Raw genomic sequence first — 144,179 nt, forward strand, 5'->3', positions numbered from 1 at the left:
GCTTTGCACAGTCTACCTTTAAAACGAAAGTTTTGTCAAGTGGCCGTGCAAAGTGTTCAACAATTAGGCTTAAATAATAGAAAAAAAAATACTGTAAAATAATGATTCTTAAATTTCGTTAATGGCAAATCAAAAACTCAAGAATAAATTATACACAATCCTTCATGAAAACCACTAAAACCTTTGATTATCTTCTACTGCCAGTACAACAAAATAAAGAAGAAAATACTACCTCAATGCAAAAGCAAGAATTTTTTAATTCACAGTCGAGAAAACAAATAGCAACAGATCTTTCTTCTCAATGTGTTAATTCACTCATTTCAATTGAGCTTCTTGGCAAACAATAAGTTTTTGATATGATTTTGCTGTTCCATTAGGCTTAAAAACGGTTATAACTTTTTTCCCGGTGATTTTACAGCCTTGATTTTTTCTTATATTCAAAGAAATAAAGTCAACATAAGAGGTATTTTTGGTGTGCTTTTGAATGGGACTTGAATTAAGAAAATTGGATAATTATTTCGGGTAGAAAAAGCCATTTTCTTGTCCTAAAATAAAAAGTGGAACGGTTTGCTTTCTTTTTTGCATAGGCGGATTTACGGGGGGTGCGCCGCACCCCCAAAATTTTTGGTTGGGTTTTGAAAAAAAAATAGTTTAGTATATTTCACTCAGAAACGCAGTTGAGGGAAAAAAACATAGCTGCTATACTAGTAAATTTACCTGAATCCAGTGTATCACCACACATCGCTAGTGCAAGAAAAACATTACTGTGCTCATATTAAGAATTAAAGTAATTTTATCCATTTTGAAAAAAGAAAAAAAACCTAATAAACAATTTCATGCAAATAAAGAAACTTCTCAAACAATTTATTGTTCAGTGCTATGTTATTGTATAGAATAATTGCATGTTCTGTAATTGGGTATTTATTCGTAAATCAATACCAATTCTTCTATTTTGAAACAACTTAGGTTAATAAAGTAAAAAAAAAAAAACATGTCTATTGCAAGAAACTTTATCAATAAAACCTACACCTAAATCAACCGAAAACCAACATTTTTTAAGGTAAGGTTAAGGACTCCCCCCGGACATTTTGCTGCAGTGGTGCATCTAGGGGGGAGGGGAACAAGACTGGTGATCCTCCCCATAAAATGCCGCGTAGATGTTTAAAAAAAAATATTCTTTATTATTGAAGAGAAGAAAAGATCTCATTTTATGAAAACGCAGTTATTTTACGAAAAAAAAAGAATGTTGGGAAAAAATCTTACTTTCTTTCAAATAGAAATATTAACATTTAAGTTTTTCAACAGCTTCAGATTATTGGCGGCGAATTGTATGCCTCCTCCCCCCTCTTGGCACAATCCTCTTTCATTCATATCCCCCCCCCCCCTTTTTTTTTCAATTTTTCTATTACGTTTTCATTTTTTCTATTAATCCTCAAAAATTTTTTTCCCAAAGTTATTACAGAGTACCTCAAATTTCGTTTCTTGGGCTTCACTTTCACAAAATTTCCAAGAAAGATCTTCTAATCACCAAAATACATCGAAAATCGTTTAAAATATTGCTTTTGGAGCTTCAGTTTTGAAAAACTGCAGTGTTACTAACATTACCAAATATGGTCTTACACTCATGTGTTTAAGATTTTTCATTTTAGAAAATATTCGAACAAGGGCCTCCGACCTCCTTTCTCTAATAATCATCAAAGAGTGTTAATATTTTGATTTTGAAAACTATTATTTCGAAATATTTAAGTAGGAGAATCCTTTTTTTAATACCATGAAGTATTGCAGAAAAACTTCATTTTTAGGACTTCAATTTCGAAAATTTTTCAGGGGAGAGCTGTAGAACACCCCATCCGGTAACAGCACCAAAAATTGTCCTCCGTAGTATTTTTGCAACTTCAATTATGAAAAGTTAAAGATGTAGCATGGGGGAGGAGGTACGTATTTCTATCTGCTTTTCAAAAAATCAATTGGAGACAGTCTATGAGCCTCATTCCTAACCCAAACTATAAATATGGATTATAATCACAATTATAAGACTAAAATTTCTAAAAATAGCCTTGGAGCCAAGCGTACCTTTCTTGCCCCTAAAATATCACCGAGAACTGTAAAACTGCGTTTTCCAAACTACTATTTCAAATTTTTTCTGGGATGTGAAACCCATTCCAAACCAGTAGCTGGATCCACCCATTGCTTCTACTTCTAATATCGATTTTCATTTAAGACTTTTTCTGCAGTTTGAAATGTTAAGAACATCCCGTCCCCTAATCTTACTTAATATGATTTACATCGCGTTTTTTAGACTTAAAAGTGTGTCCCGCCCTAAAATTATTTTTTGATTTCGCCACTGCCTTGTTATTCCGGGAATACCCCCCCCCTCCAGATCCCTGTTATTGTTGCACCCCCAAATATTTCGGCCTAAATCCGCCTATGCTTTTTTGGCGTTCGAAAACCCCTGATACATTCCTTCTCGGGTGTCCAAGTCCCTCCCTGCCAAATTTGGTTGAAATCCGACGTAAACTGGATTTGTATAGGGAACATACACAACACACATATATACACATACATTCTGTTTTATTTATATAGATGTTTATGAAAAATAGCATATTATGTGACAAAGGGAGAGGTAGTCAAAAATGTTTGAAAAAAAGTGTGCCATCGTTTATGAACAGCTCTAAAGCAGATAATTTTGAGTTTATAGAACTGATGTTTTCGTTTTGTGAAAATATTACGTTCGAAAATTGATCAGCTGAAATATTACATATGTCATAGTTAATTTTTCAAGTACAACCTAAATGAAAATAAAAGAAACATGCACATTAATAGCATAGACGTTAAATTTTTTAAAAATAAGAGCATTTAAGGATGGAATACAAGAACAAATCATTCCAAGTCTAATAAGAAGTCAATCTACCTGTGAAATTGAAGTTTTGCCCCGTTTTCTTTCAGTTTTCCGTATCGATTTGAACAACCGTATGCACAACAAGATGAAACCATATTTATAATTGCCAGAAATTTAAAACATTCACAGATTAGCACAAATTTAAATAACAGAACGTTTGACACAACATACAAAATGGCATTCTTTGCCAATTGAGGTATCAACACTAATGTTTTGCCTTGATGGCGCAAGCATGGCAATGGCTACGCCAGGTAGCGCTTTCATCCACAAACTTCATTGTTGAAAAAAAAAATTGAATATTCATCACTCCAGCTTCTTTTAATGCTATAAAAATTAACGATCGATCGTAAAATTTTTTTTACCATATGAATTGGTTTATTTAACGAAAATAAAAAAAGAGAATACAAACAAATGAGCTTTTCTCTTGACATTTCATAAGAATGGATGAACTTTGTATTGAAGAGGTGAGTCCTGATTTTAGAGAATGGAAACCATCATATTCCACATCTTTAGAGGTTATTTAATGAGCAATTCGTTATTCAATAAAGCATAATTTTATTTCAAAAATAAAAGAAAGAAAGAATGAACGAAGAAAAGGGAAAATGACAGCTGAATGGCTGCACCCCCTCCCCTCCACTTTTTGCTGCACGAGGACTGGTTTTGTTTCGTTTTTTTTTTCATTTGGTTCATCCATTACATTGCCCTAACTTGATTCAAGTCATCCTTTACGATTTTGCAATCAAAGCGAAAGCGATAAAATAAAGCATTCATATGCGTTCTGCAGAAATTTGTAGGCTCCTAAAACCGCCGCACTCGCCAATTTGTCTACGGACATCTCAAGTGTCTTTCTTTAGATAGTTGCAATAAAGTCTATCAAATTTGCAAAACTACCATATAACCAGCTCCCTCTGAGCATATTTTGCCTCTAATAACAGTAATTTATAGACTTTCTCATTAACAACGACCCTTTACAGCATGATCATCAGATGTTTTCCCACGCGCACGATTTGTTAACTTTTTTCTAAACATTCAGACGAATAAGCAGAGTCGCAATTTTTTATGTGAGTGTGCTCGTATCTGAATCTCTTGGGCAGGTTTGTCATAACTTGGCCTATGACAAGAATGAAATTTCCAAAACAAAGTGCATGGTTGCGTTCGGAAACGATCCACCGGTTACACCGCGTGGTTAGTCCGGTGTGGTTATGACGTATTTGGAATTTCTCTAGGAATTCCGGTAGAACAGCTGTGTTTCCGAACGCACGTGGTTAAACCGCGGTAGTTCTAGTTCAGCAGCAAACGAAACTCCAATCAACGCGTAACTTTCATAATAGGCAAGTCACGTGCGTTACGATCAAAACATGTAACACGACCGGATTGGCCAACACAGACTTTGTGACGTTTGTGATCTCGCTAACCGCTTCCAGACAGCGGTGCCACAGGTTGCTACCAAGTCGACCGCCAGAAAACAACCGCAGTGTTTCCGAACGCGGTTAAGTGACGTCACCGGTTCCACCGCAAGCGTTTCCGAACGCTTGCGGTTGCACCGAGGCGACCGATCCGCGTTTCCGAATGCACCCCTTCTGTATAATAAAAAACTGCTGTTGGCGCATGCGTATTGCATTTTACGTAGCAACCACCGAGTGACCATTGATCTTTCTCCGCCTCCTTGTAACGGCAGTGATGCGTTAGGGGGCCGCGCTCAGCAAATGTTGGTTGCGTTTTTCTAATGGGAGCTGCGAAAAAACTATAGCAAAAATGACGGGGAACGTTGGAATGGAAAATTTGATACCAATTGTAAATCGACTACAAGATGCTTTCACAAAATTAGGAGTTTCCTTGTCTCTCGATTTACCACAAATAGCAGTCATAGGAGGGCAAAGTGCGGGTAAAAGTAGTGTTTTGGAAAATTTCGTGGGCAAGTAAGTTGTTTAATTAATATTTTTTCAGTATTTCGCTTGACTTCAGTTCCTTTTTAATGCGATATTTTAAAAGATTTGTACTCGGTGTGTTTTTTTCCTCTGTAATAACTGAAGTATATTGGTTTATCGATTTGAGAAAGTGCTTATTGGTTCATTTCTGGCAAGCGCTCAGTCAGGTGTTTTGATTAACGATCAGTCCTTTTAACCTTTAAATTGTTTTGTTTGTTTTTTCAACTAAATTATGATAATGATATAGATTATATGATGAGCAAAACCAACTCATAAACTAGTTTAATAATCGAACTACAAAGAAAAAAAAATTCTGCAATCATTTCTTCAAGTCAGACGAAATTGTTTCATGAGTTAGTTACAAATTGGACAAAAACCGTTTATTAAGTCACTGTTAATAAAGTCAACTTTGCTGAGTTCTTAACATTTTGTTTTCAGCCCGCTTTTTAATAAATCATCTCATAGCTGCAATGGTTGGGACTGGGGTTTTTTTTTTTTTTTTCTGATACCTTATTAATTGCCTTGTTCCCCCATTTTATTCATTTAGTTGATTTTTAGAGCATTATGTGCTTTGTGATGAAGGAAGTAATTAAATTTCAGTTATACATTAATAAATCTGTAATACATGCTTTTTTTTTTTTTCATCCATCAACTAACAATCTAAAACCTTAGTAAAATTTTGTTGTGTGATAAAAACATTGGTGCAATTTTTTCTTCAATTTCTAGCATGCATGAAATTTATTAAAGAGAAAGTTTCTGCAATTTTTTCTCATTATTTAAAGACTGAGATCGCAGTGTATTTCATACTTAACATTCACTTGTGGTAAATCACAAGTCAAACAACAAAATTTAACCTGGTTTCTGAATATTCTCTTTTTTTTTTTTTTTTTTTTTTTGCTTTGCTGCATTTTTTCCATTAAAGTTAGAAATATTTTTCAAATGTTTAATATCATGACTTTTAAACTGTTCTTTTTCTATTTTAGAGATTTTTTGCCCAGAGGCTCTGGTATTGTAACAAGACGTCCATTGGTTTTGCAGTTAATCAATTCACCATCTGGTAATAATGTTGTTCTCTAGGATGCATGAGTAAATGAAATTGTATTGCTCATTACAATCAAATTTTCTTCCTATTCATACCATAGTTTTAATCTTTTAATTTAAATTGATGGCTTAAACAGAATTGTTTTCCAAAAGAAATCATTAATTTAAGTGCCCCTTGCCACATTTTTTTTCCTTGTATTTTTTTAATCCTTAAATGTTCACAGCATTTTTGTTTTATATCATTGCATAATACTTTTATCTTTACATGTTGTGTGTGTGTGTGTTTTTTTTTTTTTTTTTATTATGAGTAATACTTGAGTCTTTTTTAGTAACACTACTTAGTTTCTTTAAAAATGCTATATATTTATCTCCTAATGCTAAAAATAGGAATGAAAATAAACAGCAGATTTTTGGCAATCGAATGTAGTCAGACCCTGATTTATTGCCTGATCAATAAAGCGTACTTTTGACTGCATTTGTGATTGTTATGTTATTTATTCTTAATTAATATCATATGGTAAATGTGTACAATCAATGTATTTGTATGTAAATGTTTATTTATTTATTTTCCAGAATATGGAGAGTTTTTACACGTCAGAGGAAAGAAATTCACAGATTTTGAAGCCATACGAAAAGAAATTGAAGACGAAACTGATAAAATGACAGGGTCCAATAAGGGAATCTCTAATGCACCAATTAATTTACGAGTATATTCTCCAAATGGTAAATTCAATTTAGTTCTTCATAATTTTATAACCATTATTAGGAATTATTATTAAAAAAAGTTTAAGCTCGCAAAAAATAAGTACAAAGTATGCACTTAAACTATTGTTTTACTTTTCTTAGGCTTTAAAGTGTACAGAAAATTTCATATATAGTTACCATATTATCCGCGGATTAGCTGATTGTTCTTTTCTCAACACCATGGTTTTGAATGTTATGCTTTCTGCCTAAAGTAGCCTTTTTTGGATGTCATTTTCAAAAATTTCTAAGGAAGAACCGCCTGACTTTCCATTTTTTGGTTAGATTTGTCCACCCTTTAACACCCCGAAAAATATCCTACAGGTTGCGTTTTTGAGACTTGGATATCGAGTCTGCGAACTTTTCCCTTTCTCTTAGCAGCACCAAGGATAGCATACAATTGACTTCAATTTTGAAAATACTTTGGGAGGAAGCCCCTGTTTTCCTCATGCCTAAAATTGCATTTTTAACACTTCAATTTTGGAAATTTTCCTTGAGGATTCGAGGCACCTTTAACATCATCAAAGAAGGACTGAAACTGACTTCAACTTTGAAAATAAAATTGGGAAGAAACCCTAACCCTCCTTGCCAATTTACTAAACATTTGTATAACTAAATTTTGAAATTTTTGATGAAGCCATGAACTTTTTTTCATCTGTAATACTTTTGACTGTTTACATTACTGATTAACATTTTCTCAAGAAAATTGAGGAACCACCCTGGGCGGCAGAATCTGTAGCTACGCCGCTGGATTCACCAATAGAGACCATTTTTTAGGCTGTAGGGTTGTTTATTTTACATAGCTTGAATATTCCTCTTACGCAGTGATTCAAGCTGCATAAAAGAAACAACACCACAGTGGAAAAGGCATTCTCCATTTGCACTAGACTAGACCATATTGCTCTTTTTCCTCGACTTTAAGTGATTAGCGTACTATAATAACATTTTCAGGAAGAAATCATTTTTTAGATTAATTTTGATTATAGGGGAAGGTGGGGTACCTCGGACCTATTTTCACTTTTGAACTTTTAATTTCATAATTATTTGCCAAATCCAGATACAAATATCTTTAGTTTAAAACTTTATGATTTTTTGCACAACATATAAATTTCGTAAAAATTTATTTAACTTATTTCAATTACATTTTTAAGAAAAAACAGAAGAATGCAATTAGTACTGAGGTACACCACCGGTGGTGTACCTTGGGTCTTGGCATGGTGTACCTTAGACCAATGATTAACAAGTAAAGAAAACGTGATTTTCAGTAAGAACATCACTATTTATCAATCAGTAAATCACACATAATTTTAGAAATACATTTTTTATTTGTTTCAAAGATAAATAAAAATTTAGATCTTATTATGGTTCACTTTTTTAATAAAATGACAAGACGCTCGAGCTTCTGAAAACCATACTAAAGATTATTTTTTTAAGCTACACGTATTTCTGACCAAGATTGTAATCGGATAAGTCAATTCCAAATATTAACTTCGCGAGCTGCCTTTTAGATCTACCAGTTAGTAGTGGGTGTGGTAGCTTAAATATATATCTTTTTTGTCAACTTCATAAAGGGTAGGATCTTCTCTGGTGAAGTTCTGACAGTTTGGATCTTTTTTCAGATATTACACTTCATATTCATCATCAGCAATAGAAATAATCTCTGCAAGAAAATATTTAATAGTTTTCTTGCCAGAGAATTTCACCAATAAAAAAAACACTAATCTGAATATTGACGTTATCTGGATCTTCTAGCTCATTAAAATGATGATCTGAAATATCGGTATCCTCATATAAATCTTTGATATTCTCAGATTCACTGTGAGGAATAATAAAGTTTTCTTTTACCTGGCTTGGTAGGAGGTTTTACTGTATTAGTTTGCTTTACTTTTCTATTTCAAGATTCTCTTTCTCGGGTGTGTCAGTCAAAATACAAGACTTTCTTTTAGCGGTAGTGCCTTTGGATATGGCCTTATTTCTTCAGGAGTGACGAGACTTAGCAAAGAAATACTAGCTTCTGATGTTGACACACCAGTAAAATTATTCTGTGTGTTATTTTCTTGTTACTTTTGCATTGTGAGATTCGTGACATTTGATAAGAGGAAATTAAAATCTTGAGAAATATTTTCATTCAGTATATGTAAGCCAGTGACCTTAAAGCAATTAAGTATATTTGATAATATTAAGGCCAGTGGGAATGCTCGTCCAACTATTCCAACAAACTGGAGAACATGTAATCTTAGGAGCTGTAATAACTATGCAGAAGTGTGTACCTAGGACCAGTCCAAGATACACCACTTGTATTAGGTTCGAGGTACACCACTTGGTTATAAAAAACAAAATAGCTGACCATCATGTTACAGTTAGGACTAACTTTGTTTCAAGCACATGGTGTTATAGCTAGAACAATACTGTATAATGCATGACCTTCATTTCAGAATAAACAATATTTGTTTCATAATAAAAATACATAAAAGCAGACCCCGAAGAGTTCCTATTTTTCCTACTTTTTCCTACTTTTTAGAGCTCTCTCCTTATTTTCCTACTTTTTCCTTTTTTTTCCTACTTTTTCTTTCTTTAGTATAGCACTTCTAATTGTGCATTGATTCTTATTTTTACAATGCCGCGCCGATAATTTTCTGCATGTTTTGATTTTGAAAAGTAAAAGGAACAAGCGGTTCCTTAGCTTTTCATTGAATGACTAGACTGTAGTGATTTCTTGAAGGAACGCCGCGGTGTTTGTGTGTTTAAAAGTTAAATTTTCGTAAGTGACTTTTTTTTTGCCGTTGCGGCGTTTATGATCGACTTTTCTTTTTATCGCCCTGACTTCAGTCCTACTGTATTAACGAAACTAAAAAAAAATAGATACTGGCACATTCTGATGCAATTATATATTATTTACTCATCAATTAGAAGCTTTAATTAAAGTAAACGGCCGACTGTTCAAAAAATGCGGGAAAAACCGAATTTCCTATTCGCCAACTTTTTGTATGATTACAAGTGAAATGGAGCTCTATTTAAACAGAAAGGCAATGTAAAACCTTAAAAGGACATAAGGAAACAAAAACTGAAAAACTTGTATACTGTACATATTTTATTGATGTTAGTACAACATTAAAGCGACATCTAACAGAAATTCGCAAAAACGAACCACTTCAAAAATAATTGCGGAAACTTTTTTCGTACATAAATATGATTATTGTTCATTCTAAATCGTAAACATGATTATAAAATTTCATTTTCTTTCCTTGCAAAGAGTGTATTTGCAAAAAAAAAAAAAAAAATAAATAAATAAATAAAGCGGCAAAACCTGGATGGGCAAAACGTTCCCGATTTTTGGAGAACAAAATCGGAAATGAATTTAAATGCAATATTTTGTTTTTATTTCTTCTCATTTTTAAAAGTTGGGAGATAGAGCTACAAATTAATATGTATTTTTTTTCTTTTTAATGGGTACTTTCTACTCTGATATATCATCAATATCGAGGAGTTTCTCATCATTTTTATGTGCTGTGTTTCTGGCAATGCGACATTTCTGAGCATTTAAAGTTTTTTTGACAGACTCTTAACTCTTTTCGGGGTGCGGCAACTATACCGATGCGGCGTATCTACTGTAAGTTATTGTACTTATTGCGCCTGATCAAAGGGAGGGGGGAGAAAGAGATATATGCAGGCAATTGATGCTAAGTGATTCCCCCCCTCACTCTCAATTTCGTGAACAATTTCCGAATGAATATTTTTTTTTGTATGGTGAGGATTGAGATAAACTATTTGCCTTCCCTTTTATGTACATAGAAACATTAGTAAATGATCTTTGTCTTTGATAAAAATGTTATGTTTACCATGCATGGATATTTCCCTATATTTTCGTGCCAAAAAATTTTGGAACAAGAAGGAGGTAAAAATCATCAAACCATTAAAACAATATTCGTTTTTATTGCTTGATTAAAATTAGAACTGACTCATCACTTTGATTCCCTCCCCCGACCCCCCCCCCCCCCCCCCGGAGGTGGCTAGCGAAGGATGTATACTGAATGCAAATTTTATCTGCAAACAAAAAAAAAAAACCGCACAAACATGTAGAGCTAAGCATTAATTTTCCAAAGCCAGGAAGGGAGAAATTGACCCCCATAAATGACGTGCCTGAAACAAAAATGTATGTTGAATGCTAAAAATACATAACATAGTACAAACCCTTTAGTTGACTTATTTCGTTATTTATTTAGTTTAATTATTTTGTTATAAATTTTATGCCCCATATTTAAGAACACATTTATTTTAGTTCTGTATTTTCAGTCGTTTTCCCTTTTTTTTTTTTTTTCAAATTCAAACATCTGCCTCTGATTATGCAAGAATGCATGTCAACTGCTGATTATTTTTGACTAAAACTAATTTAATATTTGCTTTGCTTTTGTATCATAGTTTATGATAACAGGAGCTGAAAGTGATAGTATTTTTAAATGATAAATGGATGCTCTCGAAGGAATGTTTTCGTTTTTGACAAAACAAATCTTTAAGAAAAATGGTTTTATTGAACCAAAATAGAACGTTACATTCCATGTTATTCTTTCACACTTAAAAATTTTATTACTGTATTGGTGAAAGGTGTTTCTTTGTTTAGATTTTATTTTCATATTTTTGCAATTACTATCTTTGTTTCCACTAGTTTATTTTCCATACTAATGATTGTCAGTCGTCTGGACGTGTGTGTAGTCCTATCTCTTCCTATTTTTTCCTTCTTTTTTAAGCGATTTTTTCCTACTTTTCCTACTTTTTTAATTTTTGTATCCTTATTTCCTACTTTTTCCCCTCAAAAAACCACTTCGGGGTCTGTAAAAGTATCTGGAAAAACTTACTTTTGAATGGTGTATTTCTTTTTTTAATAATACTTCCATCAGATGAGCTTTCAACAAAACAGAAAGGTATGCAATGAGACGTCTAGTGGCAAATACTTTAACTACACATGTTGCTATTCAAATATTTTAATAAGCAGAGCTATAACCAGCCTAGGTCCAAGGTACACATATGTCCGAGGTACAACCCCTACCTTAAAAATTATTACTTATGTCAAATCAAAGTAACTTCATATTTTTGCCATTGTTTCAGCCAGGGATTATATGCAGCTGCAGATTATGCAAAGGTTTTTTTTCCTTCCGGCCAGTTTAGGACCTGCAAATTTTACGCTGTCACAGATAATATCATTTGGGATTATTTATCCTTGCGTCTTTACACATATTTCGCCCCTCATTTTGCAATTCTCGAGCCCCCTTCAGGCCTGGGCCAATGGGTCTCCCTCCCCCCCCTCTGGTGGTGCACGCCCCTACTCAAGGAAAATACGGTAATTCAAATAAATCTTAAACTGAATAATCTAGAAATTTATAATGATGGTGATTTACATAGTCACAAAATTAGAATATTTAAAGAAAAAAAATTCAAATTAATATCAATACTTTGCATGACCCCTTTAATTAATTTTTGCAAAATTAGTTAATTTTTCCCAAAGTTATGTGATTTTTCATAAAAAACAGACTCTGAGAAAAGTTCTGGACAAATTCTCCACTGTAGGCTTGAAATAGCCATATGCTGTATTTTCTTGAGAATTTGCGCTTTATTAATGTTGGTTTTTCACTGTAATCATAATTTTAACTAGCATCCAACACGGCTAATCTGACCACCTCAATTATTAATGATAATTTTTTTTTTTGCTCAATATTTTCCCTCTACTTCATGTATACAATTTGTTTTTAATCCCTATTTACTTTTGTAGATTTTATGTATCTACTTTTGGAAATATAATTTATTAAACTTGATTTCTTTTCCAAATTTAAATTCATCTTATGACATATTTTTTCAATACAATTATTATTTTCAATTTTAGTTTTAAATCTTACTCTTATTGATTTACCTGGAATGACGCGAGTGCCAGTTGGAGATCAACCACCAGATATAGAAACACAAATTCGAGACATGCTGTTAACTTATATTAAAAGAGAAACATGCCTGATTTTGGCTGTGACTGCTGCAAATCAAGATTTAGCTACATCAGATGCTCTGAAACTTGCAAAAGAAGTTGATCCTGAAGGTAAATACTTGTATAAAATTTTGTGTTAAAGTATCAATAATCTTTATTGTTTTTACACCTATGAATAAGAGCTGAGTATTTGTAAAAAATAATGCTTTTTTTTTTTTTTTGGATCAGAACAATTTTAACAAAGTGTAACCTAAGTTGTCATAGAAAAGTATTTTAGAATATCAGGGGTGGCTACCTGTTCTAAGAGCAAGGGCGCAGCCCCCTAAATATCACGAACCTCCCCCCCTTCCAAATGAGAAAAATACCCCTCAAAACATCCCCCTTAAAATTTCAATGATGCAGTCTGCACTATGACCCCCCTTCCCCCAGGTGGGCGCCCCTGAGAAGATGAAAAAGATGTTCGTTAAATGTATCATCACCATCAGCGGTAGCATCTTCAACTGCTTAATCAGCAGCTAACTGCTTGATGGTCTTCTGTAGCTTTTTCAAATAATTTTTAAACTTTGCATCTTTAAATTTGTACTTAAGTATTTATAAAATTTAATAAGTTCATCATAGTATCTTAATGGCTTGTGTCCTTTTTTTTATACACTTAGCCATTATCTAAATTTAATAATACATTTTTGTATCTCAACCAAGGGTGTTTGTAATCTGAAAATTTTGTGTTGCCGTTTCCGAAAATTTTGGGCTGACAAAACATTCTAAAACTGAAAAATAATGTAAAAAGAAAAAACTTTTTTTTCCTATGTTTTCTGTATGCATATTTGAAGAGTTTTTAGAGGGGGGGGGGGGAGAGGGTCGAGCTTCTTCATAGTTTCCGAAAATTTCACATTCTTCAGAAAATTTTGCTTGAGCCCACTTGCACCGCTGATTTCAACTAAACATAGAATGAGTGAATCATAACCCATGTTGTTTCAATTTTTCATTTCACATATTCAATTTTCCGATTTTTCATTTCACATAACCCATGTTGTTTTGATGTTAGGTCATTAAATAATGTTATGTAATTCTTCCACATCTATTTATTGCTTTTCCTGGCACTAGTTGCTATAATGTAAGATGTACTGCAATTTATGAGCAATAATATTGAGGAACATTTCTTTTGTTCATATTATTTTATAATAAGCCAAGCTTTGGTCTCATCAATAACTATACAATGGCAGAAATTTTCCATAATTTAATGCTCAAATCAAATTATATCTTATGGTAGTTTTCTACGTGGGGCAAGCCCATCAATTGGGTATAGTCCCTTACTGTACGGACCATACTATAGTTGGGAGAAACCCAGCGTGGCAGCATTATGAAGGCTACGTAGATCCTAATCACAATATTACAATGCTACCAGGTTAAGTTTACTCCAACTATTGTGTAAATTGTGGGATTTCAGGCTTTTAGAGGTCTGAGTTTTAGAACTGAATATTACTACTAAAAACGTATTTCAAAAAAACTTGCATGAAGTGATAATTTTTGTTTCTTTTTAAGGGTTGCGTACTATTGGTGTAATAACAAAACTAGACCTGATGGATGAAGGAACTGATGCAAGAGATATTTTGGAAAATAAATTATTACCTTTAAGAAGAGGTAAAAAGTGTTTGCTTGTTTTTTTTTTCAAATAATATTAAAAAATATATTTAAAAAAAATTTTTTTCTTCTTCTAAACTTAAAATTTCTGATATTTCAGTTTGTTATTTACTGTGTTTAATGACATTGATCTTTGTTTGATTTTTTTTTTTTTTTAATAGTGGGCTTTTGTAAAATTGCATTAATTTTCGGTTAAATATACAATGTAATGTTGATTGGATTTCTAATACAATTGTTCTCAGAATTAGAATTTGAAAAAAAGTTTTTAAAGCTGATTTTTAGAACCGTTAAATTTTCAATGTCAAATGCTCATATTTTCAATTCAAAAGCTTTGCATTGGAAGTTCCTCTATACTGGTTGAGCTTCGAAAAGACTGATATCACATATGTAGCATTTTGACAAGCAATCTTGTTTTCAGTCCCTTCTATTGTTTGAACAAACTATTATTTGAATAAAAGGAAAAAAATAGTGATGTAAAATTGCTGTTAAAGTTGTTTTTGATGACCTCAGATGTCACCAGGCAATAGTTTAAGGATAAAATGCAAAAGAGGCTCGCTATGAGGCCTAAAAATGCGTATTTTTCAACAAATCTGCACTGTATTTCATGTTTTTCATGCTGCTGATGATTTGCTGCTACTAATTGTGCACCCTTAATTTAGGTTATATTGGAGTCGTAAATCGAAGTCAAAGAGATATTGAAGGTAGAAAGGACATAAAAGTTGCATTAGAAGCAGAGCGGAAATTTTTTCTCAGTCATCCCAGTTACAGGTATCAATCATTACAAACCTTTGAATTAAAAAAAAAAAGCTTTGTTGATTTTCTACACTATTTTAATACTTTTACTATGTGTAATGAGGTAAAACACCAGTGTATTTATTTTTCCGTGTACTCTATTCTCACAAAATAGTGGATAATTTCATATTGCATGTATATTAAATGTATTGAGTAAAAAAAAAATTTTAAATATGAACCTTTCCAACAATTTTTTAATTTCATACATGTTGGTCAGTTTTCCTCCCACTCCACAGTAGAGATGAGTTTGTTCTCATTTTTGGAATATTGTGTAGTGTCCAAATCCAAGCCAGCCCAAGTCAAAAACTCTCAAAACCAAACCCACTAGAGTCCGACATGGTTTCTCAGCTGTTGTTTTATTTTACGTCAACTAAGTATGGGTTCTTATACTGCAACAGCGATTGGGTCAAAACATTTTTAATAAATCTGTCTAATAATAAAGATCATTTTATTAAAAAAATTTCTGAAAATGCTGTATTTCAAATGAATTAGTATATTATATCTTGTTACAGTAATTGCAAACAAATGTTATAAATGACTGTTAATTAATTTTTTGTTTTAATTTTTTCACTTTTCATGTGAAGCAAATATTAATTCAAATATCCTATTTTTTTCCCATGGTTTGAGTTTCATGCAGTTTTACTCTAGAGCGAAGTAAAATTAAAAAGAAAAGAATCCATTTGCAATAGAAAAAGTATTTGTATGGAGATTGATGATTAAATATGTTACCATAAGCCGGAGCCAAAAACCTTTTTTAAGTTCTTATGCCCGAGCACGCTTGGAGCTTAGGCTCTCGGGGCAAGGCTGAGCCTGTCTTATCGCTACTCCAAAGCCCTGCTAGAAATAGAAACAATGCTATTTGTGATTGTTAGATTGAGGAAGCTTATCTCATCTACTTGTGTTCAGAATCTGCAGAAGTCCACTCAGAAGTTTTCTTGGAAAAAGAATACGAGACTGTACGCTTTTATAGTAGAGTCTTAAATATTACAATTTTGAAAAATTTACTTCAGTATACTAAATATGTATGAGAAGTCATGATCATGAAGCTTTAGAGCAGCAAAAGAAGGTATAGGGTAAAGAAAAAGAGTAAAACAAATCCAAAGCCTTGGATTTGTTTTACTCTTGCCTTGTAGCCTTGCAAAAGTAGCCTTGCAAATTAACTTGATGCAACCAAAAATGAAACTCATGACTGGAAAGTCAGTTGAAGTTACAAAAATCAATAACCAAATGTGTAGTATTTCAAATCAAATGTTAATTTTGCACTTTTAAAAAATCAAAACGTCAATCATAAAAGCAACAATTGTTTAAAGTTTTATTTGGCATCCATGACTATTTCCAGAGGAGAGCGTACCAAAAATACTTCCCTTTCCACAAACTTCCTATAAAAACATGTTCTTTCTTTTGCTTTCAGTATTATTTCTCACAATCAACCCCTTCCCACCCCCCATACCCAGGAAAAAATTTTAAATGTGGAAAATTGCCTACCCCACCACCCCGGACATCTCTAATTTCAGTTTCTTTTTTTTTATGGGGGGGGGGTAAGGGGCACTCAATGCATTTTATGTGGAAAAACAATAAAATACATGCAAAATGCACTTTGTTTCTAAAATCTGGGGGGAGGGGCAATTGATCTGCCCTTTGATAGCTCAAATAATAGAACTGTCCAGCCCCCCCCCCTCCCCGCCTGTTCTCTGTTGGAATATTTTTTGAACTTTGTGTAAATTTCATATGAGAGTCATCATATTTGTCAAAAAAAATTTGCATTTTTTACATTAATATGTATTTTTTAATTTATAAATTCAATTTAAATTTTTAGTCACCAAAGTATTTCAGTTTTAATTAATTCTTTACTCTACCCTTTATTTTTAATTATTTATTTATTTTTTATTTTTCTGTGATGAAACTACTTGGCTTTTAAAGTTCCTAGTTCTTATACAATATCAAACTTCGCTGCACAGTGATTGTAATGCTGCACATTCATACAGGGAGTTCCCCCCCCCCCCCAGACTAGAGTGGCAACGTTGTGTTTGTTTCAGTTCTACCTATTATTTTATAATCAAGGGTGTATTCAGGGGAGGGTCAAAGGGTCAACTGACCCTTCTGTGATGAAACATTTTTTGTTATTTTTTTCCATCATTATTTTATTAAGTTTTGGTTTTGAAAAATTAGTATATGTAATTAAAATTTCTCACGTTTTACTTAATCTTGTAAGGTGTCTGTTTTTGGGCCTTTCCACAATTCACAGGGGCCGCTGGGTTATTTCTTTAGCGTACTCCAGCGAACTCGATTTATGAGAGAATGAACATTATATATATATATATATATATAATAAATTATAATATTGTGTGGTAAGCAAAGTATTGCATTGCGAGATCATCAAAATGGTGAGAACCTGACGGAACATGAAGACTCAGCTTTGCTAGTGTAGTAGCAAATGAAGAAACCTATTCGTTTATTTAAGTTTTGCTTTGACGCTGGAGATACTATATTGAAGAGCCTTTAACAGTGCTTTTAAAACTGCAATTTTTGTAAGTAAAACAACAAAAATGAAAATTGAATGGAACTGATAGCAGAAGTACTGAAATCTGTCTTTTATTTTTGTATCTGATGAAACCACCAATGCTATCGAGAAGATGAATCTTGCAATTTGATGTTGGTATATGAGCTTGAATAAAATCAAGGATTAGCCTATAAGTTTTGTTGAAACTAAAAGCTTAAGTAGTGATTAACCTTGCAGAACTACTTGAAGAAAAAATAAAGATATTCAATTTGAAAAATGAAATAATGCCATGGAAAGGTTATGCTCAAATTTGGCTTGAAAATTTAAAGGGCACAAAAAAAAGTTAAACTTGCTGTTTAAAGGCATGCTCTCAATGAGTTCATTTTACAATGCAATCTCCAAAACATGTAACAAATAACATGTAACAAACAACTAACAAATGAAAATTGGTGCTTTTCAGGAAGCCAAAACTGAATGTAATTTTTTTCCACCTGACGTGTTTAGTTATTTTCAATGTTTTATTTTTTATAGATAACTTTAAGAGTAAAAAAACTATCATTTGAATTAGTTAAAACCAGTAGCAATTTTTGAGTACTACAGTAAACATCGAATTTGAAAAAAGAGATTTTTCTCATTCATTAGTTTAGCATGGTGCCGACAACTTATACAGGTAATTTGCTATAATGTCATAAAATATATTAATTGATATGCATCATATCCTATATTTTGAAGAAAGTTCAAATGATACTTTGTTTTTCATCCCTTAAAACTTGACCCTATTTACAATAACTTCTGGATCCTCCCTTGTTCACAGTTAGATAAAATTTTACCAACCATTCACCTTTGACTTTTTTTTTTAAGTACAGAGTCTTTGGGTAGTTACCCAGATCTCGGGTAAATACCCTAAAGATATCTACCTGCTCACTGGGTATTTACCCAATCCACATCATTACTTGTGTGCATAAAGCCGAAACCGATAACCTTTTGTTAGCAGCTGACGGTTTTTATTTTTTGAATATAAATATGCATTTTCAATCTTTAGAATTTTTATGGAATTGGTTATTGGGTCATTTTAAAATTGCATCACTTTTCGTAGAATTTGATAAAATTAAATTCTTGCCCATAGTTGATTTAGTGTTTGTTACTTTTCACTTTCTTGAAATTGTTAACATACACACCAAAGCAAATAGTATGTGCTTCTTAAAAACTTAATAACTCCACAATATAAATATTGATTGTTTTATCTTTTGCTAAATTCATTTATAAAATATTCTTTCAATGTTCTAGACATATGGCTGACCGTATGGGAACTCCTCATTTACAACATGTTTTAAATCAGCAATTAACCAATCATATAAGAGACACCTTGCCAGCTCTAAGGGACAAGTTACAGCGCCAAATGCTTGCCATGGAGAAAGATGTAGAAGAATACAAACATTTTCATCCAGATGATCCATCTCGCAAAACCAAAGCAATGTTGCAGTAAGTATACATTTTTTTTTACAAAACTGCGAGTTATTGCTATTATGAATGAAAATAATTATTGGGTACAAGAGGTAATGTAATTTTTTTAACCTAGTAATCTCATTTATGATTTTTTATGCATTTCATTCTGATTGTACGGGGTTCACTGATTAGTCAATATATATCATATGTCCAATATATGTGTCCGATATGTATTTTGAAAATACCATGATATTTTGATATTTTTGACATTTATTTTTTCAACTACCGTTTTTTCAATATAAAAATTATTAACCATAGTAATTTTGTTTATTTTTTATTAAAAATAACCATAAGTTATGTACTGTATTTTTATGATGTATTAATCCATGATTAATGTAACAAAGTAATGTAATATTCCTTTTTGTTTTATGTTCATAAATATATTAGCAATGTAACAATTGTAATTCCTATTAAAAGTGCCTAATTTAATATTAAACATTGGTCAGAAAAATAAAGAAAGAAAGAAAGTGTCTTATGATTGTGCACCGACTAATGCATATTTTTTATTTCTGAATCATACATCTGTGTAAAGAAGAAAAATGAGTAAAATAGCTAATGCTAAATTAACTCCATTAAAAATTGATAAAAAATGTAAAATGAAATATTAGATATAAGTAATGAAAGAAACCTTAATTTTAAGTCCAAGGGTCTGTCCAGAATTTTTCACAGGGTCCATTTTTTGTGAAAAATCAAATAATTTTGTGAAAAATCAAATACTTTTGTAAAAAATCAAATAATTTTGCAAAAAAAATTTTTTTTTTTTTTTGCAAAAACGAAAGTTTAGACTCTTGAGTGGTGGAAACTGCATCATTGACACTTAAAGTTGAGTGTTTTCCCTCTTTTCTGTTGAGAATATCATTCTTTAGTGCTTTTCTAGTATTTGGGGGGGGGAGGCATCGCTCACTGGGAGATGGGCACCCCTCAAGTATCAATATTTATCTACCATTCTACATCATGTTAAATTATACTAGAAATTTTATTTGTATAGTATTTAAAACAACTGTAAGAAAAAAAAATTCAGTCAGGGGTTCAGCATTTAAATTTTTAACCCAAGACACTGTTTAAGAGCACAGAGTTTCGTTTAAAACTTATAAATTCCATGATTTTTACAAAAATAAAAAAATATTTTTTTGTTTACTTCTTAACTAAGCTTACTAAACATCGAAAATGCGAAAAATCAGATTCCCATAGCGGATGCAAAGAGATTGCAATACTCAAAAGTGAAGGAATCAAAAGTATAAAAACGGCCTGTAAAATAAATATTTTGGATAAAATTATTTTAGAATTGCATTTTAGAGCCCTATGATAAACATATCATTAATATCTGGACACAGTTGAAGCAAAAATAATAATAATAAATAAATAAAATAAAAAATAAACGATCGATTCAGCATTTTAATTATTGACTCATAAAAGAAAATGGAATTCCGCTTTAAAAACCTGAAATAAGCTTTGTTACAAAAATAAAGAATCCTTTTCATTTATTTGCATCCTAATAAAGCGAAGTTAGCTTGAAAAAAGAATGAAATATGATTCTCATATCGGATGTAAAAAGATTTCGTTTTTCAAAATGTAGGCATCTATAGAAAAAAAAGGTAAATAAAAGAGTTTATTTTAAGTTAATTATCCTTTTTAGCATCGAAAAACCAAACCCATATAACTTTCTCGGATAAACAGTTAAACATCGCACCGCTAGACGCTGACGCTAAGTGGTGATTAATTTGAATTTGGTAACTCTATCTGAAGCGATCACATCCCCCCCTCCCCCCTACTACCCTTTGCAGTTCTAAGTTCATTTCGCTGTATATTATTGATTATTAAATCATGAGTGGGGAGAAAAGTGTTTACTACGCCTATTCAGAGAATGTTGACGCTTTTTCAAAGAAGTTTACAACAACACCGCTGCATAAAACAAACAAGCAAAATTATAAACCAAACTGACTTTCAGCTGTTAATTTCTTTCAAAGAAACCAACAACAGGCATTATATTTATTTGGCCGTAGTAATTATTTATGGCTTGCAGGAGCATCACAAGAGTGCCGATTTTTTTTTCTTTTGCGAAATTAGCTGATTTTGTATAAGTTGATTCCTCTAGTTCCAACCATTATCGTTTTTATACAGGAAATATGCTGTATTATTTTAATCTGAGATTTGCTCTTTCAATAAACAATTTGTGAAAGATCCGTTTTTATTTATCAGAATTTTGTGGGTCCGTTTTGGTTGATCGGGATTTTGTGAAAGGTCCGTTTTGGTTGATTGGATTTTTGTGAAAGGTCCGTTTTGGTTGATTGGATTTTTGTGAAGGGTCCGATAACGGACCCAAATTTGCTCTGGCCAGACCCCTGAAATCTACATATTGTAATAATAATATAAGAAAATGAAGAGTAATTTGAGGATGTAAATTTACTATTTTGAAAGCTTTAGTTTGTGCTGATTGAAAATATTGGATACATATCAAAATATCCAATATATATCAAAATATCAGATATTTTCGAAAATATTATGATGTTTTCGAACCCAGTTATTGTATCCGCTGCTCTAACACTTGACATTTTTCTCCACTATGTAACTCCATCCCATACTCATTGATAACTTTGTCTTTGATCATTATTTTAGATCCTCTTTATATTGTATTTGTATTTGGGGGCTAGCACTTGCATTCTTTTGCCATGATGTTTAGAAAACTTCAATCCAGTTGTATCCGGGTTTGTTCAAGCAAGCACCATTTGCAAAAATTTGCATAATTTTTTCTAGACTTACCAAAGATATGGTTTGTGAAAATTTTAAGCCAGAGACTTAGAATGGCCCTAGATTTCAAAACTCAAAGAATTCTGTTGTTGTGGAAAAAAATTGGCCAAGGCCTAGAAATGTTGATTTACTCAGCTGCAGGGATCATTTTGAGCCTTTCTTAAAGCTTCGGTGATCATGTCAGTCATTAGAATTATGAAGCAGGTTAAATTTTAATGAAGTTCAAAAAATATTTTGTTTAAACAAAAGTCCTTTTTGATGGGCAATGTTTGAAAAAGTTGTTTAAGGTTTTGTTGTTTTATATCTAGTCTTTGCTAACTTCATTTCTATCTTACATTCATAAATTGTAAATTATGTTTGTAGAAAGGGATGAGTATAACATGTTTGTTAAGAAACCAAAACTAAAAATTAGACTGTTGATTTGTGATTGCATGTCAACCAGATTTATTTTCGAGGTTAGATGTAAAATACACTTGTAGCTTTATAAATTTTTATCTTTCCAAGTTCTCAAAATATTAAAATGTTTTTGATGCATTATTTATTTATTTTTCCCCCTACTCCAAAAACTACTACAAGTCTCTGGTTGAGTGTGCCTCCTGACATCATCAAATATAGTTTCTATTTCTGTAATTTATGTTCCTTAGTTTCAAGAAAAAACTAACTTCAAAAAGAGCTGTTTTATTTTTAATTTTAAAAATGAAGGGTTTTTTTTTTTTTTTTTTTTTTTTTTTTTTTTTTTCAACCTGCAAAGCAAATAGGTGAGCACTCATGCTGTTGTGTTAGATTTCCCCACAAATGCACTTGCAATTTCAAGTCGACCACCTAATATTTTTGCGCTTATAGTTCAAATAAAAAGTTGGATTATTACAGGTCAACAGATTTGACTACAAATGAATAAAAATTGGGTGGTTCTTTTTAGTTTAGCAACAGCAGAAACATTTACCTTTGCAAATCTTATTTTAAACCTTGACACTTATTTGTAGTAACTTTTATGATTAATTTAATATTGCTATACCTTGCAGCCTTTTTTGAAGTCATGTAATCAACATTGCAGACTACTAACAAAAATCTGATGTTGGTATGTTACTAGAGTCAACTATATCATTTAGTGCCTGATATTATAGGACAGCTTACTTGATTGCAAAATATCCCATCCTTTCTCCCAGCTTTTCAATACTTCTTCCTCATTGCAACATGTTGGAATGTTAGTTTTTTTTTTTTTTTTTTTTTTGAGCAATCACGATTGCTTATTGTTCTTATTTGACTGTTTTTGACGTTCCCATCATTTTATTTTCCCACCGCCACCCTCTGCAGCACCATTGTCGACCGGGTCCTCACAATGCTGCACCTATAGCGAAAGCCGTCTCCAGGTTGCATCCATGTCCTACACACACGCGCATACATACACAACTACACACACACACAAACACATACACACACGCATACATACAGACACCTACACATACACACACATTAAACACAACTACCCACACATTCATGCTTGCACACAGAGACAAACACAAATGCCTACACACATACCCCCTCCACACACACATATTCATACACACAACTACCCACACACTTATGCCAGCACACAGACACAAACACACATGCCTGCACACACATACACATACCCCCTACACACAAACACACATACCCCCAACACACAAACACACATGCCTACATACACACACTCGTGATTGCGAGAAACATAATTTGAATTCAAGATGTCAAAATTCAAATTAAATTTATTATTATTATTTATTTTTATTTTTTTGCCATTGATCTGGTTAAGTTTAAATTTAATTTGTCATGCATTTTAAACTAATAACCTATTGTTCAAATACTTTGATCCCCAAATTTAAAACATAATCTTTTAGAATGATTCAACAACTGCAGACTGATTTTGAACGTAACATTGAAGGTTCTGGATCTGCATCTATCAACACAAGTGAACTTTCAGGTGGTGCTAGAATAAATAGGCTGTTCCATGAACGGTTTCCATTTGAAATAGTAAAGGTGTGTACTGCCTTATTTTATTTTGCTTTATATAACTTTAAACTGCATTTAAGATGTCATGCACATTAAAACAACAAACATTGTCCGTTTTTAGATGGAATTTGATGAAAAAGAATTAAGACGAGAAATAGCTTTCGCCATACGTAACATTCACGGTATTCGGTAAGTAGAAATGATCTTTGAGGAAAGCTTGTTTTAAAAGCCAAAAATTCAAACTTTTTTTATGCCAAATAAATTGCAAAACAAGTTTTAAACCTAGCTTTTCCCTATCTCAGAGTTGGTCTTTTCACTCCTGATATGGCATTTGAAGCAATAGTAAAAAAGCAAATAGCAAAATTAAAGGAACCAGCATTGAAATGTGTGGATCTTGTTGTTGCTGAGCTCGGAAATGTTGTTAGAAAATGCACTGATAAAGTAAGCACAATCAAGTTTGTTTTTTTTTTTAAATCTTTTTATATAATGCATTCATAAATATTTACTGTCAGTCATCAACTTGCAAAATGACTGAAAACGTGTATTTTTAATGCCTTATTGTTTTTAATTTCTGCATAGAGCATTTTAGGGAATTATTCATTAATCAAGGTATAATCTATATAAAACATTAAAAGTTTTTTTTTTTTTTGTACTTAATAAAACAAATGACAAATTGAATAATTTCAAAACCAGTGTGCCGCTCAAAATGCTAAAGAAGTAAATACTTAAACATTCTACTATGATTTTACATGGTCTGACTGTGAAATAAAGAATAAATAATCACAGTAAATGGTTGACTACTCGAAAAGGGGGGGGGGATCACTGTATTGGCGAATTTTCCCGGCAGTCACGTATTCTCTTGGAATAATGTAAATGGCCAAAGCATAAAATTTGTTTGAAAAAATCAAAATAAAAGCAACAAATTTTAAAAATCACAAAAGTGAACCCTTTTTGTGCAAAAGAATAAAAATTGGACATTTTTTAACATAAAAATGTTCATTACATTTTATTTTCCTTCTTTTTATAATGTTTAAATTCAAAATTAGCGGCAAAACACTCCCATTTTTTTCCAAAGTAGGGACTTGACTTATATGCGGGTTTTCGATTTTTGCCCGATTTTTCTCTTAAAAGTAAGGTGGTCGACTTATACGCTAGTATATACGGTATTTGCCCTTGAATTTCCTAAAAAATATAGTGTTCTAAAGTGTCCTAAAATCAATGGTTTGGTCAGACTTTAATTTCGGAGGGGGTTCTATATATATATATATATATTTATTTATATATATATATATGTGTGTATATAAAAAAAAAGTTTCTATTTTTTGTTGGAGAAAAACCTGATTCTGTTACAGATGTCCTCAAATCTGATTTTGCTTCTAACGAATCAATATTTTTGTTTTTATAATATTTCTACTTGAATCCTCACTTAGAAAAAGCACTCAGACAAGACTTGGGCTATGAAATTGTTTCTTATCAGGAACTATACTGTTTACATTGCAGACTGCTAACAATCGTATATTTAAGACTTCAATTTCAAAGGATTTTTGAGGGAAGGGTACCCCTGAACCTCTCCCGCCATCAATAGCACTGAAGGTCTTCTTAAACTTCTTTTTAGGGATTCAATTTTTTTATGAATTTGTGTTGAAGGGTCCCTTAAAATAAACATATAGCGCCTAGAGTTGTGTATTTGGAATTTTATTATCAAAAAATTGCTGCATTAAATCCTATCCCTGCCCCTAACCAAAGATGGTTTTCAATTGTGTTTAAAAGAAAAACTGGACATTTTAAATAATAATAATAGTAATAAATCAAAAATTTAAATCAAACTTTCACTTGGGAATATCTCTATAACTAATACTCTTTAAAACATGTCTGTAAGTTTTTGTGAGTGTATTTTTTTAACATTCAATAACTTCAGAATTCCCTAAATTAATTTTCTGGATTTTGCTGACTTTAGTCGCTCACTTCAATTGCAATGTGGATACGATTTTCTTAATTAGTTCATATTGATGTAATTGGGGGGGGGGGAGTTGCAATTTAAAATGTAAAGATTTTTTTCTTTTTTTTTTTTTCATTTTTTTTAAACTACCATGAAAGTAAAGTTACAGCATGCAATCATTTTTCTTAGGCAATAAGCTATAAAGTTATAAATAAATATTTCAGTGAGAAAAACTAGTCTTCTTTTTGGCTTTAAAAGCTAGAAAGAAAAATAATGACTTTTTTCGGGATTTTAATCAACATACAAACTTTGAATTCAGCATTTCCCACACTATTCTTATGATTGAACTTTTACTGTACTTAAAAGTCTTCAACTAAGGGCCAGATAATGTCACAGAACATGCAAATATTTATTTGTTTAGTGTTAAGTTAAAAGAGGTAAGCTAAAATCGGGAAAATATGGAGGTTTTCAAATTTTGTTCGGGAACAAAAAATTTCGGAAATTTTGTCTTGCGACAACCCCCATATTTGAACCTCGTTTTTATTCTAAATTTCTCGACTAAAATGCTAATACATACTGTAATTATTTTAATTAGAGCATAAAATTCTTAAAAATCATCAAAGTTATTGTTTAAGAGTCATTTTTTTTAAAGCTGGACACTCTTGATAGTTGACGTCTTCAATTTTCGTAAAAATTTCAGGATGTGATAGTGGTACTATGATAAGAAAAAGTGAAGTTTCTTTTTCTAAAAAACTGATTTGCTTGTCCTTGAGTAGGAGTCAAAGCTTAAGGTCAAGAAAAAAAAGGCTAAATATTTGATTGCTTTGCTTCAAAAGCAATAAGTAAACCAAGCCAATTCTTTCAAATGTGGATACTACTTGATACTAGGTACATGCTAGCATAAATATTTTGGTGGCTCACTCATGGCTTTGGGGGGCAAAGGTCAATTGAAACTGTTACTTTTTATACTTTTTTGCCTTGTTTAGGCACGGATATCTGCTAAAGCCATGAGTAACCCTCGGAAATAAATATATGATTAACTACTCTCACCACAGTATAGTACTAAGAAAAATATAAAATAGCTTTCGTTTCTCTTGACTTTAGTAGTTAAACGGTCTCAAAGTCGATGATTTTTTAAAAATGCCCAAGTTTAGAGGTCAATAACTTTCATCGTGACTGGTCAACACAGTGGTGCCGACTCCATAGGGCTTGAGGGGCCCAAGCCCCCTCAATAGTTTTTTGGGGGGCAGAGCCCCCTCAAAAATTAAAGAACATTATTTGTCATATTATGGTTTCTAAAATCACAAAATTATGTTGGTATTTTTAACTTTCCTTGTTTGAAGATAGTTACATTGTAAAATACATTCAGTAATGAATTAAAACAAATAACCATTGCGGTAGTAAACAGGTTAATTGAAAACGAGTGGTGTGAATAAGGATAGTGTTACCGTGCTGAGAGCACTCATAGAATTTGTCCCAGTGCGCGAACCTTCGGGTGAAATCTGTCGCCAGCAGCAGTCTCATCTAAGTGTTGCTGATCTGGAAAAAATATATCAGGGTTTGATTTGTATATTAAATGGTAGGTGTGATAGTTTTCTTCAGTTATTAGAGTTAATAAAATAATCTGTTTTAACTTTTTTAACTCTATTAAAGCATTAATTTTGAGACATTATTTTTATTTAATGAACTCTGAGCCTTATTCAATGCAAACTTAAATTAGTTATTTCACTTATAGTAAGCAAAGTGCGACAGCAATCTTTTATTCTTTATTCTTTTAATGATAGTTTAGATTTATTTAAATATCATTTCAACCTTTTCAAAGCTATATATTCACTGCTCTGTAATAGACTAAAAGCATAATTATTACTGTAAATTAAATTAGCTTTTTACGAAAATACCGTGTTTTTTTTTTTTTTTTCAAAGCCAAAAAATGTGTTTGCTTGCGAGTTTCTCAAAGTGTCGATTTACCGAGAGTCGAGTTTGGTGGGGTTCTAATGTTGATCATATGCCTCTAAAATGCTTAAAAAACTTTAAAACTCACTATTTTTTATCTCAAATTTAGAAAATTTCCCCTGGCAAGGCCCCCGTTATGGCACCCTCCCCCCAATAGTTGTTATAAATCAGTGCCATACTGGGAGTTCCTTTCCATGCAAGTCAAGTGCACTACCTTGTATAGTGCCGTAGCCTTGCTATGCCACCTCACGGCTCCCCACAAAATAGAACTGTAAAATTGTCCCTCACTTAAGGCAAGTGACATGATCTAATTGAAGCAGAAAATTTGTGTACCAATTTTTAGATTTTTTACTTTGAAAACGCCATGTCACATATTGTTTGTATAAATTACACACACCAGAAAATATGCAAGTTGGCATTTTCAAGACACAAAAATCTGAATTTTTTTCGGGGGGGGGGGAGCTTTGTGCTTTAACATACTCCCTAGACCCTGGTGACATATGCCCCCCCCCCAATAATTTTTCCAAGTCGGCGCTCCTGTGTCAACAACTTTGGGACACAGCTGTAGTTACAGTCCGAGTAGTGTAGTTTAAGTTTCAGGTTAGAAACCCATGGCAACTAATCAACTTTTTTTAATTATGCAGTCTCAAAGCTCATAATTTGAAACAAAAAGAATCACAGTTTTAGGTCAATTAATCTAAAACGCCCGAATCAATAACTTTAAGCAAAAGCTGTAATTATGCTAAATGTCGTGTAGTTTTAGACTCATGTCAGAAAACCATGAGATCTAATCATCTTACTTAATTAAGTTGTCTCAAAAATGATGATTTCAGTATAAAAGAGTGTTTTTTCACTAATTGCTACTCAAAATCTTATGAGCTCAAACTCGCATAAATGCTAGAACAAAACAGCCTAACATACTTTAACCTCACAAAATTTCATGCTTCCAGTGTAATGAAATTTTCTGTAATCTTGACCATAACATGGCAATTCTTCTCACAAATCTGATCTGCCATTTTGGGGCTATATATTTTAGAGATCCTAGATCCTCAGGATTTGGCTCTCGGAAGCTGAAAATTAGCATCAGTTTAGTTTCAAAGACATCTATCTCTACGCCTCTACAAATTTCATCCCATTCGGGGATGATCGAGCAGGGACAGTTTGAAAAATCAGGTTAGTTGACGTGGAATCACTCTGATATAATTAATCGCCGAATGGGATGAAATTTTATAGAGGTGTAGAGATGTCTTTGAAACTAACCTTTGCAAATTTTCAGCTTCTGAGATCCAAATCCTGAGTATCTAGTATCTCCAAAATATAGTGCTCCAAAATGGCAGATCAGATTTGTGAGAAGAATTGCCATGTTGTGGTCAAGGTACAGAAAGTTTTATTAAACTGGAAGCATGAAATTTTGGGAGTTTAAAGTACATTTGGCTTTTGATTTATATAAGTTTGAGCTCATAAGGTTTTGAGTAGCACGCATTTCAACTCCTGAAAAAACGCTCTTTTATACTGAAATCATCATTTTTGAGACCGTTTAATTAAGTAAGATGATTAGATTTCATGGTTTTTTTGACATGAGCCTAAAACTACACCACGTAGAGCATAATTAAAGCTCTTGCTCAAAGTTATTGACAAAGGCATTTTAGAGTAATTGACCTAAAACTGATTATGTTTGTTTCAAATTATGAACTTTTAGACCGTGTAATTAAAAAAGTTGATTAGTTGCCATAGGTCTCTAATCTGAAACTTAAACTACACCACTCGAACTATAACTACAGCTGTGTCCCAAAGTTGTTGACCTGTCGCAATTAAAGTTATTGACCTCTAAACTTGGACATTTTTAAAAAATCATAAACTTTGAGATCGTTTAACTATTAAAATCAAGAGAAACGAAAGCTATTTTATATTTTTCTTAGTGTGATGGAGGACTATCCGTAGGATTGCGTTGTGTAGATGTTAGCTCCTGCCATCACAGGTAAATTATCAGTTACGCTAAAGCTAAATCTGGCGAATAATCAATTTATTTTGTCACTAAATACAGTACACAGATTCTGGGAGGAGAGGGAGTGTGGACTTACCCAAAACTCAACGGAGGAGTCGCATCGACTTCATTCTGCTGGAACTGCATGCTATGAGAGCAGCCGGTCACGAACGCACAAGACGCACTTCTGCCGAGACCTCCTGGCTCACACCCTCGACTCTCTCTCTAGGGGTCTGCGTAGGGGGCAAACCCCTGATCAGTTTGGTGTGCTTCCTTAGCTGCTGGCGCCATCTATCGAGGTTCTCCTAAAACTTACTTCAATTACGGATTTCTCCGCCACACTCCTCCCCCCTTTCAAAAATAACCACTCAACATGAAACTGGTTACACATAATACAAAATAGTTCAAAATGCTGTAAATACATTTCAAGCGAAGTTTCTGGAATATATCATGCCATAATATGTTAACAAATAATTATTAAAATACAAATGACTAAAGTTCAAAATCTGTGGATGAGAAAGTCATTTTTTTTCTTTCATAAAATGTCATCATCATGTGTTTTGAGGGAACATCAGCACTATTATAGTAAGGAAACCCACATAATGCCTATCTTATGTGAAAGTTCAACGTGGACACAGTAGCACAGAGTGAGTTTGTCTGAAGTCCGCTCAAAGATCTCAGTATTTTCACTCGTTTTGAAGAACCAAGGAAATGCGACCTTTGTACCAGTCTTTTCATAGAATCCAGTAGAGCAACTAGAGTCCGTCGGATGTAATAAGGCACAAGAGGTTTTGAAGATACTTCTGCAATGATGTTGTTTACACTTTCTACGGCAGCACTCGCTATAATGAACTATATTTAGGTCGATATAGCTCTCAGAGAGCTGGGCAGATGGAAGTCACAAAAAAAAATTCTTTTCGACGAGATTCACAGTTCAAAATTTGCAGTGGTGGGAAGTTTGCTTCTAAATCCAAGAGACTCACAGCTCAACTTTGAAGACGTAGGTGACCTTCTCACTATTTTTCCTGCAAGTGAGAATTTTTTTTTTTTTTTTTTTTTTTTTTTTTTTTTTTTTGAATCTCTGACTTTGCCACGGTAAGTCCACTACTCTCCAGTACATTTTTTTTTTATTTTACTAAAAATATCTAACATTGTAGAAAAAAATCTAACATTGTAAACCATATGCAATTGGATGCTATTGTGAGAGTATTCGATTTTTTTTTTTAAGGAAAACTACTAATTTTGCAATTAATAAAAAAAAACAATGAAAAACATCTGTTGACTTTTTTTTTTTTTTTTTTGAAAGGAAGATTTAATTAAACAAGTTAAGGAAAACCTGCCACGCGGAGGCGAAAACTGAACCCCTGGCCCTGGTGATCAATTCCTACCTACGATGAACAGATTATTGACAAAAATTGACCGAGACAACACCAAGTGGCCAGCTCGATGAAATCAAAATCCCTATCTGTCAATCCCTCACATGTTTACAATTCTGCCATACTTAAAATTAATGAGCATGTACATGTGCGAGGAAAAAAAAAACGTAATAACAATTTAAAAAAAAAAATGGATGAATGAATGAATGATAAACGTATCAACGAAAGGGCAAAATTTCTACCTCGGTCTTAGGTTATACCTTTGCGAATGATTTTCTAATACGTTTCTATCATGAGAATCACTTAACAAATTACTTGGCTGAACATCGCATGGTTTCTCTACCTGTGTGTCCTGAATAATGTTTTCATCTCCTGTCAAGTGTAAATAGCTAAACCTCTGAGTGTAAGGAATTAATCGATTGACATGTACCCTTAACACTTTTCTTGTATTCTCAACATGTCTAACCTTATAGTTAACATTTGTGTATCTCTCAATAACTCTGTATGGTCCCTCATATTTGGGTCTCAACTTAGCAGAAATATTTTTCTTTAAATTAGGGTTCTTTACAAAACAAAGCGACCCTACCTGATAATTGTAACATTCCTCTTTTCGACCTAGTCTGCTTCTATCAATATTTTGCTTCTCTTGCTCGTTCAAATTATGTAATACTTTTGGAAAAATTTTATCCAATGACTCAATTAGGTATGTTATATACTTTGACTGTGTGTCAAATTTTGGTGCGTTCCCCAGTGTATATGGGAGCCGAACATCCCTGCCATGTTCAAGAAAGAAGGGCGAGACCTGAGTGACTTCATGAACCGCGGAATTCATAGCTAACATAGTCTGAGGTAACTGGGTGTCCCATTCTTCACTGTCAGAAGACAAGGCTGCAAGGATATTTGCAAGGCTCTGGTTTGTCCTCTCGATTTTTCCGTTGACGTGAGCGGAATACGCAGAGATGTGTCCTTTTCTCAATACCCTGAGTCTTACAAAAATCTGAGAATTCAGAACAATAAAAATATTTTGCGTTATCGGCTATAAGAACACGCGGGCAACCTCTATGAACTATGTAGTTTTCGAAAAATGTTTGCGAGATTGTGTGCGCTCTCAAATTTGATAGGGGAGCAAGGTGTATGTATTTGGAAAATGCGTCAATCATAGAAAGCACATACATATTACCTGCCCGAGTGGTCTTTAATGGACCGAAAACATCGATGTGACATTTCTCTCCGGGTGACTCACTCTGATCTACCTGTTGTAACGGGGCAGAAGGTATTTTAAACGCGTTTCTCCTAGACAAACAAGTAGTGCATGATCTTACGAAATTTTTTGTATCTCTGTACATGAAGGGCCAAAAGAAATTCTCAGTTAACCTGTTGTAAGTCTTAAAAAATTTCAAATGACCTCCCACTTGAGAATGAACAGACTCGAGAACTTTGGCTTTGAGCGAGTGAGGTACACAGATTTGGTGTTTTGGATCCCTCCTTGGTGATCTATTGTTGCGTGGTGAGACGTGAATTAGGACATTGTCCTCATTAAATATATAATTGGGATATCTATCACTCTCATTCTTTTCTAGTGCGTGGATAATTTTGATTAATTTTGGATCTTCCTTTTGCATTTGTATTAGCTCGGTGTTATTTGGGAAAACGATGGTTACTGCGTTCACACATCTTGATAGGTGATCCGCGACCGCGTTAAATTTGGCTTTCACGTATTCTATGGAATAATTAAACTCCTCTAATGCTAATTTCCACCTGAGAATTTTAGAGGAAGGATTTTTGTTTGAGAGAAATCCTTCCAGTGGCTTATGATCTGAAAACACTTTGAACCTCCTGCCAATCAGAAATGCCCGAAAGAAAGACAAAGCACAATAAATAGCAAAAAACTCTAAAACAGTTGCACTATACTTTGATTGAGATGGGTTTAACTTTTTGGAGTAGAAATATAATGGTTTTACTTCCCCATTTTGATACTTTTGTTCAAGAACTGCCCCAATACCCAAAGCAGAAGCGTCTGTGGTGATTTGCAACTGTGCATTTGGGTCTGGCAAAGCTAGCACGGGAGGGCTTAATATTGCTTGCTTAATATCCTCAAAAGCATCTTGAGCCGCTTTATCCCAAACAAAGGGAGTATCTTTTCTAAGTAAATTAGTAAGAGGTAAAGCCCTTTTTGCGAAATTCTTAATATATCTACGGTAAAAATTACAACATCCCAAAAATGACTTTACTGACCTCTGATCCTTAGGTGGTAAAAACTCATTTATAGTAACAGTTTTGTCTTTATCTATGTGCAAACCCTCGGGAGTTACAATAAATCCCAAAAATTTACAAGATTTAGTGAAAAATTGACATTTTGCTGGATTAAATTTTAGTCTAATTTTCTCAAATCGATGAAGAACTTCCTCAAGGAGTTTTAAGTGATCTTCCTGAGTTTTTGAATACAAGAGAATATCATCTATGTAGACTAGTGCTCCTTTGTGTAGTAAATCTCCTAATACATTTGTGGCAATTTGTTGGAACGCTTTCGGAGCATTTCGGAGGCCAAAACAAACGCGATTAAACTCATACTTATTTCCGTCAGGAGTAGAAAAAGCTGTTTTGTGCCTATCTCTCCGGTCAATTGGAATTTGATTGAATGCAGTTTTTAAATCAAGAGAACTAAAATAATTAGATCCTGAAATTTCGTGCAAAATGTCGTCTAAAGTCGGAATTTCAAAGTCATGCGTTTCAGTAATTTCATTTAACTTTCTGAAATCAAGAACCATTCTCCATTTATTTGTTTGCCTAACAAAAAGAGCTGGGGCGTTATACAAAGATTTTGATTTTGAAATTATGCCAGCTGATTCCAAATCTTGAATTTGTCTCCTAAATTCTTCCCTTAAATTGAATGGAATTTTGTAAATGGGACATTTGATGGGGTGATTATGATGTAGCTGAATCTTATGAGGTTCTGTTCGTGCTTCCTCTAACTCCATTGTCGTCCTAGCAAAAGCAGATTCATGATCTTTTAAAATACTGAAAATTTTTGATTTTAAATTTGCACTCAATCCGCTCATGTTGAAATCTTTTTCCGTCAATGGTTCAGGTAAATCCCTTGAAACTGGGATGTCTGAGGGAAGCTCCTCAAAATTGCTTACATAGCAAATGTTAGTGTGTTTATTTAGAAAAATGCCTGAATCAGTGGTGTTATTAACTCTGATTGCCGCTTGTTTATTACTATGGTCAATCTTAATTTTATCACTGTCAAACGAGACACCTTTTAACTTGGAATTCTTCTTAATACTAGCACTAATGCAATTGTCTGTACAGATGGGCACTTCAACGTAAATAACTGAGCTCGAATGTGGCGGAATTAAAATTTTCTTATTAAGTTTTAATTTAATTTCCTCTCCCAAATCAATTATATTAACCACTGTGCTTCTTGATGTAATTGGTATCTTTGTGTTCATGATTTGCAAAGTGTTATCGTATAAGTTTAAATTTGCCGTTCTATATTGTAAAAAATCAAACCCTAGGATTCCTTGATAATTTTGGTTAAAGTCATGCTTAGTTATGTAAAAAATTTGCTCTAAAGGTAAATTTTGAACTTTCAAAACAATTTTAAAACAACCCTGGATTTCTAAATTCCCCCCATTAACAGTTCTGGCTGAAATATTATATTTGATCTCTTGCAAATCTTTTTTCTCTAATTTTTCAAAAATACTGGGTCCGAGTAAAGAAATTGAGGCACCCGTGTCCAAAAGACAATTGCATCTTACACCGTTAATTTCGACATCAATCGTCGGCAAACTGTAATTAGGGTATGGGTTTGAGGAGAGAGAAGGGCCGACCCTGTAACTGCTAAAATTAATTAATGCCTTCTCCCCCTGAAGTTTAAATTTTGATTATTTCTCCCGCGATAATTATTACGATCTCGTGAATTGGATCTGTTCCTTGTTTGCCTTTGTTGTCTCATATCTCTATCTTTGACATAACACTCAGATAGCTTGTGATTTGCGCCTCCACAATAGTGACATCTGAAGTTAAACTGGCCTCGTCCCCTATTGTTGGTAAACGAACCCCTACCTGTATGTGCGTTGGTTCTATAGGAATTCCCCTAAATGAATTACTATTCCCTTGCTTCTGCACATTAACCGCGTTCGTTTGAGCTCTTAGTGTTTGCACTTCGGTGCTTAATTTTGCTAATTGACTGGTCAATTCACTGACAATTTCGTTTTGTACTCTGTGTACATCACTAATTTCTGTTTGTTTTACTGAGGCCTCGTGAATTTTATTGTTTTCCTCCTCTTGTGAAGCGATTGATATTGCTTCATCTAACGTTTGCGGGTTCTTACTCAACACAAATCGCTGAATGTCTGCTTTCAATCCCGCTAGAAACCTTGCTAAAAGCAAATTCTGGCTTACTTCTGGCATTAGTACCATATTCCCTGCACTATAAACCTGGGCTCCAACTTTCCTAATTCTTAGACCGAAATCAAATGCGCTTTCTGTTGGCTTTTGGGAGCATGTTGCCAAATCATGTAATGCGCCTGTAATTGAAATTTTCCTTTCAAACCGTTCTACTAGCAAATTCGCAACCGTGTTGAAGTCATTTTCTCCCGCGACTGTCGAAATAAACAATTCAGCTGCCCCGGTGAGTTTAAGTTTCAGAATGGACAATTTCTCTTCGTCCGACCAATCGCTTAACTGTCCTACTTCATTTATTTTGCTCAAAAATTTCTTTACGTTAATAGTGTCGTCCCCGGAAAACTTTGGAACTAAATCTATTAATGCCATATTGGCTGTATTGTTTTGAACAATTATGTTCTGTGCTGCTCTGCCCCTACGATACATTATGACATTTAACCTAACACACAATTAATTATTAGTAAGCTTCAGTAAAATTGAGAAATTAAATAAAAATTCACACATCACTTAGCAAAGATTTTTTCGTTACCCCAAAATGCACTTTATATGAAACATTTTTGCGATTGCTTTACACAATATAAATGCATTATAAAAATAATAAATAAGTGAAAACAACCAAAAGCATGATCAATTGATAGAAAAAAAAAAAAACACTTAAATAAATAACTGTTGCGCAGAGTCAATTCAATGATCATTCAAAAAACAATGCATGAAGCGAAAATTTTCAAACTCTTCTGAATCGTAATTTTATGGAAATATCTCAAAAATAATTGCATATTAAAGTAAGCGTTCACAAAATTATTACAAATCTAAATTCAAATAAAGCATATTTTGAAAACTCTCACAGATGCATCCAGATCGCGTTAGGCTTAGAACCGGCATGGTCAACGTTCGATACCAGCATAGAATCTTCTAAACTAACTATTTTTTATTTTTTTTTTTCAAAAAAACGTATCGAACAACCACGGCGATTACTTTTCGAAATATTTTAGATTAAACGCCAGGAAAAAATGGTCACTGCACCAATGTGATGGAGGACTATCCGTAGGATTGCGTTGTGTAGATGTTAGCTCCTGCCATCACAGGTAAATTATCAGTTACGCTAAAGCTAAATCTGGCGAATAATCAATTTATTTTGTCACTAAATACAGTACACAGATTCTGGGAGGAGAGGGAGTGTGGACTTACCCAAAACTCAACGGAGGAGTCGCATCGACTTCATTCTGCTGGAACTGCATGCTATGAGAGCAGCCGGTCACGAACGCACAAGACGCACTTCTGCCGAGACCTCCTGGCTCACACCCTCGACTCTCTCTCTAGGGGTCTGCGTAGGGGGCAAACCCCTGATCAGTTTGGTGTGCTTCCTTAGCTGCTGGCGCCATCTATCGAGGTTCTCCTAAAACTTACTTCAATTACGGATTTCTCCGCCACACTTAGTACTATACTGGGGTGAGTAGTTAATCATATAACTTAATTCCGAGGGTTACTCACGGCTTTAGCAGGTATCCGGGCCTAAACAAGGCAAAAAAAGTAGCAGTTTCAATGGACCTTATTCACGGTTTGGCAACGGTCCCATCAGCTGTCCGTCTGCGGGTATTTTGACCAGCTACGCAGTGTTAGTAGCGCTAAAGAAACTCGTTTCATTTAAGGATTACTGGACTTCATACGCATCATGAACATGGTTAGGGCTTATACAGACTTGTGACTGCATGAGAAATGCCGAGAAAAGAGAAAAGTAGAACGAGAATTCGCGTTTTCACTATGTTTCTGATGAGCAACCAAAAAGGCCTAAACCCATGAAAATACGATAATAAAGAGAGTATTTCGTATTAAATCAATCGTTCATCATTCTTTTACAACGTTTCTTAGTAAAAAACTTACAAAACCTCTCATTTTTAAATATAAAGAAGAGTTTATAAGCCGAATAAATACAAGTGTTATTATACGCTGTAGTACCGGATTTTCGTCTGCTACAGTGCCGGTTTTGACCCGCAGTGACGTCACATGAATACTGTCCATTGACCTTTGCCTTCAAAGCCATGGGTAAACCACCAAAATATGTATGCTAGCATGTACCTAGTATCAAGTAGTATCCACATTTGAAAGAATTGGCTTGGTTCACTCATTATGTTTGAAGTAAAGCAATCATATATTTAGCTCTTTTTTCTCACGACCCTTAACTTTGACCTCCATTCAAGGGCCAGCAAGTCAAATTAGAGGGGAAAAAAGCTTTACTTTTTGTTATCACCATACTAGTAAAATATCCTGAAAGTTTCAGGAAAATTGAAGGTGTCAACTATCAGACCGCCATTTACTTTGTCCAGCTTAAAAAAAAAAAAAAAAGACTCTTGATAAGTGTCTGCCATGTTGTGAAAATTTTGGAACTCGAAAACTTTGGAATTCGAAACTCGACATATTTCCAAAGTCCGAAACTAGTGTCTGTCCCGTTGCTGCCCGGTTTTGAACCCTATGCTGCACAAACTTTTAACTATGCAGTAATACATAAATAATTTCCTTTTTTCCCCCGAAAAACATCAGCATTTAGATGTTTTTCAAGGCTGATGTTTTCTCCAAGTTAGCAACGGCCACCAATGCCGATAGCTAAATTTTTTAACCATTGACGCTGATGCATTGGTCGAATCCTATTAAATTGTATAGCATGGACTTTCAATTTTGAAATTATGATTCTTTTTACAATTTGTTATAAATCAGCAATACTTAATCTAGTCATTGTTACTTACTAAGCAACATCTTTCCATGTGTTTAGATGAGCAGATATCCTTGCTTGCGAGAAGAAACTGAACGAATAATAATGTCTTTCATCAGAGAAAGAGAGCAAAAAACAAAAGAGCAACTAATTTTATTGGTTGAAGTGGAATTGGCATACATGAATACTAATCATGAAGATTTCATAGGTTTTACAAAGTATGTATGTTTATAGTTTTGCTTCTATTTAGTGCTATATTTTTTAATTTGGTATAAAAACCATGAAAAAATGAATTCATTAAATATAAGTAAGAAGATTTTACTGAACCAATATTCTAAGTGTTGAAGTGGTTGTTATAATTCCTTTGTTTTGATTAATATTATACTGTTATTTCAGTGCTCAACAAACTGCTGAAGTTAACACTGGCAAGAGAAAACTCGGGAATCAGGTATGTACAATATGTTTTTATTTCCATTGATTTGCAAATCTTTAAAACGACAATATCAGCTTAAAAAGTGTTAAAATAGGTGTGTTAAATATAAAAAGTGGTAATACTTGATGTTAATTAACCTTTTTTTTTCTTCAAGTCTGTCTTAGATTTAAGGTGCTTTTGTAAAATATGTCCCATTTAATCTCTTTAGTTTTACTGTGATTTTTAAAATCTTTTATTTCAGTTTTTACCTAGTTTATTATTTTTAGAATCTAACAAATTTTACACATTTCTAAGTAACTATTTTAATTGAAATAAAAAGTCTTCAAGCTGTTGTATGTAATATCATTAGACTAATATGTTTTGGCAGGTAATATTTATTCTAAATGAATTGTTCATCTTATTCTACCAGATATTTTCATAAAATATTTAGAAAATCTTTTATTGTTTCGTTTGTATTGAAGACTAATACTATGCACATGTAGTTTCTTGTGACATTTTGATTGTTTGCTCTACTTTTATGTACTTGTTAAACTTGTACTGCTTTTGTGCACTTGTTAGTTTTATGTACTTGTTTGTTGCTTATGTATTCTTTGTTTTCCTTCCTATTCTGTGGACTGTCATATGAGGCAGTGAGAAGCAAAGGGATGTAAGTGGCAAAATTAAAAATTTGGAGATAAACACATGGTAGGTGAACCTCTCCTCTGTCTTGGGGCAAGAGATGGTACTAGTAGCCCTGGTAGTTGCTGCTATACTGCATGATTTAGAAAGAAAATTCAATGAAAGCCTACCTAGGATGTTACCTTTAAACGTCTTTTACTCAAAACTTGAAAATGTCCACTTACATCCCTTTTTGCTTCTCACTGCCTCATATGTTTCCAGAATGTTATCATTTGCTCCTGAGCAAAAAATGTTGCCTTGAATAGCATTATCCTGAGAGGGTGGAGGGAACTCCAATGTACCATAAAATTAATTTTTGAAGTGTTTACATGTTGATTTTTTACTTACCGGGAAGTTTTTCCCAAAATAAGTGTTTTAAAAATCGACTTTTTATTTATTTCTTAAAAATCTTATTCTTTTATAAATAATACAGTCTAACCTTGAAAACTGGCACTTCTTTAAAGTCTCATAGTACTAGGTTCATAATTTTTATACTTAACTTTTTCTTTAACCCTTGATATGTTGAAATTTTCAATGTAGAAATAAGGTTTATTCGACAGTTCTCTCCCGGCAATTATTGGTGGTAGAACCAGTTGATGAAACAGCTGGATGTGCTTTATTACACCATTTCCCTAGAAAAGTAATGAACAGGGTATTCAGATGAAAAGTGAGTGAAGTGTAAGGGTGGAATCATGCTGGATTGTGTGTAAGTGTCAACTATTGTTAGATATGTGAGCACCTAAGAACAGGAGATCTGCTTTATCATTTAGTAGCTGACAACTTTTTTTAATAAAACCCTCTCTTTTAATAAAGTTTGAATGAAAGCAAACTGAAAAAGAAAATTGCTGCTTATTTTGAAATCTCTTCTAAGTTTTTTTACCACAGGGAAAACCTCAAAAGATTTTTTGAAAAAGCTCCTGCTATGAAGAATATTTAAAAAGAGGAGAATTTGGAAGTTGTATGTGTAAAATTGATTTTTGTAACATTTTAGAGCCCTGATAACTTACTAGTAATTACTGTATCTCAAAATTTTTTGCCTTGAAATATTGAGTTTGTACTGTATTATTTTTGTATTTTTCATCTATCTTTTCTAAGTCAATAGAGAATAGAGTTAATAGAGAAGTCAATCAAAAATAATAAAAGAAATAGTTAAAATAATTTATCCTTTTGAGCGGGCCATGCCCCCCCCCCCCCCCCCCCCCCCCCCGCTCCTCCCAAATCTGCTACTGATGGTGAGTTCAAGAAGATGATTTGTCTGACATAGAACTGCTCCATTCAGTGGGTCTGGGTAGGGCAATTTTTAGTTAGACAGCTTTTTGCTTTTAGTCACCATGAAAACATGAGGTGAACTGTTTTCATTAAATTATCTACAGATTTTGAAGTTAATCAATGTTTAATATTAATGCTAATTAATGATTATGTGGCAATGCACATATGCTCAGCACATGTAACTGCACATTTTGTGTTTGTCTATATTACCTTGCTGTGTTCATCACATTTGTTACTCAATTGTGTTCTGAAATTGTCCTGATTAAAAAACAAGTCCTGAAGTTTTTAAAGCTTGTATGAGCCCTGAATTTATAACAAATGATATTCCATTATTTGTTCATTTCAGACTGTGTATCAATGTATCCTCTCTTTTAAGCAGCCTAAATGTCATGAGCTTTCCTGAACTCCTACTATTTCCGTCAAAACTCAAGTACTCCTGTTTTAGTTCTTCATTTGTTGCCTGTTTTATTTTTAAAAATATTTTTAGTTAGTCTTATTTTCATCCTATCAAATATACATGAAGCAAAAGTAAACAAATATTATTCAACTTTTTAGTAAATTTCAAATTCTTAGATGATGTTTTAGATCTGTATTGTGGTTAAATAATTCATATAAAAGGGGAAACAGGAAAAAATATATGCATAAAATCCTAATCTATTAGCTTCATTAGTTAGTTAAAGTTTCATTTCTGGAGTGGAAAAAAGATTTTCAAACTACTTTAAGTACATGAGTGTAAATTAACAGTATATTCTTCCTTAATGAACTAATCCAACAGCAATTAAGAAGGGACTTTTTCTCTCGTTGTAATACAATTATTGCATAATATGTTTGGTTTTGCTCTAAAATTTATTTTAACCTTAAAGGAAATTAAAGATTTGGTACATTTTCAGTTTTTACCAGGTCTTGCCAACATTACCTTTTAATGTGTTCATTTTCTTGTTTGTTATTTTCTCTCTTGATTTCTCCAGAATGCAGGGTTATTGGAAACATATCTGTAAATTGCCTAGTTTTTATCTGATAAGATGTTATTTTCTTGGGTATTTTATTACCCAGACCACAAGTTAGCAAGTTCAGTTGATATGAACATACTATGTAAATACTACCTTGAAGTAATAAAAAGTGAAGGCATTGAATGAAGACTATTTTCAAGAACAGTTTCAATTAGACGTATTTGTCATCACCAAATAAGACTCATGAAAAAAGGTGACAATTTTTTTCCACTCAAAAGAGGTCATATATGAATTTTAGGCATCTTCATTTGCATGTTTATAATAAAAAGTGCAAAAAAACAAAACAGAAATGAATTCTAAAAAGAGAAGAATTGGTGTAATTTTTTTAATGCATAAATTTGCTTCCATATACATTGGGTGCCAAGTTTAAATAAGAATAAAATTCTTTGCAGAATTTAATACAACTCTCTTTTTAAAAATCCACATTGCTTCAAGAACTGCAAATCACAACTGTGCTTTGTCATTAGCCCACAAATTAGTCAAAAGCAAAAATATCCCGTCTATGAGTGCATTAGGTCCGGGCAAAAATTAAATAGAAATAAAGTAGTTACACACAGTTTTTTTTTTTTTTTTTTTTTCTGGCATGAAAATGTTTAAACAGCTCCACCCAGTGGCTTTTAAATGAAGCATTCAGTGTTCCATTCTGTCATATCAGAAAACAGGCCGTTTCAATATGTGCTGGGACAACGAGGCAAGATAAACCTGACTGTCCCATTCAAAACCAGATGTATGGTTATCTCACTCATGTTTTGAATCTTCAAATTTGTGCCGTCCCTTTGAAGAAAAAGATTGAGATTTCAATATTATAAGAATAGGGCTGTATCTCTCCCCTTCAAATTACGTTCTAAGTATTTTTCAATAATTAAAAGTTATTTTTTCAAAGAGAGCTATCTAATTATTTGGTTTATTAATTTGTTTATTTTCCTTTTGTATTCTGGAATAAAATAATTGAGAAAAGTATCATTTTACTTTTTTAGCGATCTTTTATTTATTATTTTAACTCAGTTTTAGCTCCTTCCCTTATTCTCTTTATTAATTATTATTTATTTAAGTTGAAAAGCTTTTATTTATCCAAGCAAATTACTACGTTTGATTTTTTATTTTTCAGAAGAATTCAAAGGATACTATTCCGGTAGGTACTCATTTGCATAACATACACGCAAGATAAATACTTTTTTCAGCTGTCCATATAGATATATTTATTGGCATTCACAGGTAAAATAAATTCTTCAAAATTTATTTATGCAACAATTTTCCTCAAATTTAAAAAGTAGAATTTGTTCTTTTGCTGAATTTCCAATTTTTTGTGGAAGTATGGAATGTGATTTTTTCCCCTCATTTATTTGTGTGATTTTTATATTAAATCTCTCCCAAAAAATCCTTTCTTAAAATTATAAAAGTATTGACAGAAACTGTTGTTGACTGCTAAAATATGTGCTATTTAGAAAAGTTAATGAAAAAAAAATGCATCAAGGTAATATAGAATTTTTAGGATAAGAGATTTTTGGTAGCTTATACAACACCTATGATCATTAGTTACAAAAGAAATGAAACCTTTGGCAGAAAAAGATGTATCTATAGCAGGGGTCTCCAACCTTTTTCACTCGCGGGCCACATTGTAAATTTTTTGGAGACGAGGCGGGCCGGTCCAACAATATTTTTGCTCAGATGGTCTATTTAGCGCTAACCCCCCCCCCCCCCTTACATGGTGAATATACATAGTTTTTTTTTTTTTTAAATTAAGTGCTCAATGGTGATTTTTGAACATTTCTGGGCTTGCTTCTTAGTTGCTATATTTCCTTATACATATTTGCTGTTCGCTAAATTAAATCATATTTTAAGTGCCCGTAAATCTCTAATAATGTAACGATAGGGGGTGTTGTAAAATGTAGAATAGTACAGAAAACTGAAATACAAAGTATTTCTGATACAAATTAAAGTGAAGGTTTTTTTTTTTTTACTTACTTTTATTTTTTTAAAAGGCTAATAAGTGAGTGATTCAAGACAAAATTATTGCAATTTAATACAAATTTATTTTGTTGAATTAATGAAGATTAAAAACTCGAAAATGAATGAGAACACAGCACGTGTGTGAAGCTTTTAAAATATTTTTAAAAGTTAAAAAACTAATGAGAAGATTGCATTTGATTACCGCTCAAAATTTCAGTCTGTTTCAGAGGCAAACTTCGTAGCTCCGATCATTAAGAGAGATTTTAAATGTTCATCTGATAAGAAAAGATCTTACTTAGATTTAGTATACTTTAATTTTGAAAATGTCTGTTCATATTTGTAAGTTGATACAAACAAAAAACATAGCTCTAGCATGATTTTTTCAGATCTTAAAATTTTTTTTCTGGTAGAGAACTGTAAAATGGAAGTAGGTTACCTTTCTTGTGGCATTCTTAAAAAGCTTTCTTGAGTAAGTCCTGAGTTGCTAACTCGATGATTTCCAGTTGCATATCAGAAGGCACCTTGTCAATATCACACTTAAAAAGGGTTTTGAAAGAGTTGAATTTCTTCAAAGCGGGTTTCAAACTCATGTTGTAGCTGAGACATGACTTCCAAAACATAATCCTTGGGAAAGGTAGCAGTGCGTAGTGCACTTAAGTTCTTACATATTTCAAAGTTATCAAATTTTATAGATCTTAAATGCTTTTCGAAAGGTATGAGTTTTTGTCTGAAAGCTTTGACATAGTAGTACAAGTAACTAATACTGAAGATTTTTCACCTTGCAATTTCAAATTCAGAAATTTAATATGCGTCGTGAGATCAATAACGTAAGAGAGTTTTCCTACAAATACACTGTCAGAAAGTTAAGGTAAAGGACGACGCTGTTCAGTCATACAAGTAAAAATGTCAATCGCTTCTCAAAGTTCAAAACACCGCAGCAATAATTGCCTCTGCTCAACCAACGAACTTCACAATGGTACGGAACATCTGGGTAAACACTGTCAATTTCAGCAAGAAATTTTTTTAATTGACGGTGTTTGAGGGAACTTGATCAAGTGAAGTTAACTGACAGCTACGTTCATTACTTCAGCTACTTCCAAGTGTTTCCCCCCACAAAGCTTGTTGATGGATAATGCAGTAAAAAAAACATGGGTTGAACACCTCCAACTGTTTTTATAAAATTGGAAATGTTTCCAACTACTCCGATTTCGGGACCACACCATCAGGGCCGAATTTAGCTCCATGACGCCCCTAGACATATCTGAAATCTGCCGCCCCCTCCCCATAAGAGAAGCAAAAACACAAAAACACGCCAAAAAGTGCTCCCAAAATTTAAACTGTCATGCTTATGAAGAAATGATGACGTTTTACATTCAGGGGCGCACCGATGGGAAGTCACTGCGAGCTCCCAAAAAATTCCTGATTCGGCAAATTTTGCTGACGATTCGGAAAATTTGTTCATAATATTGCAACGTATTATTTTTTTTCTTTAATTTTTAAAATTGTTTTTTAATGATGCCTAACGTTCCTTCTCATTAGATGTTATGTAACCATGTATGATATGCATATAAGCTCGTATTTTATAATTCGGGAAAATAGAATTTTCCTACTCCCAATTCCTATCCCCTTATCCTCCTCCATCGCCCAAACATTTTAGCTTGATGCACCTCTGTTTATATTTACGCTAATCAGTTACCATGGTTGAAAAACATTTGATTTTCATAAGATGTGTGAAAGTAATTATTATTAAATTTCAAGAAAAAATTGTCTCTGTGAAAAATGAAAGAATGCTAATATTTTACTTTCAAGAATAAAAAAAATCATTTAAAAAATGTATGTCTAAAGCAAAATTTGCCGCCTCTGAAAATTTCGCCGCCGTAGGCAACTGCCTACTCTGCCTATTGGGAAATTGGGCCCTGTAATACACGTTTTTTTCACCATCTGTAGTAACACCTTTCAGGTGAAAAAAAATCAAGCCTAAGATTGGAAATTTGGAAATGGTTTCACGTATTTTTCCAAAAATTTTGTCCCCCGTCACATTACTCTCCAGGAAATGCCCAATGCCAGGAGATTTCAAGGAGAATGTGGCGCGGAGAAAAGAGATTTGTTCCCGGAAAGAGCAAAGAGAGAAATGGGTGCTGCACTCGTAGTTAACGGTAAAAACTGATTAAAATAGATGGTAAAAAGATTCTAAATAATTATTGGAAAATAAAAATAATGTCTCAATTATATTTCCAATGAGACTGTCTTTGTTTCGAAAGGAAAAAAAAATGTTCGTAGGCTTCCCACAGGCCGGACAAAATCTGTTCGCGGGCTGGATCCGGCCCGCGGGCCGTAGGTTGGAGAGCCTTGATCTATAGGGTTTTCTTTGGTTCAAAATGAAGACCACACCCATTTGTATTTTCTTGAAAGATCCATTTTAACAAGGAATATGACTGCCTCTGATGAATAGCAGTGTTGAACTCCTGTTATGCATAGTCAACAAGGTTATCAACGGAGGTGAAATGTTCTGTTCCACGCCTCCAGTAGAGCTCTTTTATAGTATGTTTGGATAGTCACCTCTCTTTCCAAATTTTTACTTTTTGTTAAAATTATCAATTAAAACTTTCAAGCAAAATTTTGTATTCTTAATGAGAGTCAAAAAGTTATATAAACATTGGTTTAATTTTATTTGTGCAGATAACGTCAATAGTTATTAATGTTATGTTTGTTGTAAAGCTTTAAAATGCAACTCTAAAATAAATTCTTTTGAATGCAGTTTTTATACTTTAAATGCCTGCATTTTGAAAATCGCGAAATCTTCGCATGGGAATCGGATTTTTCATATTTGATGTTTACTGTACCTTGTGAAGAGGGAAACAAATAAATTTTAAGTCATGAAATTGAAGAGTTTTATACGATATTCCACGGCTCTTTCAGAGTGTCAAATAGTAAATTTAGTTAAATACTGAATTTACTTTTGTTTCAATTATTTTCAGATTTACATGTATAACATTTCTAGTTAGTATTTCATCTCTGTAGTAAAACATATTTGAACCAGCTAATAATGTATTGATTAGGAGAGTTATGTACTACTACATTTAGTTATATTCTTTTCAATACATGTAGTAGCAACTACAATTTCCATAATTTAAAAAATATTTGCAAAGGACGGACTGGAAACCTGTTGTGATAGTTTTGCTTTTGTCTTAAATTAATTTTTTGATGATAATTTACTCCCTCATTTACTCACTTTATAACTCACTAGCAGTACCCGCACAGCGATGCCCGTGCTAAACATTTAATGGAGGTCCGTTGAATGAAAAAAATTGACGCCCCCTCCCCCTCTGATATGAAACGATCATTTTTCTTTGTATAAAATACGTACTCACCTTTTCAAAAAAAAAAAAACTATTTAAGTTTCTTTGGAATTTAAAACTTTTCGTCAAATGATTAAATTAGATTTACATTTGCTTTAAAACTCTATTTAGCGAGTGAAGCGGTTTTTACTGCAATATAAAATATTTTGCCGAATAGACAAAAAAAGACATCAAATATCTTTCAAATGTAAAAATAAATAATTCCATAACTCTATTGTTTATCACCAAACTTGCCCAGCAACCACGCTATCATAATCCATCAGTCTAACGAAAAAAAAAATCTGCTGTGGACCGTTCAAAAATCATCGTCAGAAAAAAAGAAAATGTCATGCATTTCACTCGGAAAAAAACAAATCAAAAGTTAATTTTATTTCAAAACAAATCGCCAAAACAATGAATTTCATTAACGGTTGCCTTAAAACAATAATCCTAGACTGAACTGCTCAGCGCCTAACGTGCCAAGCGACCACGCTACCGGAACCCAGCCCTTTTGCGAGTGAAGCGGATGTTTTTTCTTTGGCAATAATAAATGTTTTGCCAAACAAACAAAAAGGTATATGATCACCTTAACAGTAGCTTTCAAATCTTTATATATTAAGAGCTGCATATCCCGGCTTTGCCCGGTCTACCTTGACAATAAAAATTGTATCGAGTGACATATATTCAACGATCAGGCTTTAATAAAAGAAAAAAAAAAGCACCATGCAAAACTACCCTTCCAAACATTGATGACAGATATTAAAATACTTTTAAGAAATTAAAATGAGAAAGATGAATTTTGAAAGCGTAACCATGAAAACATGAACTAAAATAAGTTTAATATATTAAATGCAAACTGAGGAAATAAACAATAGATTCAAAAAGCGTGACCGTAGAAATGTGAAAATAAAATAGTTGACAACCTGAATCAAAATGACTTATTTCGAAATTGATTTAAAAACGCTTGTAACTTTTTTCCCTTTGAATATAGAAGGTAATTTTTTCAACCACAGGTCAAGATATTTCTGGAGTAAAAAATGTCGTTTTTTTCAATGGTGTCAAAAAGAAAACTGTTGGACGATTCCTTCACTTTTTATGGATAGATTTAATGAAGAAAGTAGTGCCTAAATTTCAGCTAAGCCTAAAAAGATTCGAGCTAAAAACGCAAATTACTCCCGTCGTAATGAAGTTAGAGCATCGAAACGAATTGCTTAGAACACAAAAAATTCTACCCTTTTCAACGATACATAATATTAATATGTGCAAGTAATTTTTCACCCCTTTAATAGCCAATAATAGGCAATTTACGTGAAATTTGGACTTAAATAGTTCTTTTTTTATTCAAATTTATCAGATTTTTTCGAATTATAGCCTATGTTACTCAGTGAGGAGGCACCTTTCATACAGTGGTTCCGGAGATTACCTCGAACATATAAACACAAAAAAATTCGTCCTCTCTCTTTATAATATTAGTATAGATTAACACTTTCATTATAGATATACACAATATTTTGACTGAGGAAATTATTTTAACATAGGAAATGTGTTCTGTATTTTTGTCAAGAGCAATTGATGTTAATAGTATCTCATCAAAAACAACCCTGTTGTATAAATTTTCCTGCCAAGAAAACCTTTAACTCTTCCCTACAAAAAAAAAAGGCCTTTGTCCTAAACCTAAAAACCCTCAGCCTTAAAAGTTATGACATCTAGTTTTCTCGCCAAGTATCTGCCAAACTACCACCCTCCCTGTTTTCCTCTTTTATCATAACTATTTTCGCTAGAACCTGCCCCATCACCAACTCCTTACCAGTGAGGATAGATCCTTTAAATTGTTTTCAATCCTGTTTAATGGGTAATTCTCAGTGGTAAGGGGTTGGTGATGGGGCAAGTTCTAGCAAAAATAGTTAGGATGAAAGAGGAAAACATGAAGGATGGTAGCTTGGCAGATACTTGGCAGGAAAACTAGATATAACTTTTTAAGGCTGAAGCAGTGTTGCCAGATTGGGGGAAATTTCCCCATTTTGGGGAAATCCGGTGATCTCGGGGGAAATTTTAGGGAAATGAGTTTTGAGGGGAATTCTTTTGAGGGAAAATTTTTTTTCTTGGGGAAAACCTGGGGAAAGAAAAGCCTCGGGGGGAAAAAAGAATTTTTTTCGTATTGAGATTCACGACAAGAAGCAGTATTACATTGTTTGTATCAAACAGCGTTGGTTTAACTTTGATCAACTTTATGGAATTTGCATTTCCCAATATGTGGAATATTATGCTACGGAATTCGCATTAATGTTCTGCGTAAGCAACTAGTTGATACGTGAAACAGGTAAAAATAAGTGTGATGAAGAATGTTCTTGGATAAATGTATACAAAAATCATAGTTTAAATGTGCATACAGAAGCAGAGTAGTAAATGCAAGTAGAAAAAAACATTTGGCTATTTCTTATCTCTCGGTCAGGCACTTGTATTTATGACTAGTGGCACCCGCACGGCTTTGCCCACCGTAGAAAATAAAAAGGTATTTTGGTTCCCCTGTATATTTACAAATAATGCATGATGAATTTCTCGCCAATTGGCTTGCCCACATTACGGTTCCACATTATGATAGCTTGGTAATTTACTCATCCATCTTATGATAATTTTGCTCGGAAAAATGTTCTTAAAATTGGAATAGAAAAAGAACAAAATCGAATTTTCAAAAAATCGCTTTGAAGTGCACACCCCTATGCTACAAACTAATTTTGTGCCAAATTTCATGAAAATCGGCGTAATGATCTAGGCGCTATGCGCATCACAGAGATCCAGACAGACAAAGAGATATCCAGACTGAGAGACTTTCAGCTTTATTATTAGTAAAGAAGATAAAGATAAAGAAAGATAAAGAAGACAAAAAAAAAGTGAAAATGGGAAGAAAAAAAAGTTGGGGAATTTTATAAGAAAATTTGGCTTTTTGGGGAAAATAATTTTTGAATTTGGGAAATTTTGATAGTAAACATCGCTTTTTGGGGAAAAGTAGGAAGGGAATTGGGGAAGTCTGGATTTGACCATCTGGCAACACTGGGCTGAAGGTTTTTTAGTTTAGGATTTATGTGTGTGGAAGGCTTTTCTTTTTGTAGGAAAATGGTAAAGGTTTTCTTGACGGGGAAATTTTTACAACAGGGTTGTTTTTGATGAGATGTCTCATCTTTTTGCGTAAACATTACTTTGTGTTTTTAGAACTGAGGATTTCAAGTCATAAATTTGCAATTGAAACAACGTATTTTGTGTTTTTAAGGAACAATAATGGCAAGCTTAATTTTATGTCATGTTATCTTCTGACAACCAATGTTCTATGTTTGTTTGGTGAGAACTGGGCCTTTTAAATTTTATTGCAATCTTTGTATCCTTTCTGTAGCAAAGAAAACAGCTTGGATAATAAAATACTATACTTTAAACTATTTTATTTTCGATTGTTTTACAACTTGGCAATAAATTCTATTACAGTTTCTTTTTTTGACGGATTATTTTCATGAAGTTTTTTTATGTTTTACAGCTTGCGGGCTATTTTAATCTAGCTTTTTCACTTTATTTAATGTCTTCTTTTCTTAAATGACGGATTATTTTACATTTTATGGGCTAATTTTAATTGTGTCTTTCTTTCCAATGCAGCTCTTAGTCTTGTTTAACTTCTTTGTTTGCTTTGCTTGCTTTTTTAAAGTTCAAGACAAAATACGTATATGGTATCGCTAAACAAGTAATGGCAGCAATGAATAAAATAAAAATAGTCTCCAAAAGGTTAAAAATAGGCCAAAACATGCATCTGTAGCAGATAAGTACAGAGCTGTCTTCATGCTGGTGGGTGTTATTTTAATCGAGCTTTTCACTTCACTTAATGGCTTCTCAATTGCGTACATTAATTACTTGGTGAGTTATTTTTTGTTTTAATCGAACTCTTTGTCTTGTTCATACCTTCTTTTGTGTAAAAGTTCCTTAAAAAGACGAAATAACGTATGACAGACTTAGATAAAATGAAATGCTTTCTGCGAACACAAATCCTAACTGGAAAATTTTCTGCAAATAATAATTTTGCCTAAGTCAACCTTAATTTATGAAAAAGAAAAAAAAATGATTTTTTTTTTTTTTTTTGCAATAACATATAGTTCACGCTTACTTTTCACCAACTGAAGAAAACTACCTTAACCATTATTTTTTGCCCAATATCAGTCACATGAACATTATTATTATTTTCATTTTATAGTGAAAAAAGTTCATGTAGATCTTTTAAAAATGAGTTACCTGTTTTTTACTTGAAAATTTTATGAAGATATTTGATTTTGTAAACAAATTAACAAAAGCTGTTATTTGTTTTGAAGTAAGTATTTCTGCGAAAATAAATGCTGTATTTTCCTGCATATAATCTATTAAAAAAACTTTTAATTTAATGAGGTGCGGATTATACGCTGCCACGGACTGATCAGTGCTTTTTCTCTCTCAAGGCCAACGCACTGAAACTCAATTTACAGCAGTATTCACCAATAGAGACCATTCTGTAGTCTGTAAAGTTGTTTATTTTACGTAGCTTGAATTTTTCTCTTACAGGATTCAGGCTGTGTAAAATAAAATACCATACATAGTAGAAACAGTCCCCTTTTGTGACCACCGTTTACTCTTTTGTCTTTAAGTAATTAGCGTACTATAATCACGATTTCAAGAAGAAATGATTATTTTTTCGATTAATTTTGCATAAGATTCGGAAGAAACAAATAAAATGTAGAATTTTTAATTTTTTTTTTTTTTTTTAATTAATGTTCGTAGTTATAAAAAAAAATTCTGCAGAGTCAAAAACTTTCTGCGAAAGCAGTTCCCACCTTCGTCTATATTATGCAAGACTGACGTATAGTATCGCCAAAAAAAGGGGGGGGGACCTAAGCCTTTAAATACATTAAACTTGGATGCGGCAGAAGATCTATGCAACTGTTAGATTTGTTTTAGTCTTAATAGTTCTACAACACTTCATTAAGAAAAAAAATTATATTTTTAGAAAGTGACTGGATAATGACCAAGGTGAAGTCAAAAAAAAAACTGTCAGATATGTTTGTGTTAGTTCAAAGGTTTGATGTTTTGTAAAAATCTGATTCTCTACCCGAAATGACTGGCAGCCAAAGTGGTGTAAACTTACTGAACAGTTTTGAGGTATATAGGCTTTAAGTCATCAGCAAAGAGGACTCTTCAACTTCCGGATAGAGCAACTTCATAGAGCGCATAATTTTGTGGCACTGATAACTGTGTTCTTGTTTGTTTTTTGTGTGGTTCTATGTCTAAAACTACCTTTACAATAAATGGTTTTGCATACCTACTACTCTTTCTACTATTCTGTTTTGCTGAAAAAATGCATATATAAGTTAAAAAACACAATCATAATCAGCAGTATCGGATTCAGAGAAAGCATTTTAAAAATATCCAGTATAACTCAATAACTAAAGACTTAAAAGCTTGCTTCCACCTATCTATCAAGTTGATCTTTGAGTTTTGAGGGAATAGCTGCATTGACAACAGCCTCGACTACATCAGTATCAGTATATGTACTGATGGCTGATAACATTCAATACTGTTATCAAATTATTGTAACCGAACTATTTTTTATATCTTAATTAAAATGAGATGCTAAATGAGTAAGATATTTATTCATAGTGAATATCACATGCATTATAATTATATTAAGTGCAGTGGCATGGTATACATGTTTTGCTCATTTTTATCTTTAAAGTTTTTGACATTTTATCAATACTGGAAAATTTTTAACATTTTAAAAGATGGTTAAACCCACATATTCTGTCCAAAACCAGCTCTCAGCATCCAGAATCCAATTCCTATTTCATATCAAGGTTTAAAAGTAGGTGCATTCACTTATGTTCTGTGTTTAGTGCAGTATGTGTTATTGATAACGTTCTGTTTTTATGGTACATTGGGGTTTCTTACTTTATATATTTCCAAAAATGGATCAAAGTTTTTTTTTTTTTTTTTTGAAAATTTGTGCTTTGTAAAATGCAATATTTTTCTGAAAAGTTATTTCATTTCTAGTTTTTTTTTTTTTTTTTTTAATTTATTTATTTTTTTTTTCCTATTCAAATATTAGTGCATATGATTATTTCATGCTTGAAGCAAATGTATAATTTTTTTAATTCACTCACTTTTGTCATAACTTACTTAAAAAGAAATCATTTTGTTTAATAGGTTATTCGTAAAGGCTGGATGTGTATCCACAATTTAGGAATAATGAAAGGTGGTTCTCGAGATTATTGGTTTGTTCTCACCTCTGAAACTTTGTCATGGTACAAAGATGAAGAGGTAGGTGTTTGATTCTATCAAATCTTAGGGCAAGTACAGTTTTCTTAATCCAGTCTCATAAATATAAATATGCGTAAATTATTTTATTTCAATTAGCAGAAATCAGTGGATAAAACTTAGTGATTCACCTTTTTATTTTTACTAGGTTCAGTGTAAGTTTTGTTTCGTTACTGCATTTTATCTTAAGGGAGTTTAAAAATGTTTTTGTATCTTATTACCATTATGATGTAAATCATCTGAGTGATGATGACTCAGGGTTTATATTTCAAAGCAGTCATCTTTATGCATTAATAAAATGGCTCTGAAAATGTTCAAGCGAAATATTTTGCATCACTGCAAAAAAAAAACTCTCATTCAATAAGCTTAGTATTGTTGGTAACTATAATAGATATATTTTTGGCAATTATTATAGTGAGATATATTCTTGGAAATATTCTTATAAGCCAATCTCAACTACATTAAAGTCACGATCCATTGGTTGAGAACATGTGGTTTACTATATTTTTGCTACTGTGTGCCTTATAGTTTCTACTTGCCAGTACATTGTAAACCATTTCTACTTTTAACAATTATCTCTGAAGTAAACGAAGAATAAAACATTATTTTCATGGGAAAACAGCGTTACACTCATTAGAAAATGCTTTCAAAGTAAAATTTGAAAAATGAAGAGTTAAAATATTTTTTTTTATTTTATGTGTGAACATTTTGTACTAATTTGTATTTAATATTTTTTTATTTGTAGGAAAAAGACAAAAAATACATGCTACAACTTGATGGCTTACAAGTTAAAGACATTGAATCTGGATTTATGTCAAAGCGTCACACCTTTGCCTTGTTCAATCCTGAAAACAGGTACTTTTTAAATTATGTATTAATTGATTATATGTCTTAAATTTTATATTTGATGAGAAATCTGAACCATAGAAGTAAAAATTAAGCCTTCTAATTTGCTTCTTTTCAGAATTAGTAACCTACAATAAACAGGATTTATTGTTGCTTACTTTGTTATAGTTTTTATGTTTACTATTTCTTGTTTTGTTAGAATCATTGTTCCATTGTTTCCAAGACGAGTTTTAGATTTAAGTAATTTTTAAATCTTTGATTATGAAAACCCACAGAGATAGTTGATGATACCACTGAGTTTAAATTGCAAAGAGGCAGATAGATAGAAAAACTTTTTTGACTTCATCTTCCACAGCTTTCAACTAGGTAATTGCTAAAGTTTTCATTTATTTTGATAATAATCTAAGAGATAATTGATATTTTGAATCTATTTGTCTTGTAAAAAATGGGCTATTGAATTTCAGTGGTTCTTTCAACCAGGGCTACGGAGTTAGTTGGGAAGATGACTGACCCTGACTTTTTTATGAGTTTAAATATAGTCATTCAATTTTAGATCAGGCAGGCAGCTCCAAAAACTCATAAGATCTTAACAGATTTTTTTTTTTTTTAATATTGTAGTTACAAATAGACAAAAAGATAATCAAAAAATATTTTGCAATTTTTTTTTAAATCTTTTCCTCTCCTATTTCAGCTTTTTAAAGTTCAGATCAAAATTGGTTGTTTCCAAGCTATCAGCAAACACTCATTTTCAAACTGAGGCAACTTTTAAAATATTTAACCTTTTAAATTAATTCTGTTTTCTATGAATAACAACTTAACAGTATTTTTCAACATAATGTTTGAAAATATGGTTAACTTTTTTCTTCTCTTGTGAGAAAAAATACTAATCTAGAAACTGCAATCCACTGTAAAGTCCGTTTATGAAAGTTTCATACCATATTGTTTTGTGAGATATATATTGTCACCTTAGAGCAACGTTATGTTTTTTCTAGGGTTAGATGTCTTACTGTTGCCTTAGAAATAAAATTTTAAATTTTATAATGTTTCAAAAAATTTGGTTGTTGAAGTGGATTACTCACTCTCCGCCTTCCCCTTTCATTGTATTTTTTTATTTTTTTTTTAAATCTGAAAAATGTCTAATTTGAGTCCCTCTCAGTTCTTAACTAGTAGATAGCCATCCAACCCTGCATTCATATTTAGGAGATTTTTTTATAGCTATGTTCACTTTTAAAAGTATAATTTCTAACATACAGTCGAACCTTGTTAAACCGCCAACTTCAGTCATGGGCCAAAAATTGGCGAAAGTAGAGGGTAGCAGTTCAACAAATTTTCCCCAAACCTGCATTAATACATATTACCATGAAAATACATTTGAAGGCGTGTATTTTCCTTTCCAAGTGAACTTTGAAAAAAAAACAGCCATTGGATTTCCTGCACTGTGTCACCAACAGTTCTTTGGCTACTTGTTTTATGTCCTGAATTTTAAAAATGTTTATCAACAAATTGATGGCTTGTGAATCGGTTTTTATTACTAAACTCACAAAATAGAATTTTTTTTGTTCTTGCTTGAGATTGTTTTCGTTCTTATCAGAATGGAGCAAAAGAACACAATGTTATAGAACAGTGATTCCCAACCTTTTTCACGTCAGGACCCCCTTTTCAACAACTCCCGATTCCCTGTCCCCCATCTTTATATGTAGTCATATCTTATACAGTCTTAGTGTCTCCAACTTTCATTGAAGTGAATGAAAGCATTTTCTTTTAACAAGGCCGTTACGAGATCAAAAAATTGGGAGGAGGGCGTTTTGCAGACACTCATTTTTTTTCAAGCTTATATATAGCAAGGGGGAAAAAGTTTAGATTTTTGCTTGAAGGGGGAGGGTGATATTACCTGACTAGAAGCAAACAGATTAAGAGAATTGCATTATATGAGCAGAGAAAGGGAATTAACAATAGGAATCTACAGTTAGTCTAAATTCGCAAAGGTGTTCCTCTTTTAAATGTTCAAAATGGAAGTTTTAAAATTGCATTTTGCTTTTATGAACAGTTCAAGTTCAGAGAAATGACTGCCTTTGAAATTTCTTGAAATCGAAGTCCTAAAAATGAAGTTTAAGAGGATTTTTAACTATGGGGGGGGGGGGGGGGGGATAAGTAGACAATAACAATAGATGCTCTCTAAGTTTTCTAAAATGAAAATGATATGTCCTGAATAAACTAGGTTGCCGATCATCTTTTTTGAAGTTGAGGGAAAAAGGTCTCTGGCGACCTTTCCCAAGAAATTTATTTTAATTTGAAGTTATACATAAAAACTCAATTATAGGCCATTTTGTAAATGTTAGAAGATTAGTTTGGATTTGGAGCATCTCCCCCAAAATTAATTCGGAATTGAAGTCCCAAAATCGAAATTTTAGGCAAGTTTTAACGATGTGGGGAGAGAGGATTGGGGTACTCTACACATTTTTTTTTTCAAAATTTAAGCCCAGAAAAAAAAAAAAAAAAACTAGTTGGTTATCTTTGACAAGGAGAAATGTTTGGACAACCGCACCAGGAATTCTTTTGAAACGTAAATCCTAAAAACCTATTTCTTGGATGTTTTTGATGAAGTTAGGGGATAGGATTGGGTTCGGGATTCTTCCCCAGAGTATATCCAAAATTAAGTCTTAATGACACAACTGCAAGACATCTTTAAAGAGAATTTCTCCCAGAAATTATTCAAAATTAAAGCTCCAAAAACGAAATTTTAGACTATCTTGGATGGTGTTGGTCGCAATGGACTCTTTCGGGGAAAGTTGTAGACATTGAGGTCCTTAAACCAAAGTATAAGATAATCCTAGAGGACGTAAAAATGGGGAATAAGGCACTCGGGCATGAAAGAGGAGTATGGGGCTTTGGGGCTGCAGAACCCCCCCCCCCCCCTCCGGTTGCAACAGCCCCATCGTCCTTCTCCTGGATGTACGATTGCGCTCAAGTATTGATACTACTCTAAAATGATGCTATTTTTCCCCCTATGTGCTTTTATTTTTAAATTATGCAGTGATATATTTTTTAATGTAGAGAAAATGTTGGAACCAATTAAAAAAGGCTTCTCCACCCCCTAGGGGGTCGCGTCCCGCAGGTTGGGAACCCCTGCTATAGAATGTTGTTTCAAACTTGTTTGCTGAAATCTTCATATGGTGTCAATTACCGGTTGAGCCTCACACAGGTTGTGCCCCACTGACCAAGACAGAAAAGTGGGTGAAGAATGAAAGCTTTCTCATGGCTGAGTAGTGAAATGTCAAAGTGAAAAGGTTGAAAAAGATAGGGAGCAGATAAGATTCAGTTAAAATTTACAGAGATGTTGAGAACAATGCCCCTTGGTGACTGAGTGCAGCAGGGAGCGTATTAAACAAAAAAGAGATAAGAGAGCTGGATACTTTTACGTGGTGGCAAATTTAAGAGCATCTTTATAGAGCATTACTGACATTCATGATTTTCCTCTGTGGCTCATCATGGACATTTGCTCTCCAACTCTTCTAAACAGCTTAATTCCAAGTTTGAAGTACTTGACATGGTCTTTCAAAATGGCAGTTTAAACAGCAATATTAACATACCAAAAATGCAGTTTCTGTTGAGAATCTAGGGCAGACAGCGGGGGTGGTAGTTTAAGGAGGGAATTTGTATTGCATTCCTCTATACTGAACGTTTATTTCACCACTTTTCTTGGTGAAGTAAGAGGGTTACGGTTTGTCAGTTGGAGGTATAACGAGGTTCGACTGTACATGTGAAAAGGTCTTTCAATAATTTCCTTAATTGAAAACCTAATATTTTAAAGCCTAATAATTACTATTTAGGGGGGGGGTTTCCGATAGAGGGCAAGACCTCAAAAATCTCACTTTTAAAAGAAATCTCACTCAATAATAAATTCAGCGTAGGATTTTCCTACAGAGTTTTGTCACGACTGTTTAATTGAATTACTAATAATAGTAAGTAGAAGGGATAAACGAAAGAAAAACACATCCATAGCTGAAAAGCTGGAATGGCACTTTTCTAAATGCAGGTTTTTACAAAATGAAATGCTCTCCTTTCTGTTGATCTGAAGGAAAGTTCTTTCCACGAAATAATTTAACATAGTTATCTAATTGTGAAAAAGAGCACATAAGAAAAAAAATACCGAAGAACTATACTTTTATTTGGCTCCAAAACATGTGAAAGCTTTTTTAATTAATGTAATAGTATTAAACCTAGTTCAACGAGAAATAAATAAATCAACACTAAATATCCTTTAAAAACATCAGAGCATAGGTATAATGAGCAACTAATTTAGAACAAGTCAGCTACTAATTTTCAGAAACGAATTTTGGCCTAAGCGTGCTCTTTTCTACAACGGAACAAGCAAGCAAGAGAGAAAGAATTCCCAAACTGCAGACAGGTTAAAACTTTCTTCCCACAGGCAGAATAAAAAATCTTAATTGTTTATGCAAAACAACTGCAGCTGTTGCCAAACACATAAATTAGGAGAAGCTCACATGGTTAAGAATGAAAAAAAAAAGGAACTTAGAACTTCAACTCAAACCAGTTCCTCTGAGCAAACTATCCAAATGAGCTCATCCAGTGGTGCAATGTTTGTTTACATTTGAATCTCGTTCCAATCGGTGTGTGGCAAAAGAAGATTTTAGTGCAAAAGTAATTATTTATTATAGAAAGACTTAACTTTAAAAGGTAACACTGTCTGCTGCATTTTTTCCCCTACTCACTCTCTTCCACACTCTGACTTACCCTGCAGTTATTGATCATCAATCTATCAACAATTTCACAAAGCAATTAATTAATACAGTGAAAACAGCTCCGTGTGCGTGAAAATTATGAGAAATTTCGGATTTTGAAAAGGTGAGCGCTTTAAAATTTCAGCTCTTTTGAATATACTCACTTATCAAAAATTGAGAGTGCAAAATTATGCCATTATCATGCAGGAGTACTAGTGTTTGAATGATTTATTTACACCTCGTTAAAAAATATTTCATTTCAACTTTGTGCCGTTTAAAAGCAAAAGGGAGGGGGGTTCCAAACGGTGTGGCAGATGAATCCTTTGAGTTGCATGGACAAACAAAAAGAAAAAAGGAAATAATTTTCTGTGTCAAATAAAGTTGACTGCATATGAAGCTGTTGCAAAGTCTTGTGTAGCTTTCCCTATTTCTAATTATGTCAACAAAAAAAATTTTTACCACCTCAGGCTAAACTTCATATTAAGCAGTAAGTTGCCACCCTTAAGTCAGGGCTAAGGCATAACTGCATGCAATATACCAATAGCTCGGTTATGACATCCAGAGACTGCAGTTTCTTGGTTGTTATTGGACACATCAGTCTGAAATAGTCAATAAGCTGCTCGAGCTGGAGCCAGATGTTCTTGCGATGAAGTTGACTACCAACATTCAAACTAGTGAGCTAAAACTAATTTAGCACAAAAAAAAAATATTTTAGCCACCAATTTGTTGGTAATCTTAACTTCAATAAGGCAACATGTCTTTAGCTCGTTTATTGGTTATTCTAGACTCATGCGTCCTTAACAAGGACAAAGGTGCAATCTCTGGATGTCGTAACCGGGCTGTCGGTACATTGCATGTAAATTTCGCATTGATCTGAACTATTTCAGTATAGCAAACTTTGTTAATAGGAATGTCTACAAGGACTACAAACAGTTAGAACTCTCATGTGAAAGTTTAGAAGAAGTGGATAGTTGGAAAGCTTCCTTACTCCGAGCTGGGGTATATCCAGAAAGGGCATCTTCAGAAAATACTAATGGTGAAGAGGGAAGCAATGAAGGTTCCACATCTATGGATCCTCAGCTTGAGAGACAAGTCGAAACTATTCGCAACCTTGTAGATTCTTACATGAAGATCATAACCAAGACATTTCGTGACCTTGTTCCAAAGACTCTAATGCATTTGACTATTAATAGTGTAGGTATTATTTTGATTTTAACCTATCTCTGCTAGTTTAATACAATAGTAATTTCTAGCAGTTTTTATTATTCTAGTTTTAGAGGGTGATGACAGACCTGGGAAGTCATGGAAATATTTGGGAGTTGTTTATCTTCTTTTTTTTTTTTTTTTTTTTCAAAATTAAAGCACCTATTGTCTAACTTTTCAATCACAATTGTAGCTGAATGTTCGCAAACTGAAAACAATTCTGAACCTATGATTTCTTTAACTTATTTATTTATGAAAGTATTTTTGTGATTTAAAATATTCTACCCTGACTTTTATTGATTTTTACTGTTTAAGAATAATAATTTAACAAACATACTTCGCAGAATTATTCTCCAAAATAAAAGTTTTAGTTTTCACGATTTTAATAGAAAGCATGTTTACATAATAACAACACCTTGTGATAGGCATCAGTTAGTAACATTATGTTTTACATTGAAGTTTTGCTTTTAAGGCCAAAATTATTTTTTAAAAAAATATTAAATTAGAGCTTTTTTTTTTTTCTTTTTTTTTTCCCTTCCGAGGAACAAACTCTTCCTGGAGGGGCATTCCACGGTATTTTTGACATTATGTAGAATCCGTAATGTGACCTTTTTTTGCCATAACTTTTTTATTTACTGTTTGATTTGCAAATTATTTTAATTTGAGCTGGTGTGTTGGTAGGAAAAGATCAAAATAAAATAATATGCTAATCAAACAGTAAATTAAAAAGTTATGGCAAAAAGGTCACATTACGGACTCTACATAAATGTCAAAAATACCGTGGAATGCCCCTTGATCACTTTCTGTTTCAAATACAGTCGAGTCCCGCCTTAAGCGAGAGATGTTTTCCAAGACTCCTTGCATAAGTCGAAATTTCGCGTTTTGGAATACTATGTATACGAATTTTTCAGAAACATACCAAATTCTTTTAGACATTTGTAAATACCCTTCAAACTGCTTTAAAGCATTCCTCAGTTATACATTACAGTTTCTTACATAAAGAATTGAGCTTTTACTGTATTTAAAAAATTTAAAAAAGAAACTTATTCAATATAAAATACTTAAAGCTGCAGAAAATGAATGATCGATGGGAGGGAAAGACATAAATTAAAACATCGTACCCACAGTATGTAGTAATAATAAAATGCTGCACTGTAATAGTACTGTACAGTATTGGTACAATAATAATATTTATGAGTAAAAAATGAAGATGACGTAGATTTATGCTCCATGATCAGATTGTTATTCTTATCTAATACATTTTAAAATACAGTTGCTTCGCCTTTACTTTTATAAGGTTTCCTTTTATGGCAACAGCCCCTCTTCCTGATCTCTTTAATCCACAATACAAGAGCAGCTTCCATTTTCCTGGTATTTTCTTAGACTCTGCAAGTTTCAGTATTGAAACTAAGTTCTGAACTTTTACAGATATCTTTTTGTTTTGACTTTTAATTGTACGTATGAAACATTACTCATACTTATTGCGTTGCTACCGTCGACGTTTTGTAGTTGTTCAAGCATATCACGATTTTTAACCTTTTTGTCAGAAACTTTCTTTTTCATCTCATTTTCACAAACTTTAAATGAAACAGTACACTAAGGTGCCATTATATTTCATCAACTTTAATGTTTAGAATGAAAAAAAAAAAGTTGCTGAGTGGTTTTTTGATGCACTAACAATGCAATGTGTAGACTAGTTTGATGTGGGAACTTTGGTTTTCAGTGATGCTAAAGGAATGTAATAACATGCACTAAATCAATATTTAGTAGTCAGTAATAAAGCCGATACTTCCTTTCGAAAAAATTCGTGTTGTGGACGAGGAATTCGGGTCAGCTCTAAAATTCGTTACTCGTCAAAAATTCGCGTTATGACCATTTCACATGAGTTGAATTGCATTGTAGCGAGAATCAACTGTATTTTCAACTTAACTAATTAGTGGTAAACATCTACTACTCCTTGAGCAAAAATGGCAATTTAAAAATTGTATGCATTACAAATAAATTGATAGTAATAGTAATGAATCATATTCTAGCAAACCACTTTTCATTATTTTTGTAAAGAATCACAAGAATAATAAACATTTCAAATTTAAAAGCAAATTAGTAATTCTAACAGGAAGAAATCATGTACAAAAGTAACTTTTAGAAATTTCAAACACCCTTTTAAGGCTTTTTTCCCTTCTCTCTCTTGATCTCCCTCCTTTGTTTCAAAGAAGATAGATCTCCCTTGATAGTTTCTTGAGTTTTTCTTCTTGATAGTCTTCTTTCTTGATAGTTTCTTTCACTTGATGGTTTCTTGATAGTTTTCTTTCTCCCTTGATAGTTTCTTGTTTGACATATTGTCGCCTCAGAGCAACGCTAAGATATCTAATCCCATCAGTAACACTAAGATATCCGACGGTTGCTCTAAGGCGACGATATCCACAAATAGAAAGAGTTTTATTTAATGCTTAAACTTGGTTGTGGCGAAACTTCAATAACCTTAATTTTCTTTTCTCTGAATCAGTTATAGTTTTGATTTACTGAAATTGTTAAAACTCTACAGTAAAAATAGTCTCTGAAATAGAATATCATACATAGATGACCAATCCTTGCTCAACTTTAAAAGAACTTGTTTTTGTCTAATTGTGTATTTCTAAGGTTCGAAGGGCTTTTTTCATTATACTTGAAAAGCAAAGCATTAACAAAATATTAATATTTTCACCACCCTTTGGATCTTCTTCCAAGAAACGACAGATGTAAGAGATACATATGAATACTTAATCAGCATTATCATCATTTCAGTTTTAAGAAGCCCGCTGCTGAATACGTCGAAAACCGAAACTAGCGGTAAATCGAACTTCCGAGTCAAAGTTTTTCGTCAATCTCTTCAGATTTTGAGTTATTGAGAATTGACTGTATATATAAATATATATACATGCACACAAGAATTGCACGTTTAAAGATATAAGATATAAAATTTATTAGTATAAGAAGTTTCAAAAATCTTGTCAATATTGAATTTCAAACCTGATTTTATCTTTTTTTTTTCAGACCAAAGATTTTATTTATTCAGAATTGCTAGCTAGTCTTTACTCTGCTGGAGATCAGGTAAGTTTGTAACTCATAATATAGTAAGATATAATCAGCACATTTTTACTGTAAATACAATCGGACCTTGATATAAGGTCACTTCTCGGGACTTCACGAAACTGACCTTATAAGCGGAGGCACCTTATAACTGATTCATGTATATTTATTAATAAATAAACATGTATATGCATTAATTCTTTTTCAAATTTAATTTTGTTCAAAAATATCAGTAATTAGGTTATAAAAGTTATATAGATTTGAACCAATTAAATCTTTTGGAAGCAATAAGAAATTTCAAAATGATTTTTTAGAACTTTCATTTAGAGTATATCTGCATACAAATATGCCCAAGCAGAGAACTGATGTGCAACTTAACTAGTTTAAAATTATCATAAATGCAGGACTGATAGGTTTTTTTCTTTAGTTTAAGCACAATGGTTTCTAATTGGTTTCTGAAATTTTTCTTCAGCTTCTCATGACTAGTGCGATATGTACATGCCCTCGTTAAAACATCATATTTTAGGGTTTCTCTCGTAATACTCACTTTCTACTGCATTCGATACCCCACATGCTAAGTTAATAGGAATACGACTTTTCGCTTCTTAAGGATTGTATATCGCGGAAAATTCTTGGAAGTGAATCGGTTAAGCATGAAATCATTTAAAGAAATCAGACAGAAGTGACCTTATAAGCGATTAATGTATGATGACCTGAGCATATATCCAAGAGGACACAGCATAGAATTCCTATTCCTTGAGCCAGAACTTTAGAAAAGTGACCTTAAATGCGGGGTGACCTTCTAAACGAGTGACCTTTTGAGGCCCCTTCCTTAGAATTTTTCTGAAGCCGCAGTTTGAAAAAACACAATTTTAGGCTATTTTTGAGGACATCGGTTAAGGCGGAGGGTTTAGGGAAATCCCTGGGAAATTTTTCGAAGTTTAATCACTGTGCATGTGTTTTAAGCTTATCTTTGATCACTTTGGAGGAATAGTCTGGGTTTGAGTATTGCCGTCAGGAATTTGTTGGTATTGATCTTTTAAAAACTCGATGTTAGTCTAAAAGTCAATCTTAAAAGAAGTAGTGAACATTAACCCTCGGAAATGTTTCAAGATTGCAGGTCTGAAAATGCCTTTAAGGCTACGTTTGTTTATGTTAAGAGAAAAGACAAGGTTTGGGCACTGTTCTGGGGAAACTTTTTGACATTGAGACTCTAAAACGCAATTTAAAGCTTTGGAAATATTAGGGGAACCAGGGACATTCGCGAGATTGGAATGCTAAACAAATGCCATCATTTTAGTCTACATGTGGACAAGTCAAGTGAGAAAAAAGCGCACCCCTCCTGGAAAATTTTCAAAAGTGAAATCCTAAAAATGTATGTTTTACTTATTTTTTGTGACAGTGGGAAAGGGAGTGAGGATTGGGGTTCTGTCCCTGATATTTTCCTAATTTAAAGTTGCAGAAACGCAATTTTAATTTCTTGTTGGTTTCGCCAAGAGGCTCATGACTCTCTTTTGTGTCCGTGTCTGGGTGCTGCACTTAAAGTTGTTGTTATCAGAAGTTACCACCCAGGGTACGGACCCGACTTTATTTTAAACTTTTCAGATAGTGTAGGTTTTGGAAAATTTCCTTGATTCAAGTTAAGTCCTCTATTTAAAAACTTAATCCACATTACTTTTTCAGCCTTGAAATCAGTTTGTTAATTATTAACAAAATGAACTCTATAATTACTAGTATTTTTCATTGTTTTTAGCAATAATTAAAAAGCGGACTTCGAGTATTGTTTAGTTTTCTCGGCATTTTGATCAATTTTGATCATTGAAATTTATAATTTTGTTGTGAATACACCTAAGTAAAGGGCAGAAAAAACAAGAACGTGAGGTAAAAGAAAACATGCGGGTGAAGTGACAGTTCAGAGTGTAAAAAAAGAGTTAAAATAAAAGTTTCACTTCTATCGTGTGTCTTTGTGACACACATTTTTTTATTTTGATGAAGTTTTTAAGAAACATTCCTAATTCCTTTTATAATGAAAACTTACAGCATTTCAATGTTTCCTGCCTAGTTAAACTCTACAGAGGAAAAAAAGGCAGAAAAACCATTGGTTCCTTGACCTTGATTTTCCTCTGCCACCTCACTCAGTTTGTAGCTTCAGACAAAGGGAAAGTAAAACCAGCAGTAGTGCTCATATGTTCATATGTTGATAAATGTTTTTGTGGTACATATAGGACTACAGGGCAACGTTTTATAAACATGAAATTCCGAATTTCCAAAAACAGTTTATTCGGCTTAGTACACAAGCCCTAAAGTAATTTTATGATCATAGTCTACCAAAACCTTTCACTTCAAAGACTATTTTTTCGCCTCCAGTTTTTCTATGCCATTAAAATCGTTTTGGGAGAATACCCTGTGTTATTTTTCACATCAAAGGCGCCCCCTGGGGTGACCGCCCCCTCCGCCCCTCCCTAGCTATGTCACTGCCCCTACCCATTTTTCTAGTGGATTCTTTTTTTTAAAAAAATTCCCGAGTGAGCCTGCATGCCCCGTGCACTTTCTTTTATGACTAAATAAAAACTTAGTTCGTAATTATTTTCGTTTTTTCTGTCTTTACTTGCCAAAAGGTAGAATTAGTTTATCTTTCTAAGGATCAATGGCTACCGTTTGACTGGTAAGCAATTGGTATAGTTTATAGCATTTGGATATCCAACTGACTGCATAAAGAGGAAGTTACATCTTAAACCAGAGTGAATAGCATTTTTTTTAATGCTGCAATAATTAGGAGAAAGGGAAAAAATATCTTTTTATCGTAAAATAGCATAGGAGCCACTGTGGCCCCTTCTGTCTTTCTAAGTATAAGTGTCTTTCTAAGTATATTTCGTCACCTCAGAGCAACACTGGCATCTAATCCCAGGAATAACGACACTAAGATATCCTACTGTTGCTCTGAGGCAACGATGTACAGTACTATGAGGTAAATGATTACGCAAGAATTCAAATAGTGTCATATAATGAAAAGTCAAAAAGCTCTGTTGGATATTATTCCAGTTATTGAACAACTAAGTACGCAAGGGCCACACAGGCCCCCTTTATCTTGCTAGTGTTAAACAATAAATCAAAGGGTTTGTAAGGGAAGTATACCTTGAACAGGTGTTTACTGAAACCATTGTTCAACTATAAAATTGCTACTAATGTTCTCTTTCTAATTGAATTTTCATTCCTTTACTTTAGAGTTCTCTGATGGAAGAATCACCCGAAGAAGCTCATAAGAGAGAAGAGTTATTAAGAATGTACCATGCCTGTAAAGAAGCCTTAAATATTATTGGTGATGTTTCTATGCATACTTCGTATTCTCCGATGCCACCACCAGTTAAAGATGATTGGCTGAAGGTTTCAACACCAGATTCTCCTAGGTATTACATGTCTCCATACATTGAAATAATTTTGATGTATAAACATCAGCAAGGGCGGATCCTGCTTCTGGTTTTGGTGGGAGTCATTATCTTAAAATATCAAAAAAGGGTAAACTTTAAAAAACGATAAACAGTTTCCGTTCATCACTGTGGTGGAAATTTCCTTCCCGGCATATTTTTAAACCAGTGTTTTAGCCTAAAAGTGCAAGTTTTGTAAGTCCATTTCCTTAAAAAACTAGACAAAAACACGCTGTCTGCCATGGGTCTGGAATAGGAGTTCTGGGCTGATTTTTTTCGAAATATAAGTCCCTAAATTGCAGTTTTAGAGTATGTTTGCCACTTAAAGGGGGAAACCATGATCCTCCCCCCCCATTCTAGATCTGTGCTTATTCTAGGGTTATATGTGACTTGTTTTCCATTCCTTCAAGAAACTCCCCCCCCCATCCCCCCCCCAAAAAAAATCATTGTTTATAGAGCAAAATTTAATAGAAAGACAGCTACTTGCCAAAACTACAGAAAAGAAAATGTAAGTCTTTAGATTTCTCAAGGTTAGAAATGACTTATTGTAAATTGTGCATCATTTGCTACTGTAGAGAGGATCAAAAAAATTTTCTAACTTTGAAAAGAACTTGAGTTTTTCTGAAAGTTTTGTAACCACTTAAAATCTGTAGATTTTAATTGCTGTGCATTATGTTAGTTATTATAGTACATTATGAACTATGTTGAAAGCAGTTGTAATACTTGTACTAGTAATTTTAAATTAAATTGATAATTTTATGAATGCATTGAAAGAAAACAACACAGTCCTTTTTTGCTTTGCCCTGTTACTCTTATTTTCATAGTTTTCTGAAGCTACTGTACTGAATGAAGGTTCTGTAGCTTTAAATCAGTTTCTTGCTTTTATCCAAAATATTTCGTTTATGAATTATACATAGTATTTTTACTTAGTATTTGATTTGTTCTTGTGTTATACTGAAGTTGAATATTCTGACAATAAGTTAAATATCAAAGGGTACTGAATATTAGTTTAATTACTAGAAATTGTACGATACAGCAGTCTGTGATAAAATATTTTTCTTTTAATCATATTCAGCACCTTTTCTTTATTTAAATCGAAAAGGTGGCAAATGCTTCTGGTCCTGTCTTCGAATTGTATAATTTCTGAGATTTTATGTATATTTTTTTACTTGTGCTGTTTTTTTTATGTTTTAATTTTATTAATTAAATCATTAACTATTTTTGTCAGGGTTCGTAGATATATATCATAATATATATTACGATATACATCTGATATTTATTTTTCAAATATGCATGATGTTTTGATATTTTCGATAGTTATTATTTTTAACTACGGTATTTTCAATATAAAAATCATAATACTATTGTTCATTTATTATTAAAAACAACCAAAAAGTTAGGTACTATATTTTTAAGATGTGTATCAATTCATCATTAATATTACAAAGTAATATAGCATTGCTCTTTATTTCATATTCATAAAATTATTAGTGATGTAACTATTTTATTTCATATTAAAAGTGCCTAATTAAATATTAAATGTTGGGCAAAAAAAAAAGGTAAAAACAAGTCTTAAGACTGTGTACTGACTAATGCATTTTTTATTTTTTAATCATATAACTGTGTAATAGTAACTAACAGAAGAAAAATGAGTAAAACAGCTAATGCTAAATGAACTCGATTAAAATTGATAGAAATGTAAAATTAAATTTTTGATATAAATAATGAAAGAAACTTTAATTTTAAGTCTAGATATTGCAAAAATAATGTATGAAAATCAAGAGTGATTTGAGGATGCATTTACTATTTTGAAGACTTTAGTTTGGGTTGATTGAAAATATCGGATGTATATCAAAATATCCGATAACGTATCAAAATATCGGATATTTTCGATATTTTCAAAAATATGATATTTTCAAACCCTGTTTTTTGTTGCTAAAAATGATTTGCTTGCATTTTTGAAATATTTTGTCATAACATAATACTGTCAAAAAATTTCGTTAACTGTGTCCATTCGTTTCATAATTTTATAAACAAAATATTACGAATGAACCATTCATTTTATGTTTAGGCCGTCATCGCCATCTCCAGGAGGCAGTAGGAGAAATCCAACTGGTGGTAGGGCTCCTCCTCCTCCTCCCCTCAGCAATCGTCAGCCTCCAGGACCACCAGCTGGCTCAAATCGAATGCCACCACCATCTGCACCACCGAGACCATTGAGTGGAACTGGTCTACCTCCACCTCTCCTACCTTCGTAAGATAACTTTTCTTTTTTCTTTATGCACAATTATGATTTGCTTTTAAAATTGAATTATTTGTCTTCCGTTTCTCTGTGTTCCGTTTAATTATCTGCAATAAAATCCTGTTACTTGTTTTTGCACCAGGATGTGCAGATACCTGCATTTAAGAATGATTTCTGCCTTAAAATGTTTTAATATTGTGAAGCAATAGCTTGTTTTAATGTTTCCTTTTAATACACATTGTGTTAATCTCAAAATTATGTTTTTCCTTTTTTATTTACTCCTACATTTCAGATTTAATGAAGAAAAAATAATTTAATTCAATGTCTATGTACTAGTAGCCATGTACATAAATGTAGTAATGTTGAAATATGATGCATCATTCAGACGATTAAGTGAATAAAATATTTTTTTCATCTTATATACGAAACTAAGCGAGTGAAAAATAAAAATATGTTTAAAAAATGCAATAAAAATATAGTAAATATTATATGCATTTGTGATAAGGATTCTTCTAATTTTTTGAGATAAATCTGAATAATTATTCAAAACTTTTTCAATACCAATTAATAGTTTATCAATCATAATATATTGTCGGAATTTAAGAATGTTAATGTTTTAATGCACTATTTTTCTTCTGTTTCTCTTTCTTTCTGTGTACCTTGTATTCTAATTTCTCTCTTCTCTTTTGCTACTTTTCTCTGTGTGCAGTCGTAGCCCAAGTGGAAATGCACCTTCCATTCCTCCTCGAACCTAAATCAAAGCTTCTTATGGTGCACCCGGTGGGATGAACCCTGCCACTGCCGAATAATTCAGCACTTCCAGTAGCTTTTCTCTTGTGTCTATTTTCTATTTGCTTTTCTATGCTATTATGTCAGGGCCCTTCACTGTTCTTAGATGTGTAAATATGTTGTGCCATTCAAGTTTAAACATAAGTTAACTAGCAAAGTAATTTTTTATTGATGAGTGTTTGTTTTCCACTGCCTTCTTACATATTCTTGTTTGCTTTATGTAAACACTGCAGATGTCCTTTTCTAACCTTGTTTTCATGTGTTGAATATTTGAAATGAGTCCTACAGAAGAACTTCTTCCAGATGTCACTGGAATGTGTTATATGTGTTTTGATTTTTTTTTTTTTTTTTTTTTTTTTTTTAAGCCATATGTTTAGCAAAACATTACTCCTCTGGAAAAATATTTATTTAAATTTACAAACAAATGAAAGTAGCATTTAGTTTCACTGTAAAAAGTAAAACTAAAACATTTTATTTCTCGAATGTGGCTAAGAGAAAAAAAATCTTGTCCATAAAAATAACTTTTTAATTCTTTGAAAATTGAGAGATGACAGTTAAATGTATCATAAATTATCTAAATTATCTTTCAAGAAATTTCTATCAAAAAAGAAAAATCTATCTTTTATTCTCTTACGTTTAAGAGTACAAAGGGAAGATTTTTCTACTTATAATGGGTCCTGTATAATAATTATGTATATGTATTATATTTTAATTAAAACATTTTGCTAGAACTACATTTAGATTATAGTTTAGAACTTTTTCTTGCATATGAATGTTGTGCAATCCTCATAAATGTACGGAAACTAATAGGGTCAATGTAAACATATCGTTCATTTTGAGAGTTTTATCAATTTATTAGAAACCAATGCTAAAATATATATATATTTTTAATGAGTTTATATTTTTATTTATTTTTTTTTTTTTTCTTTTCTCCCTGACACTAACTGGTTGATTTATTTTTGAAATATTTCCCTTTTCTACATAAATTAATATTTGTATAAACATCATCTGTATTTCTCATGTATTTAGAAGCAAACAATTTCGCAGAAACTGTTGCAAGCTTATAAAGAAGAATTTTAGGTTATAGCAATATTTGAGCTTTTTTAACTTTTTGTTAGACATTTTGGTGTATTTGCACTTTGTTAATTGTTATTAATGTGTGTGATGTTAAAAACTGGTGTGTAATCTAGAATCATATAGATAAGTGTAAGTTAAATCTGAGAATATGAAAAATTCTTTTTGAAGTAAGAATAATAAAATAGAGATGAATTTAATATAGGGTTGTTAATAATAAAATATATAATAGAAGTTATAGATGTGTACGTTGTTCTTATGTGTGAGCATTTTATGTGAATATAGTATTTAGTTCAGCGAAACAAATGTATGCTGCTTTAAATTTATCGAATGATTAAGTATCAACTTTTTGCTTGAATGATTGTTAGATGTGTTTATTAAATCTAAAAAAAATAATATTTTTAGACTTGAAATAATGCAATCAATGTGCATTCAACGCTGAACTTGTTCTTTAAGATATTTCACATTATAGATTAGTTGTAGGTAAAGTTTTCTATTAAAAAATGTATTTCTGTATTTAAATTATTAGGAATGAGATTATCAGCAATTTCATTTGAAAAACTAATATTTTTGAATTTAATACCAACATTTAAAAGGTGGTTGAAAGTTTAAATTGTACATTAATTCCAAAAGGCTTAATTCATACTTATTTTACTTAATGTTCAGACGTCATATGGTTTTAAAAATCATTAAAATATATTTTTAAAAAACATGATTTTTACTGTAGTTCACTTTATTGTAGTGTTTTAAATGTGATATTATGACAAGTTAAAATTAATGAAATTCACTTATTTTGTTTCTAGAGAAGTATATAAATATTATACTTAAAATTTGAAGCGTGAAATTGTAGTATCAGTTTCTATTAACTGTGTTTTCAAAAAGGTGCTTTAACTTAGAGCTTTAGGATCAGTTATATGCTGAAAATTGCAACATAGTTGAAACAATTTAATATAAAATATTGTTAATGCCATGTTGCATACTTGAGCATTTTGTTGCTCGCTGATATTTTTGGTGAAAATATTTTTATTCTGCAATTGGAAAGTTTGACATATTCAAAGAATGATGATTGCTTGTTCTTAGTATATATATATATATATATATATATATATATATATATATATATATATATATATATATATATATATATATATATATATATATATATATATGGGTGTCTGCTATTAATCAATTAAATCAATATATTAATCACATGATGCTAAATAGGAGTTAAATTTTATGTATGAGAATTAGAGATCTAGATTTTCTTAGGAACAACAGCATAAAAATTTTAAAAAAAGTATTGAATAGCCAACTAGTCAGTAGTTAAGCAATGATTTTTTTTTACTGCTTTATGATCGTGGAAAAACTAATTTCTGCATAGCTGAGCAAAAGATTGAATTACTTTTTAAAATAGCATGAAATAAAGGAACTTTTCTTCTAATCAAACAATTGAATTTCTTGAAATTTTCACCTGAGGAGTGGTATTATGTATGACAAGGCAGAATTTTCTCCTCTAGTGGAGGTCATAACAAGCTTTAAAAAATTAAAGCAGAGATACAAGGGAAGGGTTGTGGGCAAGTTTTTGATATTGAACAATTGGAAAAACACAATTTCGCTTGATATTCAATGATGATAAAAGAAGAGATTTTTTATCATCTCTCCCCTGAAAAAGTTTTGGAATTGAAGTCCTAAAAATTACAGGCCGCCTCGTTTTACATTAGAGGAAGGGATAGGGTTCGAAACTTTAGGACTGGAGTTCAGGATATGTTGTAAGGGGTAAGTACTAAACATCAATCACCTCTCCCCATTAAAAGCTTCTGGATCCACCATCGATCGTAGCATGTCTAACAGCACTAATTTTACATCTTATCAATATAATCTGTGCATTGGTGCCAACTCTGAAGTGCTGCATGTCTAGTGCACAGGGAAGCAGAAGACGAGAAAGGGGAGAAAATCTTAACTCATTTTAAAAACAAGAACAAGTTTTCTTAGATCTGTTTTGGCTATTCACTGACGTGCACGTAACACTTTTTGAAGTGTAGAGACCTACGTCAGTTTCAACTCTGGATTTCTGCTTGATCGAGAATGTCTTTCATTACATGCATGTATGAATTGAAGTACCTAGAAGCAAAGGGGTGTAAGGGCCAAAGTTAAAAATTTGGAAATAATTAGTACAAATGGTAGGAGAAACTCTCATCTGTTTTTTGGGGGGGGGGGAGAGGGGGGCTAGAGATGCTAGTAGTAGCCCTAGTAAGTGTGGCTATACAGCATGATTTAGAAAAACTTTTAAATGAAAGCCTACCTAAGGGTTTAACTTAGAACCCATTTCACTCAAAACTTAAAAAGTCAACTTACATCCCATTGCTTTTACTTCCTCAATTTTACTAATGATCAATAGATTTTCACTGTATGCATATACTCAGTTGTTCTTTTGGGAATTGTTCTCTTGTGAGAAATAACTGAAGGGCCACAAGAGAAAATGATCAAAGTATTTTTCTGCCAAACCCAGGTTGCCATGGGAACTGTTAGATTATTTCTGACTGTATTTAATTGTAATAGTAGCTGTGTCACCCACTTTGCACGTTTTACCTCGAAAATAAAAGTTATGTGAAGTGACGCGTGTTCAACAACCAGGCTTGAACCAAAAACAAATCAGTAAAATTTTGCGGCAGATTGCGGAAAAATAACCAAAAAGGAAACATTTTAAATCCTCCGATTACAGGAAAAGCCACACACACAAAAAAAAAAAAAAAACAGAATTTTACCTTTTCATATTTGAGGGAAAAAAAATGGCGACAGATCTTTCGTCTCAATGATTTTATTCACGCTGCAAATTTTAGTATAAAAGCATTGTTACGGAAAGTCGAGATGAAGCACTGAATAATAATTTTAATGGAGGAAAACCTTCAAAAAATAGGGATTTTATTTTAAAATCTGAAGTGTCATAATTAATAGTTTTTAATTGATATCTCTGCTAATTATTGTTTGAGGATTTTGTTAAATAGCCGAACATGAAAAGGGGAAGATTACGAATCCATCAATACCTGGGTCGATAGTCAGTTCATTGGCGTTCAGGAGAAGTAACTTGGACATACATAGTTACATAGGTATATACGCTCAGTATTTCATTATATAAGATCATTCATGCAAGAAATATCATTGTCACTGAGTTAGAATAGGATAAAGGTTGGGCTATCAAGGAAAAGATTTAGACATCTAACTTAAAAAACGTAATATTGAAATTTTTTGTGTGGTGGGCTTAGATTATTCTTCTCCTGTGGCCCTTCAACTGAAAAAGTAAAAGGTACCAACACTGGACGAAACAAAATTTGAGTGTGTGTGAGAAAAAGTGATTGTTCATTTTGAAATAAATGTAGTATTTTTAAATGTTTTATCAATACAATAATCATAATTTCTTTTGTATCGAAAAATTGGTGTTTTGGCTATTCGAGGTATATTAAACATTAATAACAGTCTTTTCAAATCATTCTTAATTCTTTTTTAATAGCATGTCATGGTTTTTATAGTTCGTTAATGATGTTTTTAACTTTTGTAGAAAAAGTGGTTGAAAATTATGTGTATCCAAAATAATTTTCATTGTGTTATAAGAACATTAAATAAAATTGGTCTTGTTTTATACAGGAGGCCAGTTCCATTAATTCCTCCTAGAATTCCAGATCGTCCCCAAGTTCAAGCAAGGAACAATTAGATGTTATTTTGAATTTTCAAATAACTTCATTAATTACCGGTAATGCACTTTGATCATCATTTCATCATGGGACTAATGTCTGTGCATGTTACATGTTTTACAAATGACATGAATTGGAACTGTTTGTATAGATTGTTGTGTGAAGTTACAGTCATGATTTTTGTAAAAGAGTATTATTAAATTTATATTGTTGATATGTGAATAAAGATTTATATTTATATTTTTTCTTGAATTGCATTATGTGATTCTGGGCTTTCATTAGAAATATTGTTTGACACATGGCAGTCTGAATGGATAAAACTGATATTAATTCATGTATGTGATTGTTTACTTTTTTTTTTTTTTTTTGTTCTTTGTGCCAAATCAATTTGTAACTGGCACGAAAGTGTTTCAGTTTTCCTTTTCTGGGCTTTTATTAATTCAGTTTCTGAAATGTTTTTAGAATGATTTTAAAGCAAAAGAATATTGAATCCTTTGACATTGTTTCTTTAAGTTTTAAATTTGTACACATTGTTTTGAGAGCTGTGATTTTTCACATATCGTTTTTTAAAAAATATTCATTGTGATTTAAAAATAAAAAAATTAAAACCTCATGTTTTGTGCACCTGTGAATTATGTTGTTTTGAAGTTATAAATATTTAACATTCCATTGTACTGAAAAAACGTTTTGTTGAATTCAAATCTGTATTGTACTATTTCTTTTTATTTATACAGAGTTTTATACTCATGAGTTATTTATTTTTTTACCTCACAATTTACCTTTTTTACAATTCTGAAGATGTTTTTCTTTGCATGAAGTTGCTTTTGTAAACTAAAAAAATAGTGCAATACGTTAATTACAAAATCATTGTAAAAATTTAAATTGTTATTTGTGGCTATATAAAAGTTTCAGACTAAATTACTGTAATATTTTGACATTTTTATTGTTTGAAATTATTATACAAAATATATTATACCTTGATAGTAATTGGAACGTGGTTTCTATTCCACTTGTCTGTTTGAATCTTCATGATATCATGCTTCAACGTTAGGAAAAATGTAAAGAGAGAGAGCATGAGAGCATGAATTTTGTTGACAAATATATATACACAAATATTACATAAATAATTACTCCCCCCCCCCCCAACACACACTATTTTGAATCCACAATCACTCCTATAGATATTATTTTCCTGGCTGGTACAAATTAATAGGTTAATCGGATATCAACTGAGATCTTCCATGAAATATGTTACATTTAATATTTTTCAATGTATGAATAATCAGAATTGTACTCTATGAAGGTATAAAAGTAATAAATTCTATATTTAAAATAAATCTTTATTGTGGGCATTTTATAATGAAAATTTCTATTTAATGTTGAGCTTTTGAATTCCCAGTAAAAAGTATTGAACCCATGCATTCATTATTCACAAATCAATTTTATATTCTACTCTATGTCAAAGGATTAGTTTAATTTTGACTTATTTTCTGATCTCAATTTCTTTCCCCTTCTATTGGACTTCTAAGAAATAAACATTCTAATTGCTTTTCGTTTCATCAGATGACTTTTTACATCTATACGCTCCCATCGTTTTGCATTAAAAAGGGAGGTCGCTTTAAATAAAATTAACAACTTTGTTGTAAGTTTCTGAATATTGACTTACAAATTAGAGATCCATAAAACGTAAGATATTACTGTTGTTCAAATTAACTTTGTATATTTAACAACTTTAAGTTAAAAAAAAATTCTCCATAAAATCTAATTTATTTCTCACTATAGTTCTTTGAGATCAAGGGTGCCCCCCCCCCCCGAAAAAAAATCACTACTTTAGACAGTACCATAAATCCCCCTTCCCCGTTTGGTGGAGGAAGCCCTGTTTGTATTATGAACCCTCTTGACAGAAAGTTGGAATATATTTAAGCTGGTTTCTTTAAATTAGCAGTGAATGTTTGTAGACATAGTCCTGCTGCTAAGAGAGTTCACATGCTATTACTTATTCTTCTAACTAATTATTTTTCATTCACTTCAAAAATAAGTAAGAAAAACTTATGACCCAATTTGTTTATACCACATAGTTTTTAAAACTTATTTTATATAAGGAAAAAAGTGGGGTTTACAAAAGAAACATTTCTACTGAAAATACAGTAACCCCTCATTATACTGTGTTTGTTGGGAAACAACGGAAAAAAAAAAAACGTGATATAACTGAGGTCATAAAAGTAATTATTCAATTAACGTACAAATTAATGACGTGCGCCTACAAAAAGATTTATCTATGGTCATTTGAAGGTTATTCTCTTAATAAAAACAAATGAAAATTTTCATACCAGTTAAACGTTGCAGTTTAAACTGCAACGAATTCAGATGAATGGAAAATGTACCAGTTTTGTTCATTGATTAAAAAGGAAGAAAATACTTTTTCTGAGAAATATAACTTTTTTTTTCTATGATATCAAATGAGGGAGTGATAAGCAAAGGGATATAAGTGGTTATTTTCAAGTTTTGAGTAAAACGGGTTTAAAGATAACTTCCTAGGTAAATTTTAATTTAAAAAAAAATTCCAAATCATGCTGTATAACAGCACCTACTAGGGCTACTAGTAATATCTCTTGCCCCAAGACAGAGGAGAGGTTCACCTACCATTTGTACTGGTTATCTCCAAATTTTTAATTTTGACACATCCCTTTGCTCCTCACTGCATCAAATGTAAAGCAACATTTATTTTAAATATTATTTTCGGGAGATGAAGGAAAAACGCGATATATCCAATTGAGTGTTATATTGAGGCACGATTTAGTGAGGAGTACTGTAGTTTTATTGTAAAAATATTCTCTCTCTCTTTCATTTCATTCTCAAAAGATAATAAACTATCAATTTTTGAGATTATGTTTGGCTAGTGTTTAACAACCTTTCGAATGCAACACATATGTATGCTTCTCCAAACTCTAGCCCATCATTTTGAAGTGAATTTATGTGCTGTTAAATTGTTGTTTTGAAACAACATTTTCTCTTTCTGTAAAAAAAAATTAGTATTTATAGGTTTTGATTTTAAAAATTGAATTGCCTCATTACAGCTTTTTTAAATTGCAAAAGATATAATTGAAATGTTCAACAATGCAGTCTGAAGTAATCATGTATTAAGGTTGCTGGTAAACCATCTTTTTAATGCATCAACTGTTTTCACAGTATTATTTCTTTTAGTATTTTTATTGTTGTATATGATTACAGATGTAATACCAATCATCATAAGTTGTATTTCATAATACAAAACTTAGCATTGCTGTTATTTTCATCAAATTGGGCTCCTTAAAACAAACTGTATTTGTAAATGATGCGAAAATATATTTTTAACTAAATTTTATCATATTAATTTCAATATCAGTGCAATGCATTTTTTCATTGTAGTATTTGTAACAATCAAAATTATATATAATATAAATATATATATTAAACTAAATTATAAATAATTGAATGTTTTTATTTCCATTTTATAAAAAAAAACATGTCAAATCACAGGATGTCTAGTATTAAAAATACATAATTATTTTAATTTCAAGTTGTTTCTATCATATGTTATTTCTCAAGGGGGTTTTGTTTTGTTTTTTCTGAAATAATTATGATTACTTATTTCTTATCTTACTAAATTATAAATTCTTTTTGATTGAAAATATCTTGAATGTATCCCAGTATCTTATTGTTTTACAGAGCAAAAAATCTTTGTTAAAATCAGCTATTGACAGTTGGTCCCGCCACGCTCAAGGACAGATTTCTTTTTCTTTTTCAAATTAACCAGGGCCCCTATTAAGATATCGGGGAGTGCTAGGCCAGAAACATTGTGCCCCCTCCACCCTCCCCCCCACTGCTGTAATCAAACCTAACAATTTTAGCCACCTGGGGCCCCTAAAAGCAGGGGTCCTTCCTAGGTCATGACTTATTCACTAATTAAGCTGTGCAGTTACCATTAGACAAACCTTCAAGCTTTGACACATATAACTCTCAAGTTAATCAGCCGACCATGTGTTTTATTTTCCTTGGCAAAAATTAATGGGCATGACCTAGTTTTCATTATTAAATCACTCGATTTTTGAAGATCATTCGAGCACTCCATTATGAATTTCCAAGCAGTGAACTTCTCAAGTACCACATCCCATGTTCTTGATTCACTTTCCCAAGTTTTGCGCAATGGACTTCGCAACTCTCTAGTTGTCTACCGTTAAGAACGTTATTTCTTGATCAACTTCAGAACTGAATGAACCTCTCAAATGGTTGACTTTTTGAGAAATTCAGTTGAAGGGGTGCCCACAAGAGGTCATGATGCAGACTGCGCTATTGAAATTTGTTGGTAGTGTTAGTCCTTATGGGGAGAATCCTATTCGGGGAAGGTTCATAGTTTTTAAGGGGTGCACAGTCACTCTTAAAAGAATGGCCACCCTGTGATCTGAATAGTTTTATAATCAAATGATTGCTTCTTCAATTTTTATTTGTATAGTTTTATAGTAGAAATATGCTGTTAAACACTTGATTATCAAGTGATTCTTTTGGCTGATTTGCTAGTCAAATGATATGTTTTTGAGTGAAAGGTGTTCATGAATTATCATATTGCACACCTAGTATAACACTGCCACTTCTGCAAAAACTACTTTTTGAGAGAAATCAATTCAAATGTAATGTGCCTTAGCTTAATATAATAACACACTGACACAATTTCAAAAATAGGATTAAAATTTATTTTCATTGGTGGTTGTCTTGCATTTTAATAGAACTACTGTCGACCCCGCTTAATCGAATGTCGTCATTTCTAAGAAATATTATTCAATAAAGCGGGGCATTTGATTAAACGGAAAAATTTTATTTACCTTTCTAAATTGACAACATTTGTCTTAAAACGTAATAATAATAAATCAATTGCTATATGAAGGAAATAATGTATTGCTAAAAAGTTTTTGTAATAAGCTAATTAACCTACAAAATAGTTCAATAATTACTATACAAGTACGTATGAAAATTATAAAAAGTAACCTACAACTTGAGTTATGAAATCTTTGTTTTGGCACCTTTTTTCAGTACACATTATGTTTTGAAAAATTCCATAATTGGGAATCGCTTGCTCAAGGTCTTTTGGGAACACTTTTCTGACTCCTTTTTTCCCCTCCTCAGTGCCGTAGCTTACATTTAATATTTATCAGTCTAAAATGTGTATGTGTTATTTAATTATCGACTGCACAATTTTTTTTATGTAATGACAAAGACAAAAGAAATTTGATAGAATAGTGGAAACATTTTGATGGATTATGATAGCGATAAATATTACTTTATATTTTAACATGAAAAATTGTTCTTACTTAATTTCTTTATAATTTATCCAAAAAATTTCTCAAGAAAAATATTTGAAAGCTAATAACAATTCGATTATCCGGAGAAATTATTCAATTAAGCGGGGGTCTTTAACATTGCATCTATAGGGAGTTCCGGAAGGCTTAATTCGTATAAGCGGGGTATTTGTTTATCCGTTACCCAATTCTCAAAATCAACACTTTTTGACTTGTGGCGATGTTGTTTTAGGTGTGCAGATGGGTGGGTTTACGAGAGACATTGGTTAAGTGTCCCTGTGCTATAATTCTTCTCAGTGGCAAATTTACAGGTTGGGAGAGGGGGGCTTCTTGTCTTTCACAGAACTATGTAAAGCATTTATCATTTGCATTGTTCCGTGGGGACTCCTCACAATTGCGCGCATGGCTATTCCGTCACTGGTATTTCTAAGTAAAAATAGGAGATGCTAACAGGTTTAAGCTCAGAGTTATTAAAATTTAAAATCTATTTAAACTAAGAAATGGGAATATTTTAGGTCCTTGGCTGCACCATTAGCTGCATTCACATGCAGCTTTTTTATGCTTTATACCGCATTCTGGTTATTTCCTGGGTAAATGTGGAACTATTTTCCTCTGCTTCTTACCTGATTAAATGCTCGACAGGAACAGAGTATTTCTTGCTGGGTATAGCCACTTTTTCGGAAACAACCTCTTTTCACACGTTTCAAATTACAATTTAAATTTGGTGACTACATTAAAATCTCTAGAGAGCTAAACAATCTGTCTTGGAGAAATAAAAAAAAAAAAGTCTTATGGTTATTTATTCAAAATTTTCTTTCTCTGGTAAAAAGGTAAATGTACTATAGGTTAAGAAAGGGTTTTTCAGTTAAACATGTTTCAACACAATTATGTATTACACATAAGTTTTAAATAACTTTATTGAAAAACAAATTTCATGTCAAACAAATTTTATGTGTATTTTTTTTTCATAACAAAATAAATAGGCACTTAAATGTAACAATAAGTTAAAAGTATTGCAAACCACCAAATTTGGAAGGTGTCTGTTCTATGCAAATTAAAACAAATGACAGGCACTTTCTTATATACACAGATCTAAAAGATTGTAGTGCTTGCAAGATTTAGCCAGGCACATACTTTGATTCTTTTTTCTTTACAGGAATTTTAGAAACATATTGTGCATGATCTTCCATTACTAAAATTTTGCTAATACTTCGATGATCATGCTTCATGGTTCTCTGTAATGTTACATGAAGAACATTTCCACATCTAAAAACAAAATTAACATATTAAAAATCATTTTATTGATATTTATTTAAATTACCCCGCCCCTCTTTGTTTTATAAAATAGAAGGCTATGATCAATGAAGTATTTTAAAATGGTAAAAATGTGTTTAAAAAAGCATAAAGGGAAAAAAACAGAACTTTTCACAAAATATCATTTTTTGTCTGAGATTTACAAAAAAAAAATGTTTTCCTAAGATTGAAATCTACATAATGTATTCATTATTCAACATAACATATCAAGTGTTAGGTATCTAGGGGCAGATACAGATTACCATGTTAGAGGAGTCATGCCAAAAAATGACCCCCGCCCATGAACCCCCCCCCCCCCCCCCCCCGTTTTAGGCACGAAAAATTTCAGAAACTGCTTAAGTGTCAATAAAAATCACCAAATCGACCGGGAATAAGACTCCTAGTAGGCATCAATGTTACAAATGAATTTTGTAAACAATCAACAGAAGTAATATTTCAAGTATTTACTTTTAAAAATATAATTAATGAATCCAAAAGACTAAAGAAAACATTTACATTTTATTCATCGTGTTTGAACTCGATGTGGACATACTATTGCCAACGGTTTAGGGAGGGAGGTCATGACCCGCCCCTCCCCTTGTATCCTCCATTGTTGGTATCAGAAACGTTTCAATCATATCACTACATAATATATTACTGAACATTTTAAGTTGGAAAAAGGAGATTTAATGGTGGAAACCAATAAATCAATCAAACAAACAAGCTGATATTAAATTACCAAACACATTACAATTTTTATAGCTTTAAAGTGTCAATAAATTGTAAAATTAAACTAGTGCTATTAATGTATTTTAAAAAATGATAATTAAGACTCCAAACACTTTTTGTAAACACATGTTTTTGCATTTAAAATTACATTTTCTCTCATAAATCAATGCACTAGAAATATTGAAATGAGATGTAAAACCTATTTTCAATCCAATACAGTAAACTCCTGATTATTCACACAAGCCTATTTTTCTTCAAAATTCTTATATCTTAGAAGGAACTTGTGATGTAACCTGAGTTTTTTGCCCTTTTCACTAAACACTGAATACCAACTACAAAAAATCTTTTTGGTAGGATCCGGGGAAAAAAAGAGGAAGTAGTTACCTTTCATGATTTAGCAACATTTGTTGCTGCTGGGGGGGGGGGGGGAATGTTGATTCAAATATCATCATTGAGTGGATTGATTGTAATTTGCTCAAATGATCACAGTTTCAAGTTACTTCATTTACCATTTGATACTGATGAGCAAGTGGTAAATGAAGCATTAGGCATGAAATTTGATAGCGATGAAGAAAGAAGTAAAATGCAAAGAATGTGCGCCAGAACACAACTTTAGCTTAAAAGTTTAAGCCTTTGTTCAATATTTTATCTAGAGGAAGAGGACACATCATTTTATGATAAAATAGCGCTAAAAAGTTCAATCCCAAATAAAGAGGAAGTTTTTCAATAGACAAAAAAAAGCAACTTTTGACTAGTTTTCTTTTGTGTGTATAAATTGCTCAAATGCATATTTGTTCATTTGTTCCCTATTTTCTCAATTTCGTTGATTATCCGCCACATTGGTTTATCCATTATTGCCATGCCAGTCAATTCCGCAGATAATCAAGAGTTTACTATAAAAAGAAATAATATAATGGCATTTGGTTTAGAGTCATTCAAAAAATCCTTCAGTTCTAAAAAAATAAAAATACCTGTATGTTATTTCAGCAAGCAACAGACACCCAGAGACCAAGTTTTCAAAAACATCTCTGTAATAGAAAAGAAACTATGCATATAAATCAGAGCTCTTGTACTTTAAGCTACATCATTATGTTTTGAAAAAAAGACTCAAATTGAAACAGCAAGTCATGCTTCAACTTGCAAAATGTTAGCCAATAAGACAGTGCACTCAATTCTATTGTTTGTTAATATAATTTCAAAGGTTGAGGAATAATTTAATCTAATCCAACAGAAAATTTTCAAAGCTATATTTTAACAAACAAAATGAACATTTATCAATTTAGACAGATCCACTGCAAAACAATATAGCTGTCCTTTGAGGCAAGGTCTTCAATACAAGAAATACTTCTTGATGGAAATAAACTGAGGTGCAAGCGGGAGTTGATTGCCAAAAGTGCTACTTTAGAGTCAGAGAAAATGACTACTCCAGAAAATTGTTCTGTTCCTCATTGCAGATGAAGCAATAACGTCATTCAAAACGGCCGCCAGCGGCATAAGCAGGGAACCTTTGCCCCAGAATTAATTCGTACATGGGAGTGATTGACATAGATTCTCAATCACTTTGGTTTGGGACAGAGTTTGCTAATTGTTGCATAGGAAATACTCCTAAAAACATAACAGCTAGCATTCAATTTTGGGAGGAGGGGGGGGGGTCTTTAGCTAGCTTATTTGTTTACTCAAAAGAGATGAGACTTGCTGACAGACTTTGGTTACAACAGTAAGTAAAGATATGGGCTCTAAATGGTGATGACCAAATGTGGGTTGACATCATAGCGTTATAGCCAATTCCGCAGTATTTGCGGTCTCGCTAAATTATTTACTTCATAACGAAATTTTCGAAAATAGTCAAAATTTTGCAAATTCATAGTTAAACGTACTATGCAGAAATATTGCACACTGGAAAGAACATAGGCGTTTTCTTGCTTGCACGTGAAAAAAAGGCTTTCATTACCTTACAGATTTTTTAAAATTTAGTAGCAATCTGCTATTAGTGTGTAATATTATTATTATTCCCCAACAGCAGACAAAACAAAGAATACTGAGCAACAATACAAAGTTTTTTAAGAGTTTTGTTAAATTCATGTATTTTTTCTTCTTAATAAAATAAAATAATAATCCATAGTTAAAAACTATGGAAATAAAATAAAAGAAAATGCACAATGAGCGCAAACAAAACTTACATTGCACGGTTACTCCATGACTTGCCCTTGTCAAAATCTTTAGGTTCTACATCTGATAAGCAACACTGTATTGCTTGAAAAGGAGTATGCAGAAATTGAGGCATAATTTTTCGGATTGATTTTCGGTCAACCAATTCTTCATTGCCATAGTCTACGAAGAAAACCTAGACAAAACAAATTGCATTTTTACCACAGGATTAACTAATTGAGGCGAAAATATAAAATAGCTAAGAAACACTAAAGTAATAATGCTGTTAAACATAACTTTGTAAAAGTTATAAGAAAAATAAACAGTAAAAATTAATGGCTGTGGCAGCAACAACTTCTAAAAACTTAAGAAATTAATGTCTAGTCAGGTTACTTAGCAGCAAACATGGCCCAATCAGGTTGCTGCGCATAATTTTGGCCCATAGGTTTATTTAGGAACTCCAAATGTACATCCCTGAACATGTGGAGTACCACGTGTCCACAGATGACTGAAAATTAAAAATCAATTCTTAGATGAGTGCCAACTCATTGGTGAACACATATGCAGGAAAATTTAGATTTCATGCAGTTTAAGCAACAGTAAAAAAGCACAAATTTGGAAGGAAAAAAAAGAAGCAGACGTGCTTTGGCGTCTTTGAATATTTGCCAGTAAAAAGATCGATATTTTTCAAAATGACAAACCATTTTCTGACAAAAGATTTCTTTTAATTTTCAGAAAACCTCTTGATTTTCCCAGAGATTTGAGCTTTATAAATCAGCACTCTGACTACCTAATTGTTTTTAATTATCAAAATGGAGTGATATTGTAATGTTTTAAGTCTTACAAAACAAAGATGTTACTTTAAATTTAAAAAGAATTCTTTAAAATGCATTGATTTTAATAAATATTCCATTTTTAGAACTAAAATAAATAAAGTTACAGTACCTTTGCAGGCTTAGACACATCATCTACATCTACAATTCTCCCTCTATGCCATTGGTTGTCTAATTTACTTATAGCAGCCACAATGTTACCACAAGCCAATGCCACAGTTGTGTTTTCATCAAAGGGAACTGATGAGTAATGATTGCTGGAAAATTATACACCTTTTTATTGATTTTAATATTCATCATTTTCATTAAAATCACATGATAAAAATGAATCGAGAAATTATTATCAGTGACAAACAGAAAAAAATAATCGCAGTCTGTAGTTTCATGTATAATATTCATTTGTATAAAGATTTAGGGGGAAGGGCTTTTTGCATTGAATTTGGTAATTAAATTCATTGTAAAAACTACCTTTTGAATTGAATACTGACAGGTTTAATCAATTCTACTAGAACAAGTTTTTTGCTCAGCATGACTGATATCTTTTTGCATTACAAAAGTAAAAAAAAAAGGGAACTTGAATTTTTAGCAGCTTAAATTCAAATTATGTTTTTCACAATCACGTGCATTTGTATGTGCGCGCGTGTTTATGCCTGTGTGTGTTGGAGAGAATTTCTAATCTAATAATATCTCCCCAATATTTCCTTTGATACTAGCAGAGTGAGTTCGGAAATAAGACTAATAACCTATTTATAACTTGTATGACATTTATTTAAACAATAATGTAAATAGTTAAAATGCTCTGTAAATGATAAAAATAAATACTAAGAACGTAATCTCTCCACATGTTACTTTTGCACGAGATAACTAATACTACAATGCAAACTGCATGACTATCGACTAAATACTTCGACGAAGAAACCCATTACGTAATAAGCTAACTCCAGCTCATCATTTTCAATAAAGGGCGAGCTGCACAAACAAGCAAGTTTAAATATCGATCTAGCGACCGCCTACAACGACGAGAGATGATCAAGGAGAAAAAAACATAAGCCGCAAGCAGTTTAAATATCCCCTGGGTCATTAGCATATCTGAGTCACGTGAACAGACACTCGTCACTGCTATGGTTAAGCACACGTGCCATCAGATTCCTTCTAGAAGCTTCCATGTGACGTCATCCACTACGGAGTTCCCGCCAAAGGTGGACGAAAGTGAAACCAAACATTCAGTCGATTTGACCAATGTGAATGAGCGCTGATAAGAATCTTTTACCCCAGTCATGCAGAATGATTGGCAACACATTATGAGTAAAGAAAAACATTCTTTTACTATTGGTGTTGTGAGGTAATGAGATAGGATTATTTACTGTTGTTATTAACAGGCATTTATGCCTAACAGTGTGTCTTTAGGCGTTCGTTAGTGTTTGTATGTACGCACGTGTGTGTAAGAGTTCATGCGTGTAGGAGTGCGTGTGTGTGTATGAAAGTGTGTATGTGTGCGTGTGTGTATATAGGAATGTATATGTGTAGGATATCGACGAAACTTGGAGATTTTGCTCGCTAGAGGAGCAGCATCGAGAGGGGCCAGTCGACGGTGGTGCCGCAGAGGAGGCGGTGGAAAAATCAAAATACATCATTCAACAGTCAAATGAAAGCATTAAGCAATTCGTGATTGCTCAATAATAGATAGTATTTTTTACATTGGAACAATGCCGGAGCTTGGATTTTTCCAAGCCGGGACAAGTAAGTCGTGAGACTTCTGCCCTTACACATCTTCCTAAGTTTTATAATGAGTTTTAACCAAAAAAAAACACACAGTAATAGGGTGAATCTGCCATCCTCCAGAAGTTGCCCCCTCGCAAGAAAGGAACCCTCTAGATTTACCCCCTCTAGAAAGCGGGTTACCCTCTAGATTCAGTCCTGTTACTGAATCAAGACAATTAAGAGAATGTGTGCGAGTTATGTAGATGAATTTACAATAAAAATAATGGAATGGAATCTGTTCTTGCATTAAACTACTGCGCAACTGTGTTTCATAGGCCAACAAAAATATTGAGCCATTCCTTGGATGAGAAAAGAAGTGAGGTCACATGCTACCTGTCCAACATTCTCTCCTAAATAAGAAGAAATTTTATTAAAAAATGTTGGTTAAAAAGGGAAACCAATCCTTTAAAATTCCTATTAGAATAAGGACAATTGCAGAACCTTGAGAATACTCATAATGTTAAAGACAACAGTTCTTAAACAAGGGCAACAGTACCTGAACATTTCTAACAGGATAAGAACAATGGTTCTTAACCCCCCCCCCTAAAATATTGAAAACAGTTGCTAAAAATCTCTATTAGAAAAAGAGCAACAACTCCTAAATAACATCAACAGTTTTTTAAAATCCCCTTTGTTAATAATCCTAATAATTGCTCTTACAATATGGTCAACAGTTCTTTAAAATCTTCATTAGGATATGGTTGACATTCCCTTAAAATCAAAGTATAATATAGATCATTTCAAGTAAATATGAATCATAATTTGTTCAGGGGCAAAATTTTCCTATGCTCCAAAACTTTTAGAAGTAAACAAAGAAAGTATAGATGTGCAATCAGAGGAATAAAATCTATTTTGTATACTCGTAGCAAGAAAACTATCTAAAAACCTTTTGTTTAAACTTAAATATTTTCTAATACATGAAAATAATTAAAATAACTACATGGAGAGTTTTCTCATTATGTAATTATTGAACGCAGCAATAGTTTTGCCACATCTACTTTCAGTTGGAGAAGGTACAGAAGAGTTTCAAATTTTTTCTTTCTCTGCATGCTCTCATTCACCAACTTGTTGCTTCCTGCATTTGATGCCACCTGCTAGCTATGGGTTGAACAACAGCTTTGCTTATTTCAAATGAGAAATTTGTTATTACCTTCAAGAGTGTTTAATGCACGTAACTCAACAAGCATATTTTCATTCATTTGAAAACCTTGCAACAACTGATATTTCAAGATTCATCAGTGTTACAAAATCAAGTTTCACCCCATTTGTTAAAAGGATGTCAGTCAATGGGGAAACATTTTGAGAAAACTATAAGAACTGATGAAATCTGCTAAACCATAAATGAATCATAATGTTGTGTGTCTTAATCCACGCAGGCATAATCATTAATAAGTTCATGAACATGTTTTACAGCCATAAAGTAATTACTTTGTAAAAAGAGTTACCTTTTAAATTATTATTTACTATGTCAACAAATAAAAGACTATACAGTAGGCCAGGGGCGTAGCTAAGGGGGGGGTTTTGGGGACAAAACCCCCCCCGAAAAGTTAGTCTCAAAAAAAAAAGAGAAAAAGAAGAGAGAAGAGAAAGAAAAAAAAAGAAAAGGAAAAAATTCCAAGCGATTATATATATATATATATATATATATATATATATATATATATATAAAATTTATATATATATATATATATATATATATATATATATATATATATATATATATATATATATATATATATATATATTTATATATATATATATATATATATATATATATATATATATATATATATATATATATATATATATAAAAGAAGTAACCCCCCCCGAAAGTCGGGTCTAGCTACGCCATTGCAGTAGGCCTTCGTTTTACACGGGGTTTACGTTTCACGGAAATGCCACGTAAACTGAGATTTAATAGTAGTGTTAAAAGAGGGGTTAGGTTCCGTAGATAAAAAAAATACTTCATTCTAGAGATGACTAATTGTATAATAAGTTTAATGTGTACTTATATCAATTTTTATGCACAACAGGTATAAAGGAAACATAAACTAAATTCGCGTTCTGTTTGTAAAGAAGAGTCTATGATAGTCTTTTGGCAGTCATTAAGAATTTTTTTCTGTAATTCTTTGCAGAGCATTAATGCATCCATGATCACTTGTGTCATTTCCATGATAGAATCTTCCTGCACTAACAAACTAGAAAGATCATTTCTATTGTCTAGGAATGGCTCAAAATTTTCAATGTGAATGTTTTTAGTTGTGTCACCGAAGTCGGTGTCCTTGTTGGTTTTGGCCTCCTTTCTCACTCCTAAAAGCTTTTCTTTTTCCAGTGAGTTCTGAACTGTGTGAGTTTAATAACTTTACTTCTGGAAAGAGCTCTGGAACCAATCGCATTAAATGTCTCCAGGGGCCCCAAGTTCGGTTATTAGCACACCAAAATGCAGTTTATTATGTGTAATCTGCAATCTTTAGGAGTCTGGATTTTGAAAGGGAGGAGAATGTTATCTGTTTGGATTGCCACATCCGCGTAAAACCAACTCATCCGCATAAAAAAAAATAAAGGTGTCAAATCCTAAACCGCATATAATCGAAACCGCGTAAAACGAGTGTCTACTGTACTCGACTGCAAGTCAAGCTTACATGACAATGGAGAAATAAGCCGGGACCAGGCGAAAGAAATAGTTCGTAGCGCCTTGTCCGATATTTGGGTGAAATTACGCTCTTTACTTTAGCAATCGGATTAGTTAGTTAAACCCACGCTTACCTAATATTTTTTAGTCATAAGTACTGCCAATCGTTAAATATTTTCAATTTTACGAGCGAAGCAGCACGGAACTTTACATCCATTTGAATCAAAGGCGTCAACCAATAATAGCTCATAGGCAGGTGACGCTCTTCTCCTATTCCCAAAGCAGGTAGGGTAGGTAGCTAGTAAGAGTGACGTTTTATCTGTTAACTAGGTTTTTCATCCGTGCTTCATGACGTCACTTTCAAGTTAAGTTGCAAGCAAGTATAGATACATTTTAATGACTGAAGACATTAAAATATTTGCTTCTCTGCCAATAATAGGATAAAACTTAGACCGAATGAAATAGTATTTAGTAAGTTACCACCCCTAAGCCAGGACTAAGGTAGAACTGCATGCAATATACCGACAGCCCGATTATCCCATCCAGAGACCACAGTTTTGTCTTCGTTTGGACACATTAGGCTGAAATAGTGAATAACCAAGCTGGAGGCAAAAGTCATCTCATTGAAGCTGAGAGTGCCAACAAACTGATAGATAAAGTAAATTTATTTCACCAATGACTGCCTGCAGTATAGTGCAGTTCGATTAGTGAATTGAAGCTGGTGAGATAAATTTACTCTCTCTACCAATTTGTTGACACTCTCAGATTCAATGAGATACACCTGCTTCCAGTTCGGTTATTCACTAATCCAGAATGAGTTCTAAAAAAAAAAGAAACTGCAGTCTCTGGATGTGATAACTGGGCTGTCTGGCATATTGCATGAAGGTGTGTTGTTTACTTATTTAGTTTTTGTTTTATTTACTTGTTCTTTCAGTATTCTTCTACTTTTTACAAACCAATAAAACATTGAATTTAAGAAATCTGCTGAGCATCAGAGTATTTCTTTAAAAAACAAAAATTGTCATGAATGAAAGATAAGCATCAACTATAGCCAATAATACTAAAGCATAAAAACCTCATAGCTACGTTAAGAGCTCTAGTTTCTGTATCAGTAATTTCTGCATACGATCCACCTAGAACAGAAATGATGAATAATTATTAAATGATTCTAAAAATGAAAGTTATAGATTTCAATTACTAAGTTTGAGATAAGTTTTAAGCATTTTGTTATCACTAAATTTTACATGCTAAACAAGCTTTTGAAAAATATGAAGGTTCTTCATGATTCAGATTATGTCGTAATTACTAATGCAAAATGGAAGAGATGGTGCATAATGTACACAAATTCAGATGAAAATTTCGAGCATAAAATATCTTTAACTAGGATAAAACACTTCAATAAATATCGAATTTCTCTTTCTAGCAAGCATTATCATATCGTAATTATGCATTTACGGAAATTTTAATTTTATAAAAAAAATCTGGAAGGCTGCTTTAAGGTTCCTTCTCTCTTGCACATTTTTTTTTTTTTTACTTTCATATTTTCACATTTCTGATTTTACAGTATAAAAAAATTCATTTTTATAAAAAAACACCTAATTTTGCATCGAAAATAATTTTTACAATAAGTTTACATAACTTTTTTCTTTTTATCAAGAAAGAAAAAAAGAAATGGATTTTATAGGTTTTTTTTCTTTGAACCACATTAATATTTTTAAAAATACCTTTACCATTTAAAATATAATGGTCAATTTCTTCAACTGTTTTATTTCCAAAGGGCAGCACAACATAGAAATTTCCAGGGCTCTTGACCACTAGCACCTCTATTAAAATATGCTTTTCAGTTTCAGGTAGAAAAGGCATTGTATCAAAAGAATATACTTCCTCTTGATCTCTGGTAACACCTTAAAAACAAAATTTATTTGAAAAACCAATTTTTTTAATTACATGTAGTAACTTCCATAATGAGGCTATATTTGAAACAAATGAGAAAATTTTGCATACATAAAAGTATAATCCTACAATGCATAAAAGAATAAAAGTGAAATGAAGGCATTTTTAGATTGGTAGTGAATAATAAAACAAGAGCAAGCAGCTGAACAAAAAAAATTATATACAACAAATATTTTGCACATTACAAGGTAAAAGGTGAAATAAAAACAAAGACATTTGGAATATTTCCTGCAATAACACAAGAACACGGGTGCGATCAGGGTGATCTTCCCCCACCAATGCATTGAAATTTTTTGTCCCTTTACACTGAGAAAACAGAACATACCTTCTTTCAATATTTTTGATTAAAATTAATTTGGAAAAAAATAATATTATTTATACCTGACTCGGTTATACTGGCATGTAGATATGGGCAATCTGCACGGGGACAAAAGCCACGCAAAGAGTAGTATTTACAGGTATAAGCCTCATCTTTTGCACCTGTAAAAAAAAGCTTCAATTTTAAAAATATGTTACAAAGTGTCAAAACAGGCTTCCAATCTTGCAAAGCTTGATTCAACAGAAATATATAAAATGCAATGAAGTACTTTCTAGACATAAAACACTTAAATTGATATAAAATTTTCATACTTGGCATTAATACTGATAAGATAGTCATGAGTTTTAAGAAATGAGACAACTTACCATATTAATATTGTACACAATATTTACAGCCATACAACATTTTTGCTTCTCAGGTTGATTTCAAGTTTTGAATAATGTATGCAATGGTAGAGCAAATTATGTCAAATGCTATCTTATCACCATTATAGTTATAATTTGGAAAATCAATATCCTTTACATTGACTTTTCAGGACATTGAATATATTTATTGCTAATTCTACTTAATGCTTCAATACCTCTAAGTTTAACTATTTTTCATATAAAAAAAGTTTTAATTTTTTACTTATATAATTTTGGTTATCTATATAACTCTTCCTGATTCATTTTTATTTAAAAATAATTGGTTCATCTATTTATTATTATTATTGATTTCATAATTCACAACAAAAATTAAATTATTCAACCATGTAAAACATTAAATGAATCAACTAACCAACATTTTGATGCACAAAAATTGCTAATTACTGCAAACATGTGTTTTTATGTTACAAGGAACACCATTTCAATGCAAAGTATGAGCTTTTGGATGAAAAGTCATCCGAGGTGAAAAACATGTTTTTATTCTTGGGTCAGTTCATAGTTTTGAATAAAAACATATGTTACTGCAACCATGGTAGTTTAGATATCATAAAGCAGAAACATCAAAAAACATTAACAGTAATTTAATTGTAGAGCAATGACTTAATCTAAATAGGAAAAAATTGAAATACAAAGAGTTTTTAATTTTAAAGCTGATCACAAATCTGATAAAGATTGTCTATTGCCGATTGGAATTTTTAAAATTGATGCTCATATAATTCTAATGCTCATGTAATTTTAAAATATTTATACTGCATTTTATACAGTAAATAATTCATTATAAACTAAACATTTTTCATAAGTCTCAGGGTTCATAATCAAACTTTGAAAACAAATTCAGAGTTGTCCAGGTGTATGTAGTCTTAAAATTATGTAAATGCAGGGGTCATAGCGCATTTTAGCGGTCAACAAGTAGGAAAAGTAGAATATTTTCGCAAAAAAGTAGGAAAAGTAGGACACTTTTACAAAAAAGTAGGAAAATGTTGGACCATTATTTTAATGCAAAAATAGGAAATTTTCAAAACAATTAAAAATTGAACAATATTTTTCATGAAAAACTTCCTTTCATATTTTTAACTCACCAGTACATATCCTACATGCAAAATATATAAATGAACAAACAAACAAAATTTATTATTTAAAATATCATTATATTTAACTAGAGTACTATGTACACTTTTTATCTCAACTCAATTTCTTAAGCGAGTTATTAGGAGTTATTACAAATGACATTTCTTTTTTTTTTTAAATTCAGATGAAAAATGATTCATAAGCATGTAATCAAAAGATACGTACAATACTAATGTAGACGCAATATTATATTGTCTACTCTAGAAACTTAAAACTATAAGTGAAAATTGTAACGTTTTAGAGCTGAGTTTAAAAGAGTAACGTCAAAGTTTAAGGTTGTAACGTACATAAGGCTTTGTTATTTTAATTTTATTATTTTTAAAAGCTGCATCCTTAGTTAAATGTCTTGTCCTAGCATTCAGCTACATTTCCTCTTAAGTTGCTGTCTTGTGCCAGCTAGGCTGGCAGTTTGGGGTGCACTGTTTCACTTTTCCAACTGTACCGTAATTTGGTGTGAAGTCTGACTTCCACAGCACACACAAGCCATAAGGACCCATTTATAGAGTAAGCAACCATTCACAGCATAACAACACATTCACACAAAGAAAGAACAAGGACAGGAGAGAGAAAGTACATCCATGCACGAGCCGGAATTCAAACTCGAAACCTCCCCATCGCAGTCAGATTCCTCTGGTCACTAGACAAGGCAGAGGGCTTTCCTCCAAAGTGATTCGTTTAAATGAAAATTTTATTAATTTTAAGTTGTAAATTTCCTTTCTTTAAATACTAATATGTATATTTAAATAAATACTTTTAAAATGCTAGCCAAAAGCATGCAAGTAATTTATTTTTAAAAAAACATTTTTTTATGAAAAAAAATAGATATATATATATAAGAAATATAATAGTTTGTCTACTGTAATAGGAAATTTGAGTTGATTGTTTTGAAGGAGTTTACATATTGCTAGTCAAATTAAATATGCAAATATAATCATCCAGTATTGCAGGTTGACAGGCAGTATCTTGAATATATTATGAACTAATATGTAAAGTTATACTACTGAGCAAGAATAAATACCACAGGGGTGCAACCCCCTCATAAATAATGGTGCACCACCCTAAATACCACAAAGACCCCCTATATACGCAGCCCCTTTCCAAAAAAAAAAGAAAAGAAAAATATCCCTTAAAATTTCAACACCGCAGTCTGCTCCATGATCCTTCCAGGTGGACACCCCTGAATAAGAATAAGTTAAATACTTGTTTAAAATCAAATGCTATTCCATTTCTCAGAACCCACTCCTACCTTTTTTCTTTCTTTTAAACAAGAGACTTTGTTCAATACACTAGTAGCAAAATTAAAACTTTAAATCGAATGTACATTGTAGGTCATTCGATGTAAAATGAATACAATTTTCTACTAAAATTTATGTTACCATTTAGGAATTCAATAATATTGGTGTAGAGGTAATGTTTACATATTACCTCTGCACCATTTTTTTTATTACATTTAAATATGAAGCCCATTATGATCCACGCCATTTCAATACATACATCTTTTTTTAATTTTTGAAGAGTTGCATTTTGGAAAAATAAACAAGACTTTATTTTAAACTAGCAAAAATACCCTGCCTCGCCGGGTCAGTAATAATTGTGAGAAACAATTGCTACTTTCACATTCGTTTTCTGTTTTAACTGAAAGAACTCAAAACACACCGCTTTGACGTGATTAAAAATTGAGCTCCTTCCTTACCAATAAAAGGAAAATAGCAAAAGTATAAAGAACAAAAGTGTGTTCAGTTAGAAACGAAAGCACGACATTTAAGCATATAAAAATTTGAAGAATTTCCAAAATATGAACTAACAAAAACAAAGATCACTAAAAAAAAAACGTGCCGCTTTATTTATTTAATTAAATAGTACACACACACACACAAAAACTCTCTATTAGGTTTCCCTAAGTGTGCAAAAAGTAGTCTCTAAATTTTGTAATGACTTTAAATGTCATGCTTGCTCCAGAGAAACCTTGATTCAAAATTTTTATCGTGACTACTTTTAATATTGCTGTTGTAAGTCAACAAATTTTTGTAAAAATGGGTTTTAAATTTAATCATTTAATGGGGGAAATTACATGAAATTTACTGTTTTCCATCATAACTTTTTTAAACTAAGTTTTATAGAAATAAATTACAGCCTATGTTTCTTCCTGATAATGTAGCTATCTGTGGTGAAAAAATAGGTAAAATCGGTTCAGTAGTTTTGAAGTTTACCCCGAACATACATACAGAAGTAGCTATTTATGTATATAGATTGAAATTTCAAGAATAGTTTAGAGATTGAGCCTTCAAAGTTTGTTGCTTTTCTGGATTTGTTACATTGCTGTACTTTTAAAATACACGAATACTTTGAACTTTTTTTAAAGACTTTTTATGTATTATCGATATTACCCTCTATTATAAATTTAATCAAAATCTGCTACTGTGCAGCCAAGCCAAAAGGAGGTGAACTTCCAAACATTTCTTTATTCAGCAAATTTTGTCTGACGATTCGGCAAATTTGAGACATAACTGCAGTTCTTTAATACCCAAATATCTCTTTATAATATTTATGTGTTTATACCTGTATTTTATCATTCGCCAAATTCAGAATTTCTACCATCCCAAAAATTTAAGCTTGGGGCGCCCCTGAGACAAGTTATTGTCTGCGGCAAGAGCATTTCAAGAAATTAGGATACAATTTAGATAAAATTTTAGAGCCAGCTTTTAAATCAATGTTGGTTGAGGAAAGAGAAGTTTTTTGGCTTCAGGCAATGCATAATAACCATTTTGAAGCATTTTATTGTGCTTTAAGTGCTACTATGTTCAAGTGTGAAGAACATACGTAGCAGTCCCAACACGTTTGTCAGATGTTGGTATGTAATGAGAGACCGAGATTCTTGTGTAATAAGCATATAAACCAGTGCATTATTAAGAAAAAAAATGGTCTCCCCTCAGATTTGAGGAGGAATCCAAATTCCCTGATTATTCCAGGTTTTTACGATATGTACAAACCCAGTGTCTAATATAAAAAGGAGTGCCGTTTTTTCCTCGTTTCTTTTTAAATTTACAACTAATGCTTGTATCCAACAATTGCAGGTAAAGTAAAAGGTAATACTTACTATAGCCTGTTGTTACAACTTGAATATCATCAAAATCAACTCCATAGCTGTTTTCAATATCATTGTACTGTTCAGACATTGGATCCCACATATTTAAAACCTCTATTTCTGTAAAGGGGAAAAAAAAAAGACTTTTAAATATGTACTTTATTACCTGATTAACCTTTATGAAAATTACATCCCCCCCCCCCCTTTTTCTTTCTTTCTTAAAACAGAAATGGATTTAATGGTAGCATAAATAGAATGTCTAACAGGGTAACTTCTTAAAATTGCCTGATAATCTCCAGATGCAAACATATGTTTTTTTAGAAATCAAAATTAAGATTATATAACCAAAGCAATCATACTCCATAATTATTTTTTACCCCCCTCCTCCCCCACGATTTATAATTTTGCTCTTTTAGTATATCATAGTTTATCATTTACAATTAAGAAGGGCATCGCTCACATCGTTATTCACTGCAATTGCTATGACTCTTGCATTGTATTATTAAATTACATTGACATTTTAATGCTACAAAAATCTGTTTATACCAAGGGGACTGGAAAGATCATCCCGGGGGGGGGGGGAGACCATCCAAGAACATTTACAAAAGATCGGTGAACTTTGCTGTGTAGGCGTTTGTATTCAGAGGACTAAGAAAGAACAGAGTTAGTATTAAATTTATAAACTGTCTACATAAATCACCAACAACAGAGAGGTACTTTAAATACCAATTAGTCGTCTTCAGTTGTTTGAGGTCAGGAATTGGGGACTGTTTAGTTTGTAAAACAGTCATCAAGTTTATGCACAGAACGTGCTTCATTGTTGGCATGCCAAAATAATTTCAGATTGTTTAAATGTATATCATTTTTAAAACGTTCAAATATTTTTTTTTCATTTCAAAGCAAATAAAAATAAACAATTACACGACCTTCCAATTCCGTACTGAAATAAGTAAGTACTGATAATTTATCATTAAACTATATTTCAGTTCACAAAAAGAATAAAAACAATTTTCTTTGTAAAGACATTTAAATCCAACACTATGAAGAAATAACTTTCAAAATGATTGAAATGTTTTGAGGATGCAAAAGCATTGAAATCTTAAATACAGCAAGCAATTTTCCACCAAGCACATGTTCCATGTTGGCAAGTTTAAGTACCATTTATAGTTTTGATTCCATTTTCAAAGCCTTTTAATAAACATATTATTTAAATTTAAAAAGAAAAGAAATGATAAACAATTAATGGGTTATTCTTCTAGAATCGGTAGTTCTCTAAAAAAACACACAACTACCAAACATTAATAAACAATTAAATTATTAATATTTAAAAAATACATCTCTGAGTGATAAAATAACTTTAAATTTCAATGTAATTGAAATATTTGTAAGATGAAACAGGAGAAAGTTTTCCTGTGATACCACATGTTTCAATGTTAGCATGCTTTCAAATTAATTTCATTTTTCTTTCACTTATTTTATTTTAAAAGATTTTCAACAAGTATTTAATCTAAGTTTGCAACAAATGAAAAATTAAACACTTAAATGCTTACTCTTTTCAATTTCAGTACTGCTCCAAAAAATATACAACTACCAAGAATGTATTGAGAAGTAAAATAAAATAATAAAGTTAAAAAGGTCTATTTAGTCTATCATATGACAAAATAACTTTATGTTTCAAAAATCTAAGGGATCTTATGTATTAAAATCTAAGGGATTATGATATATCTTACAGTTATTAAAAAAAAAGATAAATATAATAAAAATGACTGAAAAAAAAAGTTACCATTTAGATTCTGCCTTTCATCTTTCTTTGAGTATTCTTTCAGAACATTGCTATCAATATCAGCCAATCCTTTATCAATCATTAGAGAATTAATTAAAACATCATCTGAATTTGTTGTATCCCACAGTAGAACTTGCAATGGTGAACTAATTCAAAATGAAATTAATCTCAAGATTAATGTCTTTATGCTAACAAAATCATCTCCAACACCTAAAATACTTTCACAATAAAATTGACTATGCAAAAGTGATCATATTCAAAATATTCGATAATTTATAGCAAAGATGTTAACCATAACACTTTGCAAATACACTGCTTGACAATTGCTAAGGAACAATTACGTTTTTTGGAATAATCAAGAATAGATAATGATTAAAGAAACAGAACGAAGTATATAGTTAGTAGGGATGATGTGCCTTTATTATAAGTACAAAATAATACAAATATTACTTCATCAATGAAGTAAAAACTTAAAAATATAAAAATAATCCTATTTAGATGATTTTCAAACAACCACAAAAAAATGATCTAGGTCAGAATGATGAAGACATGAGTACCTTAATATGATGTATGATTACCAGGGACACTAATGCACATTTTACATGTGTTTTCCATACTAACCACTAATTATTGAGGAGTGCTTGGGGGGTGTTTTCCCACTCCTCTCTCAAGGCGGATATAAGTTCTTGTACTGTTTTGGGAGAGACGGTTCTTCGCGCAACACGTATGCCAAGGTCCTCCCAGGCAAGTTCAATTGGATTTAAGTCGGGAAAGTAAGCAGGCCATTGCATATGGAGAATGTTTTCACTTTGCAGTGCATCTGACACTTCAATGCTCCTGTGTGGCCGTGCATCGTCGTCCGTAAAGAGAAAGTCTGGATCAACAGCCCCCCTAAAAGAAGAACATGGTTCAGCATAACTTCTCGGCAATACATTTGCGGGGTAATGCTTTCTTGTTGAAAAATGTGAAGCGGCGTTCTGCCATTGTGCATGATTCCTGCCCACACCATCACGCCTGGGCCGTACCGATCACGTTTGCAAACAAATTTTTGTGCATAACGTGTTCCACGCTCTCTTCACAGTAGTTGCTGACCAGAATCACTTGTCTCACTGAAACGAGATTCGTCAGGGAACATTATTCTAGACCAATTTTGACTTTTCCAACCAACATGTCCCTTACACCAGCGTAATCTCTCTTGACGGTGGCATGGTTGAACTTGGATGCAATGTACGGGCTTCCTCACATACAACCAACATTATTTACATGCCGTAAGATGGTTCTTGCAGAAACATGCGTACTGGTAGCGGTTGTAAGATTTGCAGCTATCTGTCCAGGAGTGAAATTTCTGTTCCTCTTTACCACGAGAGCCACATAGCGGTGCTCCGAAGGTGTGGTGCTCCTACCACGACCCCCAGCATGCTTTTGCAAAACATTTCCACCTTCAGCGGCCTTCTTTAATCCGCAGATGGCACTTTTTTATACACCCATTGCAGCCGCCACAGTGGTGACACTTTGACCTACTTCCAGTCGTCCAACCATTGGGTTCAGGTACAAATTTGCATAAATCACTTGTTCTTTAGCAATTGTCAAGCAGTGTACATTCAGTGTAAAAATTTCAAAACCTCTCAGTCGACTTTTTCCACTTCATAACATTACTTTAGGCAATGAGAAGTAAAGAGATGTAAGTGCCACAATTAAAAATTTGAAGACGACCAGTACAAATGGAAGGAGATCCTCTCCTCTGCAGGGGCGTGCATGGGGAGGGGGGGGGGGGAGAAGGGACACCTGTTGGCTCGGGCCCGAGCTTGAAGGGAGCCCAATATTTTTAAAACTAGGAGTGAAATATAGGGGTAAACAATATGCAGGGGGCCCAGAAAAGTCATTTGTGACGGCCCCAAAATTTCTTTGCACGCCCCTGCTCCTCTGTCTTGGGGAATGCGATAGTACTAGTAGCTCTGGTAGGTGCTGCTATACAGCATGATTTAGAAAAAATTTTCAATGAAAGCCTACCTAGGACTGCAACTTTAAACATGTTTTTATCAAAACGTGAAAATGTACACTAACATCTCTTTGCTTCTCGCTGCCTCAATTGTAAAATAGCTAGATACAACATAATACTATGCATGACATATAAGGAAAATTGCATAGTAGAAAGTACAAGAAAGAATTGATCAAGAATCACAAGAAACTTTCATGCTGAGCACAAATTTGATAAACTATAAGTTGTAACTATATTAACAATGCATTATTATGACTTCCAACTATCACACGGTGCATACACTATCTGCAGAGTAAAAATCAACAACTTTCAAACAGCCATAAACTACACCTGGGGCATATGCCCTGGGCATGGAATTCCTGTGGGGGCAGGAAAATTCCATAATGTCTATACTTCTTTGTGCTTAATTTTTAACTACTACTTATATTCATTCTTCTTGTCCCCACACACTGGGTTGCTTAATGCGAGGTCAGTTTACTATCTAATGTTTTAAAATTAAATTTGCATTTTGATTAAAAGGGAAATATTTTAAATTGTGGGTTTGATTTCTTAACTTCTTATTATTTCTATTTATATGCACCCATACTGATAATTTTTAATAACCAAATCTGCACAAAATGAAGGTCTACTGTACTAACAAAAATTATGCAGTTTCACAAGCAGGTTTATAATTTATTCAAACTCTGAATCATAGATGATTTTTTTTTTTTTTAATGATTTAACAGCCGTTGTTTATTTGAAATCATCCTAAAATGACTGAAGTAATTCTAACCCATAAATATATCCATGCCCTGGATGTACTTAAAGAACCCATGCATTTTTTAGAAAGTACCATCTATCCTTAAGCAGATACATCCTTTTGTTTTGAAGAATTTTTTATTTCATTTATTTATTAATTTTAAAATTTCTCTAAGAAGTAGCATTTTACATTTGCAGCTATAAATAAATAAATAAATAAGAAATGCTATTGATGCACATTTTTTTAATTAGCAAGAATGGTATTTTTTTTTTTCCCTTGACTTCTCAGAGTTATTGAAGAAATGAAACAAGCAAAATTCATAACCAAAAGTTTAAAAACAGTAATTGGAAAAATAACCTTTTAGCTTAATTTAAACACATGAAATGTTACCTTACCTATCTCCATGATGAACCTTTTCGAACACCTCGGCTGTGAGAGGTCTTTCAAAAGTAACCAAATTTTTGAATTCATTAATAGCATGTTTGTTCCAGACATACGATGAAATATCTGATTTTTTCTGATTTAGAGGAGCAATTCCAGTTAAGCAGCAATGAATTGCAAATGCAGGATGACTTGCAAAGTGAGGGGTTAAAGGTCTTAAATCACAACAATCTACTGTTGCTCTATTGCCATAATCCACAAACTGAATTGTAACCCTTTTACTCTACAAAAAAAAAAAGAAAATATCCGTTAGAACATAGAGAAAAACTACACAAAGCAATTAAGTATACTTTAAAATTCTACTTTGAGAAATGAGGTAGTGAAAAGCAAAGGGATGTATATAAGTGGACATTTTCAAATTTTGAGTAAAATGTGTTTTAATATAATATCTTAGGTAGGATTTTCTTGAATTTTTTTTATAAATCATGCTGTACAGCAGCACCTACCAGGGCTACTATTAGCACCTCTAGCTCGCCCCCCTCAAAACAGATGAGAGGCGCCCCTACTATTTGTACTGATTATCCCCAAATTTTTAATTTTGCCACTTACATACATTTGCTTCTCTTTGCCTCAATTCAAAAGGGACATTTCTTCAAGTAAATATGACCTACATTCAATAGAAAACAGAGTAGCATTTCAGGTCTTACTTTTAAAATTCATGTACTTAAACATTAGACACAATGGAAAAAATAGACTTTAAGAATTAAAAATGTAATTTTATCTAAATAGAAAACTCCCAAAATATGATTAAAAGAACGAAATACATCAGAACATTCTACACAAGTTTGTCATTGAAATTATTTCATTTATTTAAACTTAATTTGACTTTTTATGCCAGTCATGAATTTTGATTTTCGGCACCATTTTTTTTCTTATGACTTTCATTTTCCATGAATCAAGAGTGCAAAGTGCAGCAAAACTATAGAAACTCCAAAATCATCTTCTTTCAATCCCTCTCATTTCTTTGACAGAATACATTTTTATAGCCTTATACAACTTTTTTTAGCACTCACAAGATTCTTTCTACAGCATAATTCTTGGGAGATTTTTTGAATAAATAAATCCATTAAATTAAATTAAGATATAACTGATATGAAATGACATAAAAAGTCAAATAAGCTGGTTTCTGAAGCCTACCCACTATCCATTATAGATTTGCTTTGAAGGACTTGCCACTTTAGTTGGCAGTAGTCATTTCAAAAACTGGCATAATTGAAATTAATGACATAAAAAGGCAAACCATCTGGTTATAAAAGGCGGTTAGCATATAACAGCGGTGTGAAAACTTTTTTATCCACTGGCCCTGCCTTATACTAGGATGAATCTCGGGAGTCAGAACATAAAAACTGAAATCTATTTAAGTATTTTTTGCATAACATGGGAAAATGAAGAAAATGAAAGAAAATTGATTAAAGCACAATTGTTACTATCATCACTATATAATGAGTCATTCCATTTCAAATCAGGCAGGCAGGTATGAAAAGTATCATATGACTATCACCGATTTTTTTGAAAAAAAATACAGGAGTTACAACTAAGGGACATATGAAATATCCCAAAAGGATTTTGCAAGAAAAAATTTTTTCTTCAGTTACAGCCTATTAAAATTCTACACAAAATCCGCCATTTTGGAAAAAAACGGCAAAACACTCCATTTGAAATGGACATTATTTCGAAAGTATTTAACTTATTTGAATAATTCTTTTTTCTAAAAATAAATAAGGATCGATATATCCTCTAGACATCGTTTTTGAAAGTTTAGTTAGGTTTTTTGATAAAGAAAAAAATTCATTTTTGCCGCGAAAAAACTGCATTTTTACCGATTTTATGATTCTTTTTCTCCATGAAAAAAGTGTTTTTTACTAAACGGAGGTGGCAGTCTAAAGCCCTTATATGATAGTTTCATAACATATTTTATTATAATCCTTGGATGCATACAGCCTTGGAAATAAAATTTGAAATTTTGAAAATTTTCAAAAATTAGCAATTTTTGAAGTGGTTTTACTCAAAAAACCCATTTTTTAAAAATCTAAAAATTGGCTCATTTGAACTTCATATAATGCTTAACAAGTGGATAGACACCACATCCCCTATTTTTTCACATAAAATGTTTTATGATTTTTTGATTGTGACCTTATCGCCCATTGCACGCATGTAAAATAAAAATGTCTAATAATTTCAGTAACTGAAATTCTGATTATATTAATGCCTAATAGCTACAATAACGGTGCACTTTAACAGGAACAACTAAAATCTTACCGACTTTTAATAATATATCAGTAATAAATCGCTTTTGATGACCCAGTCAATTCGTCTTTTTGTAAGACTCTGTGTGTAGCCTTTAGATAGAAGAGCCTTTGGTGATTATATTAATGACTAATAGCTACGATAATGATGTACTTTATCAGTAACAGTTAAAATCTTTCCTTTTTTTTATGATAATTAGTTTATTTTGTCTCCAATGCTATGCATTCACCGTTACTTTCATATGCAGCAACAAATCATATTTTTTCTCTTTCAATTCACTTTCTCTTCAACTCAATTATGCGACAGGGGAAACCATCAAAGGGAAGAACAATACAATGCATTTAAAACGATTAGTTTTAATTTCGTGCTTTGGTTGTAATTGGCGAATGTTGTCACATAATTTTTGGATCCTACCTTGTATGATTACTTTTATACGTAAGAATATGTATACTAAATTCAAACCGCAAAACTCACTTGTAGTTTAAGAATTTAAAAAGCCCACCTGTTTTATAAGAGAAGTAATCAATTGAACATGGTTTTATAAGTTGAGGTAACCAAATAGATCTCACCAAAGGTAGCTATTATAGCCAGGGATCCAATTTCTAACAAAAGAAGTGCATGATCCCTATAGTCTTCAGAACTTATTTTAATGCTTAAATGGCCTGAATTCGGTCAAAAATACAAAAATTTGCGTGAAACAAATAAGGAAGTATGGGAGCTCAGCTCCCATAACAATTAGGCGCTGATCAGCAGAAAAATATATTTATACAACAAGAAGTACAAAACGACGAATTGACTGGGACATCAGAAGCGGTTTGATACTGCTATATTATTAAAAGTCAGTAAAATTTTATTTGTTGCTGATAAAGTGCACCATTATTGTACCTATTAGGCATTAATATAATCAGATTTTCAGTGACTGAATTTATTAGAAATTTTTATTTTACATGCATGCCATGGGCGATAAGGCCACTTTCAAAAAATCATAAAACATTTTATGGGAAAAAATACGGGATGCGGTGTCTATCCACTTGTTAAGCGTTATATGGGGTTCAAATGAGCCAATTTTTAGATTTTTAAAGAATGGGTGTTTTGAGTAAAATCACTTCAAAAATCGTTAATTTTTGAAAATTTTCAAAACTTCAAATTTTATTTCCGAGGCTGTATGCATCCAAGGATTATAATAAAATATGTTATGAAACTATCATATAAGGGCTTTAGACTGCAATCTCTGTTTAGTAAAAAAAACTTTTCCTGGAGAAAAAAAATCATAAATATATGGGTACTTATTTATTTTTGGAAATAAGAATAATTCAAGTAGGTTAAATACTTTTGAAATAGTGTCCATTTCAAATGGAGTGTTTTGCCGCTTTTTTCCAAAATGTCGGATTTTGTTCAGAATTTTAATAGGCTGTAACTGAAGAAAAAAAAATTTTCTTGCAAAATCCTTTTGGGATATTTCATATGTCCCTTAGTTGTAACTACTGTAATTTTTTCAAAAAAATCAGTGATGGCCATGTGACAGACCCTGCCCGATTTGAAATGGAATTGCTCTACTTTCTTCTTTGATACCAAGTTTCCGTCTGTTTTTTGGAAACCAATTTTCGACTATTTGGCTTCAGATTTGCAACTACCATTCTTGATACCAAATGAAGATAATCGGTTGTTTTGGAACATTCCAGAATATATCTTTTGATTAGTAGCATTGAAAATAACCACGGGCCACATGACTTGGCATCGAGGGCTAGAAGTGGGATGCAGGCCATAGGTTGGGCACCACTGGCACATAAAGATAATATAATATTCACATCCACATTATAATTACCAACTGAACAAAATTATAGTACACATTTAAAGAAATACCTTTTTATGAACCTGAAGAACTTTTGCACGATACCAGAATTCATCTTCATAGCGACTAGCGCAAAACATATTTTCTGAAATGCCATCGATGGTGATGCCGATTCTGGATGCAGGAATCGATTCATAGAGGGCAGCCATTTGTTCACGAAGCTCATCTAATTTATCACTGGTTTCCATTGCCAAATTTACATAAAAATCACTAGGAGAATGGATAAAAGAAACCATAACAAGCATAGAGTTTTTCTTCACGAAAGTCACCACAGGGGATTCTATTTTTAAACTTAGTATAAACTCATTATTCAATTTCACAGAATCGAGTATGTTCATATCACATTTCACATCACAGAATGGTTCTAATTTGGCTGTACAACACTCAACCTCTTCAATACTTTCAAATGAAATTAGATTACTTTGTTCCTCTTCATATTTTACAGATGTATCACTTTTCATCTCAGAACATAAGTCTCTCATATTTACAGATTTTTCATTCTGTTTTAGCATATTACTATCAAAATTTGAACAAGCATCCGAAAAGTTATTAAAACTACTTTCTGAACTAAAACAGTGAGATTTGTAGGTAGATGACACACTAACTCCAGAATCACAGCTTTTTTTATTTTCATTGATGTACGAATTTTCATTTTTGGGGGGCAATTGAATGCCATCATAGACTTCTGGATTAAATGCTATTGCTTGGAAATCTTCAGGACTGCTTTCATCAATGGCATAACTTCCCTAATTGAAATAAAAAAAGTACATTAAAGCAAAAAATGTATAATTCAATCAAAATTTTAAACATGTAAAACAATTGGAGTACAAGAATTACACTAACTAACGGGCCATTCCACATCAACTGAATTGATTTTTCAAAATGTCCCCACTCAACGACTCAACCATCTCCAAATTGGATGAAATTATATAGAGGTTTAGAGATTCCTTTTAAACTAACCTATGCAATTTTCCAGCTTCTGAGAGTCAAAATCTGAGGATCTAGGATCTCCCAGAAAAGTGCTCCAAAATGGCTCAGCTTTGCGAGACAAATTGCCATGTTTACGCTAAGGTTGCAGTAAATTTTATCTCATTGAAAGCCTGAAACTTTGAGAGCTTAAAGTATTTTTGGCAGTTAATATATTCTAGTATTTTTGTGAGTTTGAGCTCATCACATTTAGTAGAATTGATTTTTAAAACTTGAACAGTAAGTGCTAGTAAATAATCGATAAAAAAGTTTTTTAAGACTAAAAATTATGGAACCTTGGTAAGTTGACACACACTTAGCTCAACATGTTTTCGTGTTCCCTTGGGGTGTCAAGTTATTGAGATTTCAGTTTTTACAGTCAATCAGAATAAAATATGTTTGTTTTATGAACTTATCATAGACTAAAAGCAATAAAACTATGCAAAGTGTACATAGGCACTATGTGTAATTATTGTCAAATACAGCATACAAGACCATATTAAATAAACTAGAGTGGTTTACAATGTTGAAAATACAAAAATATACTTTAGAATTTGAGGTTAGAAAACTTAAAAATTAAGATTAAAAACACAACATATTTTTAAAAAAACTGAAAAGGTATGGAGGATATACCTGTACCTCAGAGTCAGACTAACGTAAATCCAAAAATTTCATTTTTCCATTTATTAATGCATTGTATGTAAAATCCTATCATGCATCGACTCGTATGAACGTAATTTAAAAATAATAATAATCCTTTGTAAGAATTTGTCAGAGTATAAAAAAGCAGTCCAAACTCTTGTATACGCCAAGCGATCGTTTTTGTTTTTCTGTGAACTAGCAATTATGTGACTTACGTTAGTCTGGCTCTGAGGTACAGATATAACTATGTATATGTTAAACAAAATTAATAAAAAGCTATTTCAGATGGGAAAAAAAAATTGTCGAATTACTACGAAGTATCAACCTGGATTTGTCAGACTGAGTATACGGATAATTGCATGTGCAACATAAAAATGGAATACATAAAAAATTATACCTCTGAACCCACAGCTAAATCTTCAAGCTGCAGCACAAGACCAATATCACTGGAGAAATCCTCACTGAATTCAGCGGATGCTCTAGCAAAAAGCTGTACACCATATTTGTTGTTTTCTCCAGCTTTGACGATAGCTTCAATGCAATAGTTTTGAAATTCCTTGAATCTACTGATGGCTTCACTTGACCATTCGGCATCAATCGGCAAAGTCTGTAATACAGGTCTTCTTCATTAAACACATAAATTTAATTTAATGCTTTTATATTCATTTATCTTTCTTTTAATAATAAATATAACATAATAGCATAAAAGGCAGTCGAATTTGCCAAAATAAAAATATTTTCTAGAGACATATAAATATCAAATGCTAAACTTAAACGAGAAAAGGGTTACATTCAATTACAAAACTACGCTTACACCAAAAAGATAGCAATGATAAGCTTGAACCGGAACATCATAAGCCATCCAAGGTAACTGACGAATATCTTTTAACAGAACTTCATGAGTTGATCCGTGATCCACATAAAATACTTTCACTTTATCCTCACCTATATAAAAGTAAAAATGTTTAATTCAGAAAACTAAAATGAGAAAATTCTCAAAACAGACACTGCAAAAATTTCAATTAAGCAGAATTAATCCTTTTAGCATAAGGAAAGAGCATTTATTTTCCTCTATACATTTTTTTCTTTGACAAAAATATTTTTTTTCAAAAAAGTAAAAATTAGGGTGCAGCTCTCAATGAAGGATTTAATATTGTGCAAACATATTATTGTTCTGACAACGTTGCTGCTATTACATTACAGTATCACCCAACTGAATTAAGAATAAAGAATAAATTCCCCCATCCCTACATTATTCTAACAAGAGACACAAGAGCAAATATTGTGTCAAAGCTTCAAATTACAAAGAAAACGCTATTGCGGTTCTGGAGCCAAACAAGCAAATTTAGACACTTATTGCAGTCAAACTAGAGCCTGCACACTTAAACTATTTTAACTGTGCTCACATCTAGTATGAATCGACTTTAATCCAAAAATTTATCTAGAGTATAAACATTCAAGATTTTGCTGTCTAAACCAGACTGAGTTCCAGGACTCCAGAATTGCAATGCTGTTTTCATGGAAATTTGAAACTTAGGCACAGTATTTGCCCTCACAACACATTTGGCATCTCGTGACAGAACAACATATTAGAGGGAGGATTTATTCTATGTTGTGAATGCATTCAGTTGGCTCATACTGCAATTCAATTGCAAAGAAAGGATGAAAAAAGTCTAATTTCAAATGAAAAACCATTGTTTTTCTGAACTCAACAAGCAATTTTGGATCCCCATTGCAGCCAAACTAGGGTTTATGGGGTCAAATCTGTTTACTTGGGTCTGAATAACTTGGGTCAAACTGAAATAAATCCAGAATGTCATTTAGATCTGTGACCCACAATGTTGTGCTGTTTGGTAGTTAGATTCATAAAATAGAACATGACAATAGACTACATGGATCAACTTCGCAAGTCCTACGTTGGGTACATGCATTTGCAGCGAACTTTATCAATGTTTACTTTCAGCTAATTAGAATCAAAATTAAGAAAAAGCATACCTTTACAACCACGACTTAAAGCTTGAACTCTGTAGTAATATGAAGTTGTCTTGAATGGAGCAAGATATAAAAATCCTTCCTTCACATCCATAGGATGAATTTTATTAATATGTTCACAGCTGAAATAATATAAGTTTCCTTCTTATAAATGCATAGACAAGTAAAATTATTCAACAGTAAAATAATATTAGATCTAAAAAATAAATGAAAACAGTGAGTGGCAGGGGCATGCACAAAAATTTTGGGGCCGGTCACAAATGACTTTTATGACCCCCCCCCCCTCCCTTCCATATTGTTTACCCTTACATTTCATGCCTAATATTTAAAATATTGGGCCTCTTTCAGCCTAGGGCACGGGCCAACAGGTGTGTCCCCCCCCCCCCCCCCCGCGCACGCCCCTGGTGAGTGGAACCTGGTTTCAATAGACATTATATGAGTCGTTGAGAGTAAAACTGGTGCAAGCTCATTTTTTTTAATAATTTGTATTTACATCATCCAGGGGCAGATACAGACTACCATTGGGTGGTGGAGGGGGTCACGTTGAAGAATATACTGTTTCAGGTACAAAATTTTTTTGAAAGTGCTTGAGTGTCAATTAAAAGCACCAAATCATCAGGGAATAAAGCACCTAGAACAGAACCATGACTCATTCATTTCCTAAGCAATGAAAAAAATAATATTTCAAATATTTACTTTAAAAAAATTAATGAATTGAAATGATTGCTGCAATTGTTTACATTTTACTCATAAAGCAACATGCTGAAAGTTTTAGGATTATATACAGAACTATCAATGCAAATTAAGAGCAGAAACGACATAATTAAACGATATTTAAATTTAAAAATGGTTATGGCCTACTACTTATACTAGTAGGCTACAAGGGCGCCCATATAGGGGGCTCAAGCCCACCTCCTCCCTTAGAAATTGGAACTTCCTTGCTTTTAGTACTTTTTTTTTTGCAAAAATGTAAAAACATTTTTTCTCCAGCCATTGATGAATAATTTATTAAAAATGTCAAACTTTAATAACTCTAATCTGTACTGAAATCAGTTTTTATGGGGAAAAAACCATGGAGAAAATATATGAGCCCCCACCACCCTCTAAATTTTGCATATGCCCATGGTAGGCTATATATTTAAAAGTAGTATCAGTAGTTAAACTAATGTCTGACTGAATATTAAGGAGTTTTTGGTTGAACTACCAACCTGCTTGAGTTCTGTTTTGTTCTTACTAGTTTTTAATAATTTTGCAAGTTATGACAATATTATGAGCTCAACACAATTAGAAAACAAAAGCATTTCAAAAATGCTATTATAAATAATGAAAATTAAAAAACAAGTTTTAAGAAAACTGCATTAGCATTATCTGACTGACTTATACTTAATAGATTTAATTGAACCCTCTATATATAATATAACATTTTAAATAAACTCCACAAACTAAAATTCTACACTTAAATATTTTAAAGCTTTTAAGAGATTTTGTTTTTCTGGTATTAAAAAAGCAAAAAAAAAATCATCTATGAATCTTTTAAAAAGAAAGATTATTAATTCAGTAAATTACAAAATGAAAACATACATTGGGTACTTAACACAGTCACGTGTGTTTTCAATTTGCACCCAGAAGTCACTAGGGCTGTTTATGCATGTAAGAGTCACGAAGATTCTGCTTGATAAAGGCATCGGTTTTGATGGTAACAATGGTAAAGAGAAAGTACTTGATGAAGCATTCGTAACTTCATATTTTTCTCCAGAATAATAAGTACTCTGACTGCTTCCAGAACACATAATATTGTTACTCACAACACCAGCTGCTCGACTTTGATCAAAATCACTAACATTTGACGATAGTGAACGGTAGCATGAACTCAAAGAAACTTCAGATTCTACTTTTTCTACACTAAAAGCAGGGCTGCATGTTTCTTTTTTGTAAGTGCACGCATGAGTTTTTTCTGCAATATAGCCGTTTTTAGCAGGATGGATGTTTCCTTCTACATTTGGCTGTGCACATTTTCCTTCTGATGAGTGACTATTCCCATATGTATCACTTGCATCAAATGCAATATTGTTCAAATCTACATTATCTTTTAGGATATTTGCAGGCTGAAACACATTTTCACGTCCATTAGGAGATGACACTGATGAAGAAGGCTCATTAATATCTTTGGATAAGTTAGTTTTAACGATATTGTTCAAATCTACATTATCTTTTAGGATATTTGCAGGCTGAAACACATTTTCACGTCCAATAGAAGACAACACAGACGAAGAAGGCTCACTAATATATTTGGATAAGTTAGTTTTCGCCATACTTTGAGAACTTTGCTGCGATGTACAGGAATATTGTTGCGGTTCCAAGGATTTAGCTGTAGCACCCAATTCAAGTAGTGAATCTTGAAAATGTTCCTAAGAAAAAGAAAGAATAAAGAAATATTGTTTTGAAAGTAATTATGCACATTGTTCTGCATAAATATGTTCACTACATTAGGCTTTTTACAAAAGAAAAAAACACTTCAGAAACTTCCAATCAAAGTATCTAATGGAGTGCTCAAGCTCCATAGCCGAATGAATAATCAAGCAAGAACGAAACTGAAATAAAATTCTTACTCTGCTCATTACCACAATTATAAGTTTATGCATGTGGTGATCAAAAACAAAATGCATTATATCTAAAGGATAAATAAATTTGTAGCTACTACTACTACACTCCAGGATCCCCCATAGAAAATGCTGTATGTGGTTTAACCAGTTGGATGGGGCCCTGAAAACAACTGTTTTCTGATCCAGGCAAGGAGCCTAGCAACTCCTGATCCAGATATGGATTGGAATATGAACTTGGAGAAATGTGTAGATATAAACATATTTAATGTACACCAATCACCATTAACAAACAAGGAGAATCTTCAATTGGTTGGCATTGAACTTTGAACTCTCCAGTTACGAGTCTGACTTCTTACCAACCACAGCCATTATAAATTTGTAGCTGTGAATCAGCATTTTATTTCAATCTTTCAACATGTCTTCTAGACCAATTGGAGAAAACAGCATTGATTAATTTTGAAATGTGCCAATGAGACATAATTTAGTCTAAATATGTTCTTCTCCATTTGATTTACAGTTTCTAAGTTTAGCATTCTTATTTTTAGTGCTTTTTGGCACTGACTTTAGGCTTTATGATAATATTAGTTTACCTTGCAGATTACTTTCAGGTTTCTAAATCACAAGACTGCTGAAAAAATCTGCTGCTATACCACTCAGAATAACAATAAACAAAACTAGTCAAGATTTTTTTTTTTTTTTCAAAGTTGGGTTACTGAGGAACTAAACATTTTAAAGAAATAACCATTCAGTGGACTTTTGAGACAAATAATATTAATTTACTGGCTGTGTCGCCCGGCTTTGCACGGTCCACCTCGAAAATAAGTTACCCCCCCCCCCCATCAACGCGTGTTCAACACTCAGGCTTCAACAAAAAAAAAAATCAGTAAAATTTTGTGGCAGATTGCGGAAAAATAACCAAAAAGTAAACATTTAAAATCCCCTGATTAGAAGAAAAGCCTTTAAAACAAAGGAAGAATTTTACTTGTTCATATTCGTAAAAAAAAATGGCAACAGATCTTTCGTCTCAATGATTTTCTTCACCGCTGTAAATTTTAATAAAAGCATTGTTGCAGGAAGTTGAGATGAGGCACTGAATATTAATTTGAATTGAGGAAAGCCTTCCAAAAATAGGAATTTTATGTCAAATCTAAGTGTCATAATTAAGTTTTTAATTGATATCTTCACTAATTTTTATCGGAGGATTATGCATGAAAACAGGAAAATTAAGAATCCATCGATACCTGGTTCGATGGTCAGTTCTTCACTGTCATTCGGGAGAAGAAACTTGGACGTAGATACATAGGTACATACATACCTCAGTTTTTAATTATATAAGATAGAATATAATATTCATTACATAATTTTAAAAACATACATAAAAGAGAGTATTAAATAACTAAACAAGCGAATAAAAAATAATAAAAATACACAAAAATGGATTGAAATAATACTAAGTCACCTACCTCACTTTCGGCATCTGATTCATTTTCACTACCAACATCAAGTGATGCTTGTAAAAGAATTATTTTATCATGAAAGGACTCTAAATCTTGATTTAATTTTTGATACAAGGGATAAAATTCTTCATCATCAATTTTTAAAACCTCTGAAACTCGTTTTTCATACTAAAAAAATAAATAAATCACAAATATAGTCACAAAATGAACCTATTACAGTCCACTCTTGATAACTCGAAGTCCCAAGGAACCGGCAAAAACCTTAAAGTTATGCCAAGTTCCCATAGCTTTTTCAAGAGTTTGGAACCCAATGAAAGGTTCGTGAAGAAAAATATTGGAGTTATAAGGCTTCAGGTTATTGAGAGTTAACTGTAAAAATCAAAAACAAATACGTAATTAATACAATACAAAAGTAACTAACTAAATAGACTGGTTGCAGACAATTTATGAAACTTTAAAGACATCAAGTGCATTCTTAGAACTGTTCATCTTACTCCAAGCAAACTATTCCTTATACAGTAAAACCTTAACACAAAAATGTTTACAGAAGAATTACAGAAATTGTGAAAAATTTCTGCAGTATTTCTTAGGAAAGAGGTTTGCCTGTTCCAACCCAAAAAAATTTTGAAGCTAAAGCAATAAAAGTGTTACTCTAAGCTATCTTTCCTACTTTCAGGGAAAAGATGTGGGAGATCGCCAGTTCCAATTTCATCCTCACAGGACCGGATTCAGGTTTGAATTGCTCCGTGTTAAGGTTAAAAAACTGCGCCCCCGATTGAACTACGTCCCCCCCCCCCAAATAAAAGGAGATAGTGTTTTTACATTTTTAAACAACCATGCAAAAAATGGCATGTGGTAACTCTATAACTAAATGTAAATATTTATCATAATTTTTGACTGAAAATGTTTTGTTTCGAAAAACGATTAACGGAAGTTAGTTAGAGGATTTTACAAAAAAATAAAAAAATAAATTTTTAGTCAGTATTTCAACTATTCAAAAACAGCTAAAGAGTTACGAATTTAATATTCATCAGATATATAGGTCTGATGTAAGCACAAAAACCAAGCTAAATGCTTAATATATGCAAAAGAAAAACTAGCAATGTCATTCGTAAGAGCAATTATTCTTACAGAAATAGGGGGTTCGGAGATTCTTTCAGAGAAATATTTTTTAATTTGTTCCATAAACGCAATTTTAGCTGAAATCAAACTTTAGCGATGAGGTTAGGAGACTTCCCCAGGAATGTTTCAAAATTAAAGCATTAAAATGCGATTGTATGCCAGATCATTTATGATTGTCTAAGAAATGGATTCAGGTATTTTCTCAGAGAAATTCTTTGATATTGAAATTTCAAAAATGTGATTTTTTGGACGATCGCTGATGATGTTAGGAAAAGGAGGCTCGGAGACTGTTCCCTGGAACTTTTCGTATTTGAAGTCCTGAATGCAAAATTTTGGACTGTTCGAAATTTCAGTCCGAAAAACAAAATATTTATTGAGAGGGCTGAACCGGAAAAATTCGAAATTGAAGGCCTAAAAACGCATTTGTAGGGATCTTTGATAACGTTAGGTAAAGTGATAGAAATTGGGAGATTCTCTCCCAATAAATTTTAGCTTGAAAAACCCAATTTTGACGATTTTTGTTTATGCCAGTATGATGAAGCTAGAGGAGCCTCCCTAAGACTTTTTTGGAATTGAAATTATGAAAAAAAAAATTTTTAGAGGTTCTAGAATGACTCCAAGGGTGTATATAAGGGAAGGACCTAGGACCCTCCCAAATTCTTTTTTAAAAAAGTTAAATAAGGATAGTTATTATTATTTGGTTCAAGTTTACTCACAAATAATTTCCAAGTTTTTATCTCCAAAAAATAAATAACGATAATAATACCTTAGACGGTACCAGTCAGTGGTACAACCTGACAGGTCAGGGGTCTGCGCCCCTTACTCAAGAGAAGAAAAGAACATGTGTTTGGAAAACAAAGTTACTTTAATAAAAAAAAGTAAATAATGTTGGGGAAAAATCTTAATTCTTTTTAAAAAGAAATCTTTGAACTAAAAACTTTCAACAGGCACACATTATTGGGCAGAAAATAAGGCTCCCCTCTTGTTCTTTTATTTTTTCTAGTCGTTTGTTCCCTTTTTTCTAGTCTGTCTGAAAATAAGAGTCTTCAAAATGCTACGTCCTGTAACTCTCCTCCTCGGCAAGAAATCAAAAGGAAGTTTTAATTACTCGTTGGAATAACAATGGGAAATCGATATCATAGAAACGTCTAAAAAAATGCCTTCTTAGGAAATCGATTTTGAAACCATCCCAGATGAGAATACCTGAACCATCCCTCTTTCCCCAGAGTTACTAACTAAGGATAGTCTGAATTCTGAAATCTTATCTAAGATTTCAAGTTTGAAAATTTTTGGGGGGAGATCCCTAACCGCCCTTTACTAATTAATGCCTCTAAAGTTAAATTGAAATTGTGCTTTTGAATTTCGGAAACCTTTCAAGCGAGGATCCCCAAACTCTTCCGTCCCAAAGATAGTCTAAAATTTACTTGAGATTTGAAAGCACATTTAGAAGGGAACCGACTCTTTCCCCTATCATTAACAAGAATGTCTTGAGTTGCACTTCAGAGTTGAAATATTCCCGGAGAGTTGTCGCGAGTCATCCCAATACCTTTAACATCCCCTAAAACATAAATAAATTGCTTATTTAGAACAGTTTCAGTAAGAGTTCAGTAATAGTTTAGAGGAACTCCGATCCCCTAACGTCATCATAGATAAAATAAAATTAGCTTTAATTTTGAAAATAGTTCAGAAGAGAAATCAAGCCTCCCCTATTCCTTATATATACCAAAAGTTACCATATTTTACTTCAATTTTGAATATTTCTTCCAGACAGCCCCCTTCTTCCATACACACATTTCGCTAAGTGCCCTGAACTAAAAGGGTGTTTTTACCAATTTCAAAAAATTTTCAGGAGGTTTAAACCGAGGCCCTCTACCTCTGTTCTTTCTTCCTCTAACGTAGCCAGAGATATATCAAGGTGTATCCATTTTGCTTCAAAGTGATAAGTTGCACTGTTACGCATGAAGCATTTCTCAGTATTAAACTTATCTTAGTTTTATGAATTCTCCCCTTTTCTACATTTAAAAATAACGGAATTCTTTTTAAAAATACTAAGCACTTTTTCATAATGCACTCAAAAGGACAAATTAACTTTTCTGGGTCAGAAAGGACAATTTAAAAATTCCTGTAATTTTGGAAAAGTCCAAGAAAGTGACATCACAAATGATGAAAAGTTTGGTTCAAGTCATGAGAGAATTTCTTATCATTATCTAGCTTTCAATCATAACTTTAAGTGTTGAAACTTGCATATTTTTCTTATTGGGAAAGTTTGGTTTGAAATGACTAGAACCGCACTTTTCTTCGTTTGTGGTGTAACTTTCTTGGAAATTTCGAAAACTACAGGAATTTTTAAAGTGTCCTTTCCGACCCAGAAAAGTTATTTTGTCCTTTTGAGTGCATTATGAAAAGTGCTTAGCATTTTTTTTTTTTTTTTAAATCTTATTTTATCTTTTTTAGTGTAAATATACTTCAGAAATAGAATAATTTTACCCTCACACAAAACTTCCCCTTATTTTTTCATATAAATGCTTGGTACTAAACGGGAAAACACCGATATATGTGTCTAAAACTTTAAGTCAGTTGGCCCTAAAATTTAATCCTTGGGATGCTATCTAGGATTTATGCTTGCTTCAGAGAAGCTTTGATTCAAAATTTTCATTATCATTGCTTTTAACTTTGATGTTGCAAGGCAACAAAATTTCTAACAATGGTTTTTATATTTCAACATTTAATATGGAAATTAAATGAAATTTGCTGTTTTCCATCCTAACTGAAATAATAATTTTACTCCAGAATTTTAATTTTTTAGCGCTAAGTTGTACCTTAAGATTAAGCAAATCATTTAGTGAAATCTGGAAGTCTCTTAAGTGGTCTAGTTGCAGAGATATAAGCAAAACCAGGCCTCAGATTTCTCTGTGACAATCAGGCCAAGTATAATAAAAGTGCTTAATTAATAAATAAAGTGAGAAAGATAACTTAATAAAGAATCTTAAATAGGATGACAGTATCAAGATTTTGCCCCACCTCAGAAAAATTCATGATCTGTCACTTGTTTCCCCCTCTAAAAAATTCAAATTACAAAAGAAGAGGGGAGGGGAATGGCCTAAGCCCTTAATTTTGGCCCCCTCCAAAATAAAAGCTTAATATATACGCCACTGTTAAATGACATTGCCTTCGAAGGGGGGCTCCTTCTCTGAAAAACTAAGGGATTACCCCACCTTCTACACCCTCTTTTTGGGAGAGCTCTTCCAACAATTCTCCTTCTATAAAAGAATTTTTAAATCAATGCCATTAATCAAAATTACAAAAGAACTAATATCCTTTAGTTCACATAATTTTCAGGCAACAACCAAGTTTAGAATAAATGGATGGAGAGGCTTCACGGTGCCCCCCCCCCTCATCTGTGAATAAAAGCTCCTTTCTGTTACCCTTTTGTGCGTTAAAAAAAAGTGTTGTAGGAACAATTTTTATCAATACAAATGCTTATAAAGCAATCGCTTTATAAAGCATTTTTCTATATTTTTAACACTGCCCCCCCCCCCCCGCTCCTATCTTCCCATCTCTTTGTGGAGAAACTTTGGAAAGGGTTTAGTCATGCTTGAATTAGATAGATATTATTTTTAGAAATTTGTTGATGGATTTTTTTTCCTCTTCCCCCGCCCCTTCCTAAATTTTATTTTTACAGAATCTCAGTTGTGATATTTTCTTACTTGGATTTGGTAATTTTACTCCCCTCAAATTTTTTGCTCTGTGCCGGGGGGCACGGACTGACAGGGTGTTAGTCCGGCCCTGATCCTCATTTATGGTTTTGACATCATTTATGGTTTGCCCTAAACAGTGGACAAAAAATGCTATATTTTACTCAGAGCTAAAGAAAACAGGCAGAATAAACGACTGTTAGGCAGTTGTTTATGCTGCGACACATTGTACATTTCAAATATTTTTTACAATCCTTGATCAAAATTGCGGAATTTTTCAAACCTACAATCGCATCTTTTTCTTATACATGCCATTTAATCTTATCCAGAGATCCACATTGTTGCATTGAACAAAATGTTGCTTGTAATTAAAAACACCAAGTATGTTCCTTTCTTGCTTTTTATGTTTCAGACTGTACAATCATTGGTGCAAAGATGAGCATTTATAATGCAGAACCAACGGTCAAAGTATTAAGGTGTTATAAAATAGAAATTCAGAAACATAAATCACTAAATGTTCACGAACAATCTCCAAGAAAATCACTTTAACTTTAAAAGTAGTTAAACAGTGTAAAAGAAAAAAATACCTGGGCAAGACAAGTTGCTAGACATGTCGAAACAACATCAGTTTCCTGCTTTACATCTTTAAATTTACTTAATATCCGTGACTTAAAGCTCTTAACGGCATTTTTCTGCCTAAAAGTAGGCATGTTTACAATTTTCTACGGTCTAAACATCAACCAAAACATGGCTAAAATCCAAGTAAGAATTTCCATAGAATTCGGAGGAAATATTGCTTTTCAGAACAAACATTTCAATTCGGTGTAAAATCGGTCGTAATTAATTAAAATCCACTTAAAAATCCAATTATACACGACTCACATGCAGAAACAAAAACGAGAGAAAAAAGAATGTTATTAAATAGGACGTTGCCACGTTTTCTTGAAAATTCTTCTAAATTGGTAAAGTAAACCGGAGCGATGTCTGAAGCGAATTTACAAACAGGGGAGTGTTGCATTTTTGAACTAGAGTCCAAACGCTTTCATATAGGGACTCTAGACAAATCCTCAAAGAAATTGAAATGAAAGAGAAAGGTGATTTCTGAGAAGACATCGTGTACTTTTATATAGATCATAGAAAACATTTAATTTCAATTATCTCTCATTGCAAATTAATGAAATCACTTGAAATGTATATTTTGATGATTTCAACACTCTCTGCGGGACTTTTTTTTTTTAATTTTATTTGCACCCTTGAACCCGTGCGCTTTCGTTTTTTTTAGAGTTTTTTTAAAACCCTCAAGCCTTCGTTTTATTGGGCCTTTAAAACCTTGTGTTCTTCCCCCCCCCCCCCCCGCCATCAAACCTGAGAAACTTCCAGGCTTTTTGCAGCACAACCGTCGGCCGACCCCTCCCGATGCTGCTCGAGCAAATTCAGGGGCCTTACAATGATTATATCTAGAAGGGAGTCGTTAACGAGAAACCGATCAGAAAACCAGTTTTTCGCCGTGCGTGACGTCACTTTCCGTGACGCACCATTTCTCCCTACCATGAAGCTATCCTAAACGTCTTGCTGCCGACTTTAGCTGCCGAGAAGGACCATCCCCTTTTTCACCCGGTTGGCAGGTGGTGAGATGGCTTTCTCGGGAGGTGAGAAGTGCTTCCTCGTCAAGATGGCGGTGGCCAGAGAAGCGGTGTGACTGTTTACACTTGCGTAGTGATGGAAATTTTGCAATTGTGGGATTTAATGCTCGTAATTTTGCAAGAGGAGAAGTCTAGGAATTATTACAGCCAAGTTACTTTTAATAATAGTAATATTATTATAGGAACATGGTTTTCATTAAACACTGACGCATTGTTTAAATCGGTTAGTAATTTAAATTAAATATCTTCGGTTTCAAAATATTATGAACATATTTTCGTTATAGAGTGGTACGAACATATTTTTCTTAGACTCATTCCCCGAATATGGATGTTTTTAAATAAACATTAATTATGATGAGGGCAAATAGATACACTTTTTAACAATTTCGATCGCGAGAAATGACTCATTTCTTGGTTTACATATTGGTGTTTCGGCCTTTAAATTACATGTTCTGATAGTTTTGACATGCATGTTGCTGGATTCAATTTTGCGACGTTAAGCAACGTTGCTCTACAGGTAGGCGTTTTCAAATAACTGAGAATATTTTTACAGTCCCCCCCCCCTTTATTTTTGTACACATAATTTTGCCTTAATAAATAGAAGGGTATGACATTTGGTCAGTAGACTTTGGTTAATAGAACCTCAAGAACCTTAGAAATTTTTCACCAACCAAATGTCTTTTAATTTTACATTTCATAAAATATCAATCTTTATTTTTCGAATCAAATTGCATTCAGTTTTTTTCCCGCAGTATGTTTACACATTGTTTTGTTGTAACCTCAGTACAAAATCAACGCGAAACACTTTGCATGTAATTAATTTAAAGAAATAAACTTTAAAACCCACAGCACTTTTCATGTTAAGTTATACACTATTCTAGCAAAATTGATTTGCTGGACCACTGTTTTTTCATTAGAAGTAATGAGAAAGGGCATTGTAGTCAATTCAAAACGATCGTTTTTGAATTCCCCAGCTTTATTATTTATCTATTATTCTTCAAATTTGCATTAAATAATTTTTTTTTCTTTTAAATATATTTCACTCTGTCTATTTGAAAATCCCTGATTGAGTAGATGGGAGTAAAGGCTATGACAGTAGCCTGAATAGCTCCCAGCCAGTAGCTCCCACCACTCAGAAAAGAACTTAATTTAGAGCCTGTTTATAACATAAGATAGAATTAAAAGAAAATAAATGCATAATCATACAAAGAACACATAAACACAAGCAATGCAATAAAGTACGTCTAATTTTATAACAGAACCCAGGTATACTATATTACAAATATGCTACTATATCCTAAATTGACTTAACAAATTTCGATTATTAATGGCTTTTAAAAAATTGGGTAAGGTGTCCACAATCTTGGTCCGTAAGAGTTAATGCCATTAAACAATAGATTTGTTTTTGCGTTAATAGGTATAATGTTTTCACGGTTTCTAGTGGGGTAATTATGGACCAAAAAATTCTGTCAAATGGTTCTTAAAAGCCCTTTGTTTTGCTTTTCAAAGATAATCAAGAGCGAGTCCATCGTTTATTTTTTTGAAAAATATAACAATTGCTTAGGGGTTTTTTCTTTTTTTTAAAAAATTATTAAGCAGATTCCACATAAATATGTGGCGCATGAAAGTTCATGCCAAAAGAGAATTCTTTGGTGTAAACGAAGATTAAAATCACTAGTTTCAAACTAAAGCAACCGTGATTCGCAAATCTGCATTTCTAATTTTACGAAACATAACCGTAAGGGTGAGTCATTATCAACGATTTAGGGGGGGGGGGGGGATAATCTTAAAACTAGACCATTGTCAAATTTTATTCGCTTACTTACTGTGAAAAGATTTTGAAAGCTGATGTATCATAAACAAAAGGCAAATAAAAAGGCACTTTGCATTTTAAAGTATTCTTTCGAAAGAATATTTTTAAAAGAAAAAAATAAGCCAAAAATAAAATTAATAAAATGCGTAAACACAAAAGAAAAAAAAAAGTTGGTTATGACATATCAAGAAATGTATTTGCCAATTTGTTTGACCATGAGATAACTCCTCGGATCCCGAAACGCCGTGGAATTAAAAGTTGCGGATCCCCGTTGCTGTGGTTGAAAAAACTCAATAAGTACGGGAAACCGCAAATGCCGTGGGAAACGGAGTTGCAAGCCTCTTTTGCCGTAGGAAAAAAGAACTCCAGTCCGACTGAAGAGATTCCTTTCCCGCGTCACGAGTAGTTCTCGGAACGCTGGAAACAGAGACAAAATACTCACTCGATACAATGGTGGTAAGAGCAAACGGGAGGAACCGACTATTTTCTCGGTTTTCGTGAGGGAGAAAACGTCGTCACCAGAATGGAACGTTACTTACGTTGTAGGGCCCCAGGGGAGGGTCAAGGGGTCAGCTGATGAAGAACATTTTCTTTATTATTTTCCCCTTAGTTATTATTATTGCAGTTGAACGTCAACTTTTAGTTCTAGAAAATTTAGTGTAGGTAATTAATATTAATCCCTTTTTACTTAGTCTTGTTAGACTTGTCTTTTGAAGTCTAATCAATGCAAATTCTATTAACTTTGAAAAAGATAGGGGTCCTAAACCACGAGGGCTGAGTCTAGGCCTAGTAGGCCAACGCGTTAACCGGAGTACGTTTACAATTCAAACTTTGATGCAGCAAAACTGTGCCTTTCTTGTTTTCATTGAAACGATAATTTTCTCGACATATTAAAAATAAAAAATGTGTTATTTTCATTTATTCGAACAATTTTATAATTATTTTTTATGATATCAATTTTTATTAGAATACATGTATAGGTGTTGCATATTGTAACGGATCCGGCGCGACTTCCAACTTTCTTGAAAACGACACATTTCTTGATTAAGAATACAGGAAATTTATTTACACAATGTACAGGGAAGATCGTCAACAACTGCTAAATTAATCATCAGCAATTAAGCAAATATCACACAACACCGTAAACTCAACGGTTACACAGGTATTTACTTCCAAATACGAAAAACAACACAGCGAAAAGCCTCGCAATAAACAGAGCTAATGCACTCTCAGTATAAATTCTCAATCAAAACTAACTTTTTATCCAGCATAACGGCTTTTATACACACCGAAAAGAGAGCTCTCAAACATTCCACAAGATTCCAAATGCTTCTCGAAAATCGTAGACCGTTACTTTATTTCTCTTCCTTCGTAAATTTTATCAATAAAAAATAGGGGATCGTATACTTCAGCCGAATGTATAGGGGCTGTATATTCATTACGGGAAACTATTTACAGGTTACGTTACTACAATAATTACTATTTACAGAATTTGTAACATTGCCCCCTTTCTAAGGAATCCACGTCCCGGGCAGTATAATCCTCAGAAAGGGTGCCAAACTTCTATCACAAGTTTACAAATATACACATTAATTAATAACTAACAGATACAGAAAATACAATAATAACAAGAAATATTACTAAACATTAAAAGCAAAAATTATCTACAACTTTTTTATGTTATCAACCATGGTTGTTTACGTAATACTCATGAACTATGGCCGTAGTATGGGGCTAACCGATCATAATGTACAACCATAGGTTTTGCATTAGGTGATTTTTGGATCCTCACTACGACGTCATTCAGTCGGTTAAGGACTTTATAGGGTCCATCCCAATGCGACTGCAATTTGGGTGAAAGACCTTTCCGTCGGATGGGATTCCATAACCAAACCTTGTCGCCTTCGTTGAATTCATGTCCAGTAGACCTTGTGTCGTATCGGGTCTTCATCTTCTCCGCCGCGATGTTGATTCGCTCTCGTGCGAAGTTGTGAACATCTTCCAACCGCGGGCCTGGAGATCCTGGATGTACTCCTCAGGCGATGAAGGCGCATCCGGAGGACGACCGAAGACAAGATCTCAAGGTAGCCGAAGCTCTCGTCCGAAGAGCATCTGAAATAGGGCATATCCGGTAGTCTCGTGGACAGCACTGCGGTAGGCCAGCAGAAACAAAGGTAGCTTCTTGTCCCAATCCTGTTGATTTCTGGAGATCATAAGTGAGAGATTATTCAGGATTGTGCGGTTAAATCTCTCCACCATGCCGTTCGATTGTGGGTGTAGTGGTGTTGTCCTAGTTTTCTCAATTCCGAGAATTTGACATAGGCCCTTAAACACAGCAGAGATGAAATTCCTCCCTTGATCGGAATGGATCTGCAAAGGTGTTCCATATCTCGAGATCCAATGCTGGACTAGAGTCCCTGCTACGGTGGTAGCTTCTTGATCTGGAATGGGATATGCTTCCGGCCATTTGGTGAAGTAGTCGATGGAAACAAGAATGTATTTGTTCCCATCAGCAGTTCTTGGTAGAGGACCCAGGATGTCGATCCCCAATTCGTTCGAAAGGAGCTCCAACGTTGTACAAATGTAGCTTCCCTCTGCTTCTCTTCTTCGGTCCTTTCTAGAGTCCCTATATGAACTCTAGTCCTTTCCGAGCAGCACAGGCGTCACAAGAATGGCACCACTTCTCCACGTCATCCTTCGCCTTGCTCCAGAAGAAGCGCTCCCGAACTTTATTGAGGGTTTTCAAGATACCAAAATGTCCTCCAGTCGCACTATTATGTATTTCTTTCAGAACATCTGAAATCCTTGATCGGGGAAGTAGTAACTGCCACCTAGATGTTTTGACGTCATCAGATTCCCATTTTCGGTACAGTACGCCGTTCCGTAAATGGAATGAGTTCCATAAAGCCCAGTATCTTTTTGTTGCAGGACTGAAGATCGAAACGTCCTGCCAGCTAGGTCGCCGACTGTCATTTTCCTTGAACTCCAAAATTGGTTTTATGTCTGGGTCTTCGAGTTGATTGTTTCGAACTTGGTCGTCAATCCATGGATCAGGTTCTGATGATGTTGGAGTCACTGTCACCTGATAGGCAGTAGGGCTAGTCGTTCCATACTGTTTCTCGATTCGGAAACAATAATTGCAGTTCTCAGGACAGGGTCTCCTTGATAAAGCGTCTGCATTACCGTGAGATAACCCTTTTCGGTGCTTGATCTCCATGTCATATTCCTGGAGCCGCTGTATCCACCTGGCTATCTGGCCTTCTGGATTCTTGAAGTTCAAAAGCCAAGTTAACGAGGCATGATCTGTCCGAAGCAGAAACTTTCGGCCGTAGAGGTAATGATGGAAGTGTTCTACAGCTTTCACTATGGCCAGTAAATCCTTTCTGGTGACGCAGTAATTTCGCTCCGACTTTGATAAGCATTTGCTCCAGTAAGCGATGACATGTTCATTGCCGTCAATTTCTTGGGATAAAACAGCTCCGATGCCCTCGTGGCTCGCATCAGTGTCGAGGATGAAGAATTTTCCAGGTTGAGGATATGAGAGAATAGGCGTTGATGTTAAAGCCTCCTTCAGTCGTAGAAATGCATCTTCGCATTCTTTGGACCATTCAAACTTTTGCTTGCTCTCCGTCAGCTTATGCAAAGGTCGTGCAATGTTGGAAAAACCCTCCACAAACTTCCTGTAGTACGTGCAGAGCCCCAGGAAACTTCGCAGCTGATGGATGTTTTCGGGACGACTCCAACTCTTGACCGCAAATACCTTTTCTAGATAGGTTTATACACCGTCAGAAGAGATGATGTGACCAAGGTAGTTCACTTCCCGGCGGATCAAATTACATTTGGACGGGCTTAACTTCAGATTGGCTTCCTTAAGTTTTTGCAGCACCTTCATAAGATTAGCCAGATGTTCTTCGAAGCTGCGTCCCACGATGATGATATCGTCTAAATAGACCAGACAGGATTCGTAGGAGAGTCCTCTTAACACTGTCTCCATAAGACGCTCGAACGTAGCTGGTGCATTGCAGAGGCGAAGGGTATCACTTTAAACTGCCATAAGCCTTGTCCAGTTGTAAACGCTGTCTTCTCTCGGTCATCAGGGTGTATCTCAACCTGCCAGTAGCCGCTCTTCAAGTCCAGGGTCGAAAACCACTGGTGTCCGGAAAGAGTGTCCAAGGTGTCGTCTATCCGTCGAAGAGGGTAACTGTCTTTCTTGGTGATTTCATTCAGCCGTCGGTAATGGACACAAAATCTGGTGGAGCCATCTTTCTTTCGGACCAAGACGATGGGAGAGGCCCAAGGACTGGATGACGGTTCGATTACATCATTCTCCTTCATCAATTTCAGGAGGGTCTCAACCTCTTCCTTCTTGGCGAACGGTAGTCGTCTTGGATGCTGTTTAATAGGGGGTGTTCTCCAGTGTAGATCCTATGCTGCGTTAAATTCGTACGGCCAACATCCTCCGATGTAGATGAAAACAGATGCTTGAAGTAGTCCACCAATTGTTCCGCAGCAGTTCTTTGATCTTTCGATAATGGCGCACTCCCAATTAACTTCGATGTCAAGGACTCAGAAGACACAGTCTCGGGAGAATTGATTCTTTTAATGATGCAGTTTACGGGAGTACTAGTTGCTAACACTTCGCCTTTCAGGATATTCCTTGGCCTTTCACTCACGTTGGCAATTCTCACAGGAATTACATCCTTAGAAAAGTCCACAAGCGTAGATGCTACCAGTACTCCTTTTGGGTTATTGCTTAAGTTGGGGTATTCAATGAGTCCAAATCGAAAACTATTGCTTTCTTCAATGGAGCCAGGTATTAATGATTCTGACCTTGAGGGAATCGATAAATCTGTTTGGGCTATTATTTGATGAGCGGACTTTACATCACTTTCTGCGGGGAAAACGGCTATGTCTTCTCTCGTCGAGTGCAGCGCATTAGTCTTGAAGTCGAGATTGAAGTCATACTTCTTTAAAAAGTCCAATCCGAGAATGAAGGGGTCCGTGATATCAGCAACGAATGCCGTATGACGGTAAGTGGCATTTCCAAACCCAATTTCTAAGTTTACTTTACTTTCAATCTCGATCTTGTCACCTGTCACAGTTTGGAGGGTAACGCAGGGCGACGTCCATAGAATGTTGAGTCCAAATTGACGAGCCACATCTGTTCTAATGATTGTAACATTGGCTCCGGTGTCAATAATCAGTTCGCAGGGAAACCCGTTTCCATATGCGTAAACAAACAGTCCATTACTGCCGCCACTCGTTGATGAAATCTGGAAAACTTTAATATGGGGCTCATTCCAATTTGGCGACCTCCGCCCCGCGAGATTGCCATGGCTTAGTTTTCCTGGACCTGAGAGGGAGAGGCGCTCTTCCCTCTGGTCTCTTTTGCGAGCTTCACAGTTTCTTCGTAAGTGATCCTCGCCGCCACATTTCCAGCACTTAAGTGGTTGTCGATTTTGGTCCTTGGGAGCCGAAATCCTTTTTAGGGTTCCTGAAATTTCTTTTATTTGCTTTTCAAGTTCAGCAAAACATGACGAAACCGGAATAAGCTTATCACTTTTCAGGCCGCGAATTGAATGGCGAGCCTTGCGGGTTGCTTGCTGGGTGGCCTCCAACTTCATCGCATACACAACAACAGAATTCAGGTCTTTGACATGCGCCATCCGTACAGCTTTCTGGATTTCTGGATCTCGAACCCCGTCGATGTAGTAGTTGAGTGCCAGGTTGTCTCGAACATCCGCAGAACAGTCGCAAAAAGCAAGATGAGACAAAAGCGGCGGAGTCTCTCGACGTCCGCCGCTAGCTCTTGCAAGGTTTCCCCGGTTTTCTGGAAACGGGACTTCAACTGGAGTCGTTTGAAATCTTTCTGGCACTTCTCACCGAAGCGAAGCTCCAACGCAGATGTGAGGGCGGCGAAATCCAGGCGCTGGCTGTCCGGAAGGGTCTGAAGAATGTCCGCTGCGTCACCTCTCAGGGATGCTGCAAGATGGCAGGCCTTGGTAGCAGAGTCCCATCCGTTTGCTTCCGCCACTATCATGAATTGAGTTTTGTAAACCTGCCGCGAAGTTTTCCCATCAAATGTGGCCAGTTTAATGGACGGTCGAGCAACCGATGTGGAAGTGCCAAACTGTACAGAGCTTCTTTCCGCGGTAGCCAATCTCCTTTCCATGTTTTTAATTTTCTCATCCAGATGATTTTCAACTGTTGCGATACGGTTTTCTACTGTTTCAAATTTTTCATCAAAAGCATCAACTCGATGCTCTATTTCATTAAATTTATTTTCCATCACAGTCTTTACTGAAGTAAGGTCGTTTTTAATTTTCTCTTGGTTAGAAGCTAAATCATTTTTCAGCACCATTAAATCACTTTTCCATTGTTCTTGATTAGCCGCCAATTAATTTTTCAATTGTTCTTGATTAGCCGCTAATTCATTTTTCAATTGTTCTTGATTAGCCGCAATGTCATTTTTTAATTGTTCTTGATTTGCAGTAAAACTTGCAGTCAAATCACTTTTTAATTGGTCTTGATTAACCGTGATATCATTTTTTAACTGCTCTTGATTAGCCGAGAAACTTTCAGTCAAGTCACTTTTCACAGCATTAATTGCTTCCAGAAGTTGTTTTAAATGGTCATCCATTGCGCGAGTAATCACCATAAATACAAAGTCTATAAATTCAAACAGTCTTTATGAAAAAATGTCTAAAGTCAGACTTACTCCAAGAAAGTCCAGAAGAAGCCCCACGTTGGGCGCCAATTGTAACGGATCCGGCTCGACTTCCAACTTTCTTGAAAGGACGACACAGTTCTTGATTAAGAATACAGGAAATTTATTTACACTATGTACAGGGAAAATCGTAAACAACTGCTAAAATAATCATCAGCAATTAAGCAAATATCACACAACACCGAAACTCAACGGTTACACACGTATTTACTTCCAAATACGAAAAACAACACAGCGAAAAACCTCGCAATAAACAGAGCTAATACACTCTTAGTACAAATTCTCAATCGAAACTAACTTTTTATCCAGCATAACGGCTTTTATACACACCGAAAAGAGAGCTCTCAAACATTCTACAAGATTCCAAATGCTTCTCGAAAATCGTAGACCGTTATTTTATTTCTCTTCCTTCGTAAATTTTATCAATAAAAAAATAGGGGATCGTATACTTCAGCCGAATGTATAGGGACTGTTTATTCATTACGGGAAACTATTTACAGGTTACGTTACTACAATAATTACTATTTACAGAATTTGTAACAATATTATTTTGAAGAAACTTCTAGTTATACTTTGTTTTTCTTCCACTTTACGGCCACTGAAACTTGACCCCCCATACAAAAATTGTGCGCCCCTGCTGTTCCTCTAGCGAAAGCCGTCTCGAGGTTGCGTCAACATCCTACACTTACACGCATACAAACACGGACCTACGCACACACATAATACACCTACACACACAAACACATAACCACACGCATGCATACAAACATCTACACATACACACACACACATGCATATACCTCCCCCCCCACACACACAGACACACAACTACCTACATAATCGTGCCTGCACACAAACACATGCACACACACATACATACACCTACACACACAAACACATACTCACATACATTCACCTACACACAAACACATACACACGCGGTCTAGGAAGATTGGACGCCGGGAATTTTGGGCGCCGAGAACTTTGGACGCCGAGCACTTTGGGTGCTGGGAACTTTGGGCGCCGAGCAATTTGGGCGCCGGGAACTTTGGGCGATGAGCATTTTGGGCGTCGAGCAATTTGGACGCCGGGAACATTGGGCGCTGAGCACTTTGGGCGCCGAGAACATTGGGCACCGGCACCGAGCACATTGTGCTGATTGTTCTGAGCATCCATTGTTCCCGGTGCCCAATCTGCGTCGCCCAATCGCTGGCGCCCATTATCTTCCCATTTCGGAGTTTAAGGGTGTGGCTTTGCTCCCCCTGGTTTTGGGGGAGGGGGAAGGATTTTACTACAGTAAATTTTTGTTTGAAACTTTTCAATACATTTAAAATAATGTTTTAAGAGCCATTGTCTGTAAGGATCAGGCGATTGTGATTGTTGACATTTTTAATTTTCTTTATTTTTGCAAATGTTGTTCCTTATCATGAATGTAATGTTTGTGCAAAATATGAGCTTTGTCTGTCTTACCGTTTTTGGGAAATTAATTTTTTAAATTTAGGGGGCGTGGCACATTTTTGCGTGTTTTTCAAATTTGCAGATTTTAAAGTTCTTGTTGCTTTAAGCGCCCCTATAATGACATGGATTTTTAAATTCTCTACTATTATATGGTCTTCTTAGATACTATTACAGCTATCAAATCGGTGTCACTACGAGGGCAACGGCCACAAACTCCGTTTAAAAATGACCGAAAATGAATTTTTTTACTACATTCAATGCCAATTTTCTCAAAGCGCCTTCATGATGACACCAACGTTTTTACATCAATTCCTAGTTACACTTGCATACATCAAAAATATGTAATAAAATTGGTGTCACTATAAGGGCGCCAGAAGATATTGGAACTTTTATGTGATAAATTTTACAAAAATGCAAATGTTTAAAATCTAACTACTACTCTCGCCCTCATAGCAGAGATCTGAAACTAATTAAGTTTGATAACCAACATGTTCGTCTAACATATGAAACAAAAAAATCGGTGTCACTCCTATTACTTTCGGAAATATAATCATTCGAAATTAGTATGTTATGGAGTTATTTAAAAAAAGACTTCTAATTCCAATGGTTTTTTGCACGGTTTCTTTTAAACTATAATATAAAATTACAGTAGTGACACTTAAAATAATATGTTTCTAATGCTTTTTATAAAAAAAGCTTTATAAAAAGCATTAGAAACACAGTAAATCGATATAGGTACAGATGGACGTATTGTGTAATGTGCATTATGGCTAAAATAGTCGTACTATATTTTTTCAACCATACTAATTTTTTATCTGTTATTTATATTAAAAATGAAACTATTTATAACATAATGTCTTAAATAATGATGAACATAATATATTATATAGCGAGCATTCAGAATCTGAAACATAATTTGAGGATGACGTAGACTAAAACAAAGAAAACATAAAAAATCAAATCACCCAGTTTCAGAAAGACGGTCATCTCTTATTGATATCTGATAATTTTGTAGCACTAAAGCTTGGGAAAACTTGGTATTCTGGAGAAATAGTAGAAGTTGACCATTTGCTAATCTGAGTACAACTAGCCCCCTCATAGCAGAGATCTGAAACTAATTTGATAACCAACACGTTTGTCTAACATTTAAACTAATAAAATTAGTGTCACTCCTACTACTTTTGGAAATATAATCATTCGAAGTTAGTATGTTGTGGTGCATTCTTTTCATTTATTATTATTTTTTAAAATTATTTTATTTGTTTATTTATGTATTTTGTTATTTTAATCTTATCACACCCAGATTGTGTTTTGACCATATTTATTTTTAATTTATTACAAAGAAGCAACGTTTAACATAAACAGCTTTGGGCAGTAAGAGCGTCTTTATCTTGAATAGAAAATGCTCGTTTTGAAATAGGTACAGGTGGATCTATTGTGCATAATGGTATACGCCCAAAATGTCGCGGCCAAAATGTCGCGGGACAAAATGTCGCCGGCCCAAAATGTCGCCGGTCCACAATGTCGCCCGCCCGAAATGTCGCCAGTCCAAAATGTCGCCGGTCCAAATGTCGCCGGTTCAAAATGTCGCCAGTACAAAATGTCGCCGTCCCAAAATGTCGCCGGTCCAAAATGTCGATAGTCCACAATGTCGCTGGCCCAAAATGTCGCCAGTCCAAAATGTCGCCGGTCCAAAATGTCGCCGGCCCAAAATGTCGCCAGTCCAAAATGTCGCCGGTCCAAAATATCGCCGGTCCAAAATGTCGCCGGCCTAAAATTCGCTAGTTCAATTTGTACGAAAAATTTAAATGTACGTCGATGCTTTCCAGCATAAAAGTTGCGAAAGAATATTAATTGCCTTTCAAAGTAAGTTCCTTCAAAAATTCCAAACGTTTTCTCCTGTCTTAATTCGTAAACATCAGATTAATTCCAGAAAATTAATAGTTTTCAGAAAACATACGTTTTTCTGTATACTATTACAAACGTAAACATGTGAAAGGCTGCTGCAACGGAATTCTCTTTCTCGTTTAATCTGATTAATAATAATACTCAAGATGTAACATAAAGGATCAAGATGTAACGCAAGGATTCAGACAAAAAATTGGTATGGAAGTAAAACTAAACTGTTCTAAACGCGAATGAAAGAATAGTGAGGCGCAATTTGAATACGGCAAGAGAATAGGCGGTTTGTATTTTTTGGCGTAATGAAGTAAAAACAAATAACTCCTTCACTCTAGCATATTATTACGGTAGCGACAGGTCAGTCATTTAGGGGATCAGGCGGAATGGCCCTCGACTTTGAATTTTTTTTATATACAAGTGCTTTGCTGGTTTTTATAGTTGCTGGTTTTTATAGCAATCCTATGAAATTTGCATTGGTTATACATACGCCTGTTATCCTCCCTCTCCCCTTTCACTGGAAAAATTCGAAATCACGGGCCAGAGTGGAAATAAAGTAGAAAAGTATCTTAATGAAATTTAATTTTCTCATAGATTTATCAACATTACCCTAAGAACTGTAAAAAAAAAAAAAACTACGTTTTCAGTGAGATATACGTTGGTTAAAGTAAGATCAAAACTGCCGTGGGAACTCCCATCTCTTATGAGTAAAATTCTGAAATTACGTCGAAATGTTCACCGTCAAATCTTTTGAAATCAATGAAACCCGTAACTGCTAAAACAGGTGTCTTTCACTCAGATTTTTGAAAAAAGACTCTACGCGATGACAAATATTTTCAATTCTCAACATTCATGAAATTTATATATTCGATAGAACATCAAGGGACAATTTCAGAACAGCTATTTTATTGAAGGTTTTCATGAGGATACTTTCATGCATGCGAAGTAGCGCTTGTCAGCTAATCACATTTTCCAATTTTAAATAGAAAAGAAAAAATTTCATAATGTCGGGTGAAATAATTGATATCAATGAGATTATTCAGATCAATTTTGACCTAGACTTATTTTTAAAATGAGTTTCAAAAAGTAATAGTTGCAGCTCAATATATAGCTTGGTAATTCAGAAAGAAAAGAATATTGATAATCTTCTTTACTAATAATAAAGCAGTAAGTCTCTCTGTCCGGAGGATGTCTGTAGGATGTCTGTAGGATGTCTGTAGGATGTCCGTAGGATGTCTGTGACGCGCATAGCGCTTAAACCGTTCGGCCGATTTTCATGAAATCTTTACTAATAATAAAGCAGTAAGTCTCTCTGTCCGGAGGATGTCTGTAGGATGTCTGTAGGATGTCTGTAGGATGTCCGTAGGATGTCTGTGACGCGCATAGCGCTTAAACCGTTCGGCCGATTTTCATGAAATTTGGCACAAAGTTAGTATGTAGCCTGGGGGTGTGCACCTCGAAGCGATTTTTCGAAAATTCGATGTGGTTCTTTTTTTATTCAAATTTTAAGAAAAAAAACTATCATAAATTACGAAATTATCATAACGTGGAATCGTAACATGGGCACAAGCCAATTGGCGAGATACGAAATTATCATAACGTGGAACTGTAACGTCGGTACAAGCCAATTGGCGAGAAAATTCACCATACATCATTTGTAAATATACAAGCGAACCAAAAGACCTTTAATTTTTCTATTACGGGCGAAGCCGTGCGGGTGCCACTAGTTACTAATAATAAAGCAGAAAGTCTCTCTGTCCGGAGGATGTCTGGATGTCTGTAGGATGTGTGTAGGATGTCTGTGACGCGCATAGCGCCTAAACCGTTCGGCCGATTTTCATGAAATTTGGCACAAAGTTAGTATGTAGCATGGGGGTGTGCACCTCGAAGCGATTTTTCGAAAATTCGATGTGGTTCTTTTTTTATTCCAATTTTAAGAAAAAAAAAACTATCATAAATTACGAAATTATCATAACGTGGAACCGTAACATGGGCACAAGCCAATTGGCGAGATACGAAATTATCCTAACGTGGAACTGTAACGTCGGTACAAGCCAATTGGCGAGAAAATTCACCATACATTATTTGTAAATATACAAGCGAACCAAAAGACCTTTAATTTTTCTATTACGGGCGAAGCCGTGCGGGTGCCACTAGTTACTAATAATAAAGCTGAAAGTCTCTCTGTCCGGAGGATATCTGGATGTCTGGATGTCTGTAGGATGTCTGTGATGCGCATAGCGCCTAGACCGTTCGGCCGATTTTCATGAAATTTGGCACAAAGTTAGTTTGTTGCATGGGGGTGTGCACCTCGAAGCGATTTTTCGAAAATTCGATGTGGTTCTTTTTCTATTCCAATTTTAAGAAACAAATATCATAAGATTGACGAGTTAATTACGAAATTATCATAACGTGGAACCGTAACATGGGCATAAGCCAATTGGCGAGATACGAAATTATCATAACGTGGAACCGTAAGATGGGCATAAGCCAATTGGTGAGAAAATTCACCATACATTATTTGTAAATATACAGGCGAACCGAAAGACCTTTAGATTTTTCTATTACGGGCAAAGCCGTGCGGGTATCACTAGTAATAATAATAAACAAATAAGTTTTTCTCTCTCAGAAAAAATTGCTGTTTTAATTAGTGAATTTTTACTACGCAAATTATATAAGAATGCAAACTCAGTTTTTATTTAACACTCACGCTAGTTAAAGTGCTACAAAAATGAGAGGAATACACGGCTAATTTAGATTTTATTGATATCATGCTCAACCTCTCATATATAAATTCAGTATATTTTTCATTGTTTATTTAATTACACTGACTCACGTAAACGATTACGAAACTCAACTTAGAACAAAAATAAGGCTTGTTTTCGTTTAATTTCACTTGTATACTACATTTTTGTATGAATCCTCGCATTACTTCTTGAGATATAGCAGTCACATAAAACGATAAAAATTATTCTGTGATCCATCCTTTTGGGATGACTGAAGCCAAAAATAAATGAGCAACTCGCCCTTTAAGATATACCTGTAGACCAAATTTTGTCTTAACCCTTGTACAATAGACCCTCGTTTTACGCGGGGGTTATGTTCCACGGAAATGCTGCGTAAATTGAGACCTAATATTAGTGTCAAAATAGGAATTAGGTTCCGTAGATTAAAAAAAATACTTCATTCTAGTGATGACTAATTGTATAATAAGTTTAATGTGTACTTACATCAATTTTTATGCACAATATGCATAAAGAAAACAAACTAATTTCGTGTTCTGTTTATGAAGAAGAGCTGACTATGATAGTTTTTTGGTAGTCATTAAGAATTTTTCCTCCAATTCTTTGCTTAGCATTAACTCATCCATGATCACTTGCGTCATTTCCATGATAGAATCTTCTTTCACTAACAAATCAGAAAGATCATTCCTATTGTCTACGGATGGTTCGAAAATTTTCAATGTGAGCGTTTTTGGTTGTGTGTTACCGGAGTCGGTATCCGCGTTGGTTTTGCCCTCCTTTGTCACTCCTAAAAGCTCTTCTTCCAGTGAGTTCTGAACTGTGTGAGTTTAATCACTTTACTTCTGATGGAAAAAGCTCTGGAACCAATCGCATAAAATGTCTCCAAGGACCCAAGTTCGATTATTAGCACGCCAAAATGCAGTTAGTTACGTGTAATCTGCAATCTTTAGGAGCTTGGGTTTTGAAAGAAATGTTACCTGTTTGCATTGCCGCATCTGCGTAAAACCGAAACTCATCTGCGTAAATAAAATAAAGGTGTCAAATCTTCAACCGCGTATAATCGAAACCGCGTAAAATAAACCCGCTGAAAACGAGGGTCTACTGTATTACTTTTTGAGATATATCAATCACAGATAATAAAAAAGAAAGGAAAAAACATTCGATTGCTCCACCCTCTGGTGTTATTGAGCCCAAAATCTGTCCCCATGCTGCTTCCTAACATTTTATTTGATTCCGCTCATCATTTTTTGAGCAATGACAGTCACGCATATCGATGAAAACGTTCAGTTACTCCACTATCTTGAACGAATTGACGCAAAAAACCACGCAGCCCTAAATCATATATGGGTACTTGCGGGTATCGTTCGAATTCTTACTACAGGTTTTGACGTAGAATGTCCCCAAAAAATCGGTCACATACAAACGCACACTATTCTTGAAGAAAAGTTTAAAATAATTAGCGAACGTCAGAACTGAACGCCGTCAGAACGTTTTACAGTTGGTAGATAGCGAGTCACAAGAAATAAGATAACGTAACGCTTGCATTCTATTTGTTTGCTGAAAAACAGCCGAGAGTTGCGAATCAAAACGGAATAATCTTTTTAGAATTTATCATGAAACTCAGTTAGTCCAGTCCCATTTTTAACGGAGACATTCATTAAAGGCAGTAACCATTTGTTCTGCAAATTTGGTGTTAAACATCATTTTTGTACATTTAAATTTTTCTTACCAACTGAATAAACGAATTTTGGATCTACAACATTTTGGACAGGCGACATTTTGGCCCGGCGACATTTTGGCCCGACGACATTTTGGACAGGCGACGTTTTAGCCCGGCAATATTTTGGCCCGGCGACATTTTGGACTGGCGACATTTTGGACCGGCGATATTTTGGCCCGGCGACATTTTGGACCGGCGACATTTTGGACCGGCGACATTTCGGCCCGGCGACATTTTGGACAGGCGACATTTTGGCCCGCGACATTTCGGTGGCGACATTTTGACCCCAAACCTGCAAATGGTCAACTTCTACTATTTTTTCGGGATACCAAGTAATCCCAAGCTTTAGTGCTACAAAATTACCAGACATCAATAAGAGATGACCGTCTTTCTGAAACTGTGCGATTTGATTTTTTATGTTTTCTTTGTTTTAGTCTACGTCATCCTCAAATTATGTTTCAGATTCCGAATGCTCGCTATATAATACATTATGTTCATCACTATTTAAGACATTATGTTATAAATAGTTGCATTTTTAGTATAAATAACAGATAAAAAATTAGTATGGTTGAAAAAATATAGTACGACTATTTTAGCTATAATGCACATTACACAATACGTCCATATGTACCTATATCGATTTACTGTGTTTCTAATGCTTTTTATAAAGCTTTTCTTATAAAAAGCATTAGAAATATATTATTTTAGGTGTCACTACTGTAATTTTATATTAAAGTTTAAAACAAACCATGCAAAAAGCTATTGGAGTTAGAAAAGACTTTTTTTAAATAACTCCATAACGTACTAATTTCGAATGATTATATTTCCGAAAGTAATAGGAGTGACACCGATTTTTTTTATTTCATATGTTAGACGAACATGTTGGTTATCAAACTTAATTAGTTTCAGATCTCTGCTATGAGGGCGAGAGTAGTAGTTAGATTTTAAACATTTGCATTTTTGTAAAATTTATCACATAAAAGTTCCAATATCTTCTGGCGCCCTTATAGTGACACCAATTTTATTACATATTTTTGATGTATGCAAGTGTAGCTAGGAATTGATGTAAAAACGTTGGTGCCATCATGAAGGCGCTTTGAGAAAATTGGCATTGACTGCAGTAAAAGTCATTTTCGGTCATCTTTAAACGGAGTTTATGGCCGTCACCCTCGTAGTGACACCGATTTGACAGCTGTAATAGTATCTAAGAAGACCATATAATAGTACAAAATTTAAAAATCCATGTCATTATAGAGGCGCTTAAAGCAACAAGATTTTTAAAATCTGCAAATTCGAAAAACACGCAAAAATGTGCCACGCCCCCTAAATTTAAAAAATTAATTTCCCTAAAACGGTAAGGCAGACAAAGCTCATATTTTGCACAAACATTACATTCATGACAAGGAACAACATTTGCAAAAATAAAGAAAAATAAAAATGTCAACAATCACAAATGCCCTAAACTGCCTGATTCTTACAGACAGTGGCTCTTAAGAAAATAAAAAAGAAATCAATTCATGTTAAGCAAAGGACAAAATGCAATCAGTGGCAGACTGTCCCTGCGCCATTGGCGCGTGGGCCGGTGCATGGGCTGGCCCGCCCCTTTTCGTCCTGATCACCTTCCTTCCTGTGCGCCCTCGAACTTGTGCCCCTTTAAACCTGTGCCTCTTCGTTTTTTGTTTTCTTCTATATCTCATATATGGAAGAAAGTATTGGATAGGTGCAAATTTTCGAACTTTGACGGATTCGAACGTTTTGAAGTGTGCTGAGTCCATTTCGACCATTTTTGGAAAATATCTGTCTATCTGTCTCTGTATGTGTGTGTGTGTCACGTATGATGTGTGTGACCAGTTTTTTGTGGCCGCTCTACAGCAACCGCATTAAATCGAACGAAATTTGGTGCATTTATGTGCCCCTATGTGAACTTGTGCCCATTGGTTTTGGCGTGAATTCCTCCAAAGGGGGGTGGAGCAATGGGACGTTTTGTGAGCTATACGTGCCTGCTATTCCCTAGAAAGTAACTGGCGGAATCAAACAAAACATGGTCCATATGTTGCCGTAGCAGGTACAGATGCTTAACTTTGGTGTCAATTTCTGATACGGGGATTGAGCTATAGAAAAAAATTTTGTCGTCAATTGTGGCTGCTGTATCTCAAGAAATAATGAACGGAATCAAATAAAAATTTATCAACAAGTAGCCCTTAGAGGATGTAAGAGCTGATTCTATTGACTGATTGATTGACTGATTGATTGACTGACTGAGACTGACTGACGGATTGAGACTGACTGATTGAGTGACTGAGACTGACTGACTGACTGACTGACTGAGACTGATTGACTGATTGACTGACTGACTGAGATTGACTGACTGACTAATTGAGACTGACTGACCAACTGACTACCTGACTGATTGACGGATTGACAGACTAACTGACTGAGACTGGCTGACTGACTGACTGATTGACTGACTGACTGACTGACAAACTGACAGACCAAGACTGACTGAATGACTGATTGACTGACTGAATAACTGACTGACTGATTAAATGACGGACTGACTGACTGACTGAAACTGACTGACTGACTGATTGACTGAGTGAATGGATGACGGACTGACTGACTGACTGACTGACTGACAGACTGACTGAGACTGACTGACTGACTGAGACTGACTAACTGACTGACTGACAGACTGACTGATGGACTGACTGACTGATGGACTGACTGACTGACTGAGACTGACTAACTGACAGAGACTGACTGAATGACTGAGACTGACTGACTGATTGAGACTGACTGTGACTAACTGAGACTGACTGACTGACTGACTGACTGACTGAGACTGATTGACTGACTGACTGACTGACTGAGTGACTGAGACTGGTTGACTGACTGACTGACTGACTGAGACTGACTGACTGACTGACTGACAAACGGACTGTCTGACTGACTGAGGCTGACTGATTGTATGACTGAGACTGACTGTCTGACTGATTACCTGACTGACTGACGGACTGACAGATTTACTGACTGAGACTGACTAACTGACTGAGACAGAGTGACGGACTGACCGATTGACTGACTGAATGATTGACTGCCGGACTGACTGACTGACTGAGACTGACTGACTGACTGACTGACTGATTGACTGACTGACTAACTGACTCAGACTGACTGACTGACAGACTGAGACTGACAGACTGACTGACTGAGTGACTGAGACTGATTGACTGACTGAGACTGACTGACTGACAAACTGACTGACTGACTGAATGAATGACTGAGACTGACTGACTGACTGAGACTGACTAACTGACTGACTGACTGACTGACTACCTGACTGATTGACGGATTGACAGACTAACTGACTGAGACTGACTGACTGACTGAGACTGGCTGACTGAGACTGACTGATTGATTGACTGATTGACTGACTGACTGACTGACAAAGTGACAGACTGACACTGACTGACTGACTGATTGATTGACTGAATAACTGACTGACTGATTGAATGACGGACTGACTGACTAACTGAAACTGACTGATTGACTGAGTGACTGGATGACGGACTGACTGACTGACTGACGACCTGACTGACTGATTGTGACTGACTGACTGACTGACTGAGACTGACTAACTGACTGAATGATTGACTGACTGATTGACTGCCGGACTGACTGACTGACTGAAACTAACTGACTTACTGACTGACTGACTGAGACTGACTGATGACTGACTGACTGACTGACTGACAGACTGACTGACTGACTGAGACTGATTGACTAACTGAATGACTGACTGAGACTGACTGACTGACAGACTGACTGATGGACTGACTGACTGACTGAGACTGACTGACTGACTGAGACTGACTGACTGAGTGACTGAGACTGATTGACTGACTGACTGACTGACTGACTGACAAACTGACTGACTGAGACTGACTGACTGACAGACAAACGGACTGTCTGACTGACTGAGGCTGGCTGACTGTCTGACTGAATGACTGAGACAGACTGTCTGACTGACTGACTGACGGGCTGACTGTCTGACTGACTACCTGACTGACTGACGGACTGACTGTCTGACTGACTACCTGACTGACTGACGGACTGACAGACTGACTGACTGAGTCTGACTAACTGACTGAAACAGAGTGACTAACTGACCGATTGACTGACTGAATGATTGACTGCCGGACTGACTGAATGATTGACTGCCGGACTGACTGACTGACTGAGACTGACTGACTGACGGACTGACAGACTGACTGACGGACTGACAAACTGACTGACAGACTGACTGACAGAGGCTGACTGACTGACTGAGACTGACTGACGGAGTGAGACTGACTGACAGAGGCTGACTGACTGACTGACTGACGGACTGAGACTGACTGACTGACTGACTGACTGACTAACTGGGACTAACTGACTGACTGACAGACTGAGACTGACTGACTGACTGAGTGACTGACTGAGACTGACTGACTAACTGACTGACTGAGACTGACTGACTAACTGACTGACTGACTGACTGATTAACGGACTGATTGACTAACGGACTGACTGACTGACTGAAACTGACTGACTGACTGACTGAATGAAACTGATTGACTGACTGACGGACTGACAAACTGACTGACTGACTGACTGACTGACTGATTGACTGACTGACTGTTTGGACAAACTGACTGACTGACTGACAAACTGACTGATTGAGACTGACTGACTGACTGACAGCCTGAGACTGACAGACTGAGAGTGACTGACTGATTGAGACTGACTGACTGACTGACAGCCTGAGACTGACAGACTGAGAGTGACTGACTGATTGAGACTCACTGACTGACTGAATGAATGACCGAGATTGACTGACTGACTGAGACTGACTAACTGACTGACTGACTGACTGACTTACTGACGGACTGCCTGACTGAGACTGACTGACTGAGACTCACTGACTGACTGAATGAATGACCGAGATTGACTGACTGACTGAGACTGACTAACTGACTGACTGACTGACTGACTGACTGACGGACTGCCTGACTGAGACTGACTGACTGACTGAACAAACTGACTGACTGACTGACAAACTGACTGATTGAGACTGACTGACTGACTGACAGCCTGAGACTGACAGACTGAGAGTGACTGACTGATTGAGACTGACTGATTGAGACTGACTGATTCAGACTGACTGATTGAGACTGACTGATTCAGACTGACTGATTGAGACTGACTGAGTGACTGACAGCCTGAGACTGACTGAAAAACTGACTGACTGAGACTGACAGACTGAGACTGAGAGACTGAGAATGCCTGACTGATTGAGACTGACTGACTGACTGATCGCCTGAGTTTGACTGACTGACTGACTCAGTGACTAAATGACTTACAGACTGACTGACGGACGGACTGACTGACTAACTGACGGACTGAGACTGACTGACTGACTGAGACTGACTAACTGACTGACTGACTACCTGACTGATTGACGGATTGACAGGCTAACTGACTGAGACTGGCTGACTGAGACTGACTGACTGACTGATTGATTGACTGATTGACTGACTGATTGACTGACAAACTGACAGACTGAGACTGACTGACTGACTGATTGACTGACTGGATAACTGACTGACTGACTGAATGACGGACTGACTGACTAACTGAAACTGACTGACTGACTAATTGACTGAGTGACTGCATGACGGACTGACAGACTGACTGACTAACTGTCTGACTGACGACCTAACTGACTGATTGTGACTGACTGACTGACTGACTGTGACGGACTAACTGACTGACTGAATGATTGACTGACTGATTGACTGCCGGACTGACTGACTGACTGAAACTGACTGACTGACTGACTGACTGAGACTGTCTGACTGACTGACTGACTGACTGACTGACTAACTGAAAGACTGACTGACTGACTGACTGACTCAGACTGAGTAACTGACAGACTGACTGATGGACTGACTGACTGACTGAGACTGACTGACAGACTGAGACTGACTGACTGACTGACTGGCTGAGACTGACTGACAGACTGAGACTGACTGACTGACTGAGACTGACTGACTGACTGACTGAGACTGACTGACTGACTGACAAACGGACTGTCTGACTGACTGACTGACTGACTGACTGAGGCTGACTGACTGTCTGACTGAATGACTGTCTGACTGAATGACTGAGACTGACTACCTGACTGACTGACTGACAGACTGACTGACTGAGACTGACTTACTGACTGAGACAGAGTGACTGACTGACCGATTGACTGAGTGAATGATTGACTGCCGGACTGACTGACTGACTGACTGACTTACTGAGACTGACTGACTGACTGACTGACGGACTGACTGACTAACTGACTCAGACTGACTGACTGACACACTGAGACTGACAGACTGACTGATTGAGTGACTGAGACTGATTGACTGACTGAGACTGACTGACTGACAAACTGACAGACTAAGACTGACTGACTGACTGACAGACTGATTGACTGAGACTGACTGACTGACTGCGACTGACTGACTGACTGACAGACTGAAACTGACTGACTGACTGACAGACTGAAACTTACTGACTGACTGAGTGACTGACTGACGGACTGAGACTGACTGACAGAGGCTGACTGACTGACTGAGACTGACTGAGACTGACTGACTGACGGACTGACAAACTGACTGACTGACGGACTGACAAACTGACTGACGGACTGACAGACTGACTGCCTGACTGACTGCGACTAACTGACTGACTGACAGACTGAGACTGACTGACTGACTGAGTAACTGACTGACTGAATGACTGACTGAGACTGACTGACTAACTGATTGACTGAGGGACTGACTGAGGGACTGACTGACTGACTAACTGATTGACTGACTGATTGACTAACGGACTGACTGACTGACTGAAACTGACTGACTGACTGAGTGAGTGACTGGATGACTGACAGACTGACTGACGGACTGGCAAACTGACTGACGGACTGACTGACTGAGACTGACTGACTGACAGAGACTGACTGACAGACGGAGACTGATTGACTGACTGACTGACTGACTCAGACCGACTTACTGACTGACTGACTGACTGACTGACTGACTGAGACTGACTGATTGATTGAGACTGACTGACTGATTGAGACTGACTGACTGACTGACTGATTGAGACTGACTGACTGACTGACTGACTGAGACTCACTGACTGACTGAATGACTGACCGAGGCTGACTGACTGACTGAGACTGACTACCTGACTGACTGACTGACCGACTGACGGACTGACAAACTGACTGACGGACTGACTGACCGAGACTGACAAACTGACTGACTGACTGACAAACTGAGTGACTGAGACTAACTGACTGACTGACTGAATGACAAACTGAATGACTGAGACTGACTGACTGACTGAGACTGACAGACTGAGAGTGACAGACTGATTGAGACTGACAGACTGACTGACAGCCTGAGACTGACTGACTGACAGCCTGAGACTGACTGACTGACTGAGTGACTGACTGAAGGACTGAGACTGACTGACTGAATGGATGACTGACTGACTGACTGGCTGACTCAGAGACTGAATGACTGACAGACTGACTGACGGACGGACTGACAGACTGTCTGACTGAGACTGACTGACTGACTGACAGAGACTGAATGACTGACTGACAGAATGACTGACTGACTGACAGACTGACTGACTGAATGACTGACTGAGACTGACTGAATGACTGAGACTGACTAACTGACTGACAGACTGACGATTTGACTGAGCCTGACTGACTGACTGATTGACTGACTGACTGACTGACTGAGTAACTGGATGACTGACAGACTGACTGACGGACTGACAAACTGACTGACGGACTGACTGACTGAGACTGACTGACTGACAGGGACTGATTAACTGACGGAGACTGACTGACTGACTGAGACTGACTGACTGACTGAATGACTGACAGAATGACTGACGGACTGACAAACTGACTGACTGGCTGACTGACTGACAAACTGACTGACTGGCTGACTGACTGACTGCCTGACTGACTGACTGACTGACTGAGACTGACTGACTGACTGCGACTGACTGACTGACTGACAGACTGAGACTGACTGACTGACTGAGTGACTGACTCACGGACTGAGACTGAATGACAGAGGCTGACTGACTGACTGACTGACTGAGTGACTGACTGACGGACTGAGAGTGACTGACTGAGACTGACTGACTGAAACTGACTGAGTGAGTTACTGGATGACTGACTGACTGACTGACTGACTGACTGACTGACAAACTGACTGACAGAGGGACTGACAAACTGACTGACGGACTGACTGACTGACTGAGGGACTGACTGACTGACTGACTGATTGACTAACGGACTGACTGACTGACTGAAACTGACTGACTGACTGACTGACTGACTGGATGACTGACAGACTGACGGATGGACTGACAAACTGACTGACGGACTGACTGACTGAGACTGACTAACTGACAGAGACTGACTGACTGAATGAGACTGACTGACTGACTGAGACTGACTGACTGACTGAGACTGACTGACTGATACAGACTGACTTACTGACTTACTGATTGAGACTATCTGAGACTCAGTGACTGACTGAATGACTGACCGAGACTGACTGATTGACTGAGACTGACTAACTGACTGACTGACTGAATGATGGACTGACAAACTGACTGACGGACTGACTGACTGAGACTGACTGACGGACTGACGAACTGACTGACGGACTGACTGACTGAGACTGACTGACTGA

General features: G+C 34.0%; 2 protein-coding genes across 3 annotated transcripts; one reads left to right on the forward strand and one right to left on the reverse strand.

Annotated features, from left to right (window-relative positions):
* Positions 1 to 4,601: 4,601 nt before the first annotated feature.
* On the forward strand, positions 4,602 to 74,952 carry LOC129234204 (dynamin-like). 2 transcript variants are annotated; one of them, XM_054868123.1, is made up of 19 exons: positions 4,602 to 4,818; positions 5,811 to 5,884; positions 6,442 to 6,591; positions 12,485 to 12,688; positions 14,120 to 14,218; positions 14,878 to 14,986; positions 18,798 to 18,992; positions 23,645 to 23,783; positions 23,878 to 23,945; positions 24,059 to 24,197; positions 38,186 to 38,343; positions 38,522 to 38,573; positions 52,990 to 53,103; positions 53,846 to 53,955; positions 59,597 to 59,882; positions 62,925 to 62,981; positions 66,186 to 66,367; positions 68,457 to 68,639; positions 74,133 to 74,952. In XM_054868123.1, exons 1-19 carry the CDS (start codon positions 4,655 to 4,657, stop codon positions 74,197 to 74,199), a joined length of 2,550 nt encoding a protein of 849 aa, XP_054724098.1. In that variant the 5' UTR covers positions 4,602 to 4,654; the 3' UTR covers positions 74,200 to 74,952. The 2 variants fall into 2 exon arrangements, with proteins under 2 accessions (XP_054724098.1, XP_054724100.1); XM_054868125.1 differs by lacking the exon at positions 74,133 to 74,952 and adding an exon at positions 69,337 to 69,483.
* Positions 74,953 to 80,418: 5,466 nt separating this feature from the next.
* LOC129225738 (tudor domain-containing protein 6-like) lies at positions 80,419 to 118,265 on the reverse strand. Its single transcript, XM_054860239.1, has 17 exons — positions 117,944 to 118,265; positions 112,546 to 112,707; positions 110,061 to 110,887; positions 108,483 to 108,601; positions 107,302 to 107,432; positions 106,885 to 107,094; positions 104,891 to 105,625; positions 100,735 to 101,003; positions 97,602 to 97,747; positions 95,831 to 95,938; positions 91,243 to 91,341; positions 90,639 to 90,812; positions 89,984 to 90,041; positions 84,628 to 84,772; positions 83,715 to 83,878; positions 82,506 to 82,562; positions 80,419 to 80,778 (listed from the first exon to the last, which is right to left on the reverse strand). The coding sequence occupies exons 1-17, from the start codon at positions 118,064 to 118,066 to the stop codon at positions 80,631 to 80,633; spliced, it is 3,675 nt and encodes a 1,224-aa protein (XP_054716214.1). The 5' UTR covers positions 118,067 to 118,265; the 3' UTR covers positions 80,419 to 80,630.
* Positions 118,266 to 144,179: the final 25,914 nt, after the last annotated feature.

Source organism: Uloborus diversus, chromosome 1 (assembly GCF_026930045.1).
Source record: "Uloborus diversus isolate 005 chromosome 1, Udiv.v.3.1, whole genome shotgun sequence".
Classification (NCBI taxonomy): Eukaryota; Metazoa; Arthropoda; class Arachnida; order Araneae; family Uloboridae; genus Uloborus; species Uloborus diversus.

Coding starts and splice junctions, on each gene's coding strand:
- LOC129225738 (XM_054860239.1), bottom strand. CDS start 118,066: ATGCCTACTTTTAGGCAGAAAAATGCCGTTAAGAGCTTTAAGTCACGG. Junction 112,708..117,943: donor TAGCAACTTGTCTTGCCCAG/GTATTTTTTTCT, acceptor TTATTTTTTTAG/TATGAAAAACGAGTTTCAGA. Junction 108,602..110,060: donor GACTGTGTTAAGTACCCAAT/GTATGTTTTCAT, acceptor ATATTATTTCAG/CTGTGAACATATTAATAAAA.
- LOC129234204 (XM_054868123.1), top strand. CDS start 4,655: ATGACGGGGAACGTTGGAATGGAAAATTTGATACCAATTGTAAATCGA. Junction 4,819..5,810: donor TTGGAAAATTTCGTGGGCAA/GTAAGTTGTTTA, acceptor TTTCTATTTTAG/AGATTTTTTGCCCAGAGGCT. Junction 66,368..68,456: donor TCAACACCAGATTCTCCTAG/GTATTACATGTC, acceptor TTTTATGTTTAG/GCCGTCATCGCCATCTCCAG.